Source organism: Impatiens glandulifera, chromosome 6, assembly GCF_907164915.1.
Source record: "Impatiens glandulifera chromosome 6, dImpGla2.1, whole genome shotgun sequence".
Taxonomy (NCBI): Eukaryota; Viridiplantae; Streptophyta; class Magnoliopsida; order Ericales; family Balsaminaceae; genus Impatiens; species Impatiens glandulifera.
Window position 1 is genome coordinate 41,924,694 of NC_061867.1, and position 125,796 is coordinate 42,050,489.

General features: G+C 32.3%; 8 protein-coding genes and 1 pseudogene across 10 annotated transcripts; 4 read left to right on the plus strand and 5 right to left on the minus strand.

Moving 5' to 3' along the window:
• The first annotated feature begins 28,624 nt into the window (after positions 1-28,624).
• Positions 28,625-30,080, plus strand: LOC124942611 (protein kish-like). The gene is made up of 4 exons (XM_047483143.1): positions 28,625-28,743; positions 28,844-28,950; positions 29,717-29,751; positions 29,842-30,080. Exons 1-4 carry the CDS (start codon positions 28,741-28,743, stop codon positions 29,907-29,909), a joined length of 213 nt encoding a protein of 70 aa, XP_047339099.1. The 5' UTR covers positions 28,625-28,740; the 3' UTR covers positions 29,910-30,080.
• Positions 30,081-30,461: 381 nt separating this feature from the next.
• On the minus strand, positions 30,462-32,666 carry LOC124943633 (annotated as a pseudogene).
• A 3,390-nt stretch (positions 32,667-36,056) lies between these two features.
• LOC124942200 (sulfite exporter TauE/SafE family protein 4-like) lies at positions 36,057-40,178 on the minus strand. Of its 3 annotated transcripts, none has more exons than XM_047482659.1 (12): positions 39,752-40,178; positions 39,516-39,675; positions 39,237-39,437; positions 38,931-38,992; positions 38,221-38,263; positions 38,083-38,147; positions 37,911-37,997; positions 37,697-37,747; positions 37,374-37,613; positions 36,598-36,691; positions 36,378-36,518; positions 36,057-36,291 (listed from the first exon to the last, which is right to left on the minus strand). In XM_047482659.1, exons 1-12 carry the CDS (start codon positions 39,935-39,937, stop codon positions 36,206-36,208), a joined length of 1,416 nt encoding a protein of 471 aa, XP_047338615.1. In that variant the 5' UTR covers positions 39,938-40,178; the 3' UTR covers positions 36,057-36,205. The 3 variants fall into 3 exon arrangements, with proteins under 3 accessions (XP_047338615.1, XP_047338616.1, XP_047338614.1); XM_047482660.1 differs by having other exon boundaries at positions 38,083-38,138; positions 38,215-38,263; XM_047482658.1 differs by having other exon boundaries at positions 38,215-38,263.
• A 30,435-nt stretch (positions 40,179-70,613) lies between these two features.
• Positions 70,614-80,001, minus strand: LOC124942861 (PHD finger protein ING1). The gene is made up of 8 exons (XM_047483430.1): positions 79,845-80,001; positions 79,274-79,345; positions 78,253-78,440; positions 77,332-77,395; positions 77,115-77,202; positions 76,703-76,747; positions 71,607-71,766; positions 70,614-70,944 (listed from the first exon to the last, which is right to left on the minus strand). Exons 1-8 carry the CDS (start codon positions 79,873-79,875, stop codon positions 70,834-70,836), a joined length of 759 nt encoding a protein of 252 aa, XP_047339386.1. The 5' UTR covers positions 79,876-80,001; the 3' UTR covers positions 70,614-70,833.
• A 3,520-nt stretch (positions 80,002-83,521) lies between these two features.
• LOC124943975 (LYR motif-containing protein 4-like) lies at positions 83,522-84,058 on the plus strand. The gene has a single exon (XM_047484426.1). It carries the CDS (start codon positions 83,532-83,534, stop codon positions 83,793-83,795), a length of 264 nt encoding a protein of 87 aa, XP_047340382.1. The 5' UTR covers positions 83,522-83,531; the 3' UTR covers positions 83,796-84,058.
• Positions 84,059-86,429: 2,371 nt separating this feature from the next.
• On the plus strand, positions 86,430-87,783 carry LOC124943634 (non-specific lipid transfer protein GPI-anchored 20-like). Its single transcript, XM_047484113.1, has 4 exons — positions 86,430-86,781; positions 86,921-86,947; positions 87,057-87,119; positions 87,590-87,783. The coding sequence occupies exons 1-4, from the start codon at positions 86,457-86,459 to the stop codon at positions 87,781-87,783; spliced, it is 609 nt and encodes a 202-aa protein (XP_047340069.1). The 5' UTR covers positions 86,430-86,456.
• Positions 87,784-91,994: 4,211 nt separating this feature from the next.
• Positions 91,995-96,262, plus strand: LOC124942322 (SNAP25 homologous protein SNAP33-like). The gene is made up of 6 exons (XM_047482800.1): positions 91,995-92,172; positions 93,404-93,871; positions 94,026-94,119; positions 95,043-95,170; positions 95,277-95,374; positions 95,859-96,262. The coding sequence occupies exons 2-6, from the start codon at positions 93,407-93,409 to the stop codon at positions 95,956-95,958; spliced, it is 885 nt and encodes a 294-aa protein (XP_047338756.1). The 5' UTR covers positions 91,995-92,172; positions 93,404-93,406; the 3' UTR covers positions 95,959-96,262.
• A 2,878-nt stretch (positions 96,263-99,140) lies between these two features.
• On the minus strand, positions 99,141-99,728 carry LOC124942423 (LYR motif-containing protein 4). The gene has a single exon (XM_047482928.1). The coding sequence runs from the start codon at positions 99,632-99,634 to the stop codon at positions 99,371-99,373; it is 264 nt and encodes an 87-aa protein (XP_047338884.1). The 5' UTR covers positions 99,635-99,728; the 3' UTR covers positions 99,141-99,370.
• A 14,909-nt stretch (positions 99,729-114,637) lies between these two features.
• On the minus strand, positions 114,638-119,888 carry LOC124942674 (heparanase-like protein 1). The gene is made up of 9 exons (XM_047483221.1): positions 119,599-119,888; positions 119,487-119,523; positions 119,206-119,389; positions 118,224-118,375; positions 117,893-118,129; positions 116,672-116,861; positions 116,446-116,571; positions 116,167-116,266; positions 114,638-115,392 (listed from the first exon to the last, which is right to left on the minus strand). Exons 1-9 carry the CDS (start codon positions 119,830-119,832, stop codon positions 114,991-114,993), a joined length of 1,662 nt encoding a protein of 553 aa, XP_047339177.1. The 5' UTR covers positions 119,833-119,888; the 3' UTR covers positions 114,638-114,990.
• Positions 119,889-125,796: the final 5,908 nt, after the last annotated feature.

Below are 125,796 nucleotides of genomic sequence, written 5' to 3' on the forward strand. Positions count from 1 at the left end.
GATAATGAACTTATATATGCTTTGTCCTACCATGTTAAACAGGATTCTTTTCCAAATGAATGACACTTCGACTGCTGCATCACAACACACTTCCCTTGTAGTCTTGACCCAATTCTCACAGGGTTGCAACCATATTATCTTCTTAGCAGCCTCGATCACAGAAACATACTCTACCTCACAACTAGAAAGAGGAACAATCTTTTGTAGCTTTGAAACCAAAATAATTGCAGTATCTCCCAATGTATAGATGTACCCCTGGTGTTCTCTTTCTACTATATAGATCACTACAATTATATTGGTAACAAGAAGTGGATATCCCTAGCGTCCTCGAGATGTCTTGGGTTTGAGCCTGTTAAGCGTCAAGTTCTGCGCCTAGTTAAATGGTTAAGTGTGTTTGTGGCTATGTGCTTAACCCCTTTGTGGCCACATATTTTTTACTATCAACATCACCACCCTTTTCAGCATCAACATATCCTTCCAAACTCATATTAAACTTTCAAAAACACAAAGCGATAACCATATTTCCTCTTAAGTATCGTAGTATCTACTTTTCTACTTCTCAATGTTGTCTACCCGAGTTTCTCAATAATCTATTAACAACTCCCACTACATGTGTTATGGTTGGTTGTGTGCAAATCATCGCATATAAACTACAACCAATGACAGATGAATATGAAACGGTGTCCATGTAATTTTCTCATCTTCTATTGAAGGAAATTGATCTTTAGATAGTTTAAAGTGACTAGCTAAGAGGGTAGTAACTGGTTTTGCATCGTACAAGTTGAATATGCTAAGAACTTTCTTAACATATTCTTCTTATTAAACTTGAGAACTTCTTTATCCCTGAAAATTCTTATCACAATTATTTATTTTACCGCACCAAAATCTTTCATTGCAAACTTTTTAGACAACTCTTTTTTAACTTGTTAATCTCATACAGACTTTTCAAAAGCTTACACACAAGCTAATATTTTCCTTTGATTTCAAAGTATTGTGGTTGTCGCGTGTAAATCTCTTTATCTAAATCATCATGAAGAAAATAAGTTTTGACATCCATTTATTAAGGATGAAAGTCTTCCTTCACAACAAACTCAAAATAGTTCTGTCATCAATTTAACTACTGGAGAGAAAATCTCATTGTATCCAATACCTTCTTTATATTGAAATTCTTTCACAACCAACCTTGCCTTGTACCTAATGGTTTTATCATGTTTTTTTTAATCTTGAAGATCCATTTGTTGTGAAGTTCTTTGTTTCCCTTAGGTACTTCAGTGAGCTCCCAAGTCTGATTTGACGTCAAATAGTCCAGCTCATCTTTCATTGCATATTTATTAGATTGTATTGCTTTCTCGTAGCATTCAGATTTGCCTATATCTATCACAATATATAGTTTAGAGGTGGGGACCACCTCTCGACTGATTTTCTAGTTTTTGACGATCTTCTCAACTGTAAAATCGGTGTTTGCTGATTTGCCTCTAGGGCCACGTTCTTAACAATTTTATCTTCAACAACACATTGGTCTTCTTCAATAGTTAGTATATATTCAACTGGAAAATCTCTCAAATCGACCGTACCAGTGTCTTCAAACTTGAAATCACCATCTAATGTCTTCCCAACACAATCTTTATAGAGAACTTTTTCAATGAAGATAACGTTTCTACAAAGAATGATCATCTGATTTTGATTATCCCTAAAATGATAACCAAACATGATATTACCATAACCAATAAAAAAACATTTATTAGACTTTGAATCAAGTTTGCTTCTATCACATTCATTAATATGCACATATGATAAACAACCAAACACTTTCAAATAAAAATGTTTACCCTTTTATTTCTCCAAATTTCTTCTGGAATTATGACCATAATTTTGGTAAGTGATTTATATTTTATATAACTTTATAATTTTATTTTAATAATATTTTTTTAACAGGTTTTAGAAATTCTTATTCTAGATTTTATGTTTAACTTAGTAATAAAGTGTATTATGTTTTCAGAAACGAGTTTTCTTTTGTCTAATATTTTCTTTATGTAAATCTGTAAATCTTTTTCAGGTTAAATAATATAAAATAATATAATACTTTAATTAATATATCTATATATTTATTTATGACTTTAAAAAAAAAACTCTCTATAACCAATATATTGAAAATTTATCGATAAATATCATCAGAATAGGAGAAATTGGCCACATTAAAATTACCTTATTATTGGGAGATCCATTTGATATCCAAAAACTGCTCGCAAAGTGGAGAATATTAGAGTGAACCAGAAAAATTTGTGTAGAGCCGAATCTAAGAGTTGTACAAGAAATTGAAAAGTCTAATTTCATGATATTCTCAACCAAGTTAATTTTATGTAACTAAAAAAATGTTATAATTTTAAAGATGGTAAGATTTTATGAAATTATATTATTTTAAAATTAAAAAATAAATTTATATTTAAAAATTAAAAAATGTTTTTATTTATTTAAATTAATACAATTAATTTTGTAAATATAATTTTTATAATGTTATTTATTTATTATTAATTTTTAATTAATTTTATATTTAAATATATATAAATTATAGAAAAATAATTAATGTATAAAATACTTAATTATATATATATATATATATATATAATAAATATTTTTTATATTAAATTTTAGTACTACTAATTTTAAAAGATTTTTCATATTAAATCCATATGTTTTTACTGTTTTACTTAATTATCATTTATAAAAAAAAGACATAGGCCCTAGACAGGCCCAAATAAACCTTATTAGCTATGTTGCCCTAATTATCGTCTATAAAACGACAGCCCTAAGAAACCTTAATAGTGAATTTTCTCCCTTGACGGCCGTCTTCTTCCAATGTTTTGTAGTTTTCGATATCTCAAACTTTTCAATGAATCAGTTGTCATGAAATTCATGACAAGATTTATAATGAAGTTTATGTCTAAGATGGATTATATAGAATTTTCTCCAAAACATCAGTGGTTGTTTCTAAACTAAAATCGAAGTCTAAATCTCGACCATAATTTCCAATTTTCTTGAAAGATGGTTAGTTCTCTCTCTTTTCTGATTTGAGTTCCTGTAATTACTTTAATTTTGTTTTAAGAATTTGAATGAAGAGCTAATGGGTTGCGGAAACTGTTTGTCTTTTGTTTTTCAGGATAAGAGTATACTATGGATGGTTCAAGTAACAAACGGGTTGTAGAATTTCAGAACTATTTTTGATCGAGGATAAATTTGGGGGAGAAGGGTCATAAGTACATATATGCTAATTATTTTAATTTATTATTATTATTAATTTTAAATTAATTTGTAACGTTTATAAATAAAATTATATATGTAGTTGAAAGTAGTATTTAATAATTGTGTATTATATTTGTGATTTACTATTTTAATTAGTCAAATTTTGTTTTTATGATTTAAAATATGTGTAATCTATTAAAATATTTTATAAATTTTGAATAAAATAAAATTTTTAAATTGGGTATTATACTAGTTCAAAACTGTAAAAAGCTTAAATGTGCATTTAAAAAATAATTGGAAAATTTTAAAAGAAAAAAGAATTATTATTTTATTTTTTACAAATTTTATAAATTAATTCTAGAAAACAAAATATTATATTAAAATAAGAACACAATTTTCTTAATGAAAAGTATGTATATTATTTTGAATGTTTTGAAAATTTTAATACAAAATAATAATTAATTTCAACCCAACAAATGTAAAAATCTCTACGCCACATGTATATAAATAAAATTTTATATTGGTAAAAATTAATTAAAAAAAAGTATAAGTTTGAAAAGGACTAAACTATCATTTGAATAATTAAATATATTAAAAAATATATAATTTTTAAGAAATAAACTTTTAATATTAAATTTATAATATAATTTATACTCCAAATTTTCTCATCTGTAACATAAATATATATATATATATATATAAATAAATAAATAAATATATATATAATAATAATAATAATAAAAATAAAAATAAAAATATTATTATAGATACAAAATTTATATATATATATATATGGCTAGAGATTATAGAAAAATATGTTTATATAAAATTATGTCTAATCATTAATTTTATATAAATACATATTTTTTTTATATTATTTCACACATAATTTTAATATTTTTTTAATAAAAAAAATAATTTTAAAAAATAATATTAAAAATTTATCTCTCCTAAAATATATATATTATTTTTCTTTCTGATTTAATTTTATTTTTGTCTATAATTTTATTTAAAAAAATTTATATTTCTAATAATTAATTTCATTTTTATTTTATATATATATATATATATATATTATCATTAATTTTATAAAAAAAATAAATATATATATTTTTTCACAAATAAATTTTATACTTTTAAAAAAAATAAAAAAATTTCTATATTTTAATTTATTTGAAAAATAAATATTATGCATTTCTTTTTCTAATATATATATATATATATATATATATATATATATATATATATATATATATATATATATATATATATATATATATTAATTTCTCCTTTCAAATTAATTTTTTTTTCTCTATCATATTATATATAAATTATTATCTCTCATAATCAATTTTTTCTTATTTCAATTTATTTATAAAATAAATATTTTAAAACCATAATATTTCTTGTCCTAGCTTGAAATCAACCATATCTCCAACAAATTGATCTATAATCTAGTGACGTATGCTCGCGCACTCCTTCAGACTACACGTCTGATGAAGTTAGACGACGTTTGTTCGCGCAATACTTCAGACTACACGTCTGATGAAGTTAGACGACGTATGCAGTGCTCGTGCATTTCTTCAGACTACACGTCTACTGAAGTTCAGACTACGTCTGCTTGTACACTTCTTTAGACTGCACGTCTGATGAAGTTAGATGACGTCTGCTCGCACACTTCTTCATACTACACATCTGATGAGGTTAGACGACATCTGCTCGCGCACTTCTTCAGACTACACGTCTGATGAAGTTAGACGACGTCTTCTCGCGCACTTCTTCAAACTGCACGTCTGATGAAGTTAGACGACGTTTACTCGCGCACATCTTCAGACTACATGTTTGATGAAGTTCAGACTACGTCTTCTCGCGCACTTCTTCAGACTGCATGTCTGATGAAGTTAGATGACGTCTGCTCGCGCACATCTTCAGACTACACATCTGATGAAGTTAGACGACGTCTACTTGCGCACTTCTTCAAACTACACGTCTGATGAAGTTTAGAATACGTCTTCTCGCGCTTGCTTTAGACCACGTCTGAAGACATACGTTTTTTGAGTTGTATTTGCGCAAAGACAATTTTCACAACTTAGTTTTGTTTAGACCACATCATTAAAACCTTATCGTACTTATCTTCTCAAGTTTATTAATTAATTATTTCTCTTTTAATTAATTTTCTCTTTTCTTTATTTAACTTAATTATCAATATAAATTTGAACAAACATAAATTTGAACAAACAATATACGAGAGTCTTTAATAAATCTAAACAATGTTTTATCTACTATAACAATGATAAAATTATGTTCAAATAAAAATTTAGTTAAGGTGTTATACCAAGCTCTAGGAGCTTGCTTAAGATCATATAAAGCTTTATCAAGTTTTAAAACATGATTAGACAAGGATTGATCTTGAAAGCCAGGCAACTGCTCAACATACACGTCCTCATTTAGAATTCCATTTAGAAATGCACTTTTCACATCCATTTGATAAACTTTAAAGTTATTTAAACAATGCAAAATCTAGGAAGATTCGAATAGCTTCAATTTGCGACAGGGACGAATGACTCCTCAAAGTCAATTCCTTCCTCCTACTTATAATCTTGAACTACCAATCGGGCTTTGTTTCTCACAACCAAGTCATCTTCACTAAACTTGTTTCGAAAAATTCATCTAGTTCTAATAACCGATTGATCATTCGGTCGTGGAATCAGATGCCACACTTTATTTCTTTCAAATTGATTCAACTCCTCTTGAATGGCGTTGATCCAATCTGGATCAAGCAATGCTTCATCAATTTTCTTAGGCTCAATTTGAGAGATAAAGGCGGAGTTTGTAAATTCATCTAATAGTTAGTATCTGGTCCTAAAAGGAGCATTAGGATTACCAATTATTAGTTTGGGTGGGTGATTTATGCTTCATTTGAAGCTTGGTCCTAAATGAATAGACATTTGTGTTAGGTTATAATTTATGAAATGGTTTTGATAATGAATGGATAAAATTAAGTTTAATTATATATATATATATAATTGTTAAGTCATATCAAGTATATTAATATATTTAAAAACAACAAGGTATTGTAGTACAATGTAAAGTACTCTTGTCTGTCGCACGGGTGACTAAGGTTCGAATCTCACAAAGCGCAAATAATAATTGGAGTTTAATTATTTCAAGGAAGTTGCGCGCATCCGGTTGAGAAAATGTCGAAATTTCCACGTAGGCGAGTTCGGTAGTTTGCAAAGGCGTATTTGGTAGTTTTCGAGAAGCGTATCCGGTATTAAATGAGTTCGGCCATATTTGGTAGTTTGCGAGAAGCGTATCCGGTATTAAATGCATTCGGTATTTAATAAAGCGTTTCCCAGTTCCTAATGAATCTCGGTTCCAAATTAAGCATTCGTGATGGGCAGTGACAAAGCAACATATCACCAATTTAGGATGGGCAGTCTGACACAGCAATAGAGACAAACCTAAAGAAGACTGCCATATATCAAAATTATTCAAATCCTTTGCAATGAACTTTCCTAGTACAACATGCTCCATTAATGAATTTTGGATTACTCTCATCAAGTATAGACAAGATCAAAGATGATCCTCTCTCATGTGCCATTCTGGAGCTCAGCCAATCAAAAGATGACTGGTGTCCTCTGAAGCAAGTATATTTGTTGGCTACCTGCCTATTTAAGGAGTAGTTGGAAGTCAAGATTCAGACACATGAGCTTTTAATCAATCATACAAGAGTTACAAGAAATATCAGTGCAATCATTCTGTTACGATCCTCGAATAAGAAAGCGCACCCTCCTCGGTCCTATGGAACAATTGGGCCAGATTTATGTTCCGTTTATTAATTCATCTTTTATCTTCTCTTTTATTTCTTTAAAACCGAATTCTGTTATTTTGTAAGTTGTTATAACAAATTTGTAACCGACTCTTGGGTACTTCAGCCTCTTTAAATGGTGATGCCCACCCCACTTTTTGGGGCTATGAATTGATATTTTGGAACTTGGTGTTTAAGTTATCTCTCGGCCCTTCTCCCCTTCTTGGACCGCTAGGTGTAAACTAGTGGTATTTCTCCCCTCCCCCTCGGCTCTTCTCTCCCTAACCTCGAATTCACCTCTAATTCTATGTCCGCTGCGCTAGAGTGTTGAATTCCATCATCGGTCCCGAACATCAAGAATCCGTTTCTTGAATTAAAGAACTTGAAAGGCTCGGCTATAATTAAAACTCCTAACATCTTGGTATCAGAGCTGGCCGATTCTCAACATGGTAGAAACTCGCCAACAATCGGAAATGGATGCGCTCAAGGCCCTGATTGAAAACTTGTCCCAGCAAACAGCAGCAATGCAAGCTGCCATAGACCGTAGATTTGATGTTGCTGAAGAAAGAATGGCGGCCCTTGAAAGCGGGGCATCTGGAAACGTGCAAGAACCCCGCTACAGACCCTATGATGATAATTCTTGCCACGGTCCTTCACCATTTAGGCCCCCGCACCCTGGCCAGAACCGCGATCAACACTATGCTCCTCCTACTCGGCTAACCAAGGTCGATTTTCCTCGGTTTGATGGGTCGGATGTCGAGGGCTGGCTAATATCTGCCGAGCAATTTTTCAGGGTGGATAAAACTAGGGATGCCACGAAACTAGAAATTGCACCCATTCACTTTTCTGGCGAAGCAAGAATGTGGTATGGATCTTATCTACAGAATCGAGATCATATGGAGGCCCTATCTTGGGACGTATTCAAGAGAGATCTTATGACGCAATTCGGACCCTCTATACACGACACTCCAATGAGACAGTTGATGAATCTAAAACAGGTTGGGTCGGTTCAAGATTATAATCTGCAATATATGTCGATCTCTCAAAAACTCTACAACATGCCAAGGGAGTACGTCATAGATTGTTATTTGTCCGGTCTAAGGGAGGAAATTGCAAACTGTATCAGGTTGCGATTCCCAGATTCTCTAAACGAAGCCATGGCCATGGCTAAAGTCCAAGAAGCAACGTACCGGTCTTTAATGAGCAATGGAAATTTGTACAGCGCCGAGCCACCACTACTGCCCAATCCGAGCATCGTCAAACCAAGTTGGCAAAGCACGAACAAAGCCCCCTACATCAAGCCGAGCTCGTCATATGGGTCTTCTTCGAGTGCAAATCAGGGCCATGTTAAGCAATTGGACCCAGCCTTAATGGATGAAAAGAGAATGAAAGGCCTATGCTACTCTTGCGACGAAAAATGGCAACCAAATCACAGGTGTAAATCAAAGTTATTCATGGTCTCGGCCAATCAAGAAAATCAAGAACCCGACCAAGAACCTGCTCCGGAGGTAGATCTTGATGATTCTCTTTTACAGCCTGACGCAGTGGAAGAATTAGCCATATCCTTACATGCATTGACGGGTTCTAAAACCTTTCAAACGCTCCAGATTCTAGGAAAAATTGGGAACCTACCGGTCGTGATCTTAATTGATACAGGCAGCACTCATAATTTCATCAATAGCAGGATAATGAAGAATATTAGCCATGACATACTTCCTACCCAAGTGCTTTCGGTCCGAGTGGCAGACGGCTCTAACATTTTATGCTCTAGTTTCTGCCAAGATCTGAAATGGTCTATGGAAGGCAAGTTTTATCAAGCAAATATGAAGGTATTGACAATGACAGGTTATGATATTGTGTTGGGAATTGAATGGCTGATTACTCTAGGCCCTTCAGAATGGGACTTTGAAAAATTAACACTTTCTTTTAAAAGGGAAGGGATAACCACGGTCTTGCAAGGCATACCCCATACACAAATCAATTTAATGAAGGGTGATCACCTAGAGAAGTTATTAAAGAAAGGAAATGTTGCTGCCATGATCCAAATAAGAAGTGAAAACGAAGAACAATTTTTCTCGCTCCATACAAGGCCACCAGATGATATTCCTGAAGACCTTCAGCAAATGCTAGATGATTTCAGCCCAATATTCCAGCAACCTGAGAACTTACCACCCGCCAGGGAACAAGATCACCGTATCCCAATAAAGGAAGGCACGAAAGCTGTATGCATGCGTCCCTACCGATATCCTACCCTGCAGAAGACAGAAATTGAACATTTGGTCAACGATATGCTAGACAGGGGAGTCATAAGAAGAAGCCACAGCTCTTTTGCCGCCCCTGTGGTGTTGGTCCGAAAGAAAGACTTATCATGGAGAATGTGTATTGATTATAGGCGGCTCAACTCAGCAACCATTAAGGATAAGTTTCCTATCCCGGTCATTGAAGAGTTAATGGAAGAATTGCATGGGTCCAGGTTTTTTTCCAAGCTCAATTTGCGCTCAGGATTCCACCAGATAAGGATGCACCCAGGTGACTGCCACAAAACAACATTCCGTACTCACGAAGGCCTGTATGAATTTTTGGTGATGCCCTTCGGCCTAACCAATGCACCGTCCTCCTTCCAAAGCTTAATGAACGCGACCCTGAAACCATTTTTAAGGAAGTTTGTGCTAGTATTTTTTGATGATATCCTAGTATACAGCCCGAGCTGGAAGGAACATATCCAACACCTACATAAGGTACTTTTAATATTGCAACATAACGAATTATTCCTTAACAAGGGGAAATGTAATTTTGGGTGCAAGCAAATTGCCTATCTTGGCCATATCCTTGACGAGAATGGTGTAGCCACAGATCCAGCAAAGTTAGAAGCAATGAGCACATGGCCACTTCCAGAATCTCCTAAGCAATTGAAAGGGTTCCTTGGCCTGACCGGATACTATAGAAGATTTATAAAAGGCTACGGCTCTATAGCACGACCACTCACGGCCCTGTTGAAAAAGGGTCAATTTGAATGGAATAAAGAAGCTGAAGATGCATTTCTATTGTTGAAGCAGCGTATGCTTTCCCCTCCGGTCCTGGCGCTTCCAAATTTCGATATTCCCTTTATAGTAGAGACTGATGCAAGCGGAATTGGTATAGGGGCAGTTCTAATGCAAGAAGGTCGACCAATTTCATTCATAAGCAAGGGTATTGAACCAGAAAAGTTACCATCATCCACGTATGAAAAGGAACTCATGGCCTTAACTTTTGCGGTGGAGAAGTGGCGATCATACCTTAGGTACAAGCAATTTATTGTAAAAACCGATCATGAAGCCCTTAAATACTTGCTGGAACAAAGAGTTCAAACCCCGGCTCAAGAGAAATGGCTCTATAAATTGGTGGGATATGACTTTGTTGTTCAATATAAAAAGGGAAAGGAAAATTTGGTGGCGGATGCTTTGTCTAGGCGGGTAGCAGGTGTTCAATGTGCAGGAATTTCAGTCTATCACACTGCTGTTCAAAAACAGATTCAGGAAAGCTATGAAGAAGATCCCAACTTGACCAAAGTCATTTGTGAAATTCTGGCTAATGTTGATTCTCACCCAGAATGCTCATACGACCACGGGTTATTGAGGAAAAGGGACCGGCTGGTGGTGGGGAAGAATAACGATCTCAGAAATACCTTAATTGCAGCCATGCACTTGGGAGCAGAAGGGGGGCATTCGGGGACCCTGGTCACCCAGAAGAAAATGCAACTTGTTTACTATTGGCCAGGAATGCTTAAAGACATTAGGGAATTTGTTCGGACCTGTGAAGTGTGCCAAAAAAATAAATCTGATAACTCAGCATATAGGGGCCTGCTTCAGCCTTTAGCAATTCCCAATCGATTCTGGGAATCGGTCTCCATGGATTTCATTGAAAGCTTGCCTAAGTCAAAAGGTAAAAGTGTTATATTTGTGGTAGTTGACAGACTATCGAAGATGGCCCACTTTATGAGTCTGCAACACCCCTTTTCTGCCCGGACAGTAGCTGAGTTATTTGTGGACAACGTTTCCAAGCTCCACGGAATGCCAACAACCATCATTAGTGATCGGGGCAAAGTGTTCTTAAGCACCTTTTGGCAGGAATTTTTAAGTATACAAGGAGTAAAACAAGCTTTATCTTCAGCTTATCACCCCCAGACGGATGGCCAGACCGAGATAGTCAACAAATGCTTGGTCACTTATCTACGCTGCATGGCTGGCCAGACACCGAAAGATTGGGTACGCTGGTTGCCTTTGGCTGAATGGTGGTATAACACTAATTTTCATACAGCAATACAAACAACTCCTTTTGAAGCCATATATGGATATCCTCCCCCGGTCCACACACCCTATGTAGTAGGTGACTCGAGAGTGGAAGAGGTGGATGTATCGCTAACGGCCAGGGAAGCCTCACTCCAACTCATAAAATTCCATTTGAAAAGAGCCCAGAATCGAATGAAGCAGCAGCAGGACAAGAAGAGGAAAGATGTCACATTGCAAGTGGGTAGCTGGGCATTGGTGAAATTACAGCCATATAGACAACGTTCTGTCCAGAAGTTATTCCACAAGCTCTCACCAAAGTATTTTGGGCCATTTGAAGTGTTGGAAAGGATTGGAGAAGTTGCTTACAAGCTGGAACTCGGGACCGACAACAGAATACATAATGTCTTCCATGTCTCACAATTAAAATCATTCAAAGGTACCCCTGCTGCTGTAGAAAATATTCCCCAACTTAGCACACAACCAAACAGGACCGGAAAAATTGTTGGTGAACAAGACATAATGGTGCAAGGAAAAATGAAAAAACAGTTGCTAATCAATTGGGATGGGGCCCAAACAGAAGATCAAACTTGGGAGGATGCAGAAGTTATAAGTATTCAATGCCCAGAAATGCTAGCTGCAAGGAGGCCAACAAGACAACACTCTCTTCGTCGGGGTCGACGAACTTCTGATGGGGGAGATGATGTTACGATCCTCGAATAAGAAAGCGCACCCTCCTCGGTCCTATGGAACAATTGGGCCAGATTTATGTTCCGTTTATTAATTCATCTTTTATCTTCTCTTTTATTTCTTTAAAACCGAATTCTGTTATTTTGTAAGTTGTTATAACAAATTTGTAACCGACTCTTGGGTACTTCAGCCTCTTTAAATGGTGATGCCCACCCCACTTTTTGGGGCTATGAATTGATATTTTGGAACTTGGTGTTTAAGTTATCTCTCGGCCCTTCTCCCCTTCTTGGACCGCTAGGTGTAAACTAGTGGTATTTCTCCCCTCCCCCTCGGCTCTTCTCTCCCTAACCTCGAATTCACCTCTAATTCTATGTCCGCTGCGCTAGAGTGTTGAATTCCATCATCGGTCCCGAACATCAAGAATCCGTTTCTTGAATTAAAGAACTTGAAAGGCTCGGCCATAATTAAAACTCCTAACACATTCTCAAAAAGCTCATAAGTTTTCTATAGTATAAAAGTTGTATTACATACTGCCTATTCTGTGTGAGTATTAAGTGTAGTAAGTTGACATAATCTATTTTTGTTCAATAGAGTGTTGGCGTTCTAGGAGTTTGAAAACAGGTAGTAATTAAGTCCTGGTTGTTCGAATAGGTTTGCATATGCGTTGTAATCAAACCAAATCTTCTAGTGAATATCCTTCTCGAGGTCGAGAAAAAGGGGTGATGTAGGAGCTTTTACTTCGAACATCCATAAATCTCTTGTGTCTGGTGTTTCTTTCCTTCATTTCCACTTACTTGTTGCTTCAAGTCCAAACATTTCCACACTTGAACTCGGTTCAAGAGTTTGTGATGACTTGCGAAGAATAGAAATTGATATTAACTTCTAACAGAGTTAGTATCAACCGAAGTATGTAAACATTCAACATAGTAAGACCCCTGTCTCTATCATTGATCTTGATCCTAACAGTCTGGTCATATGGCCCCACGATGATCGGATTGTCAACCGTCTGCTGACTTGTAGTCTGGTCGTTTGGTTGAAAATCAACCGGATCAGTCATCTGATCAGATGTGTTGATCCTATTGAACGAAACTTCATCATCACTGTCAGATTAAAAAGTAGCATCCTCCAACCTGTTAGTAACTTCAATGACTTCGTTAGAATTGCTTTCAATAGATTCATCAAAGACAATATGAAAAGATTCTTCAACAGTTAGAATTCGTTTATTATACACTCTATAAGCTTTATTAACTGAAGAATAACCTAACATAATACTATCATCTTCCTTAGCATCAAAAGCAGTCAAATAATTTTTCTCATTGTTATGAATAATACACTTACAACCAAATATCTTAAAATATGAAATTTTAGGAACTTTTCCATAGAAAATCTTGTAAGGTGTTTTATTAAAACGTTTATTAATCATTGACCTGTTTTGAGTATAACATGTTGTGTTTATGGCTTCTATCCAAAATCTTTTAGAGACATCTGAATCGGCTAGCATAGATCTCGTTACTTCCTTCTGAGTTTTATTTCTTCTCTTAGCAACACCATTTTGTTGTGGAGTTCTAACACTAGACAACTCGTGTCTAATAGCAGACTCCTCAAGGTAAGAAGACAAACGTCTATTAGTGAACACGGTTCCCCAATCACTTCTAATCTTTATGATGCTCAAAGATTTTTCATTTTGAAGTCTTCTAAGGATCATAATCAAATTCTCAACTATTTGATCCTTAGATGCTAAAATAATAAGCCAAGTAAAACTTGAAAAATCATCAATAATGACAAGAGTATGTTTAGTTCCCCCCTAAACTGGTTACTGAAATTGGACCAAACAGATCTATGTGCAATAATTCCAAGCACCTTTCAGATTGAACATTATCTTTATTTTTAAAAGTTGATATGACCTGTTTGCCCATCTGGAAAGTAGAACAGACCTTGTCTTTTGAAAATTTTAAATTTTGGTATTCCAGAAACTAAATCTTTTGAACATATGTTGTTAATGATTTTAAAATTAAGATGATTCAATCTTTTATGCCATAGACAATTTTGATCATTTTTGGCTATCATGCATACAGGATCGGATATCTTATTTTTCCAATTCATTTTATAAGAATTTCCTACTCTACCATCGGTCAATAGGGTGTTACCCTGCTGATCCTTAACAAGGCAGGTATGTTTTTGAAAATCAACAATATAGCCATTGTCACACATATGGCTTAGACTGATTAAGTTATAACACAAATTTTCAACAAGTATTACGTTGTTAATGGTGAGGTTACCATGAATAATCTTACCCTTACCCACGGTTTTACCTTTGTTGTTATCACCAAAGGTGATCTTAGGTCCAGTGCACTTCGTTACTTCAGTCAACAGACGTCTGTCACCCGTCATATGTCTAGAGAAGTCACTGTCCAAATACTAGACAGACTCCTCCAAGCAGTTGACCTAATGTCCCTACAAATATACATATTTATATCTTTTAGTACCCACATTTAATTGGATCCACGGTTGATTAGTCCATTGGGAATCCATATTTGAGTTATTTTGATGGATTTCCCATTTTGTGTGGTTAGTAATGCGTATGATATAGGCTTGGCAGATGTCTTCCTGCCAGCAGCTATTCTGTTAACTTTAGAGGATGATTTTTGTCTAAAATTTCTTAACTTTTTGTCATGTTTGGTTTGCCAGACTTGTTGGCTGCCCTCTTCTTGGGCTTTAGCCCGCTTTCAGTTGGTTTCACATATTTAACTTCATCCTTTAAAGTTAGATATTCACATCTTAAATTAGTTTCTTTTTTAGTTAAATGTCCCCTGACAAAGCTTATAGTCTTAAGCTCACCTTTCATCGGGTTCAACTTTTTATTGGCCTTATCTAGGTTACCATGGTTAAATTCTAAACCGAATTTGCATCTGGTAGGCCTCAGCAGACTAATATGTTGTCTGACTACATCCCCAGATTTTGTCTAGGAACTGACCACATAAGTTAAACGTTGGTTTTCAGACGAAAGAATTTGAATCTTTTCATTGAGCTTCTCATTCTCAGATGAGAGCTCAGCCATTTTGTTTTCAAAATCTTTTGGTTCAGATGCTTGAGATGAAGGGGTGTTATTAGTTTTATTTTTCAAACTCATCTCATTAAAAGAATCTGACAACTTCTTGTACTCAATGACCATGTCATTGAGTGCAATAGTTAAGTCATCACTTGTGAATTCTTCTGAGTAGAAGTCAAATACCTTAGATTCATCATCTTCCATGAAGCATATGACGACTTTATTGTCACTATCGCTTTATGATGAGTTGTCTGAATCGCTTTCGGCCATTTTCCTTTTCTTTCAGCAGCCATAAGATCCTTCTACTCCCACTTGTTCTTCTAATCCTTCTTTTTGTCATCCCGCTTCGGCTTTCTGCATTCAGCATTGAAGTGTCCTAATTTATCACAGTTGAAACACTTCAAGTTAGCCTTGTAATCACTCTTATTATTATTATTATTTGAAGAGCTTGAGTTAGAATTGATCTTCTTCATGAATTTACCGAATTTCTTCACGAAAAGAGCCATGGCATCGTTGCTGATCTGCTTAGCAGCAGTCTTCAAAGCATTGGCGGTAGGTGGCTCCTCGGCAATTACCATCGCCTTGGTAGAGATGGATGATGTGGATGGCTCATCTTCGTTCCTAGAGTTTATCTCAAACTCGTAGGCCTTCAAATCGACGAACAGATTATGTAGTTCCATCTTGTTGAGGTCTTTGGATTCTCTTAAAACCATCGTCTTTATATTCCATTCTCTGGGTAGAGCACGCATACTTTGATTTCAACCTCTCTGTTGTTGTTGTAAGTCTTGCTCAAATTGGTGAGATCAACGGTAATCTTACTGAATCTTTCATTAAATTCAGCCATTTTCTCTCTAGGATGCATCTTAATGTTGTCAATTTGCTGTGTGGAAACCATGAGTTTGTTTTTTTATTTGCTCATTGCCCTCACACAGCTGTGTCAACCTATCCCAAATTTATTTGGCATATGTGCAGGAGGTGATCTTGCTAAACATATTATCGTCTAGAGTCTTGTAGAGAATGTTTTTTGCCATGTTATCGAGGTTGTTTGTCCTCTTATCTTTAGTGGTCCACTCAGACCTCGGTTTCTCCTTCATCATAAGAGTGTCATCGGGGTTTTGTAGTGGAGCTGGCCTTCATTATCTTCATTGGGCCATCAGTGATAACATACCACATTTCATTATCTAAGGCAGCCAAATGTGCTTGCATTTTTAATTTCCAGTAATCATAGTTTTCCTTCGAGAACATTGGGATCTTGTTGATAATAGACATGATTCAGGAAATTGATGATGCTTGAGAATAGAAAACTTGGCTCTGATACCACTTGTTAGGATGAGTGTCAACTAAAGAGAGGGGGTTCTGAATATAGTTAACAACTTTCATATTTCAATTCGATGTTAATCACATGAGGGATTAAGATCTATTTCTATTCTTTACAAATCTTCGCAAGCTCTTGAACGGATTCAAGTACAGAACTGCTTGCTTGATTTGAAACGTTAAGAGAACGAATGCAATGAGCAGAAATTAAATAACACAATGAGTTTTACGGATGTTCGGAGATAAAACTCATATGTCACCCCTTCTTCTGTTTCCTGAAGGATTTTCACTATAAGGTTTTGATTAGTATAGAGCACTACACAAATTCAGTGAGAAACATAGGACTTAACAACTACGTATTTCTAAACTCCTAGCTAACTCGTTGTTGAACAGAAAAACCTCTATTCAACTTACAATATTAAAATTTCACATAGAAATGATAGTAGATTGATTACAGAATAATCACACATTGAGCAATTTGTGCTTGAGCTTTTGAGCAAGAAAGAGAGCTAGATTCAAGAGTGCGAGAGAGCAAGAGTCGGGAGTTTCGTCGTTGTCCTTTGATCACTTTTTATACTGAAGACTCAACAACGTTAGAATCTTCTTCTTTGATACGTGTCAGTTATCCGATGGATGTACGCCAGGTGTACGGGAAGATACACAAGAATATATTCGTTGGATCGTGGTGTACCGGATTGTACTAGAGAATATTCGTTGGAACGTGATGTACGGGAAAGTAAAAAATGGACTGGAAGAATATTGAGTACATGGAACTTGAGCGGTTACACCTTAATAAATAGACAAGGATATGACTGATAATAGACGCTGCTTGTGGGTTGAGCAGAAGGGCAGACGCTTATTCAGACGGTTGTTGAAGTAAGGCGTCTGCTTGCGCACTTCTTCAAACTACACGTCTGATGAAGTTATACGACATCTTCTTGCGCACTTCTTCAGACTACACGTCTATTGAAGTTAGACACGTCTGCTCACGCACTTCTTCAGACTGCACGTCTGATGAAGTTAGACGACGTCTGCTCGCGCACTTCTTCAAACTGTACGTCTGATGAAGTTAGACGACGTTTTCTTGCGCACTTCTTCAGACTACATGTCTAATGAAGTTAGATGACGTCTACTCGCGCATATCTTCAGACTACATATCTGATGAAGTTAAACGACATGTGCTCGCGCACTTCTTCAGACTACACGCCTGATAAAGTTTAGACTACGTCTACTCGTGCACTTCTTTAGACTGCACATCTGATTAAGTTAGATGAAGTTTGCTCGCGTACTTCTTCAGACTACATGTCTGATGAAGTTAGACGACGTTTGTTCGCGCACTTCTTCAGACTACACGTCTGATGAAGTTAGACGACATCTACTCGCTCACTTCTTCAGACTGCACATCTGATGAAGTTAGACGACGTATGCTCGTGCACTTCTTCAGATTACACATCTAATGAAGTTAGACGATGTATGCTTGCACACTTATTCAGACTACACGTCTGATTAAGTTCAGACTACGTCTATTTGTGCACTTCTTTAGACTACACGTCTGATGAAGTTAGACGACGTCTGCTTGCGCACTTCTTCAGACTACACGTCTGATGAAGTTGGACAACGTCTACTCGTGCACTTCTTTAGTCTACATGACTGATGAAGTTCAGACTACGTATGCTCTTACTTGCTATAGACCACATTTGAAGACATACGTCTTTTGAGCTGTACCTACGCAAAGATAATTTTCACAACTTAGTTTTGTTTAGACCACATCATTAAAACTATGTCATACTTATTTTCTTAAGTTTATTAATTAATTATTTCTTTTTTAATTAATTTTCTCTTTTCTCTATTTAACTTAATCTAACAATATCAATCACTTGTAGTTGAAGCTGGTGGATATGATAATATGACTTTTGATGAGAGAAGTTGCAGAAACTATATTTTAGAAGTTAGGCGGTTGCGGTTAGGAAATGGTGATTCTGAAAAGCTATGTTAGTATTTCTACTAAATGCAAAGCAAATGTTTAATTTTTTATGTGTATGATGTGGACTAGAAAAACCGGATAAAGAATGTATTTTGAGCTGATGAAAGATGCAGAGCTGCATACGAGTACTTCTTGGATGTCATCACATTTGACACAACATATTTGACAAACCGCTATGATAAGTCATTTGCTCCTTTTGTTGGTGTTAATCATCATGGACAATCAATTTTGTTATGATGTGGCTTACTGTTCAATGAGGATTCAGAGTAATTTATCTGACTTTTCAAAGTATGGTTTACATGTATAAACGAATATGCTCCAAAGGCAATAATCACTGACTAATGTCGATCAATGGCCATTGCAATTGGAAATGTATTTCCAAACACCCATCATCAATTTTATTTCTTTGGCATATAGTGAAGAAACTTCCCACCAAATTGTATGCTCATGCTCATTATAAAATTATAAAAAAGACATTCAAGAACATTGTCTATAACTCAATCACAATCCAACAGTGTAAAGATAGTTGACTGAAAATGATAGATGAGTTTCAGTTGCAAGACAATAATTGGTTGAACTCCTTGCATGTAGAACGTACAAAATAGATTCATGTGTATGTTAAACGCTACTTCTAGGTAGGCATGTCAACATCTAAAAGAAGTGAATATATGAATGCTTTTTTTGATAATTTTGTTCATTCTAAAACATCCCTAAAACAATTTGTAGAGTAATATGATAGGCCCTTAAGAGGAATATAGAGAAGGAAAAAAATTGAATTTTCATTCTTATAATTTGACTATTCCAATTGTGAGTGGGTATTCATTGGAAAAGAAATTTCAGAGTGTATATATAAACGACATCTTAAAGTTGTTCAAGAATGAGGTGAAACGCTTGATGTTCTACAATACCTCCATACTTGAAGACGATGGAGCAACAACTACATTTGGAGTGGTGAAGACCATACAAGGTCATGATGGAGAACATTGGAGAGATATTTCTGTAAAGGAAAACTTCACTTAAACGGAGGCTTATGTAAACTGTCAATGTAAACTGTTTGAGTTTAAAGGACTCATGTGTAGACATATTTTGGCCGTTTTGAGAAGAATGAAGGTGAATATGGTGTTGGATAATTATTTCATGGACCGCTGGCGCAAAGATTTGAAAAGATATTATCAAAGTATCAATAACATTTATGATTCTGATATGGGTGACATTGAAAGAAATCGATATAACTATCTTACTCTAATGATGCAAGAGCTCCAACAAATTGCAGTTCAATCTGATAATACTACTTTTTTTTGGCTGAAGTGGTTAAAGAAGTGAAAGAAAAGTTCATTGCATATTCGACAATATCCACTTCTACATCAACACCTTTTGCACATACACCTTTTGCACATACATCTTCTACGCCAAATCCTTCTTCACATACACCTTTTACACCAACACCTTATGCACTAACACAATTGATCCACACTCCCGTGAGAGTAAGAGCTAGAGGTCGACTACCAACCAAACGTAAATAATTTGTAATCGAAAGAGTTATGAACAAAAGGGGTCGAAATAAGGGAAATGAGGCAACAATAACAATAATGCATGATTCAACACAAAAACAACAACAATGGAATATTCCAGTCTTGACTCAATATTCCGTCACATCACTTTTGTCCTCTTAAACATATCTAGAAGATAATACTTATGGGGACAACATTAAAAGAAAGTAGTAATTGTATGAAATTTTGTATGTTGTAATATAATACTTGTGGGGACAACATTCAACGTTAATGTTTTAATGTAAAAGAAATTACAGTTTAGTATAAATATAAACATTACATACAAACATATCATGGCATATTAAGGACCAATTGGTCCTTAAGATCGGGACTAATTGGTCCCTAACATGGCCATGTTCAAGATTAATTGGTCTCGAACATGGTCACATTATGGAAAAATTATTCCTAAACATGGCCATACTAGGGAGCAATTGTTTTCGAATATGGTCATGTCCTGGACCAATTGGTCCCGAACATGACCATGTTAGGGAGCAATTATTCCAAAACATGGCCATGTTATGGACCAATTGTTTCCCAAACATGGCCATATTATGGAGAAATTGTTTCACGAACATGTCTATGTTTAGGACCAATTGTTCCCAAACATGGTCATGTTTAGGACCAATTGTTCCCGAACATGGCCATCTTATAGAGCAATTGTTCCTAAACATGGCCATATCCTGGACCAGTTGGTCATGAACATGACCATATTAGGCAAAAATTGTCCTGAACATGACCATATTAAGGACCAATTATTCCCGAACATGGCCATGTTATGGAGTAATTAGTCCTAATCTTGGCCTTGTTAAGGAATAAATGTATAAACCAATCAACATTCTAATGTTATAAATGGTATTAATTTAATATAATGTATCAACTAACCAAACATTCTGAGTAATTTTCAATATAAACAAATGGTATTAATTCAAAATTTATTTCATATATAATGTAACAACCAAACAATGTTACAATGTTACATATGTTATTAATTTACATCATTTTCCTCTTTTCTAACAATGTAGCAACTCTCTCTAATTTTTCATGTAATTGGAGTCTAAGTTTGTTCAATTCTGACTTCAGGATCTTCATGCCAAATTTTATCCTCATGTACTCAATTACTTCTAAGAACTTTAAAAACACAAGTTTCAGTAGGTTAGTATAGATAATTCTCAAACAATGTTAAAACTGTATAACTTACATTGTCATCGTTGTTAATAGTAATTGGTCTTCTTTATTCTTCTATATATGACTCCATTTGCCACATGCAATAGATTCCACAATCCGTTTTATTATCACAATATTGCTAAGGAAATTTCAAAATATTGAATAGAAAATCAACTATTGAAGCAGCCATTCCCGAGTCAACGGTACACATGAATTCAACAAACGCTTTTTTTTGTTTTACCAAGGCATGAAAAAATACTTTTAGATAGATGAATTTAATAAACACTTTTAGAATATAAATTCAGCTTACTACCAAGGCTTTAGATGTAATGTATTTTTCCTCCCATTGTAAATATTCTGACAATGGTAGGTTATCAATTAATTGGATTTCTTTCTGTTTCATGTTGATGCAGTACAAATAAAAATGTTCTTTTTCTAAAATATGGAACATAATCTACAAAACAAGACCATTTTTTCATATGATTAGGTAGTTGAAATTTGATAATGTTCTAAAATATTGGAGAGGTTACTTACAAGGTCAGACTACTTTAAGTCTTCAAATGGTAAATTAAATAAATTCATTTCATCTTTACTTACACTGGCAAAAACTTAACATCATAAGGATGTGAACTCTGCAAATGCATCATATTAAAAATAATATATACATATATATTAATCATATAAAAAATCTTACATATGCATAATAAGATAAACAAATTTTTCAGATGATGTTGTGATTTTTTTCTTTACTTTCTTCTTTAGGAGGTAATTGATCAATTGGCTCCAGGGATCAATTATTCCAGAGTCCAAGTATGTTTCAATTTTGAGTGTAAGCATGTGTTCTTTGGTCAGCATGACTTGGTCTCTCTAGAATAACACTTCACTGCAAAGACAAATGAAGAAAACACATCCTAATAAGAGTTAAAAAAAATATTAAAATGACTATGAAGAGTTCTAAAAATGTTACCTTAAGTCAGATTCTACAAAAATTAGGTCGACAACCTTTTTGATCTTCTGAAATTTGGGAATAATGGAAGACATGGGATAATCTCATCCTAGCTATTTCCATGTAAGGAGAGCAAAGAGCCTCCCATTTTTTTTAATCCTCTGCAACCTCTACGGGGTGGGGCTATTATTGTAATATATAGTGAAATTGATGGCTCATCCACATGAGGTTCTACTTTTACAATAGAAAGTGGTGGTGTTTCAACTAAACTTCTGGCCGATTTTTAATAATTAACTTCCTCTTCGGTTGCTTTATTATCTGTGATGATGATTCAAGTATAAGTTTTCTCTTAGACTTCACCACTTTGGATTGATGATTTATGGCAACATCCAGAACATCCTCCACCACCATTTCGGGTGGTATCACTTGGGGTGGTGTTTCAACTTGAACATTTGCGATTTGAATATCTTTGTCAACATCTGCATCATCATCCACCACCATTTAGGGTTCAAATCAAACACCTGAGGGTTGCTTATCTTTAACAACATCCGTAGTATCATCCACCATCACTAGGGGTGGTGTTTCAAATCGAACTTCTAAGGGTTGAGGTTCTTCTATAGGAGTGCCTTTGTGAAATAATTGTGAATGGAATTCATGAAAAAATTATTTGTGTCCATAGCCTCGTATAAGACGTGGATGGATGAATCAAATAGGACAGATGGGTTGACTTCCTGTTGTTGTGATGATGATGCTACATCTGCCAACACTTGTGTTTCTTTTGCTATATTTTTTTTTTGCAGATTTAGCCATGTTCTTTGCAAATCTAGCAATAGTGTCTAATGCATTTTAACCAATTAAGGAGATTAATACATGAGGTCCTCTCCAATTTTATCCCCCTCCACATTATCTGTCACATCATCATCCACATCATCATCCAAATCATCATCCACATCATCATTCACATGATCTTCCTGATGATGATCCACATGACATCCGATCTCACATCTCATCTAGAAGTGGAAGGCATCCAACATCCCTTCCATATCTGAATCCTCGTCGTCGTTCCAGTTCCATCTAAATCATAATAAACATCTTATTGTCATCCCAACATGACAATATCGGAAATTTCCGTTCGTAAGGAAGTTGCAATTTAGGGTCCACAACCCTAGCCATGTAGAACAACTCAAACAATAAATGATATGTTAGAACATTTACATTGACATTTGAATAAAACACTAAATTAAAGTACAGACAAAAACTACTTACAATGAGACATGTATACGGTCCAATGAAATGACGTTTTCCATTTGCCGCCCATTTCTGACCATTTTCAACTAAACCTTTCATTGTGAATTTGAATCAATTTAAGTTTCAGATATTATCGACATCAAATAAACATTTCAGAACTTTAAACATTCACTATATATTATGTGTGGTCTAAAAAAAGCTACTGACAACATAAACTAAATTATTGGCAATTGCTATGTCGTTAAGAATTATCTCTAGCATTATAGTTGTTCTTGTACCGAAACTATTTTTTCATTCCCCATCGTCTCCTTCACTGCCACAACCGTTGATCATATTTAGGGGACTTTTTATCGTTTCCAATGGACTCAACAATTTCAATTTCCCCTCTCAAAATGCCCAGTACGCATTGAACATCATCTTCTTCAATTTTGACTTTCTGGCCATTCTGTAGGCTGATCGTACAATTATCAAGTTCGATGTCAAATTTGAATGAACTTATGAGGTGTCGAGAGAGCCTGGACATTTTAAAAGGACAAGTGTAAGAAGCCCTCTGAAGCATATGGCCTTCACGATCTCTTTTTGTTCTTTTGTCAATTGTTGAATTAGTTTGAAAAGGCCAGATGACGGGGTCCTAGTCAAGAAAATGTTGTGTTCAAATTTTCTTGGGGAGGAGGGAGGTGAGGGAGCGGGAGATGAGGGAATTGAGGAAGCGTGAGATGATGGAGTTGAGGAAGCTAGAGAGGAGGGAGCATAGGATGAGGGAGTTGAGGAAGCGAGAGATGGGGGGGGTTGCACACCCTTCATCATCAGCTGTAGCAGTAATGGAAAGCAATGACAAATATGTTGTCGAGGGCCGACGATGGTTCCTTTTATATACTCTACAAAAAATAAACACATAAATGAAGCACGATTAACAGATATAAAAGTGTTTAAACTGAAAATTCAAGTTTTATTTACCATGTCCTAGACCAATTATTCTCGAACATTGCTAGGTTCGGCACAAGTTATTCCTGAACATGGCTAGGTTCGGGATAAATTATTCCCGAACATGTTCATGTTCGGGATCAATTGGTCCCTAACATAATTCAGCTAATTAAAGTTCCTAACTAATAAGGAGGTATCATCTTCTCCAAACATAATTCAGCTAAACTTTCAATTTCTGAATTTCAATTACTATATGTATTTACTATACCATGTTCTAAAATGGGGTTAAGTGAGATAGATAGCAAGTTTTGTAGCCTTTGCTTAGTTCATAAATTCTTAAAATACAAAATAAATAGAAGACAACAATACTTTTGGGAATACTTATTGGTCTAGGACATGGCCATGTTAAGGAGCAATTGTTCCCAAACATGTCCATGTTAGGGAGCAATTGTTTCCCGAATAGGGCAATGTTAAGGAGCAATTGTTTTCGAACATGGCAATGTCCTAGACCAATAAGTATTTCAAAAAGAAGTAGGTATCACCTTCTCCAAACATAATTCAGCTAAGCTTTTAGTTTCTGAATTTCCATTATTGTATGTATTTACTATACCATATTCTCAAATCTCTTAACTCAAAAATAGAAAACAGAAACAGAAATAAAAACAATTTCAAAATATTAAATTAAGTTCCCTTTGTTCTTAACATGACCATGTTCTAGACCAATCCCTAACATGAAAAATCAAGTTTTGTCATGTATTTTCTACAATTGTTATTGGTAAGTTTTCTAAATTCATCCATAACCATTTTTAAAAACTAATAAATTAATAAACTAATAACTCAAATTTCCTAACTCAGATAAAAAAACCAAAAACATGATTAAATATTATTTCAAAATATTAAATCAAGTTCCTGAACATGGACATATTTGGGAAAACTCGGATGATCATGTTCGGGAACTTACCTTCCGTAAGTGTTAGACTTGGATGTAGTTGAATGAATCTGATTCTCTTAAAAAGTAAAAGTAAAACAATTTTAGGGTTTTAGTTGTTCGCTAACATTGTTGTTCGACATTGATTTTAGGGCTTACCATTTTTGAAGCTCGGAAAGAAAGAAATCGTCAAAGTCCAAAGTCGTAGAAGAAGGAAGAAGAAATAGCCGAAGTCTAAAGTCGCGGAAAAATAAATAAGAAATCGCCGAAATTCCATGTCGCAGAAGAAATAACGATTTGAAAATGGAGAAGAAATCGATGAAGTCAGGGAGGGAAAGAAAGAATACGAGAGGTTCAAAAATGGAGAGAGTGATAAAAATAGCGAATGGAGAAGTATGGAATATAATAAAATAAAAACAATCTTTTTTATTTTTTCTCTCATCTATAACAAGTGATTTTTTTTTCCACAATGGCAGTTAGGTGGGGCATCGCTAAGGGTTCGCCGGACCATCATCGCTCTCTCTATCCTAGCTCAATTATTTATATGTATCTAAGTAAATGAAACATTTTAAATTTAGTGAATTTTATAATAATATCTATATATATATATAATTATTCTTAATTTTTAAAGTGTCCGGATTGCCGGATCAAGAGTTGTGGTTAATTTGGATATATATATATATATATATATATATATATATATATATATATATATATATATATATATATATATATATATGAGAGTAAATGAATACTTGAGTCGGATTGTGGGTTGACCCGCCCCATAAGTTTAAAACGGTTAAAAATAACAAGTGATTTTTTTTCCACAATGGCAGTTAGGTGGGGCATCGCTAAGGGTTCGCCGGACCATCATCGCTCTCTCTATCCTAGCTCAATTATTTATATGTATCTAAGTAAATGAAACATTTTAAATTTAGTGAATTTTATAATAATATCTATATATATATATATATAATTATTCTTAATTTTTAAAGTGTCCGGATTGCCGGATCAAGAGTTGTGGTTAATTTGGATATATATATATATATATATATATATATATATATATATATATATATATATATATATATATATATATATATATATATATATATATATATATATATATATATATATATATATGAGAGTAAATGAATACTTGAGTCGGATTGTGGGTTGACCCGCCCATAAGTTTAAAACGGTTAAAAATAAAATTAGAAATGTTGTAGGTATGGTTCGAACTTACAACCTAACAAAATAAGTACAACCTTTTAACCAATTAGGCTAATAACACTTTATATTTTATATTTAACAGCAAATTTGAATTTGATGAACGTGGAACATTTTAACAATATAAGTTCAACTTTTTAACTAACTAATATATATATATATTGATGCTTAATTTTTCAAGTGTTCAGATTACCGAGTCGAGAGCTGAGGTTAATTTGGATATATATGTGAGAGTAATGGATATTGGGTCGGATTGTGGGCTGACCCGCCCAAAACTTAAAACGGTTAAAAATAAAATTAAAAATGCTATAGGTATGGTTCGAACTTGCAACCGAACAAAACAAATACAACTTTTTAACCAACTAGACTAATAACACTTTATATTTTAAATTCAACACCAAATTTGATGAACGTGAGATATTTTAAAAATATAAGTTCAACTTTTTAACTAACTAATATATATATATATATATATATATAATGCTTAATTTTTAAAGTATCCGGATTATCGGGTCGAGAGTTGTAGTTAATTTGAATATATGTGAGAGTAAATAGATACTTGGGTCGGATGGTGGGTTGACTCATCCATAAATATTTTTACCGTAATATTTTTTTCACGATTTTTTATATTATTACTTGTATAAATGCACGAGATACATGCTAGTTATATATAAGGGAAATTTGACGAAATAACCTTCATAATAGGGTTATTTCCAAATTTAACATAGGCCAAATTTTTTTTCAAATTTAACCTTTTGTCTATGGAAAAAGACTCTTTTGCCCTCAAATTAAAAAAATAAAAAAATTTCAGTTTTTTCTCCCTCTCCTCTTTTCATATTTCCTAAACGGCCAAGCCCCACTCTTCTTCTTCTTCTCCTCTCCCCCGACGACGATCCAAGCCCCGGCGACTATCCGAGCCTAGCCAATACTTCTGCTAACAGACCCACTTACAAACCCACCACCGCTTCAAACATCCTTTCTCTTACCTCACCCAGTTCTTCTTCATCTTTTACTTCCTTCAATATCCCGATTTCTGCTACTTCAACCTTACCCAACTGGCCTGCTTCTCCGACTTACAGTGATGACTTCGATTGGGAGTATATTGATGGAATTGAAGACGAAAGAGCACGTGGGTATTTTGATGATTCAATTCTTGCTTCTGTTCCAACAAGAGATGAAGTTCAACTTGCAATATCTTCACTTCACTAGTAAATTTCTTATTTTTATCTTCAATTGATTATATATTAGTCTTAGATAAGAGATATAGACTTGTTATAGGTTTAGTGATTAAGATATGACTTTGACTGAATCGTTTTGGGTTTAAAATGCATCCGCCGAAGGCGTTGCAAGTGACGATGCATCTGTCGCAGGCGAATGCAGGCGACGATGCATCTGTCGCAGGCGAATGCAGGCGACAGATGCGCATTCGCGTGCGACAGATGCGCATTCGCCTGCGACAAATGCACATTCGTCTACGATAGATGCATCGTCGCCTGTAACGCCTTCGACAGATGCATTTTAAACCCAAAACGATTCAGTCAGCCCATAAACCTAAACTCTAAACACTAAAACCCTAATCCATTCTTCCTAAACCTAAACGATTCAGCATGAATGGAAGGTAAACGACAGAAAACGGGAAAAACTCACATATTTGCCTGCTTTTTTCCATCGCCGAGGGCTTCGATCGTCGTCGGGGGCCGGATAGTCATCGGGGCTTGGATCGGGGGCTTGGATCGTCGTCGGGGGAGAGGGGTTTCGGAGGAAGATGAAGAGGCAGTTTGGAAAGGGAGCGTTTGGAAATATGAAAAGAGGAGAGGGAGGGAAGAAACTGAAATTTTTTTATTTTTTTAATTTGAGAGCAAAATGGTATTTTTCCATAGGCAAAATGTTAAATTTAAAAAAATTATTTATCTTATGCTAAGTTTGGAAATAACCCTCTTACTTCCGTCAAATTTCCCATATATAATAATATTTAACTTTTACAATTTTGATGTTTATACTTACCAATTAAGACATACCCATACTAAAATATGATAAAATTATATTATTATATATAATAAAATTATAAAATTGTCCGAATTGAAATTATTTTTATTATATTCATAAAACTAATTAAGGTGTTTCTATATTATTAACATGGACTATATAAAATATATAAATTTATTCAAAATTTTGTAAATAAGGTATTACAAATATTTCATTTTATAATTTAAAATAAATTATTAAATTATATTATTAAAAAAATAGAATTCTTAATAAAATTTAAAACCCTGTAAGAAAAAGAAATTTGACATTTGGGCTCCTTTGATTCGGATCGGTCAGGTGCAGGATCGTCGTATACAGAAATTGTGTGTCGGACGGAGAAAACGCTCCGATCTGCGAGGAGATCTAATCGACATGGTAACTGATTGAAAACATAAAAATTCTTATCGTCTTTTGATCGGAACTAGAATCAATTAACAGATTGAACTTCGTTTATGGATTTACTATTGTTTTGCAGTCAGCTCTTTTCAACTTTCACTCTTTCTTGACCGTGGTTCTTCTAGTGATTTGCACCTGCACATATCTTAAGTTGCAGTTCCCTTCAACCCTTGTGCAGAAGACAGGGTATTTCCACTTTTACCTCTTCATTCTTTTCAAAAATCATGTTTCGTGAATGTATGTATATATTGGTGCAATTCTAGGTTTTCATATTGTCTCTGATTTTGAAATTTTTCTGGGTTTATTGATTAGGCTGAGTAAAATTAGAAATCATACTGAACAGAAGAAGAAGACTGACTGTTGTTTTTACTCTTTTTTTTTTTAAATGGGAAAAGCTTTTGAAGGGTAAAGCTCTTGATGTAATTTGTTTTGTATGAGATCACCAATGTATGATTCTATCAAAGTGGAATTTATATATATGTATTTGAATCAAAGAGGTTTGGAATTAATAGAGTTGCAGAATAGTTGAGCAATGTCATAGGATGTGTAAAGATGCAATCAAAATATTCCTCAATTTATGTGTTCATGATTGTATCACAAATCTGTTGGACAGAATTCATGGTTAGATTTGATGTATGAAAATTGCGTTAGAAGATAGCGGTTGTCCATTAATTTTGCCATTGTAGGTATCCTGACTGTTTTGCTACAATTCTAATTGCATAGTAGAATCTGCTATATAATTGTTACTTTTTCATGCGTAGTTTTTGTGCTCCCATCCGTTGCAAGTTTTGTTAATTTCGTCAAGTTTTTATTCATTACTTGAGTTGGAAGTACGGGAAAAAACAGTTATCAAGTTATCAGACTTGGTTGTTGCTAGTAACTCTTCTAAGAATTGGATCCGACTTGTTGCTACTTTATCCTTATTTTGCTTCTTTCCTGATCTTTATGGCAGGTTTCGCGGGTTTTTCTGGAAGGCTGCTAGAATTGGTATGTAGATAGAGTTTGAATGGTTCTCTGTGGCTAGTTTAGGGTTTTGCTTGAATGTGGAACTTATAAACTCTTTAATATTCGATGCAGGTGAGCGGTTAAGCCCTTGGGTAGCTGCTGGGTGCTTTACTATGGGAGTTTCAATTATATTTTTCTAAGGAATGATGAAGGTGCATTTTCATATGTTGTGGAACTATGTAGCTGATTTATAGAATATTGATATTATTTTCTTCTTGTTGTCAATGATTTTTGAAATGTCATGCAATCTAATGTATTGAACCATTAAAAAGCTTTGTAGGTTTGAGAAGTCATCATAGTTACTTTGTATACAAACATGTTTAGTAAATAATGTTTATACAAAGTAAAAAAAATGAAGGAAAAATAAAGGGCAAAACAGTTGTATTATCATTCCCATACAAAAACATTAGCATTTAAATTTTGTTTGATGCATTTGAAGACAAGAAATTAAAGAAAACCTATCATTCTTACCCAATTATGATTTGACCAAACACATGTAGATATAATGAATTATTCATGATTAAAGCAACAATCATTGTAATGGATAATTTCTGAAATATTCCAACCAACAAAATCATAGTACCAACCAAATGTTTTATTCACAAGTGTGTTCCTAAGCCAATTTATAGTAGTTAAGTTCAATGATTTGGAACAGCTCATATATTTTTTTTCTTCTCATATATTTCAGAAGCTCAACTGCTTCTCTTCTTCTCATTGTCGAATTCCGGATTTGCTGTTCCCAGCTTCTCTTCTCTTAGCTTCACTACAGTTTCCAGTAGCTCAATTGCTTCATCTATTCTGTTAAACTACACATAGAAAGATTAAAAGATAAATGTGATTGATGAGATATCGACTAATTTCAAATAACCCACATCAAACAAGATAAGGCATAAAGTTGTTGTTACTTCCCATAGGATCATAAGTGGCAGCAAGGTTACTATACAATCCAATCGTATCTTGATCGCTAGTTCCAAGTTCCTGCTCCAGTATTTCTCTTGCTTCTTCAAACACTTCAACAGCTTCATCTATCTTCAATAGCTGTACACAGGCCAAACCCATCTGATTAAATAAAACTCCAAAAAATGCAGATTTCCTTTCTCCATTTGCTCTAAGTTCCATTACAGAACTGGAGAAATAGCTCCATGCTTCTTCATAGTGTCCAACTACATAAAACATAACACCCATTCTTGCTTGTATACCAGCAACTGTTACCATTTGCCCTGGTTTACCCTCCAACCATTTCATTGCCTTCTGCAATATCTTCATACCCTTCAGCTTCATTAAAAGATTCATTGATAGCAGAAATTTCTGATATGTACTTGTTTTGCATATATTCTTGATGCGTTTTCACAATAGGTTCTGGATTCTCAAAGCTTGCCTGTTCTGTAGTATCAGCTTATCGAACAAAAACAGAGGCAACTGAAGGGTGGTTGTCACCTTTTAATGATTTGATAACAGCTAAGGCATTCTGATAGGAGTAGATTGCTTCGTCATATATTACCAATCCTGACATCAATTGAAGCGTCCTCATTATCTTGGTTGTTTGCAATCATTGCCATGCTTGCGAGAACGAGGTGTTAAAGAGTTGCTTCGTATATAAGGGCCATTAATCTTCGGTCAGCAGCTTCTTCAAGTGATGCAGTTTCACTATGTATTTGATGTATGCTGAGAGTTCTCTTGCATAAGCTTTCCGCTTCATTGAATTGCATTGCTTGAACATGAGCTTCTGCCAAGTACCTGTAAATTTCTCATTGCAAAAGGCTGGAATTTAGAGCTAAGATCCAACAATGAATGGAACAAATTTATTATGTTTCACACCTGCAAGTTTCAGCGACTCTCGGATCCGTCTCCCAGGGCCTCTGACTGACTTTTCAATCCAACTTTGTAACTCTATGGACTGATCCAGCTTCCCTAGCATCGAGTGAGTATTGCCGAGTTGCATATACCCTGAGAATGCTGCTAAAACGTGATCCGTAACTCTAGGGACATTCGGCACCTTCATAGCCCTCTCGAGCACCGGTATCACGTCCTCAAACCTCCCTATGCTGCAGTAGATCACGGTGACAACATGCATGCTCATTGCCAGATCCAAACTCGGTTCGCCATCCTCTCCAACTGAATGAACTAAGAACAAAAAATTGTAAGGTAAAACATGGTCTTTTCTTAGCAATTTCAAGAGATATTTTCGAACAGATTTTAAAGAGAAAAATATCAAAAATCATTTAGAATTCTCTAAAGTCTAAGTTTGAAGGTAATGCACAAGTAAAAAGATCTCTATAGAACATGTTGTGAAGAAAATTTAAAATTCTTTGAGATGAAATGAGAGACTTTTAAGGAATATTTTAAAACAATTAGGATTGTTGCTAATCAAATAAGAAGAAATGGAGAAATAATGACAAACACTAATGTTGTGGAGAAGATACTTAGAACTCTTAAAGAAAGATTCTTAAAGAAAGATTCACGTATATCGTAGTATCAATTGAGGAAACAAGAGACACAAAATTGATGACTATCGATGAACTTTAACAAAAATTTAAAAAAGAAGAGAATGAGGAAGTAACAAACATTGAGAGTATATTCATCATCTGAGACACAAGGAAGATGTAGAGAAAGGGGTCGAGGAAGAAGCTAAGGCAGAGATAAATTCCGAATCAACTATTACAAATATCATAAATTGGTTCACCACATATCAGAAGGTCCAAGCTAGAGGAATAAGGTGAACTTTAATGAGGAAGATAAAGAAGAAATGTTTCTAATGACATCCATTGAGTAGATTGGAAAGAAAATGAGGTTATGGTTCTTGGATTGAGGTTGCTTAAATCATGTATGGAGCTCACTAATCTAATTTTAGAATTTAATCATTCAGTCAAACTAGGCAATGGTTCAAGAATGACCATTAAAGACAAGAGAACTGTGAAGCTAAGGATAAATAAGAAAATACTTTTGATTGAAGAGGTGTAATATGCTCTATATTTAAAAAGCAATCTTCTATAATGAGCTCGAACAAATTGTTCAAACTCAATGTTACTCAACTACTTGATCAATAGAAACATGTCTAAAAGAGATTTCTCAATTGTGGCATTAGGGATCTTAACTACAACAATTTTCAGATGATGTATTCAAAAGAAATAGTAGAAGGGCTTCAAACTATATGTATCTCTGGAAGAGAAGTCTCTACAGTGCCTAGTAGGAAAGCAATAGAGGATCACAATGTAAAAAAAAAGCAAGTGGAGGGCATTCAAAAGATTTCATCTCATTCATTTAGACTAGGGGTGGAAATGAGCCGAACCATTCGGTCAAAGCTCGATTCGAGTTCGGTCAAAATCATTCGAGCCGAGCTCGAGCCAGCTCGTTTAAGATTTGAGCCGAATTCGAGCTTAGGTAAGACTCGCTTGATAGCTCGTCGAGTTTTTTCGAGCCTAATCATATAATTTTTTTTATTATATTTTATTTTTTAATCAAAATTTGAAACACCCATAAAACTATTATAGATTTATTACTTATGATATCGGTACCAAAATTATTAGTACATAAAATGTATGAGATTTTCAATATTTTGGTATATCAAGATATATTAGAATAATATTTATAAATTAAAAAATATATATTATATAATACTTGTAAGAAAATAAATAAATTTGATTACAGAAACATAATTTTTTTAAATTAAATAAAAAATATATAATTATATTGTAATATTATTTAATATATACAATCTCAATATATTATATTTTATAAGATATAAAATTATTTTTATTTCATTATAAAGTATTTTATTTTTCAAAATAAACCTAATAGAGTCTAATATGTTTTCAAGAATTCATTTTGCAAAAAAGACTCAAGAGACTTCCATACTTCTTCAACAAACTTATATCTCGTTTCGAAGCCCTAAATCTCGCTCTGTAAAATTCTAAATCTTGTTCAATTTTTTTTAATATAAGAAATTAATATATAAATATATTTAAATTCGAGTCTTTCGAGCCAAACTCGAGCCTATAATTATATGATCGAGCCGAGTTCGAGCTTAATACTAAAAGCTCGATCGAGTTCGAGTTCGAGCCGAGCCAATAAAAAACGTGTCGAGCCGAACTCGAGCTAGGGCTAGTTCGAGCTCGGCTCGGCTCGTTTACACCCCTAATTTAGACATCCGTGATCAATGAATCATGCTTTTAAATTAACTTCTTCTCGAATATTGAGTGGGATGAGGAACAAAATGGTAAATTCGATTAGATTTCCCTTTTCAGTTTTCTCGATTAAAATTAATTTCTCGACTAATGATTCGTTACTTAATTTTTCTTATAAAATTAGAAAAAGTGAATATACTGTAAGAATCCTATAGAATTAGATATTGTTTCAAATGAGTTTAGTGATTAGTTACACGTGAAAAATAACATCGACGTTATGTCTTGCATGCCGTCAAATCAACCATCTCTACTACATATATCTTGACCATTTTTTTATAAGATTTTTACACGTTTTATTTTAAAATCTTATCATGGCTAAAAGTCTACTTATGCTCTATCTTATGTTTAAGGATGACATATATGACTAAAATTAATTCTGAACAGAAGATGACTATTTATTAAGTACACAGTCTAACTCTGACTCTGTGTAAAAAAATAAAATAAAATAAAATACTTTATTAGAATTTTGTAAGTAAATAAATGTATAAAAGTAAATATATTAACAAAAACAAGCATGTGAATGTCCAAATGGTGAAGAATTTAGCCAGATGGTTAGAAAAAATAAGAAAATAACTTTATATAATCACAAATTAATTTTTGAACACAATGGAACAAATTTCATAATTTTAGAAGTTCAAAACAAAAGTTAATGTCTAAACAAATGTAATGTTAAAAATATAGTCAAATAAGAGAAAATGATTTTTGATTTTTTTTTAAATGTTATTTTTAGTTAATTTCTATTTTTTTGATTGTTGTAAAACTTATTAAAACATGCAAGAGTTTTCAAACTCAAATGGAGAAATTATATTTTGCTCTTTTCTTGAAATTTTTTTAAAACTCTAATTCGAAGTTGAAATTTAGATTTGATGATGTAAAAATAAATAAAAATTATATTAATTGTATTTCTTATAATTGTAGTTTCTTGTAAGATTTTCAAATCTACAACATTTTTCATTTTAATTCAAATTATTTAAAATATAATACTTCCACAATAACTATATTTATTCTTTTATAATTTTTTAAAATAATTCATTAATCTATTTAAATTTAAATTTTAAATATGTTATTTTTAAACTTTTAAATAAATTAATATATATTTTAAAAAATAGAATGTTTAAAAGTTAATAAGGAATTTAAAATAAACAAATAAATAAAAAATATCTTATCACGTCCTAATTTGATATTGAGTTAAATTTAAAATAGTATTAATTTTTTTTTATCTTTTTATATAATAATATAATTTTATAATTATAATTAATTAGTATCTCACTAAGCTCTTTTTATTTAAAGTTTTTTCAACTTTTTAATATTAATTTTACATCTCTCTTACCTAACAAAAATATTATATTAAATTTCATAAAAATTGAGGATCTATAATAATAATACTTACTAATTGTATAATGTATTAATGTGCATCATAATTGTTCATACAAATATGGGTTAGTTAGGCCCATATATTTAGAATTTTTTCCTATCTATTTAATATAATTTTTATAAATATGTTTACAACTCTTTAATATAATTTTGGTTACATAAAAGAGTAGTAAAAAAGAAATTCTAAAAAATAATTAGTGAGGTATTAATTAATTATAATTATAAAACTTTATTATTGTATAATAAGATGAAAAATCCAATATTATTTTAAATTTTACCTAATGTAAAATGAGAATGTTGTAAGATTTTTTAATTTTATAAATTTTCCTAAATCTCCATATTAACTTCTACACATTTTAATTTTTTTTAAATAATATATACAAGTTTATTTAGAAGTTTAAAAATAACATATTAAAAATATTGTATTTTAAATTATTTATTTTATAAATTTAAATATATCAAATAATTATTTGAAAAATAAATTATAAGAAAATAAATATTATTATTGTGAAAATATTATATTTTAAATAATTGTGAACTTAAATTTAATTTTAATTGTCTCACATTTTTTCACACGTTTGTGTTGTTTACATAAATTTCAATCTTAAAAATAAATATATTATTCTTACCCAATAAAGTAATAATAAAATAGATTTAAACAACAAGTAAAATATTCTTTTGCAATCACTTTATAAAATAACTCCTTATTGAAAAAAAAAAAAAAAAAACTGATAGAGAAGAAATTTTAATGAATTCAATAAAGAATACACAAGAAAGTTAACAACAGTGGTTAAATTGATGATCAATAAACATTGATCAACCTACCAATAGTTGATGCCAATTTTCCTTTACTTTTTAAACAAACAATTTTGCATTTATCATCTTTGATTGTTGCAGAACCCTAAAAATCCCATGAACTCTTGATTCTTTATCATTTGGATGCTACTCTCAATTCCAATTACCCCTGAAAATGATTTCCCAAGTTAAAACAATTTTTCATTAGCGTTTAAGATGGGATTATTGTCCGAAATTATCCTTGTAAGAATTTACCCATTGTTAGCGCACTCGCGAAGATGACAAATGAGAGGATAAAGACGATGATTGATGCCCTTTTCAGAAATGCAACAAGTTTTCTCACAAAGAATTGTCCCCAAAAACCAGCCATGCTTGACACCATCATGAAATACATCGCTGCAAAAGTAAAAGAAATTGAAATTTTTGAAGAATTAACTCACGAATATCATCCGAAAATAATGTTTTTGGCTCATACCGTAGGGAATAGGAAATCTATTAAGGAAGTAGAACTCTATGACAGACAGAGACGCTGAGAAGAGCATGACAAATGTGGCTGTAGCGCTTGCAACCTAATATAGTATAAGAAGTAACACGAATAATGAGTTGCCTGAAGAAATATATCTTCAAATAAAACATTATTTGGATCAATTATTCAAGTTTTTTGTATCAATATACCTTTAAGAAGAAAAAATAATATATCTTCAAATGAAACATTCTTTAGATCAATATATCTTCAAAGAAAGAAATATATTTTATGTTTTTTGGATCAATTATTCAAGTTTCAAACATTTCAGGTGGGCCCAACAACAATAAAGAGAAAAAAAAGTAAAGGCATATTTTAAAATTAACTTTGTGAAAAGTGAAACATATCCATGAACACCTAAAAGAACAAATATACCCTACATTTTTCATTGTGTGCAACATTGCCAAACAATGTAATCTCTTTTTTTTTTTTTTTCCATTTACAACTTTGTAATGGAAAGACCTTAATGGTTGGGGGATGTTGCACCAAATGAAAGAAGCTATGCTCATGAGTATAATCTAGATATGGTTTTGTACAAGTTTATTTGAAAACATTTTGTTTGTGAAGTATCTCATCCATATGTTTATTTACATAAGATAATATTCTTGAAAATAATTAATTAGACATACGAATCAATCTGTTAATGTTTTCCAAATGAGAGTCGTCGCCAACCAGAGCACTTTGTATATATTTCCAAATATTACCTATTTTGAGAAAGTTCATATTACCTGAGGTATAACACCAAGCTCAAGTAAAAGTGGACCGAGAATGAATCCACCTCCAGACCCCAAAAGACCACCTACAGTGCCTCCCAATATACCCAAGAGAGCACAAACTACCAGCTGAATTGGAGTCCAATCAATCATAGCTTCGCAAACAGATTCCATATCACCTACACTTCTCCTCCTCTTGCTTTCTCGATATAGATTCACGCTTTCGTAGCCAAACACTCCTGATGCTACAGGGAACTGAAAATAAAAATAAAAAAATGGGAGGGAACCTAACAGTTATGATCCTACTACATCTCCAAGTGATTTAGAATGAGCTGTACCTGTAAACAGAAGATCACCCAATACCATATACTACATACATGTACACCATTCTGCATCAATATCAACATATTTTGATTATTATAATAAATAACAAAAGACTTAGTAGGGGCGAGTAAACGAGTAAAGACTCGTAACTTAGTGGTAGAGCACAATAAATCATGTCTTTATAGTCATGAGTTCGGTAATAATATTAGTTGGTTTGAGTGTACTTACTTTTATTATTTGAAGCGCTAAAAAGCAAGCCCACACAAGTATGAGCACAAGAAGCCTTCTCAACCGAAGATTAAAACGTAAAATTTGCTGACACAAAATAAATAGATTCAAATGAATGGAAGGAGATGAAAATTTTGAAAAGGAATCGAAGTCACTTGTTTGTAATAGTCACCATTGATGTTTTCTCCACTCTAGGGGCCAACACCTCATACTCTGCATCAATTATCACTGGAAAATCTAAAAATAAAAGTTAATAAATAAAGGCTAGAAAGAGAGGACAAGTTTTCTATTCAAGAGAACTTACACTCACTGAGAGAGTTGACCCTTGATTCTTGTTGCATTCTCATCTCTTTCTGTATTATTTATGGATTGAATTAGAAATAGATAAGGAAAAGAATGAGTTCAAAATTACATAAAAAAATAGCCAATTTTATGCCTTATTTTTTTAAAAACAGAGAAGCTTATGTTGCTCTTAAACTTGCATCATAAAAGCTCGTTTTCCTCCATCAACTTACAAAATGATAGAAATTATCGTGTTTTTGTGTTAAGTCCTTTAATGTTTTATATGCATTTTAGTCATTTTAAAAATTGCAACAAGCAAAACCAGCCCGACATGAACAAAAATTCAAAGTTTTCTAGTCCGGTATAAGTTGAGTAAGCAAAATAAACCTTTTTATTTTTACTTATTTAAAAAGCTAGCACGACCCCACAAAGTCATGGCCCCACCTCGACTTAAGGTGTTGTCATTGAAAATCAAACCCGATCTTTAGTTAACTTGAGCTACCCTGGCGGGTTAGTAAACAAAATGAACTAGAGAATCCCAATAAAAATGACAAAATTACTTTCCATTTTTACTTCTTAAACTTGAATCAAAAGCTCCTTTTGCTTTCATTTTAAAAATTACTTAGTCAATAAGCAAACGAGTTGAAAAACCAAAATGAACTTCTACACATAAAAAAAAAGGTAATTAATTTCACTGCATATAAAATCTAAATAATGTTTGTAGAATGACCAACTAACCTTCAGAGAAGTCTCTGCTTTCCACATCTCAATACCCTTATAAAATGACCTTGTTGAGGTTCCTACAAAATAAACATAAAAAATTTCTGAATTCAACCTCTTGCTCTTATTTGCAGGTGAAGAATCATTTAGAATTCAAAGGGAGGTCAGATGTTTTGGTGCAAACCACTGAGTATGTGAGAAGATAAGTTCATTAATTAGCAAAATTGTGTTAAAATTGTTGTTTATTTGCTTTTGTTTTGTGTTGTTGTGGGGAACAAAAGGTTGTTCGATTCCCAGAAAATTGTCAAGAAAAAACATACATACCCCAGAATAGGATGATAGTGAGAACAGTAATGAGCCAATAGGGAAATACAACACTCAAAGCCACACCAATGGTGATTCCAAGCATGAGCATTGGCTGGAATAGAAGAGCCAAATCATAATCTATAATGGGTACATCTCTACATGGATGAGCAACCCTCAAATTGTACAAAACTGACGATGCTGAAGCCCCCATTATCATACCTAAAACAGCAATATCAACAAACGAAATTTAACTTAATTCATCTATTCATGCATGGTCTTGAACAGATAATAACATACATTTCGAAATAGCAGCCGCTGATTTAGTATCAAATCCAATAATCAACGTAAGCATTGGAACAAAAATACCGCCGCCGCCAACTCCACCCACTGTCCCAAATGCAGATCCAAGGAACCCTATAACACTTGCCAACACTATTCTCCAGCTGAACTTCAATTTCTGCAAAAGAAAGCATAAGTAGAGAGAAAGACCAACTTTTTTTTATTGTATAAATACATGGAAGAGAACAACATACAGGCCAAATTTTGGATTCAGATTGAAATGGGTATTGCAGGATTGTGAAGTTTGAGGATAGTTTAAGAGAAGGGTTGAAAGCATCATTTCCATGACTGAAATTCTGTTGGCTATCGATATAGAAAGCTGATAGAATAGCTATAGAGAAACCTGCAAGTATATAAACCACAAATCCTGTAGCCGCCATTTTAGAGAAGAAGAAGAAGAAAGAAGAATATTATATCTTCTTGTTGCTATGAATGTCAGCCTTTTCTACTGGTAAAACAGCAAAGTTAGATTCAGAAAATGAATTGAGTAACATTTGAACACAGAGTATCACAGCTGGCTGCCATAAGACAACAAATGGCTAGTGAGGTGCCACCTTGAACACCATTTTCAGTTAAGGTGGAGAGGGATATATGAGGATTATCAGATGGAGAGAACTGAAGAAGGGAGTGGACAAAAAGTGCAGGCTTGTTTGGCTGGATTTTTAAAGTTGCAAAATGGAATTTGATAAAAAAAAGGAACTAAGCCTATCTTTTTAATTTATTATTATTATTATTATTATTATTATTATTATTATTATTATTATTATTATTATATATATATATATATATATATATATATATTGATGCTTAATTTTTAAAGTATCCGGATTGTCGGGTCGAGAGTTGTGGTTAATTTGGATATATAAGTGAGAGTAAATGAATACTTGAGTCGGATTGTGAGTTGACCCACCCATAAATTTAAAACGGTTAAAAATAAATTTTAAAATGTTATTTGTATGTTTCAAACTTGCAACCTAACAAAACAAATACAACTTTTTAACCAACTAGGCTAACAACACTTTATATTTAAGATTCAACAACAAATTTGATGAACGCAAGACATTTTAACAATAAAAGTTCAAATTTTTAACTAACTAATTTATATATATATAATGATGTTTAAATTTTAAAGTGTCTAGATTGCAAAGTCGAAACCTGTGTTTAATTTGGATATATATGTGGGAGTAAATGGATATTTAGGTCGGATTGTGGGTTGATCCGCCCATAAACTTAAAACGGTTAAAAATAAAATAAAATAGATAAACTTAAAACGGTTAAAAATAAAATAAAAAATGCTATTTGTATGTTTCGAAATTACAACCTAACAAAATAAGTACAACCCTTTAACCAAGTAGGCTAACAACACTTTATATTTAAGATTCAACACCAAATTTGATGAACGCGAGACATTTTAACAATAAAAGTTCAAAATTTTAATTAACTAATATATATATATATATATATATATAATATGATGCTTAATTTTTAAAATGTCCGAATTACCGGATCGAAAGTTGTGGTTAATTTGAATATATATGTGAGAGTAAATGTATACTTGGGTCGAATTGTGGGTTGACCCGCCCATAAACTTAAAATGGCTAAAAATAAAATAAATACTGTTATTTGTATGTTTCGAGTTTGCAACCTAACAAAACAAGTACAACCTTTTAACCAACTAAGCTAACAACACTTTATAATTAAAATTCAACACCAAATTTGATGAACGCAAGACATTTTAACAATAAAAGTTCAAATTTTGAACTAACTAATCTATATATATAATGATACAGAACTTTTAAAGTGTCCGGATTATTGGATTGAGAGATGTGGTTAATTTGAATATTTATGCGAGAGTAAATGGATATTTGAGTCGGATTGTGGGTTGACCCGCCCAAAAACTGAAAACGGTTAAAAATAAAATTAAAAATGTTATTTGTATGTTTCGAACTTGCAACATAACAAAACAAGTACTACCTTTAACCAAGTGTGATTGAGATGTGGTTTGCCGAGGGATAATAGGCCGGTATCATTTGAAAGTGTTTAAACAAATATGAATCAAATATTTGATTGACCAAAGTGTGAGGTCACGATGCTAAATATTAAAAAATATGAATCAAATATTTGATTGACAAAGTGAAAGTGTAAAGTCACGAGATGAGAGATTCATTCGGAAAAAATATGTGATGAAACATGTGAGAAAATAAGTTGTTTTACCGAAGTGAATAAAATGTGGAATGAGAGCGTTTTATTTTTATTTGAATATATTATTCGTAATTTATTAAGAATTTTAAACATTAAATACATATTATTATAATTTTTGAATTTATTTTGTTTTTATTTTTATCCGTGTGTATCTCACAGAAAATTTTCTAGTTATATTAATATCTCGATAAATGAATACGACAAAAAGAATATTCATTCGTCGAGATTATTTATATATCGATTAATGAATATAATATTTATCTATCGATAAATGAAAAATAATTTTTAGATGATATTTTTAATTTTTTTATAATTATATTATATCTTAAAATCAAGGATCAGTTACATTTTTTTGGAGAAAAAAAACATTAACTTTAACTTTTGATACATTTTGAGAAAAAAATATAACTTTGTTTGAAAATTAATCATTTCATCATAAATGTATTCATGATATATTATATAAATAAAAATATATTATTTAAAATATAATAAAATTTATATTTACATACAACTTATAAAGACTTCTATTTATTCCTTAATGAATTAAGCGGAATTTTAAGTACAACGATACAAACATAAAAATAAAATAAATTAGTCACAAAATATTGAAATAAAAACAAAAATACAAACACGCCGTCTAACCTATTATCAAATTTATAAACTATCGATAAATTATTAGTTTTCCGATTGAATTCATCGACTTTCCCGAACAAATCTTAAAAAATATCATAATAAAAACATTATAAAATTATACAAACAGACTACTACACTTAATGGTTTCTTTCTAATCTTACAGTTCAGAACAAAATAATTGGGATGATTATTTAAAAATTTGAACATTAGTTGTTATTATTATTTATTTTTCATAGTTACCCTATAATTAAATTGGGTTATTATTTTAAAGAAAAAAATCAAATGATATTTTTTTATTTAATGTGATTTTATGGAGATAAAATATGTAAATTAATTAGGGTAAACTCTTTTTTTTGGTTTGAATGATACTCTTGTTACTTGTTAGTCCACATATTGTTATATTTTGAAACCTTTAATTACTACTATATATTTTTTTTCACAAAATATTTATTTGCATATGTATTGTTTTTATTAAGAATTTTGAATTACTAAATTATGTTTCTTAATAAACTGTTTTATGAAAATAAAAATGGATTAAGAATACATTTATAATATTATAAAGTTATTATTATTTTCATTTCATTAATTGCCTAGGAATAATTTGATTTGAGTAAATTTTATTATTTACTCAGAATGATATATTCAATTTAAATAACTCAAATATTTTGTGTATAGATTATTTACTTATTAAACATCTTGACTTGTTTAAGTTACCAAGAATAAGACCATGTTTGATAACTTATATTTTAATTTAATTTAATATATTAAAAGACTTATTTATTTAATATAATGTAAATAATATAATGTATGTTTGAGGAGTGAAATTGAAATTGATATTCAATTTTTATATTTAATTTTTATGTTTGAAATAGTATAAAATTGTAATTTCATCTCAATTCATATGTCGATAATAAAGAATAATGAAAATAATTTTAATATTTAATTATATATTTTATTAAAATATTGATTTGACTAACCAATTAGAATAGATCAACTGACAAAAAGATATTTTTAAGTTTCGATTTTCATTAAAAAATACTGGTTCAACAATTAACTTCATAGATTCAAAGAAAAATATCGGTTCAACATATTAACCTCTTAAATTAAAAAAAAAATTAATTTAAAATGTTAACTTACTAAATAAAAAAAAACATTGGTTCGATAGACATATGTAAGCATGAAAATTTGACCTACCCCAATTTATTATAATATTATTATAAAATATTTTGAGTTTATATATTCAAAATAATCTAAAGAAGAGTTTATGATTAATTATGGTTAATTATTATAGTAATTAAATCCTAATTAGAAAGATAAATAAAAATCTAAAAATAATTTGAGATTAAAATATTATATTTATTTTACTCAAAGTAATCCAAGAAGGGGTTGAAAATATTTAATTATGATTTTAAACTTAAATTATGTATAACTTATGTCTTAAAACAATTAAATAAATACCCCAAAATATCAAAATAAAAATAAAAATAATGAACAATTTTTTTTCATGTTTCCAAAAAATTTTTTTTTGTGGAATGTTAGGTGAAGAAAAACGTAAGAATGGGTTAAAAATTCGATTTCAAATAATCCTTTTATTAAAAATAAAAACTGATAATCTGGTGTAGCCAAAGTTATATTTAATTGTTGCAGCCAGGATATCAGTCATCGTATCAGCGCTTAATTTTCATCTAGCGCTCAAGAAGTCACCAGGCATCCGTATGTAACGGAACACACGCGCCTGAGTCCGCATCGGATTAACTAACGGGACTTCAGGCCCATTAGCTAAGAATGTCAAACGCATATTGTTGGGATCGGGATCGACGATGGAGACAAGATCTCACAAAGTTGAATGCTTATACACACTTCGTTTGATAATAACATTGTTAGAGGTTAATATTGGTTTCTATTCTTCGCAAGTGGTCAAAAACTCTTGAACCGAGTTCAAGCGCGAAAGTGTTTGTTTCGACTTGAAGCAACATAACAAGATTAAAGTAATGCGATAGGAAAGAACACATGACACAAGGATATTTATGGATGTTCGGAGATAAAAACTCCTACGTCACCCCTTCTTCTCAACCTTGAGAAGGATATTCACTAGAAGATTTGATTGAATACAACACTTGTACACAACCCAGTTGAATAACCAAGACTTAGTTACTGCCTATTTTCGAACTCCTAACACACACGCTCTGTTGAACAGAAACAACGAATGTTATCTTTCTAATCATAGGATTGGTTGTTTTTATTGTAGGATGAGTTGGATTTTTTCATGAATTTTCCAAAATTCTTAACAAGTAAGGCCATTGCATCTTTGCTGAACTACTCAGCTGATTTGATAGTCTAATGAACTGTTGGTTCCACATATGACACCAATGCCCTGGTTACGTTCGAGGATGATGGTTCATCTTTGTTTCTTGAGTTCATCTCAAATTCATAAATTTTTAGATCAGCTAGCAGGTCAAAGAGCTTCATCTTGTTGAGATCTTTAGACTCCCTCATGGTTATTGTATTGATATCCCACTCCCTAGGAAGTGCACGCATGACTTTGATTGCAACCTCTCTGTTATTGTAGGTCTTTCTCAGAGCAGAAAGAGTAGTAATGATCTTGTTGAATGTCCCATCAAATTCAGTCATCGTTTTTCCGGGACGCATCTTAATGTTATAAAACTACTGTGTGACGACCATGAGCTTGTTTTCTTTGGATTGCTCATTTCCCTCACAAAGTTGAGTCAGCCTCTCCCAGATTTCTTTGGCAGATTTGCATGATATGATGTAGTTAAACATGTTATCATCCAGGTCTTGTACAAAATATCATTTTCTATGTTGTCGAGGTTGTTCTTTCTCTTATCTTCACTGGTCCATTTAAATCTATCATTTTCAATCTTTATCGGACCTTTGGTGATAACAAGCCACATATCATCATCTATGGAAGCGAGATGAGCTTGGACTCTTTCCTTCCATGCAACATAGTTTTCCTTTGAGAACATAGGAACCTTGTTGGTGATAGACATATACATGATTCAGATTCTTGTAGGTTCTTGAGAATAGAAACTAACTGCTCTAATACCACTTGTTGGGATCGGGACCGACGATGGAGATAGAAGTCTCACAAAGTTGAACGCTTACACACACTTCGATTGATAATAACCCTGTTAGAGGTTAATATCAGTTTCTATTCTTCACAAGTCGTCATAAACTCTTGAACTGAGTTCAAGTGCGGAAGTGTTTGTTTCGACTTGAAACAACACAACAAGATTAAAGTAATGCGATAGGAAAGAACACACAACACAAGGATGTTTATGGATGTTCGAAGATAAAGCTCATACGTCACCCATTCTTCTCAACCTTGAGAATGATATTCACTAGAAGATTTGATTGAATACAACACTTGTACACAACCCAGTCGAACAACCATTACTTAGTTATTGTCTGTTTTCAAACTCCTAGCACACATGCTCTATTGAATAGAAACAAATTCTGTCAACTTACAATGCTAACAAACTCACACAGAATAAATAGAATTGTAATACACCTTTAGAACTCTAACACACTTGAAAGCTTATGAAACTTTGAGAGCTTGAGAGAGTTGATCTCTTAAATGGTTTTTGCAAGAGGATAGTTTAGAAAAGCCGGTATAAAGCAAGTTGTCCTCTATCTTCTTAAATAGGCAGATGTCAACAGACATATTTTTGCTGCTCAACGGACATATTTTTGCTGCTCAACGGACATATTTTTATATAACTGAAGTTATATAATACAGGAAAATAGAACCGGACATGTATTTTGCAAAATACTGATTTGCAAAATACCGGCTCTATGTCTTGATATAAAACTGATGTGATAAGAATGCCGAGTCCTCTTTAATAAAATACCGAAATGCAGACTACCGGCTTCGCTCTGGTAAAATACCGACTTCGTAAAAATACCGGTTTGGGATATAATACTGGTTACGCTTTGATAAAATGCCGAAGTCCAGACTACCAGACAGACTACCTGCTACGCTTCACAAAATACCGACTTTGGATAAAACTTGCTACGCGTTATAAAGTACTAACTTCGGCTAAAACCGATTACGCGTTACAAAATACCAACTTCGAGTAAACCGGCTACACATTACAAAATACCGACTTCAGATAAAACTGTCTACGCGTTACAAAGTACCGACTTTAGATAAAACCGACTACGCGTTTGTAAAGTACCGATTCTACAAACTACCGGTCTTCATAAAATGCCGATTGCGCCTTTAAATAATACTGATTTATAAAATGCCGATTATGTATAAAACCGGGTGCGCGTCTTCACAAAATACCGATCTTGCAGATAATGTCGATTCTATAGATAATACTGAATTTTTGATGAAGATTGACTTTAAGAACATATCGGTCATCTTATTCTTCCGATTTTCTTTAATCTGCACAAGATTAACACAGTTAAGTTCTTATTTAATAGTTGATTAATACTAATAATTAATTTTCTATTTTTACTTAACAATTTCTCCCTTTTTGATTATTTAAAATAAATATTCAAAACTTGGTAATTTTATAATCGTTGGCTAATTATTTTAAGTTAATTAGCTAATTAGATTTAATAATTTCTCCCTCTTTGATTGTTTAGAATAAATTATCAAAGCCAATGATCTATTTCTCAGAACATACGGATCTCCAATGGAATGCAACGACGCATTTTGTTTTAAAACAAAACGACATCGTTTGTTCATCCCTTCCGACGAATAGGGAGATCACTAGAAACACAATCAAACTCCAGCGTTCTTCCAGAAGGCTTATCTCCACCTACAACCATCCTTATCTTTCTGTTTTTCCTCCCACATACTCGCCTTATCCTCACCAACATTAGCCATATACCTAGGATTGCCACCTTACCCTAAATCTAGGCTGCCGAGTATAAGGATAGAATTAAGGATATAACTTTAAATGATCAAATTGAAGTTGAATTCTTCCACCTTAACCGACCTTGCTAGGGTATAAATACTCCCCATTTATCCCTCTACCAAATGATCAAACAAATATCACATATTACATCCTGAATCAAAGATTCTAATCAAACTGATTTTTGTTAAAATCATCTTCGGCGATCAAAGCTTTGATCCAAACTTTGGAAAAGCTTCCAACAACTCTTTGGAGTGTTCTCCAACTGTTTGTAAGTATCTAGAACCATTGTAATTCGATTTGTGATTGAAAATTGGATTTTTCCAAGTTTGATCGGTTTGATCTATTCTAGGGTTTAATTTTGTGGTTTCTTTGTTTAGAATCATTCCCTAGATGTTATATTAACTTTCCGTGGAAAGAATTTTGATCAAATCAATCTAAAACAAAATAAATGAAAATTTGGATTTAAATTCTGGATTTTTGAAATTCATGTTATTGAGCTTTAATCCCGAATTTTTGATTCAAGTGGCTATTAAATATGTTAGGATGATTTCCAGATCATTATAACATCAGCCCGATCCTATTTGATCAAACTAAAATTTAAAAAAAAAATTGATTTCGTTTTCAAAAGTTGTAATAGAGTTGTTATAACGTTCTTGTTTTGGTTGTGTTCAACTATATTCATCATTTCAAAGCTAATGAAACAAGAATTAGGCTTTGAAATTTCTTAATTCAAAAGATCCCAAATTTTGACATAAAAATTATTTTTAGAAATTAACCTTTATAAAGATCGATTAATCGTGATTAGGGTTAGGGATTTTGTTCCCCATAATCATATGAGTTAACTATAACTTGCAGATCATGATTTCATGATCTGCATCAAAAGTTATAGCACTTGCAATTCTTGACCAATTCAAGAACACTCGATCCCCGAGATCAAGGACTGGGACCAAGAATCATCGGTCCTAACGAAACCAATGACCGAGAAAATTGACCTAGGACCGAGGAACCCATATCGAGTTTTCTGACCTAGGACTGGTGGTCTTAAGCTAGGACCGAAGATTAGGACCGATGTTCTTGAGGAATGACCGATCACTCCCTTTAGCCAAGGACCGATTTTTCTAATCTAGGACTGAGCACTCCTTTTAGCCTATGACCGATTTTTCTAACCTAGGATCGGGCCTCCTTTTAACCTAGGACCGAGAATTCTTAACCCTAGGACCGAATCACCAGACCGAAGCACCAGACCGACAAACTTAACCTAAGACCGAGCCTCCCAAATCCAGGACCGATCCCTCTAGATCCACGGACCCACGCTCTCGAGCCTTGATCAAGACTTCCCCGATCTAGACCGAGACCGTTCGAGCCCAAATCAACAAAACTAGACCAAGATCCTATGACTCCGGTCCTAGGGCCTGTTTGGTTCCACTTTTCAAAGTCCAAAATTATTTTTGTAATTTTGGAACCCGAATCCATTTTTAAATACTCTAGAAAAGTCAGAAACTGATATTGAAATATTTTCAGGATATTTTCTAAACATATATTTTGGCTAAGGTCCCGTTTGAATTTATTTTTAAATTTTAACACTTTTATGATATTTTTTAGGATTTTACTTAGTTTTATCAACGCAATTGCATGTACGCCCTTCTAAATAATTTTGTACAATTATTTACGCAATCTAAACTTATCATTGTTTAGGACTCCGGACTACTAATTAGAGAAAATAAATGTTATAAATTTTGTAATGGCCAGACTTTTGTTTAAAAAATAAAACTGTACTTAGGCGGGCGTGGAGGACATAACGTGAAAGTTCTTTTCCGAGCGTAACAAAAAAACTGAACTCTTTCTAGAAACTCTGGTATAAAATACGTTTATACACGTACATTTTATTAATTTTTTTCTAAAATCACTTGGTGACTTTGTTTTTAAATAACTAATCTTAAATTAATCATGTTTAATTAATTTAAACCGAATTTTAATTAAATTATTATCTGATCCCTAAATTATTAAAATTTTAATAAAGAATTAATTATTTTTACATAATTAATTTCTAAAGCTCCTAGGTATTTATCAATTTTTTTTTTAAAATTAAATGTTTTATTTTAAGAGATGTCTAACATGTAAAACAAGGTTGAAACGCATCGAACCTCGAGCCACCTCGAGTGTCCTCAGTATTACCACGTGTCATTAAAACACATGCTAAGCTGTGGAGGGGGCACTTCCCGGGCGTTACAACATCCTAAATTCATAAAAGAAAATTATTGATTAAAATTTTATTTGTATTTTAAATGATAAAATAAGAAATTATTTTGTTTGAAAAAAATCTAAAAAAAATAAATTTGGAATTACAATTCGAACTAAAAATTTTAGAATTGAGAACTATATGATTACACTATATTAAATTTATTGAAATTCTAATTTCAATCTAATTCTTAATATTAAATGGTCTATTAAAACTTAAGAATTGAAATTTAACCCCTAATTTTAATTACAATATCAATTACATGGTTATCAAACATACCCTAAGTTTATTTGATAACATATATTTAAATTAAAATATAAAATATATTTCAAAAGAGAAAAATTAAACAAGATTTTAAAAATATATATTACCAAAATACCATTTTTGTATCATTCTAAACGTTTATTCTTCTGACAATAATCCTCCACTCATCTCTACATCTAAGCATGATTGGGTTGTGACGGTAACGCACACAAAACAAATTTATGAATATATTGGATGCAATCTTCAATTCAAAATGAACTCGTTAATTATTTATACTTTATTGGCGTTATTGCAATGTTATATTAATATCATACTTTTACTTTGATTAAAACTTTAAAAGTGACTTAAGTTATACTTTAATCCCACGAAAATCAAGAGGCAACTCATTTGTTGTTCTAATCTCGTCTTAGATTAGGACTCTAGAAGTAACTATCCCACCTCCTCATCCATTCTCCTTGTGTTGAGGTCGTCTTTCACTTTCTAAAGCACGCTTCTGTAATACCTTTTCCAACTCCTGAGACGTATTGTTCTTGTTAGATTTAATAGATAACTTCGGATGTTCACTATAGATCCAATATCATTATGATTTTGGGTAAAAAAAATTATAAGTACCTAGAAAGCTATATATTCATTAAATAAATAGTAATTATTTATTATTTAACATTAAAAAACTAACCAAACTTTTCGTTTTAAATTAATTATAAAAGTTTAACAAATAAATAGTCCCTAAAAAATTAGCACACAAAATTAACTTTTAGTACAAGTTTATTAACCAAAATCAACATTTTACCTTATATTAATGTCAGTAGATTCAATAAAAATTATTAATTTTTTATACTATCAATTTAGAGCTATTACAAATTATTCTTTAATGTCTAATATGTGTATATAAGACATTTTTAATTAATTATATACATATATAATATTCATCTGATTATATATATTAAATAGTCATGAGCAAGCTGCAAGCTCACCCACAACTTTACACTCTTCTAAAAAGTTGAATGAGTCTTGGTTACTACTTATAAGCTATATTTATTAAATAAATAAATAATTTGTAATTTGTTTCACATATAAGTATAGTACACTCTTGAAATTGGACGAGTTTATTTGTTTTCCATTAAAAACAAATATTTAATTAACTATCGACAATGTATTTGGTGAACCGCGACAACTTTTACATTATTGATTTTGTGTTCTCTTATAAAAGAGGAGGTTAATATTGATATATTTGAACATTATATTGCAATTTATCATAGCACGGTTCATTTTGAATGAATTTATTTTATTTTTGTTTAAAATAAATTAGACGGTAACCCAAGCTCGAAATCAAATCGACATTTTATTTATCTTATTGAGAAAATTTTAAATGTCTCTCAACAACTTATTTATTGTCCAATCATGACAAATTTTATATCGGTGTATCCATATTATTGTGCACTTTGAAATGAGTTTAATATTTGTATTTTAACATTGGAACTTAAGAAAACAATATATTTATATAAAATATATTCATGTTATACTTATAAATGATTTATTAATATATATATTTATTTTATAATTTATGATTTCTAAAAAAAAAAGTATAACATTGTATTGCAATAATATAACGCGTGCTTGCGTTAGATTTTTTTTATCTATATTTTTTTACAAATTTTAAGTTTTTATGGGGAATATATTTGGTGTCTAATCATGACAATTTTTGTGTTATTAATATTGTGTCGTTGGTCTTCGAAATGAGTCTATTATTGTTTTTTTTAACTCGCAATTCAAAATCATAACACTAATACTAAATATAATGATTTAGCATAATTAAGTAGTTTGCTAACACTTTATATGCCTCGATCTTTCTAACTCATTCAAGTTCCAACCCGACACGTCTAACTTTTATTTTTATTTTGTTTAAGTGTATTAATTTGTTTAACATGTTTTTATCAGTTTATCATACTTTTTTTTTTTTATCTGTTAGCATATATTTCTATCTATTTATACATGTTTGAAAAGAAGAGTGACATTATTTCAATGAAATCATTTCATTAGCAACACATGTAAAAAGAAAGTTTGGCAGTGTTATGAATCTTGTCAAAGACAAAAAAATATGAGTCGGTGCCCAATATGACTGAAAGAAACCGAAAACTTGGACCACCTTTTTTTTGTGATTGTTCATTAATTTGAAATAAAGTTAATAATGCATGTTCATGGGGTTTCAAAGAAGTGGATATGAAATAAAGAGAAAAAGAAAAAAAAATTGGATCATTCACATAAGAGAGAGATCAATGGGAAAATTTTAGTAATATTTTTTTTATTTGCTTAACAATTTGTACCAATTTAACATATTTTTGATCTGAGTAATTAATTATAGTATCACAAATTAAATCTAGATAAAATAAATTTATTTAAAAAACAATAAATGACAGGCTAAGGACATGTTTGGAATCTAATAATAACCACAAACTTGAATTGTTTTAAGAAAATTGAGATTCTAACTAATAACCAAAAATATAATTACAAATTATCATTAACTATTATTTCAGATAACTAATTACCAGCATTGTTTTGAAAATAAATATTTATAAAAGATATGATGTTAATATTTCAAGAAAAGTAAATCTAATTAAAATGTTTATATAAAAAATTGAATATTTAAAATTTTCTCTTAAAAAACAGACAACAAAACTTAAAATTGTACGGAAAGTATCCATATCGATAATTATGTGCTAAATTGGGTTCAATTCTATCTGAAAGCGTTTTGAGTTTAAGCGGGAGTAATGATCGTCAGGTGTCATTTTAGTTCTCCTTTATTCAAAATAATAATAATAATAATAATAATTAGGTGTTAAATAGACCAGACAAGATTTTGATCTAAAATTGAGTCCCTTATTTTCTTGACTAGGAAAGGCCTTGGTATCATTTCTAAGAGTAGAGGACTGCATTAATGGGTAATAATCGTCGTATTCATGGTGTTGGTGTCGTGAGTTAAAACATAACCGTGAACATGATCAGGTACCTTAATACCAGATCATCCTTAGTTTTGTATTTGTACTTGTAGATTGTTTGAAGTCGGGTTATTTGAATTATTTGAAAAAATATATATACCGGATCATCATTGGAGTTATTTGAATAAAGTATTTTAAATCATGTTTTAAAATGTTTTCCTCTCTACAACATTACTACTACCAATATTAGTCTCTTGAGGTTCTCAAAAGCCAGCCCGTTAAATTCTTAACCCACTCTCTTATATCAATAATCCCTTCATCATCTGGCCAGGCATGAGAACTCAAAAGCCATCTCTTAATTACATAGTTTGACAGTTGGAGTTAATAAAAGGGCAGCCTCTTATTAGTAAATCTCTTTCTGTAGCTCAAAACCGACTCATATTTACGAACAAAATTCTAATATAACCGTGTTTTTCGTTCAACTTCTCAAACTAATCGATATTTTTTATTCCCAAATTAACTTATTTATTATTCAAACTCAGTTTTTTTAAAATTTATTTACATTTAAACTCATTATTATATATATATATTTAAATTATTATTTTTAAAATTTTGATATTTTTAAATTATTGAGAATTGGTTATTAAAGAGGGAACTTCTTTCATTTGATTCATTGTTTTGGCATCCCTCCATGTGTGCTATTGCTAATTTAATTAAAGAACCCGTTCAACCAAAATTTACAATAACCAAACCAAACCTTAATGAACAAAACATAACTTCTTTCATATTTAGAGAACTTAACAAAAACAAATCCTCATCTCTTAAAAAACAGAATGTTAACTCAGTCAACTCATCAAGTACTTGAGATATTTAAGATATGAGACTATTTACAATAATTTGTTTATTCGGTCATCAATCAAATTCTCATTAAAATTTGCACTCCAATACTAAGAAAAAAGTAGTTGAATTCAACCATTATTGATCTCACAAATCTCACAAAATTATACTAACTATCCTATAAAATATATAAAATATTTTAAAAAATATGACTTTATTTTGTCAATTATATATATATATATATATATATATATTATTTTTAGGGTTTAATAAATAATTTATTTAAGATAAAATGAATACAATATTTATCACAAAATATTTATTATAATTCTCCTTAATTTTCTTAAAATTAATTTAAGATAAAATGAGTACAACATTTATCCCAAATTATTTTAATTATTTTCTTAGCATTACCCCTAATTAATTAAGATTCAATTATTACAATAATTAATCCAATTAATTATTTAATCATGTTTTGACCTTACTTTTAATTATTTTAATTTTATTTATTCAAAATAATTATTTAAAATTTATAAATTGGGTACGTAAAATTTTAGTTCTTACAGATTGTCCCTCTCGAATTGTTTGATTACAACAAACTGGTTTTTGAAAACGTGGATTTGAGTATGACATCTATCACTATGTTTTTCTCATCCAATTTATATTATCGGGGGTGGTGGAAGATAGAACATGGAATGAGTTGATGTTGGAGTGACCTTGTGTTGATGTGTGTAGCATTCATAGAGGTTTTTCTAGCATTGATTAGGGACTAGAGATCTTTCCTTGGTGATTATCCTAACAATGATGTTTTCTTAAATCCTGTTTACAAAAATTTACAAAGTATCCGCAATATCTATGGGATGATGCTATAGAGATGACCATATGTATTTGTTGAAAAATCAACTTTTATTAGACGTGAATATCAATAAATTATTTCATGTCAGATGCATTTTTAACTATCGGCCGATAGTATTTGGTTAATGTTTGACGGAACTATCGCATGATCAATAGACTATTAACAAATAGGTTTTTGTGAGAGTTGAAGAACTTACTCATGGGAGTTTACTAACAAGGTTACTGATAAGTAAAAAAAATAGCTAATTAAGTAGTAGTATTAATTAACTATTTAAATAAAAATCTAATTGTGTCAAAATAACTATGTGCAGATTAAACTAGATTGGTTTTGTGATATATCAGCTTTTGGAGATATCGGCAGTTGGCGGATATCAGTTTTTGGAGATATCGACAGTTGGCGGATATTGGCTTTTGGAGATATCGACAGTTGGCGGATATTGACTTTTGGAGATATCGATAGTTGGTGGATATCGGCTTCCTGTGCAAATCGACATTTGAAGTATAATGGCTTTTAGTGCAAATCTGCATTTGAAGCATATCGGCTTCCGGTGCAAATCGGTATTTGAAGCATATCGGCTCCCAGTGCATATCGGCATATGGACCATTCCAGTTTTCTACAGATCGGCTTTCTGCAGATCGACTTTCTGCAAGCACTTCGGCATCCCACATTTCGGCACCCGACATCTCACAATTGTCATACTTAGTCAACCTAGGGAATATATATATGGATATTTCCGGAAAAGTCAGACGTCAGTTTTACACTTCCCAAATGACCTTTTCCATTTAAGTACAAAGACTGATATCTTCTCACTCTAGCAGAATCAGATCAAACATTCTAATTCATACATTCCTTGAAGATTGAAATCGCATTAATGAGAATTTGGCTTACTATTATCCAAAGTACAGACAAGATCAAAGAATATCTCATATGTTGTACTACTCTAGACTTCAACCAATCAAAGTGAAGTCAATGGTCTTATGAAGCAGATATAGTCGTTGAAGTTGCAAATATATTCGTTGATAAATTTGCCTACTTAAGAAGACAAAAGTCAATTTGCTTCAACAACTTTTGCTAATCTTTATCTATCGAACCCGCTGTTAATCTCTCAAATTCTAATTCTCAAAGGCATTCAAGTGTATTATAATACTACTTATTCTGTGTGAGTGGTGAGCATTATAAGTTGACAGAATTCGTTTATGTTCAACAGAGTGGGTCTATTAGAAGGTCAAAACCAGGCAGTAACTAAGCCATGGTTGTTCAACTGAGTTTGTATACGTGTTGTAAACAGACCGAGTATTCTAGTAAATATCCTTCTCAAAGGTTTGAGAAGAAGGGGTGACGTGGAGCTTTATCTCCAAACATCCATAAAATATGTGTTTTGTGTTGTGTGTTCTTTATTATTTCATCATTCTTATTGATCATTTGTTGTTTCAGATCCAAATAAACAGTTATGCACTTGACTTTGTCAAGAGTTTGTGAAGGTTTGTGTAGAGTGGAGACCAGATATTAACCTCTAATAGGGTTATTATTGAACGGTGTGTGTGTGAGCGTTCAACGTTGTGAGACCCCGTCTCCTTCGGCAATCTCGATACCACGAGTTACAAAATTGGGATTTTGTTAATTGACCTGAAAGGGACATATAACCCAATATCCATAAAGTTCGAATATCCCGTCACCAATAATGAGGCCAAATACGCGGCATGCCTCTCAGGTCTTAAGTTGGCATATGAAAAGGGGCAAGCAAACTAAAATTCGTTGGTGACCCTAATTTGGTTATATCCCAAGCCAATGGCACGTGGCAAGTGAAAGGGCAAAACTTGAAACCCTACCACACTCACTTGACAAAACTCATGAACATCAAGTATCATTTGTTCACGCTCCAAGAAGCCAAAATAGTTTCGCGGATGCCCTAGCTACTTTAGCAGCCAAGACTCAAATTCCTAACGGAATCTATGTCAAACCTCTAAAAATTCGACAAAAGAAATTACTTGATTTTGAATTAAGAGCATTCACTTCTTGTGAGAATGTTATTAAACATTGGTACGACACTCTCTAGAAGTACATTGAGTATGTAGAATACCCTCCCCATTTTATCGCTAGATATGGAGTTCCTCTCACCCTGATTTTAGACAATGATCGACACTTCCAAGGAAAAGTGTTGTAATTGCTCAACGAATTCAAAATCGAGCAACACAAATCATCACCCTATAAACCCCAAACCGATGGTGCGGTCGAAAAGGCAAAAAGAAACGTGATTAGGATCATCAAGAAGATGACCAACACATATAAGGACTAGCATGAGAAGCTAACATGCGCCTTATGGGGATATCGTACAACAGCTCGAACTTCAATGGACAAAACTCCCTACTCTTTAGTTTATGGCAAGAACGTTGTACAACCAATCGAAATTAAGATTCCAACTCTAATAATACTCTTAGAGAGCTACGTCATAGAAGAAAACTGGCTCAAGTCTCGATATGACTAACTAACGTTAATGGAGGATAGGAGGTTAAATACTTTATGTAAATCAGCATACCAAAAACGCATGTCGGACACCTTCAATAGGAAGGTAAAACCTAGAAACCTTAAATAAGGTGATCTAGTTCTCAAAGGAACCCGAGAACTCCTAAATCCCAAGGGCAAGATTCGACCCCAATGGGAAGGACCCTTCCTACTTAATAAAATCCTCTCTAGTAGAGTTGTCTGCCTATCTAACATTGAAGGTAAAGAGTTTATTGCACCAAGCAATATCGATGCGCTTAAGAGATATTTTATATAATATCAAACATCACAGAACGGTTTAAAGCTCGACCTTAAAAGAAGTTTATCTCAACAGAATCCAATCCCATGTTTTGTATAACTTGGTACATGGATAAAGGACTCATGTATGAACTACGAAGACCTGATTTTTTTTCTCAGTACAAAAAATAAATGAGAGAAGATATGTAGGCAACCTGCATTTTTAGGACAGATCTCAAGTACATAAATAAAAAAACCTCAGTCCATTCCTCATAAGAGAAAAAAACATCTTTTGAGAAAAGAAGAAAACCTTGATTTCATCCTAGAAATGATTTTTCGGATTTTAGGAAACAAGTAGGGACAAGGCCAAAAGTATCGCTTCCTTTAAATTTATATTCTCATAAATAAAACCGAGGATTTCACAATAAACTTGATTCAATAGATATCAGTCATAAGCTCTTTTTTATTTGAAGATGATTATCTTAAGAGCAACCCTCCATCGAAGGTTTTTGAAGAAAAAGAATCTAAATAAACTCCATAAAAGTGAGGCATAGAGACCCAAATTGAGAAAGGACACTTCATCATTACTTTTGTTAAAGAAGGAGAGGTTTGTAACTCATGCTTTGGGAAGAAAAAAACAAAAATGAAAAATGTCAAATAGAGAACTAGAATAAACTCTGAAAATCTCTAAAAATAATTGAAAAATGTTCTTGTGTTGTTGAGGTATTAAAATCATCATTCGTGCTCACTCAGACTCTAGGCTTGATTTCTACATTAAGAGCAGAATGTACTTATTCTATCAGATATACCCCAAAAATGAAAAAAGTAAACGACTCAAGTGGTTGAGGTATTGAAATCACAATTCGTTGCCTACCCAAGATCTGAATCTTGATTTCATATGGCAAAGTCAAGGATGTATCGATTCTACTAGATATACCCGCGAGCCAACAAAAAAATAAGAGAAAAATGACATATGAAAGCTCAAAGCATAAAGTTAAAAGCCTCTCCCAAATGTTTTTGCGATGAATCAAACTTTTAAAAAATGTGGTTCAGGGCCGAGCAACCAAAAATAAGTTGCACTCTTTTATTAAAACGTCAAAATGTTAAAATTTTGACCACCTTCCTCGAGGGTTATGATCATGAATAATTGTTTGTACACGAGATCGGATTTATAGACGATATCTCGAAAGTTGGGGAAAAATAAATTTTATTCCTTGATGAAAGAAAGATCATCACAAATGACAAAAAATATATTCAAAGTCTAGCCCCGAATACGTTTTGAATCCAAAAATGTCATGATTCATTCTAAAGTTTTAAGGTTCATTCTAATCTCCAAAAAGAAAAGAGAGAAACAAGGATAGGAACTGGGGAAACAAAAAATGTTTCTTTATCAAAAAAAACATGAGTCATTTGTCCATATATAAGGACGGATTTCAATAATCTGTGAAGGACACTTTGAAAAAAAGGAAACAATGATTATGTTGAAATATTCTCTTAAAAGGAATAGAGTCGCGACCGATACTGTAAAATCAAAATAATCAACATCGAATCTATAAAACCCCATATGTTGATAGGTGCGATAGATCGTTTTTATACGATTCCTCTAAAAACCCTAATTGTAGTTATGTATCTAAACTCTATTTGTTGATAGGTATGTGATATTGTTCGTACACAATTCCGTTTAAACCCTAATTGTAGTTAGGTCTTCAAAACTCTATATGTTGATAGGTGCGATATATTGTTTTTATATGATTCCTCTAAAAACCTTAATTGTATTTAGGTACCTAAACCCTATCTATTGATAGGTACGTGAGATTGTTCGTACACAATCCCGTTTAAACCCTAATTATAGTTAGGCATCAAAACGTTATCTGTTGATAGGTGCAATAGATCGTTTTTATACGATTCCACTAAAAACCCTAATTATAGTTTGGTATTTAAACCCTATCTGTTGATATGTGCGTGAGATTGTTCGTACACAATCTCGTTTAAACCCTAATTGTAGTTAGGTCTCCAAAACCCTATCTATTTATAGGTGCGAGAAATTGTTCGTACATGATTTTGTTATAAGTGTTGTTTGTTAAAAAGAATAGATATCATTTGTAAGATAATCTATTAACAATCGTGTTTGTCGACAAGGACCCGAGGTCATGTGTATATGATCCGGTTAAAAACTCTAATTGTAGTTAGGTATCTAAACCCTATATGTGGATAGGTGCGTAAGATTATTTGTACACAATCCTGTTTAAACCCTAATTGTAGTTAGGTATCCAAACCTTATCTATTGATAGGTGCGAGAAATCATTCGTACACGATTCCGTTATAAGTCTTGTTTGTTAATAAGTAGAGAGATCATTTGTAAGATGATCCGTTAACAATCTTATATCTCAACAAGGACCCGAGATCATGTGTATATGATCCTGTTAAAAACCCTAGTTGTTATTAGGTATTCAAACCCTATCCGTCGATAAATGCGAGAAATCGTTTCATAAGCCTTATTTATTAAAAAGCAGAGATATCATTTGTAAGATGATCCGTTAACAATCTTGTCTGTCGACAAGGACCTGAGATCATATGTAAATGATCCATCAATAATCCATATATGTTGATAGGTCAATACATCATTTGTATAGGATTCCGTTAGAAATCCTGTCTTTTGATAGGTGTGAGAAATCATTTGTACATGATTTCTTCTATAAACCCTATTTATCAATAGGTGGAGACATCGTTTATATACGATTCCGTAAAAACCCTATCACTCGATAAGTATCCCTTCTCTCAACATCAATGCAATCAACACACTATCAAGCCAAACTTTATCTTTTTATAGATACTCCAAGCCTTGTCTTTAAATAAGCCAAGAGATCATTAGTACATGATCCAATCACACGAAGCCCTACCTCTTGATAAGTATTTCAAACCCTATAATCCAAACCCTATCACTTGATAGGTCATCAGAAAAATCCCTATCACTCGAATAGGTATTCCAAATCCTGTCGTCCAAACAGGTAATCCAAACCATATCACTCGCATAAATACTCAAGCAAACCCTATCTCTTGATAGGTATCTGGTCAAAACCCTATTTCTCAATAGGTATATCTTCCGAATAACAAAAGCATGCCTTGTTTGTCAATAAGCAAAACAATCATTTATGTATATTCTCAATTAAACTCTATCATTCGATAGGTAATCAAGCCCTCTCATTCGAACATGTACCTCAAAATCCTATCTTTGATAGTATTCAAGCCTTGTTTGTCAACAAGCACACTAATTGTTTGTACATGATCCTTCCCAAACTCAATCATCTAAATTATCACAAAACCCTATCTCTCGATAGGTCCTTAAACAAAACTCTATCGCTCAAATAGGTATTTAAAGCCTTGTCCTCCAAACAGGTAATTCAAGCCCTATCACTCACATAGGTACTCAAGCAAACCCTATCTTTTGATAGATATTCCGACAAACCATATCATCCGAATAGGTATTCCAAACTCTATCTCTTGATAGGCATTTAAGCCTTGTTTGAAATCCTATCTCACGATAGGTACTCCAATGAATTCATGTTCTCTTACCACGTCATGTTCTCTAATATGATCTCGTTACCTGATAAATGTTATATTCCCAATTCACAACGACACGAAAGCTTATCTGTTGATAGCACCACAATCATTTATATATGATCGTTCTCAACCTCACCTGTGACTGATCTTCACAGAAAGTTTGTTAACTTTTACGTTAAACATCGACGATACCATGATCATATATACATGATCACACAATAGAAAAACCCATAAGAAATTTGGTTGACTACCTCACCAAGACTTAATTGCTGATAAGTATCACAATCATATGTTTATAATCCTCCTATGATGTTACTTGTTAGTAACCCACATGAAACGTTACTAAGAATTTCATGTTCCCAGCATATCTCATGAAATTAACCTTTAGCCATTTATATATTACTAAAACATGAATAATCTATTGATGTTTATGCTAAATATGAATTGGTGTTTCAATTCCTATGATCACCTTTATCACATGGATTTTATGGGTACTTTGTTAACTTCTATAAAACAGGATTTTCAAGAATCATCCTTGTTAGGATAAACACCAAGGAAAGGATTTCCTAAAGTAACGCTTGGAAGCACATCGACGAATGATACGTATAACATCAGCAGGTCACTCCAACCGCGACACGCTACATGTTCCAACTTTCATAACTCCCTCATTATAAATTGGAAAAGATAACTTAGTGTTAGATGTCATACTCGAATTCAACGTTTTCAAAAAACAGTTTGTTATATTAAAACTCGATTCGAGAGGGGCACTTTGTAATTAGTAAAAATCGACACTCCAATTTATAATATTAAAATAATTATTTTTAATTATTTTTAAATAAATAAGATCAAAATAATTAACCTCATAGCCAAAAACTTATTTTAAAAAATTAATTAAGATTAATTATAGTGTTAATTAATCAAATTAATTAAGGGTTAACGCCAAAATAAAAAATAAAATTATTTAAGATAAAGGTTGTACTCATATATCTAAAAATAATTTTAGAAAAAATAAGGGACAAAGATAAATAATTTAGAATGATTTTTTTGTATCCAATTCATTTGAAACAATTATTTATTTAACCCTAAAATTATACAAAAATAAAATAAAATAAATTAGTAAAATATTTGCCGTATTTATTTTATTATTTTATGTATTTAAAAATATCAAAATTAAAGCCAAAAGGGGGAAAGAAAAATATATATGTCATCATGTGTGGCCGACACTAAAGAAATTAGTTGCACGCCGGGACCATCAGATAAGCGTTGGATTTTCATCCAGCACCCATGAAAGAGTAGCGTAGCCGGTTGTAGCCAAAGAAATGCGCGCCCGGGGCACAGCGGAACGGCTAAGCCCAATTTTCTATGACGCTAACAAACCGTCTGAACGCAATGACGCTTGGATGGAATGCCAATGGAACGATCCATCGTACTTAAAACGACGTCGTTTTGAGCGCCACCTTCTTCTTCATCGCGATACCGTCTGGATAAGGATGAAGAACCGTGAATGATTTCTCCTTTTTGGAAATTCCTCCACATTCAACCAATTTGGGTCATTTAAAGTCCAGAATGATCACCCTACAATGGTGATCATTTCTACCTATCAAAATAGGGATGAATTGTCCATATTCCAACTACTTTAATCAAGAACAAGCAAAAGCCATTAATGTCTTTTAGCTGATTCAGGCCACTAGAATTCTCCAACCGACTTAGGAATGATATAAATAGCTTCCCTAAGTAATTCCAAAGCGAAGGAACCAACTCATACCCTTCAAATTAAAGAAAGTCAAAAATTCGCCATTAAAGCTTGAAGCTTTCAGATTATTTGAATTTATCTATTTGAGGCCTTAGAGCTTGGATCTGAGTATCCATAAATCTTCCCTAGGGATCAAGGAGTTTTCTCCAATCCTTGGTAAGGTTCTAATCAACCTCTAATTCATATTTACAGTTTGAATTTGAAAATTTAATATTTCAAATTGCATAAGCTTGTATGCTTGCTATTTATGGTGTTTTATGGTTGAAAACTCATACCTAGATTATTCAGAAAGTGTCTAGATAGGATATAACCGATCAATCGATCTCATAACAAAAACCCAAATTTGAATTTTAAAAATCAAAAAACAGGTTTACTATTCTTAGATTAATTTTATTGAATCATAGCCTATAAAGCTTTCCAACATGATTGTAATGATGTTAGGCACCTTTTTGAATCATGTTTAATCCATTCCGATCATTTTTTATCAAAATTAATAAAATTTCAAAATATATTGAAAATTTTGAGTTATTGAATTGGTCAAAACGAAAAGACAGTGTTCTTGTTTTGGTATCAATCAATTATATGTAGTATAAGAAAACTATTGAATAACTCATTACACTTTAGAACAGCTTTAAAATCAAAAACCCAATTTTTTATCACAAACAGTTTTGAACAAATTGATCATCATCTAGGTCGATTGATATCTTGAGATGATGATTAACATGTTCCTATGAGCTTTGTTCTTGAGGACCGAGGCTCGTTAGCCTAGGAACGAGTTATCCGACCGAGGATCCTTGGTCTGGATCGAGACAAAGGACCGAGAAAATCAAACATATGACCAATGTTCTTGAGATTGAACCAAGACCTAGGACCAAGAGTTCTAACCTTGGGACCGAGACTCTCTAACCCTAGGATCGAGAGTTCTAACCTTGGGACCGACACTCTCTAGCCCTAGGACCGAGAGTCCTAACCCTAGGACCGATAGTTCTAACCCTAGGACCGAGAGTTCTAACCTTGGGACTAAGACTCCCTAACCCTAGGACCGAGAGTCCTAACCCTGGGACTGAGATTCCTAACCCTAAGACTAAGAGTTCTAACCTTGGAACCGAGAGCTCCCGCACTCAGGACCAAGAAACTTAGCCCAGGCTAACCTAGGACCAAAGATCCCGAACATCGACTTGGACCGAGGATTTTTTTTTACCTCGATCGATAAAACGAACCCCATCCTTAGGACTCCAGTCCTAAGGCCTGTTTGGTTCCACTTTTCAAAATCCTAAATTATTTTTGTATTTTGGGACTCCAAATCATTTTCTAAAAATCCCAAAAAATTAGAAAATACATTTTAAATATTTTTGGGATGTTCCCACAAAAATATTTTCAAAAAGGCTCGTTTAGTATTTATTTCTAAACCTTAATTTCTTTAAAAATAACTGATATTTTCAGGTATTTCCTCCATAGTTATCATTTGCAACAGATACCAACATTTTAAATGTTGTTGTTTCAATATTTTAAATAACGCTAAAACCTAGAAACATGACTAAGATCGGAATAATAATTAGTTAAAACTCAAACGTTATACAACCGATTTTCAAAAGTCAACTTTATAAGTAGAGATCGTTTTTAAAACGGGTACGGAGGATGAAGCGCAAAAGCCTTTTTTTGAGTATCACCAAATTACAAACTAAAAGAAAAATGTAGTTAATACGTTTGTAAATAATATTTAAATGCTGGTAACTGTAGCTGATGGTGATTATTGATTAGGAATGCACATGAAGAATATCAATTGAAGGCATTAGGATTTAAAATAAATCTCAAACAAGCCTTATCAAAATATTTATTTTGTGAAAATATTCTTACAAGTATTTTGAAGTCATTTTCTATTTTTTTAGATTTTAAAAAAAAAATTAAGTTCCAAAATTAAAAAAATAATTTTTAAATATTAAAAATTGAACCAAATAGACCCCGAAATCGATATTCTTAGTCTTGGGTGCAAATTCCATTGGTCATGGGCTAAAACCCTCGGTCCTAGGTCGGGAACCCTTAGTCGAGGTGCGAGAATTCTCGGTCGGAGTGCTGAAGACCCTCGGTTGGGTGCAAGATTAATTGGTCTTAGGTGCGGGAGTCCTCAGTCCTGGGTGTAGGAAGCTCTCAATCGGATGCGGGAATCCTCGGTGGGGTGCAGCAACCGTTTAGTCCTAGGTTAGTCTCAGGCTAACTTTCTTCGGTCCTTGGTATGAATAACACCCGGTCCTAGGTTAATCTCAGACTAAATTTCTTCAGTCCCGGGTGCTAAGGATGATTGGTCCTAGGTTAGCCTTGAGTTAACTTTATCGGTACAATGTCCAAAGGACTCCCGGTCCTAGGTTAGACATGGGCTAGGTTTCTCGGTCCTCAAAAATATCAAAATGCAGGTTTGATGATTTCGTTTGAGGCCCGAATTCTTTGATCTGGGAACATGAGAAACTTCAGATAGTTCTGATGATCATTCATAACATCATCTCGGTGTGTCATTCGATTGGAATGATGTTCCATTCAACCCAAACAATTTTGATACAAAGAACGGGTATTTGTTTTTTGGCTTTAATGAAACCAAAACATAAATAGTGGTTGCTCATTTTAACCAATTCAAGATTGAAATTTTATTTTATAAAAAAATTAATTTTTGATAAAAAAAAAACTATTGGGATGGCTTAGAATTGATTCAAATAGGTTCCCAACATCATTAGAAACATGTTGGGAAATTTTATGGGTTGATGTTTTTGAGAAATAACTCAATAACAGAAACTCTATTTTGAAAATTTTCAAAATAAAATTTGGGATTTTTTTTATATAAGACGATTGATTGAATTTTGTTAAAATTGAAAACTTATAAAGAATCCTAGTATCGTTTCTCAATCAACAAATTATATATTAAGGTAGTATATTAAATTATTAAAACGAAAATATAAAAGTTTCAATTCAAACAGGTTATTCGAATTACAATGTGATTGAAAGATTACTTTGAGTTGGGGAACACTCCTTAACTCTTAAGGAAGCTTTCTGAAAGCATGAGTTAGAGCTTTACAACCTTACACAAAAATTCCAATTTTTCAGAAAAGTTTGAAGAGCTTTAATGGCGGATTTAGTTTTTGGGGTGATTGAGAGCTTGAGAGTAGATCATTTGCCTTCGGTTTGCCTAGATGAGGTTATTTATAGCCTCCCAAGATTGGTTCGTCGAGCAAGTGGTTCGAATTAAGACAAAAGGCCACTGATGATCTTTTGTTTGATCTTCGGCCAGTTGTTGTTATAGGAGAAATGATCACCGAAGTAGGGTGATAATTTCACATTTTGAACGAACTCAAAAGGTGGAGAAACGACAAAGTTTCATCTTTGAAAAATCAAAGATGGAAGCTTTATTCTTATATGGATTATCGTCGCGAGGAAGAAGACAAACCAAGCTAAATAACGTCATTTCGGGCAAAAAATTCGAAGACCTTATGCTCTTTTCGCGTTTCGTTGGCGTTCGGGCGTTTTGCTGACGTCGCTGAGGTGCCCGTTTGCTGATCCGGTGTTGCGCGGAAGCGTCTTTCTTCCGTTGTAGCGGGCTACGCGGTTGGCTTCTGACATCCGAGAGCTAAGGGGTCTGTTGCACTAATCTCTTTAGATGCAAATTTTGGTCCTTTTTCAGCCTTATAGCTTGTTTGAAATTGATTTTTCAATTTCTTTGTACTTCATTTTCATTCTCAACTTATATAATATACAAAAATATTTTAATAAATATGACATTTATGTTTTTAATTTTTAATTTTTTTATTTTTGGAGTTTAATAAATAATTTATATGAGATAAGATGAATATAACATTTATCCAAAATTATTTATTATAATATCTTTTGATTTTTTTAAAATTAATTTAAAATCAAATGAGTATAACATTTATTTCAAATTATTTTTTTTTTTTTTGTCATTACTTTTTATTAATTATGATTTAATTATCACAATAATTAATTCGATTAATTAATATATATATATATATATATATATATATTACCATTAGTTAAAAATAACTAAAATATGTGTGATATATTATAGTTTTAAATTTAAATATTATATATTTTTAATTTGATATATTATTTTAATTAAATAGAACTTTGAAAATATATAACCATTTCAGATGCACGTTAGTTAATAAATAAACAATGTCCTTAATTAGGTACTTAATTTCCCGAATTGGTCAATTCAAAACCGTATATACTCGACTTGACTCAATTTAAAATTTACAAATTTTGACTAGTTAAAAAATTTCTTTATCCATTTGTATTTTTTATTTTTTTTGACTGATTTTTACTTAATTTTGCCATTTAAACCTACTTCTAATCTATTTAATGTTTTATGAGAGGACACATTGAACATACTTTGCACTCATTTGATGTTTTTTTTATCTGTTTAACATATAATTTTAACCCGTTTAATATTTTCTTTACTTAATAAATTAATTTTGACCCAATTAATATTTTGAAACATCTAATATATTTAATCATTCATAATATTATAAAGTAAATTTAGAAATAAAATATAATCATTAAAAAACATAACATTCAATTCAAAAGGGTTAAACTAACTTATTTGAAATATTATAGTATTAAAAACCTATTTTAGTTAAAAATGAGGTTATAACTGTTAAATAAGTTTAGTCTAATTTGACATTGCAAAAAAACTATAATGATAATAAAAAAAGAGAAGTGTTTTTTATATATAAAAACATAATATTAAAGTTTCATCTTATAAAACAAATTAGACTTAGTATGAATTTTCAAAAAATTAAATTAGTCCCTATTTTTCTGTTCTTTGTACTTGACAGGCGACCCGACTTCCACCTTAATATTTTTTATTCTTAATTCACCCGATCGGGGACGACTCCTGATCGAGATACCCGATGTCATTCCTAGTTCTAATATTGAACAAAATTGTTAATTTATTTGCCTTCATTTTGATGTAATTGACCGCAAGTTTTGCATGTTAGTGTGATTGAATAACAATCTTATCAATTCAATTTAGATATAGACAGGGCTGACCTTGAGAAGCCCTGAGATTTGGGGGCCTCATGCAAATTTAAATTTTTGGATTCCTAAAATAATAATATTTTTTTAATTTTAATTAATAAAATATAAATATAAATAATTAATATATTATACTATGAGACTAAAAATGAGATAAAAAAAAATTGTTTTTATAATATATATTTAATATTAAATGAAAAAAAAGAGGAAAAATAATATTAATACTGTAATATTATTAAATATAAAAAAATGGGGCCCTATAAAAATAAGGGGCCTATGCAAGTGCATTGGTTGCCTTACTCAGGACCTCGGTGAACCGCCCGCCCCTGAATATAGATTACTAAGAGAAGAAAATTAGATCATATTTGAGAAACATGTGATGTTACTATAAACATACATGTTGAAACTTATCTAGTAGATTCCCACTTATGTCAAGTTGGATTAACCACTAACACATGATCAGGCCCACAAAGATTTATATCTATCTATATAAATGGATAAAAAAAAATGTTATTGATTAAGACTGCGGATCTATACATTGAATGGAAGGTATTTCTTGACAAGAATAAATTAAACATGAGTTAATAATATATTAATGTTTCTGCATGCTTACAATTTCACGAGAAGAAGAAAAAATGTTTTGGAGATTAATTATATCTCAATGTGAGAACTTATATATTTAAAGTTATGAATTTGAATTTTCACATTTAAATTATTTAAAACAAAAAAATTGTTGGGTAATTAAGACACGTTTCATGTTATATTGGAAGATACAAGACACCTACCATATCGCTGATTCTTCGCTAGATACATTCAATCTTATCTTCACGGCACCAATAAAGTAGACAATTCGATCAGATTTATCATGTTTCTATTCTTCTCTTAATTATTATCTCCTATTCTCTCCATTTATTTCTCAACTAACATAAAATTCAAAAAAAAAAACATTAAAATATATAGTCAGATTTTAGCCATATTGTAACGTAAAAACAATAAAAAAAAACACACGATCACTGAGAACCCACACGCATCGTTAACTCACATTACTCTCGAATCTCGTAAAAAGCGTGAGATGAAGAACTAAAACTATGAGGCCCAATCATGTGTTTTATTTTCTTTGACTTTATGAGAGTGGTCAATCGGTTTGTTACAATAGAAACTGAGAAAGATAAAATATAGAATTTTCTATATAAGGCAACTGAAAAAGATTTTTCTTTGTTTCGGATTTTTTTGTATAATTTTTTATAAATATTTTATTAACGGTGTCCTGCGGGGATTTCCCCGAAATCGAATAAAACCGAACGGGGCGGGGATGGTATTAAAAAATCCCCGAATTAAAAATGGGACGGGATGGTAAATGCATTTCCCGCCCCGAACCGCCTCATTGTCATCCCTAGTTAGGTCTGATTGTGATTAAATACAACGACGAGCTCTTTGGTCCTATATTGATATAATTAATTGATAAATTGTTTATACAGCATATGATTGAGACGACACAAAATTTTGAGCGCATTATGGTTGACACATTTATTTTTGTACATGCGTGACTCAGTGGGAGATTGTTGAAATTTATGGATCATTATAATAATAAATAAATATGCAAATGTCATTTTTTATATAAGTCAAAATGATGTGATCTAATGTGAAACCAAATTTATAAGCTTATGGGTGTATTTGTCATGAATATAAAGTGAAGAGATTTAAGTGAAATTTCTAATTTTATGAGGGGGCTAAATTAAAAATATTTAAACCAAAATAATTAACGTTATGGTTATTTTGTAACAGTACGGTCCCCATTTGAGGTACGATCAATTTCCTTTTTGCGTCCCCATCAATAGAGAGAGAAACTAATTTGACGTACTCATCAATTGGAAGATCCATCACATTTTTACATGAAGGTAAGATTACATAATCTTTTATTCTAAAGAAATAGAAGATGAGTACATAGACATCTCTGCTAATCATAATTTTAAATTCTCTCACAAATAAATTAAATATTTAATTTAGTTAAATCTATCCGCATAACTTCTCATCGTCACACACTTCAATCAAGATATTTTATTTTAGGTGAGTCTCGTACTTAAATTCAAGCAACTTTATGTCAATATGTTAACTTCACAATATTCAAAAACATGTAATATTTGACAACATAAATGGAATGGAAACTTGGTTATCAAAATAATACTTGAGCTCGTTCTTCTAACTTGGGAAGGAATTGTGTGAGTTTGGGTCCATATCATTTAGTTTGGAGAAGAAATGTGAGAAGCTTGTGTTGTAGATTGCTAAGATAATTAGTTCATTCTTGTTTTCATAAGATAGTCGATTGAAACTTCTATAGAGGGTTTGGCCTATTCTAAGAGCTCGTTTTCTGTTGATTGTTGTAGGAGTTTAAAAGTTTTATCCAGTTTTCTAAATTTTTTATTTTTATCACAATCATTTTACATATCAAATCGCTCTTTTAATTAACTAAAATACTAAAATACCTTTAATTTATTTTTATTAAATTTTTAATACTAAAAAATATTTTAATAATTAAACCAGTTAAAAACACAAATAAACAAATTTTTTCGCTAAAAAAACAAATAAAAATTCCAAAAACAAGTAGAAGTGTAATCATTCCTCTCCCTTGTGTGAACTCTACTAAAAAAAAAAAAAAGGGAATTATCAGTTCAATTGAAAAAAAAGTCTACTTAACATTCTAAGAAAATAACTAGAATTTTTTTTTTGTTAAGAGAAGAATTTTCCATAAAACTCCAGCCCTAATCAAAAAAAAAAAAGAGAATGGATTATAAAAAAGCAAAAGGCATAAACTTTTAAGTGGGTTTAAATGACTCTTATTCACTAATGAGTTGCCATTTGGTAGAAATAAATCTGCTTACATTTTTTTTTGTAGCAAATGAAAATTGCTTCTTAGCATCAACAGAAGTCAAAACAAGGAAAAAAAAAAAAGGCAAAGGCATTATTATTGAACACTACTATTTGGACAGATGAAATGGAGATGAAGCATATAATATGAATGCACTTCCCAACACTATATTTAAAAGAAATTAGCCTCAAAATAGGCTGACCTGCTTTTTGTCAATGATCCCATGAGATTCTTTTATGATGAAATGTAACCCAAGAAAAACACTACCATGTTTGCAATTCAATGTCATTTCTTTCTGTATATGAAAAACTATTCATCATCTTTCAATGTGCATCAGTTGATATGTGAATACAATGGTTAAACTAGGCATATAGTTTCTTCATACATGTGTAAAAGCCCTTTTCATGCTAAGTAAAATTGTAAGAATATAAACCATCCAAGAAAACAACAGATTTTATAAAATTCCATCATTTGGTTTTTCGTCGATTTTTCAAACCAATGCAGTCTGGGCAATACCACTTTCCCTTTGGCTGTTCTTTAAGACCAACACAACCATAATGGAACCATTCTATCTTGCACTGCAACAAAAACAACCAATTAAGGAATCAAAAAAAGGCAATATCAGATCATATTCATTTACCATTACACCTAATTTACAACAGTACACATTATGGTCAGTATTAACTTGAGCAACTTTATTTTATTTTTAAATATGTTCAATTTTATTAATCAAAAGACGCCGAGGAGAACCACCACAAGGAAATAAACCGGTTGTGAAGAAGATTCAGAATGTATAACACCGAGAAAGTGATCTAATGAAATCAATTTCAGTCTTGATAGAAGATCCAGATTCTTGAAGAACGTGTCTAGGTATATTTTAGTATTAATTATAGACCTAGCTAGATTCTTTAACCCATTGAATTTGTAAACAGAAATTATCTATAATTGAATTATGTTTATTAGCACATATGTCTAAATTGAATTTCCTAATATGGGTTGTTGTAAAGGCTAGAAAAAATGATTAAGATAGGGAACAGTGAATGGACATTATTGCCAATTAGGTTTCCATGTGCTACTCATGCAAATATATACTTAACACACTTTTTAAGTAACAGTCATGCAATTAATAGTGATCAGATATTAGGTCTTAATTAGAGCTGATATTGTTTAATTTGTGTTTCCAAAAAAAGAATCAGCATTAAATAAGAAAGAAATTTATGAAGTTGTTTATGATACTCACATCAGGATTGTCACATGCAACCATCTCGCCATAGCTCACTTGATTGCACAAACAGTATGTAGGTTCATTGGGGTCGACAGGCAAATCCAGGTCCATACTCGGAGCTGGAGTTGATCCTGCTACATTTGCAGCTGAAGCACTTGCTGCAGAGAGGCGAGTCCTGGAAAATAAAATCGAGTTAAATCTTTGCATTTCAGAATGTATGATTAGTGTACATTAAAGAGATCACAGGAAAGGCGGTCTAATGTGGGAATACACATAGCATAATGGAATAAGCTAACTTGGAGCAGATACTTAGAGTTATGAATTGAATAGTTGATGTTTAGGCTCTCTACCACCTTATCAATCTAAGTCTCGTCTTCTTCTTTTATTCTTTTGTTTTAAAACCACGATTTATTCCTTAGAGAAAGCTAGGACGACCCCCACTATTTCCCCACACTTCAATCAGGACGTTCTTAGTGGAAATTAAACATGAGACCTTTAGTCTCTTAAATAAGACTATTTTCATTGAACTACCCTTATTTTTTCTCTCTAGTTTCTAATCTTGTTACAAATGGTTTAAGATGCATCATCATCTGCATCTCAAATATTTTTCACCTATATCACATCATCATTCTGCCGGTGAAGAACAAGGCAACAAAAATAAATGCATGAAACATTGCCATTTGCCACAAACAGAAATGAATTCCGTTCCTGGTATATATAGAAAACAAGTTGCAACAATCCTCTAAAACGATGATTTAGAAGTCACGGGACTATGATAAGTGCATAGACACTCTCAGCCTAGAACGTGTAACATCAAGAGTATTAACAAATCTTAATCAACTTCTCTGAAAATCCTGTACTTCTTCAATCTGAAACAAGAAAACAAGCTCTAAAAGTTGTTAATTGAGAATGATTGGAGGTAGAGAAAAAACAGAAGAGTTCATTATAGGAAGAAAAAAAAATTATCCACGAGAAAATGAGATGAACATGAATCATCCGGATGTGTCTTCTTTCAAAGAGGATAAATCGCAAGGCCTACAAGAAGAAATTACGAATTCTTTCTTGTTTAAGAAGAAATTACGCCTTATGTCTAAACAAGAAAAGGATATGGTGTCTCTTGAACAACCTCCCGACATAAGGCTATCTAGTCGGATTGTTCGACCCGAAGTGGAAGGAAGGCACATTGAATGGGGATGTAAAAGGCTACAAACGAAGGCCCCAAAAAGAACACTAGCCTTAAATGTGAAGATCGACTTGGCGTTGGGATTAGAGGATGAAGTCCTGAGTACGATACCTTCAACAAAATCACTGGGCATACCTGTGAAGATTGACGCAAAGTTGTTACTCACAATAGAAAAGGGCTGTTAAAAGACTTGCAGCAAAACCACCGGAAAAGATCTAAGAATTACGATTGTCCGCGGTCATGGAGGCAGAAACTTACTTCAAGTTGTTTGAAATTGGCCATTACAGAGAAATTCAAATAGAGCCATGAGATCCTATTATCAATTTTTTTTGTTGGTATGGTCAACAAAAACTTTAAAGAAGGTGCATCGAATGATCAATCTATTTCATCCTTTCAAATCAATCATAGAAGTAAAATACGAGGAAAAGATGATAAAAGAAAAGATCTCTCTTGTCCGTTGGAGTCTTTGGGACGAAGTATGAAAGAGTAGCTAAAATTCATACGAGGATTAATGGATTTTTGAAGTTTTGCCACTTTGTCGGGGTTAGTGCATTATAGGCACCAAGCTTTTGAAATGGGGGTTCTACTTTCTCTTCGGCTCCTGCCTTTTATTCAGACAGCATTAAATGTAACATTAAAGTTGAGTGGCAATTAAACAGAAGATTGCAAAACATGAAACAACAAGCTCGTCAGTTTGGAAAATGGAACCTTAATGGTAACATTCAAAGAAAAAGTTATATTGGAAAAAAGAGGAATAGTTGCTACCATTCAATGAAAAAGCAAATTTTAATTCACGACAAGTTGGCGGCAATTAGGCCAAGTCATATATAGAGTTAGGGAGCGGATAGTTGGAGTTATGAATCGAATAGTTCATGTTTAGAGTCACAAAGTCCTTGTCGGAGCTCGCCAAAGGAACATTAAAGTTGAGATGGGAAACATTAAATGGAAGTTTGCCAAACCTATGGCTCAACATTAAATGACAAGCTCGTCATGTTTGGAAAATGGAGCCTTATTGGCAACTGTAGAATTATCCTGAATGAAAAATAATTCCAAGAATGGAATGTTGAGAAAGTCAGCAGCAAATCAATCAATTAGACTAATTGATTTGTAAATCAATCAAACAGATTTGTAAATCAATCAAACAGCAACATTGAATGCAAAAGTTGTATCGGAAAAGTGAGAATAATTGTTATCATTCAATGCAAAAGCTAAGATTAATTCATGCCAACTTCACATCAATTAGGCCAAGTCATATCTAGATCGTGGATAGTTCAACTTAAGAACAGAATAGTTCATGTCTAGGCTCTCTCCCTTATACTCATTCACATCCAAATCATGAATGTTTAGAGTCCATATTATGCAAGGAGACATTGCTTTTGCTAATTCAAATTGAAGGGTGATGTAAAATCAATCTATTTCCGACATCATGTTCATAATTAGCAGCTCCAGCTCCGTATCAAGGTCGCGCTCTATCTCATCACACTTAATTAAACCCTCTTTTTTGACAATTGAATGCACTTCTATATTCCCACATTTAGTTAATCCTGAACTTTTTCTTTTGTGTCGAGGATCATGATATAAGCAAGAATAATATTTCTACGCGGAATACTATTTATGGGTATATGAATTGAAATACCTAAAGGGGGCATTAATTGTTTCACCTCCCCTCTGTTTTTGTGCCTTTAGTAGGCCTAGTTTTTCCGGCAATTGCAATGGCTTCGTTATCTCTTCATATTCAAAATAACAAGATTGTTTAGATCCGATAAGATCAAATCTCATCTAAATTCAATCTAAGTCCCATCTTCTTCTCTTGGTTTCATCTCTTCCCACCAGTGTATATACTTGTTAAAGTAGTATAGGATACATCATCCTTGCTTGTGAGATTGCTTTAACCTATTATCACCATCATTCCACTCGTGAAAAACAACAGCACTCAAAAACAAAAATGGAAGAAACATTCACAAGCAGAAATGGATAGACTTTGATTGATGCATAGACGCTTTCGTCCTAGAACACGTAACATCTAGCAGAGATGGTAACATCTAGCAGAGATGGTAACATCTAGCAGAGATGGTAACATTATGATCATGTCCAAAAAGCCTAAATTACATGTTCAATCTAAAAAAGAAAACAATGCAGATAAGAAATTTAAACGAACCAGTGAAGGAGATAGAAGGAAAAACACAACAGCTTATTGTAAGAAGAAAAAAATTATCAATCCACTAGAGAATGAGATGTGAACATGAAGCAACCGGATGTGTCATCTTTCAAAGAAGATACATAGGAAGGCCTACAAAAAGAAGAGGAAGAAATTGAAACTGAGATAAATATTTTGAGACGTAACGTGCTAATTGAATTGCCACATCAAGGACGGTATTTATCCGAAATTATGTCTTCATTCTTGTTTAAGCGAAGATCCATTTGGTCCCAAAACGAATGTGCTAATGAAGAAAATATAACTGTTCGGTTATATTTTGCTCTAAGAGAAGCCATTTTTGAATGTTGAAGAAGTTTTGTTGAACAAGATAAGGAAATGGTGTCTATTGCACAACCTCTAAAGATAGATGGTGTTTATCTAGCCGGCTTATTCGGCCTGATTTGGAAATAAGGCACAACAAATGGGGATGGGTGTACAAAAAGGGCTACGAACAAGAATTCAAGAACGGAGGTACAAGTACGAGACTTAGAAACCAAACGACCGGACTTACATGTAAAGATTGACTTTAAATATTTGCTCTCAATAGAGTGCAGTGAAAAGGAAGTGCTGAAAAAACACCGGAATCACTTGTGAAGATCGACGCAACGATATTACAGGGTGAAAGAGGCGGCAACATACTTTAAAATGTTTGGACTTAGCCATTATAGAGAAATTCCAGCAGCCAATGGAATTTTCTATTTCTTAATGGGTATAGTTGATAGAAAATTAGAAGAAGGTGCAATGGATGATCAATCAATTTCATTCTCTCAAATCAAGCATAGAAGGAAAGTACGTGGAAAATTCCAATGAAAGGCATATTGCTTGTTGTAGGCTAGAGGATCTTCCGGAATTCTAAGTAGAAAAGAGAAGCTCAAATTCATTCAAGGGGATTGAATGATTTTGGAGGTTTTACTTCTTTGTCGGTAGGTAGAGCATTATAGGACAAGGATTTTGAACAGGGATTCCACTTCATTTTCAGTGCCCGCCCTTTATTTAGGAATATTAATGGAACATTAAAGTTGAGATGGGCAACATTACATGGAAGGTTGCAGAACCTATGCCTCAACATTAGATGACAAGCTCGTCATGTTTGGAAAATGCAGCCTTAATGGCAACATTCAATGTAAAAGTTGAATTGGATAAGAAATTAATAATTGCTACCATTCAAAGCAAAGTTAAAAATAATTCATGTCAAACTTGACCACAATCATATATAATGTGAGGGAGCATTTAGATGGACTTATGAATCGAATAGTTAATGTCTAGGCTCTCTCCCTTATCAATCTAAGACTCCCTTCTTATGTTGGCTTCATCTTTTTTTTCTCTAGTTTATATACTTGTTATCGTGGTATCAATGTCATCATCCTTTGCCTGCAAGTTTGTTTTCACCTATTATCACCATATACACCATCATTCCACTAGAGAAGAACAACTACACTCAAAAACTAAGCAGGTCGTTGCATCTATTTGATGGGGCCATGTAATAAATGTCACTTTTGATATGTCCATGTATGACAACATTTAGGGAAATGTATCAATTTGGATTGCAGCTAAAATCCAAGAATGGAGGATTACATAAGCACAGTAAGGTGGAATACCACTGAAAAGGAAATAATGTTACAATAGATACAAGGAAATAGAGCACTGCATCATTTCCAAAATTGCAATCAAAAGGACTTGACAATATTGTATATTTGTAACTGCACATTATGGATAAGTTAGTTTCCTTACCCACTAGATTGTCCTTCTTTTAGATGATTTTGCCACTTCACTCTCCTGAAAAAGATAGTAAACAAAAACAATACTAAATTGTAATATGACTAGATAAATGGGCTTAATACAAAAAGAAGCAGTGAGTGGTGTGAGGTAATGTTCAGGAATAGACTTATAAGTCGTTTTGGATTTCACACAAAGCAGACATCCATTTTAAAACATAAGTTAAAAAGACAAGGTGTTCTAGTTGGACACTGGCTTACAGAGCTAAATGTCCCAAGGAAAAAAAACAGGAAGGTAAAACACAGATGAAAAAGGATAGATACACCAGTAACATAAAGGAGAAAGAAACAAAACTAAATCATCCATATGAGATAAATAAGTTTTTTAGTAAAGGAATAAAAACCAATGGGTACAGAAGAGTAATTACTTTTTGCGTCCCCCTCTACCACTCTCAGTTCCCCTTCCTGGTTTAACATCACTTTCTGGGTTTTGACTACCTGAAGCATTCTCTTTTTCTGCAACAAGTCATGAAGCAACGTTTAGAAAATGAATCAAATTCCAGGAAGATCTCACGATGAGACTACAGGATTGAGAAAAAAAGAGGAATTAAACTGCAACAAGAAAGAAAATTGAGGAAAACATACCACGCCGAAGCTCTTCCTCAAAATTCTTCAGATATTCATCAAGTTGTTGGATATGAGAATCCACCTATTACAAAATGAGGATCGAAATACAGTTAGCCAGGGATAGACATTTATATACCCAGTGGGACATGGCATTAAGCTGTTATCTAGAACTAATTGTATCATGTAACGAAAAAAATTAAAACCAAAAAGCACATGATAGGGAGAAAGCATCAGTCCATAACAACATAGAATTATCTCTTTTTTCGAGAAAAAAAAATATAAAATTATCTGAACAGCCTAATAGAACAAACTATCAAACAGTAAGACCACACACTATTACTATCTAAGTTCTTGATCGAGGCCTATTAACAAGTCGGCAAATAAATCCTTGATTTAGCATCCTAATACAATCGATTCAATCAATGTTATCTAATAAGTAGAAGGCTTGGAAAAGTTGTATTTATGTTTTCGACATTAAAGTGCAACAGGAAAAAAATCTTAGTGCACATGTCCCTATACCAGTAATGACCAGAGCATAACCAGCTTAAAGGCAGATGCCACTATGAAAAGAGACCCTTAAGGAAGTTAAATTCTCTATTACAAATCCTTCAGGAGCAGGAAAACCAAAAATAAAAAAGGGTCTGTCCCGAATACATATTGAAAAGAAAAAGGTAACCAAAAATGTACCAAAAGAAATGGTGTGGTTATATAGTTCAAGCTATGGTGGAAATATTGAAGCATACATTAGATTTTTGCACTATTCCAAGCATGTTGCCTGGAACTATGAAGTGATCATTGCCCCTTTCTATTACTTTTCATTTTTTTGTTCTCTCGCTTGAATTCTTTAAATCGCAATTTTTCCATTTCAAAATTAACAAAAGCGTTAACTTTTCAAACAAACAAAAAATAATGACTAGAATAAGGTAATAAAAATTGTACCAAATCATATGCTTGAACAGCTAAGGCAACTTTCTCATCAGCAATCCTGAGGGCATGTTTTCGTTCTTCAATTATCTCATCTGAGAACCGGATATTTGTCGCATCTGGTATTATCTTACCAGACCTGATTCCTTCTTTAAGCTCCTCTGTCTCCTGTTCACATCTTATTTCATTTTGCCGCTGGATTTCTATTAATGTACAAAAGAGCAGATAAGTACATGTAGAATCTTCCTAGGGAGGATGAGAGCCTGCCCTGAATGAAGACCAGGAAAAGTGATTGGAAGCAGACAACTCTAATGTATTATTTGAATGTATTTTCGTACATACACATTCCTCCTTCAAATAAGGTAATGAATACAATTAGATTAAACAAACTCAGATCTCCAAATAGGAAGAATCTCGGGTTTCCCGAGTTCTTTGATTTCAAAGTTTCTTTGAGGGGAGATTTATTGACTTTTGTCCATATTTCCACAATATGTCGACAGTAAAATTTAATGTGTCTGCAATATTAAGAGGATGGAGAGAGAAAAGGAGTAATACAGAGAGCAAACTGATAACATATAAAATCACCATGTGTCCACATAACACACATAACTGTTGCTTGCTACTAATAGTTAACAGATAAATGAAAACCATAAATATCTAACATCACATATACGTTAATGGATCAAGTCATATATGGGCTAGTCAGCCAATTATTGGACTAGAAGTTTGATTAGTGCAAAAGAATGACCACTATGAGCTGATGCATATGGGTTGTGGATTTGATAATCAACATTTATATAAGCTGTTGACGGTCGAATTTTGCACTCTCTAAGCTGAACACCGAAACCCAAGCATTGGATAAAGTGAACAGTAATTAGCAGAAACAGGTGTTTTGAAATTTCATTATTTGATTAATAAAAATATGCGCCCAATGAAATGCATCAAGCAAACTGCAATCAGTGAGGAATTATACTAAATAATCACCACTAAATGATTCCATTAATAAAAATAAGCTATTGAAATGAGTGAAGCATACCTTCGAAACTTTTATCCAGGTCTCGGAGCAAAGCATATTTCCTCCGAAGAATATTGGGTAGAGATTCCAAACCTATATAGAAGACAATATTAACTTAGTAAATCATTGAAAAATCAACCATTTATATAGCAGGGCAAAACAATTCAGCTATCTATCAACAGTAACAATTAAATTCAGACAACTATGCATTCCAAAGCATAAATAACACCAAAAAAACATCAATTTTTGTCTGATAAAAGGACACAGTCAAATATCATTCCAGAATGCTATTCAACCTCAAGCTAAAATGCAACAAAAAACTATAGCATTAGACTTAGTTTTCCTTCTGTATACTAACATAGAACAGCTGAGAATTTGGGTTGAGAACAGTATAAAGCAAGTGGAATTAGATAGTTATCATCTTCTAGCCGCTCCTCCGGAAGTATTCACGACCCGCTAAACCTTCTTCAACCATGATTCTTACCGCAAAGAAGTAGATGATTTATAGCTCATTTTACGCTTAAATTACAAGGGAAATTAAGAAGCTATCTGAATCATATGACTGAGATAGAGAAATGCATGATGCTCTTACTCGTTTGAAAATCATCGAGAAAGGACGACATTCTTTTGACAAATTGAGGTTTCTACCTATTCGCTAATACTGAATTTCTATGATCGCTCCTCCGTACTTCCGACGTTGGTGGATGTAGATATTTAGTTCGTTCTTATGAACCCTAATTCGAATCCCATGTTTTCCTATTCAATTTCAATTCGGCCAAAAATCATATTTATGACTTTCTTAATAAAGTGAAATTTGATGAAATGTTGTTCCTAAAGTTCAGCTTATTTAATTTTTTTTATTTTATATGTGGGTGACAATTTTATTTTATTTGTGACGAAAATGCCTTTGTTGCGAGTCGTGTGAAAAGTCCACAATCGTAAAACGCAATCCGAATTGCGAGACGCAACCGGCAATCGCGAAACGAAAAAAAATTAATTTTCTTTTGAAGAAAAAAAAAATCGTCTCGCGATTACCGGTTAATGAAGTTAGACTTCAACGTCTAACTACGTTACACGTGTAATTAGTCTGCTTAGACCACGTCTAAATTAGCCAAGTCTGATACACCTTCACATACACATAAACAATTAGACAGTTTAGCATAATTCATATTTAAACATTATCAAAACTCAGTTGTTTAATATTTCATAATATCCGTTTAATTAACTTTTTGCTTAATTTTTCCAACAATTTCTTCTAGTTAATTAATTATTTGCTTAATTTTTCCCAACAAATTTTGTCCCGAAAGTTCTCAAAATTCTCAAAATACAATATCAAGTGATTAAAAAATTTAAACTCTTCACAGGTTGTTAAATTATAAAACATTCCTTAATTGTAAAATGTTCAAATATAAACAAATTATAAAATTAATCATCAAAACACTTTTAGTTTGAAGATTTCGACACCTAAGATCTCAGAAAAATACACAATTTAAAAAAAAATCGTCCCAATCAGTCTAACGTACACAAAGAGTTATATCATTCCAAAATTATGTTATTCCAATATAAGTGTATTTCAACATAAATCAAGTTTTTATTTTCGGGACATTTTTGTCTCGAATTTTTTTATTTTCGGGATGTTTTTCCAGGAAATGAATCTTTCAGGATATTTTTGTCCCAAAAGTTTTTTATTTTCGGGATGTTTTCTCTCAAAAATTTAATTTTTGGGATGTTTTTGTCCCAAAAGTGAACATTTTCGGGACATCTTCTCCGAAAGTTCCCGAAAGTTAACATTTTCGGGACATTTTTGTTTTCTAAATTTTATTTGTTATTTGTTTATCTGTATAACTGTTTATCTGTTTAACGACCTTATGGTTCATTTATTTGTTTATCCGTAATAATGAATGTTGTCGATGAATTGTAACATTGTAAATGCATTTTAAATTTGAGTTTTTGAATAAAGTATAAGTGGTTTATTTCAAAGAACACAATTTTATAGACGACCACCAAAATAAATAAATATTTTACTCAGTGTTCTAAATGGCGGTATGCGGTGGCGGAGCGGTAAGTGACTGCCTACTGCCTCAAGTGCTTATGCGGTGCCTAAACGGTTGAATATAAATAAATTTAAATATAAATATAATAAAGATGTTCTATAATTATCATTTTATAAAAAAGACAAATTAATATTCTCTAACATAGTAAAATTTAACAAAAATAAGTATGTAGACGAACTGAAGAAGAGATAGATGTTTAGATGATGGAATGATATGTAGATGATAAGAGAGGTGAGGTGAATAAGATAAGAAACGGAAAAGAAGAAGATAAATGAGTTGGAATGTAAAGAATCATTTCAAAATTTATATAAATAGTAGGAGATAAGGAGTGTTTTTATTGAATTTATATATATATATTATATATATATATATATATATATATATTAATATTAGTAATTAATTAATTAAAAATAATAAATAATTAAATAATTTGACCGTCTCATGTATAGGCGGAGCAGTGTTGGACCGCCTACCGCCTAGGCGGCCGCCATTTAGAACACTGATTTTACTTCATTTTTAGGGACAAGACGTCTCGAAAATGAACAATTTGAAGAGAAAATATATCTAAAAAATAAACAAATCTAAATAGTAAATATATCTAAACATGTGGGTAAAAATGGATGTCAATAAAATCTCTAAAGCAGCGTTATGCACATCATTATTCGACATGTTATAAGTTCTCGACTATGTAGGAAATGAGTCTGTCCAACTTATTTGCAACAAATATTATCTATCTACACAATTGGTAAACTCTGAAATGATTCTCACCAATAAGTGTATAGCCTCAAAAGTGGAAACACAATACTATTAACATTGAAATAAAATAATAAATAAAATATATGTTATATATAACTAAATCTGAAAAACGAAATACACGAAATAGGGCTTTAACTTTTGAGTCCTGAAAAATAATTTGAGGATTTACGAGTTTTCGGTTTGGAATTGTATTAATGCAGCATACAAATAATATTTTTTTCAATTAACCCTTTTCCCAAAAACATCGCACAGCTCCTTCCAGCAAGTGGCGACTTCCGGCGAAGGCAACCTCCGCAAAATCCAGCCGCTCGCCGGCCTAGAAGTAACCCTTGCCTACTCTTGCCTGTTCGCCTTCCCTTGTCCGCTCGCAGGACCATCCATTACTTTGAAGGTTAACTATCTAACCCTCTAAAAGAACTTGCTCTTCGTTTCAGTATTCCTTAATTTTAATCGCAACACCCATCTGTAAATCAAAAATATCAATCAAATATTCTATTTTGATCCATGAACATCACTTAAATACAATATTTTGAGTTACTCTATTTTCTTAATGTTGATAATTTTTCATGTGTGATGCTTCTTAAAAAAATTAATGATTAAACTTGTGGATTGATTGTTATATGATTTAAGGTTTCAATTGAAGCTGAAGGTACTTTAATAATTATCTAGACAAATTATTCAATTATCTGATTAGAAACAGAAAGTGCTAAAACATAATTGTTTGTTTGTTTTATTTGGTGTGATGTGATAATTAAGATGCAAAATCAGACCACTCACTCATTGGTCATGTTGATATTTTCTTTAAGGATTCACCACCTTGGCCAATTGGGAATCTGTCTAAGAACTTGTATATAGACAGAAAAAGAAAGGTTCAATTTGGATGCTTCCTTTGATTACAGTGAGTGCATGATCCATTTATACTTATCTTTGGCCTAGTGAAGGTTATTATTGTGCAGAATATTGCTCAATTCAATTGGAATTGGTTCAATTAAGAACATGAAAACAATACCCCCATTACATACTTTCTTAGCAAGTGTCATATTTGTTTCTGTTTCTTTATCTTAATTGGCGCCCTTTGAAAACACACCTCTGAGACCTGTCCTAGCATCGCACGAATTATCAACTGAAAAATGGGTTTTCAATTTTATTATTTGGAATGATTCACCCTAACAACATCATGTCTTTTAGCATATTTCTAAGTAATGACATATAATATTGTGATAAGGAATTATCATATGAATTGTAAATCCTTTTGAGAGTTTTGGTTGAACTAGTTTAGTGATTTGTCTATTTTACGATATTGTATACTATTTCGATCATGATTTACCTCCCCAAAGCCACCCACCATCTAATGAACTAATGATAAAATTGACAATTGTATATATGTATGTCACCATTATTCCTTCACATTAATAAACTGTTTATTGTTTTGACATTGACAATCATCTATATACCAGCATACTACCAAAATGGCATCTCCGTCACGGTTAGAGGTTCTTTCTCTCTTCCGTTCTCTTCTCCGGACATCACAGAAATTCACAGATTATAACATAAGGGAATACACAAGGCGTCGGACAATAGACGCATTCCTCCAGAATAAATCCATCTCTGATCCTGTTTCTGTATCTGCCGCCTTCTCCAATGGAAAGTCTCAACTGGAGGTTGCTAAGAGACAGGCAATTGTTTACTCTGTTTATGCTCCTGATGTGAAGAGTATAATGGAAATCAAATGATAAGTTGGGGAAGTGACTGTTATCTCACTTTCATCCCTCACATTGAACAAAATTGAATGTTTGTTAATTAGTCTATAGGGTTTTCCTTGGTACTCGGAATCAGTAATGAAGATGTTCACCCTCTTATCTGGTATTATTATTATTAATAACAAGTTTTCTTGATGAACTGATAAAAAAAAATTGGAATTCTTTTTCATTCCTATTTTATTGATTTTCTATATCATGATTCTGGATTTATTGGTGTATGGATTTACTTTTTCCTTTAGGGATGATGGTATTCCTGGGTTAGTTCTTGAGGAAAAGATCTAACTAAGTCTTAGAAACTAACATTCATGTCACTGTTTAACATGGTAGTATAATGGTAAATTGAATGACCATACTATATGAGGATGCATGGTAAAGATGATTCAAAGAGTTTGAGTAACATGGTTTTTGGGAAAGTGTTCTAATTAATAGAGGATTCTAGAATAATTAGGGTATAACTATCTGAAATGTAAAGGATTGGTTGATGAGGGTATATAATCCATTCAAATCCTGCTAAAATATTAGCTAGCCCACTGTGGCTTAATCCATCTCTTCTTCATTAATGAATATAGGCATTAGCCTTTGATTCTGAGCCCCTATTTGGAAACTAGTATTAGAAAAGAACTGATTTTTCGTTTGCCATGAGAACTGTGATTGAGGCAAAATTTTGGATTGTGATCCAGATTTTTCTTGGATCAGTTTCCAGCTTTGTTATACCAAAACAGACCTATTAATGTCTCCCTCTTTTGCTGATTCTGTTACTGGTTATTGTCTAGCTTGAGCCTCCATGCTGCATCTCACTTATATTTCTGTCTACTTGCTTGTTTAGTATCATAGGTGAGACATAAGAGTTTCAAAGACTGAAGAAGATATATATATTCCAACTACACTTTGAAGAACTTGAGAATATATTAAGTTATTTGCTACTTTGTGGTTATACTTCTTTAATATCCTTCATTTTATCTTGATTTCTTGTCTTTTGTTCCTGCACGTACGTATTATCTTGATTTGTCTGGTCGAAAATTTACTTTCGTAGGCAAGTTGTGCAGAGTTATACCATTAGGATTGAAAATTGCCTCCTTATCAACTGATTAGCATATTCAAATTTTAGGAAGTTAAATATATGGATAGACATCTTACTCAATAATGTAGTGTGAATTAATTATGATGAATGATTCAATGTTCATTTTGCTTCATCGACATGTGATAAACTCAATAAATTACTTTTTACATTTTTTTTTATGAACTCCATCTATTTCTTAAATCGTCTCTACATACTTTTGCCTATCTTTATTTCATTTTCTTGCAATTTGTTTGTTCTTACTGAAATGCATATCAAAACATAAATGGAGTTAGTTGAATAGGATTAATAGAAGTGTAGTGTGAGAGAAAATATGCTCAATCTTATTATAAATATTATAGAGAAAATAAATATATTATGGGTATGAAAATGGACATTATGAGAGAAAAAGTAGAAGGAGAGGAATTAGATTTATTCCTCTCAATTTAGAGGAAAATGGATGATTTCTTATTATTCGTTAATCAAATCAATTCCAGCATATTGATTTGATTACCGAATACACGCTTTGGAAAGTTAGGGTGTACAAATACACAAGGTTGTTCCATATAGACTTCCTTATGTAGAAACAGTTCAAAAAAATCATTTCTAACATCTAACTGGTGTATAGGTCATTTGTAACTAACAATTAGTGAGAGGAGATTATTTATCTTTAAAATTGGTGATCTTTTTTGCGATATTCGTGATTGAGTGTTTTTTTTCTTTTTTAAATGGTCCGAGTTTGAAAACTCAAACTTTCTTCTAATTTAAGATTGAGTTACGAGTACTTTTTAATGCGTTTATTTATTTAGTTCCTTTATAATTACTTTTGAAATAATAAAACAAACATTCTTTAAAATACTAAAAAATCAGTTCAAATGTGATAATATTATGGTATTCTCATTTATATAAATATTGTATGGAGCTTCTAAAAATAAAAAATTTAATCAAGTTTAGATAATAAAAAAACGTAATATTTTCAATACTATCCAAATTATTTAGATATTATAATTTAAATTATTATGTGATTTTATATTTTATTTAATATAAATATTATTTTTTGAATTATGATTCATATATTTTTTAATATTATTATTTTTTAACAAATATATACTTTCTCAAAAATAAACCAATTATAAAATGTAATATATAATATAACCTGTTTAGAAACCTCATCTCTAGATCTAGAGTTGGGTTGTGTAAACAAAAATTAATAACTTATTATAACATTGATTTAGATAAAATAATATTCGAAAATATTTTATAATTATATATTAACAAATTTAATTATTAATTTCTTGTTCAACTCCATCAAGATCCAAATGTTTTCAAACAGAACCAATAATAATAATACACATGGTCACAAAGAAAGATTAGCTCACCTTCTCTATTGGTAATGAATGCATACATAAGAGAGGAAAAGTTCATAAATTTCATGTAAGTTAGTTAAGGTAGTTGAGCCACAAAAACCCTTCTCATTCCTTTATTTCTTCAATTTCAATATTTTTTTCTATATATTCTTCCACTTTCTTCTCATTCAATCACCAAAATCTCCATAATTTTCCTACCTATCAAAAGCAATGGCCAAATCCTTGTCATTTGTTGTTACAATTATGTCTATCATGATTCTCCTAACAAATGGACAAATCCAATCACCTTGTACACCATCAATGATAGGAACACTAACACCATGTTTGAATTTCCTTACAAATAGCACTGCAAATGGAGGTACTTCACCTACAGCCACTTGTTGCAATCAGTTGAAAACTCTAATGGGCTATGGTAAAGATTGTTTGTGCTTAATAGTAACGGGAGGTGTTCCTTTTCAAATTCCGATAAATCGAATCTCAGCCATTTCTCTCCCTCGAGTATGTAACATGCCCGGAGTCCCTATTCAATGTAAAGGTAACGACATTATAATTATGAAATTCATTTTGCTTTCTCGCCTTACTAATGATTGTTTTCATAGAAATATGGATCTTCTTTGTAAGTTTATTCATTTAATCTCACTAATAAGTAACAAATTTTTAATTAAATATTGCAGCCTCAGCAGCCCCAATTCCAGCACCAGGTAGAATATTGACTTGACTACTTTCAATTTTATTTTTTAAAATTTTCAATCATGATTCTATCAAAATATATAATACATAGAATTTCATATCCAATCCTAATTTTTACAGGTCCTAGTGCTTTTGTCCCAGCCATGTCTCCAGATCAAGAATCTCCTTCTCTTAGTCCAGAAGGTAAATATTCTCTTCAAAAATAACTATATTGATTTTTATTTATTTATTGCAAAAGTAAAAAAAAAAAGTAAATTAGGGTTGTTAAAAATGGTGTTGTTAAAATGTTATATATCCCCTATAAAATGAGACTGGATGTAATAATGAATAACAAATCTGATTTATTTGGATTTTGATTAAACTAATTATTGATAATTTAGAATTTGAGATGGAGTTTACCTACTACCAATATTCAAACATAAAAATAGGCCATAAATATTTGCTTCTATCATCATCAAACCTTTTTTGAAAAGGTCAATCTAAAAACCTAATTAATTATTTCTCTAATCTAATTTAATATGAAACTAGTATTATTATAAAAAAAATAAAAAATAAAAACATTTTATGACATTCATAAAAATGTGAATTCATGAAATAATTTTACTCTTTAAGACAAATTCAAATAAATTAACATCGATTTTTCTTTTCTACAGCTTCGACGTCTGATCCAACACAAATTTCACCATCTACAACGGATCAGCCTGAGGTGGACACTCCTCCCACATCGAGTCCAAGAGTTCGACCAGTTGCGAACCCTTCTGATTCTGCAGCCAACCCTTCACACACTCGCACTCATTATTTTGTGATGTCAACATTTGTAGTTATAATTATGCTTTTAAAGCCCTAAGTTATTAGGTTCATGTGTTGTTTTCGGTAGGCCATGGCTCGTGGTCCTATTTAGTATTTATGACTAAGTATTGGCATTGTATTTAATATTTAAAATATGTTTATTTGTTTGTTGAAATATAAAGATTTTTTTGTTATTATTGTTTAATGATGTTAGGTTGTGATTAGATAGATAGGTTTATCTAAATTGGAGAACTCAACTGATATTAGTGTAGAATATTTTAAAAAACAATAAAAGAAGAGAAGGGTTTTTGGTCTTCCAATTGTCATTGCTATATCTTGATAAAGAGGATGTTTTAAAAAAAACAAATTTATGTATTTTTTTGCCACATAAACTTTCCTTTTATGAGACTTGAGGTAATTTGGGTTATAGATGATGGGCATCACTTCATTGTTTGGATCTATTGAACATTTCCTCCATAAATTGGAAAACATTAGAGTGGATGAGAAATTAATATTTTTAAAATTTTTGTTTTTTGGTTGATTAGTAGATGGAAAGACATGGTTTTTGTGGTTGGATTGTAATGATTGATAAAAGTAGGGTTCCATAGTGTGTAGTTCTTGGCTTTATTTGAAGTTAGTCAAGAAATTTATTGTTTCAAATTGAATTATTACTTCTTTCATTTATGCATATGAAGCAATCTAAATTTGTGTGATGACCATGTTTTTAAAAAAAAAATATTAGTTATATATTATTATAATTTATATACATGATTAAATATTTTATACATTAACAATTTAAAAATATAGATAGGATTAATTATAAAATTAATTAAATAATAATAATAAATGACATTATAAAAAAAGTTATATTTACAAAATTAATTATATCAATTAATTTGAATAAATAATATATTTGTTTTAATTTAAAAATATAAATTTGTTTATTTTAATAATGTAAAATCATATAAAATTGTAAAATCGAGATTATTTATAAACTCATTAAAACGTAAAATTTTATTATCATAAATTTAAAATCGTAAGAGTTATTATTTAAGAGTTTACTAAAATCAGACTCGTTAACCTTATTTAAAATTATAAAATCGTAAAATTTATAGAATTAATTTGAAATTTTCACAATTTTTTAAAGTTAAAATATATTAAAATAAAACTATTGTTACCTTAACTTTATAAGATGACACTCAGGTCAAGAACTTCATAACATAGATAAATGATTAAATTTTTTTCTTGACCATCAAATATTGAAAATTCTTGATAGGGGTATATCAATTTTATAGAGGACTTGCATTTCTATGACTAATATCACCATAAATGAAAACTTGGAAAATTAAGATAAACTCTAGACAATAAGTGAGATTGGCATAAACAAAATGGAGGCAAGTGATAAGAAATTTTATTAATTCAAAATTTCCATGACCTACTTTCAAACTTGTTGGAGTAGGGCAACAAATCTAGCAGTTTGGTTGTGAAGTTAGGTTCACAAAGTGGGATTGAGTGATTCAGAGATTTCTTAGCCTATGCTTTCCATTTAAGATTTTTTTTTGTTTTTGTTTCTCTTGGGTATGATCAGTTGGCCCATTAGAAGTTTTAAAACTAAAAAAAAAAACATTTTTAACTAAAGTTGAGTGTAAAATCATTAACACAAAATTATTATTCATGTACAATTAAGGTAGGTTAACTTATCGTTACAAGAGTTTTTCTTTTCTAGGTTAGTGATCGGGCAGCCCAAAGAACATGCCCGGCTCTAGGACCAAAATGTTGTATCATCCTCAAGATTGATATGTATATCAAATAATCAAAAACTTTTCAAAAAAATCCATGTTCAGAAGCTTATTGAGAGTAGTTCAAAAGTTGATATTACAATCATCTCTATCAATAGTTTGATTGGTGGATAGGTTGGAAGATGATCCAAACAATAGTGGAAAAGTCATACTAGGGAAGAAATAAGTACTAGTTTTTGGATTAATAATATTATTAAATTTATGATACCTGTTTTCTGTCTACTTGATTGAAAATCATAATAAATACCAATATTATAACAAATTGAAAAAGTAAACAACAAATTACTAGACCTAAACTCCCAACCGGGCCAACCATCGGTTTTGTAAACAAAATTAAAATAGATCAAAAGTAGAAGATGGAAGGAGATATAATACCTCATGTGATTTAAAGTTTCGAATAAGAAATGGGAGAGGAAGAAGGGAAGACATTGATATTTTTTATTTTATTTTTCATGAAAGAAAAAAATAAATCATTTTATCCTTTTAATGTCTTAGATTATATGACAATTTGAAACCGCCTCACAGTAATCAATCCGAATCAATTGGTATAGTTTTTCCTCGTTTTAACTGAAGATCTGAACAGATCTAAAAAATCCGAAATATATTGACCGAAGTTTAGGACATGGATAATATTTACACGCTCTGCATCGATTCCCGAACCCTCGTGTGATTTAAAGCTCTGAATAAGAAAGGAGAGAGGAAGAAGAGAAAATGGATATTGGTATTTTTTTATTTTAAGATAGAAAAATAAAAAGACCATTTTATCTTTTCAATATAGGATGACAATTTGAAACCGTCTCGCGGTAATTGATCTGAACCGATTGATGTGATTTTTCTTGTTTTGACCGAAAATCAGGGCAAATCGGGAAAAATACGAAATATGTTGACCGGAGTTCGGGACAGAGATAATATTTACATGCCCTGCATCGATCTCCAAATCAAAAAATACAATTATTTGTTTCTATTGATAATTATTTAAAATAATTAATATATACTTATTTAATGTCTAATTTTTTTTACTTTCTCTTATTTAATAAAATAATATTTTTTTACTAAAAAAACTCTTTATTTTTTCTTATTTAATGTCATTAAATAAATTAAATTATTTTTAAAGATTATTGAATGTTTATTTGGGTATTTAATATTTTAAAATAATTGTTGTTGAATTTGTTTGATTTTTGATAATTTAAAACTATAAATATATGAATTATTTTATTGAATTATTTATATTTAAAGTTTAAACTGTTTCTTGATTTTCGGTGCACCGCGGAGAAACCACGTCCCCGATCGGGGGCGGGATGATTTATATTTAAAATTTTCGTTGGGATCATGGTAGAGTTGATAGGTTTGGAGCAAGAATGGTAATACGATTAAAAGCAAAAAGTTAGACTCCCACTCTTGCAAGAACGTACTAACAAGATCAGCAAAAGGAGGAATCCTTTTGAGGATTTTGATCGTCTTTCTCTAAGGAAGAGGCAAAATAGAATCAACTTGAATTCGGGACCGCTATTTGAAATCTTAGTGAAACACTGGATTTGTTTAAGTTTGGGTGAAGGAAGTATGACCGTTTACTAACAGTTGAGACTCAATCGGGAAATGTTTTCCATGTAGGATTCGAACCTACGACCAATCGGTCAGAAAGATTGAGAAACATAACCATTTGATTTCCCAACCCGAATCAACTCATTATAATCCCTGATGTCCTATTTGATTTTGATGTGAATTATATGAATTAAAATTTAAAACTAATTATTTTAAAAAATATTATTAAAAAACTAATTCACAATAAAGTGTTATCAATTTTCATTAGAGGTAACCAAATGGATCATTCAACAATAAATTTTATTTTAAAATAATGTGATAATTTTCCAATAATTTTATTTAAAATAATGTGATTATCAAGCAACTTGTTATACCAATAAAGATCAATTGGATTGATAAAATATTTGTAAAATGTTAATTAAAATAAAATAAAACTTTAAACAAATACATTTTAAAATGAATTTGATTAAAGACTAACAAATTGACTTGGAAAGTCAATTTTCCATAAACAAACTCTAAGGCTGGTTTGATTACTTGAATGAAATTTATTTATTCAAATATTTGGACATTAAATAGAATTACTTATTTAAATTATAAATAAAAATAAGAATTTGTTTTATGAATTTAAAAATATTAAATATTGATTGTAATTTGATCATCTAATTAACATTTATTTTTCATTAAGACAATTATTTTTAAATAATCATATATCTAATAATCATTTAGTCCAATTAAAATTATTTAAATAATTCAACCTAATTAAATATTATTTCACTTTTATTTTTATTTTCTATCACATTCAAAATTTATACTTTCTCAAAATATTATTTTAAATAACCTAAATTTCAAATAATCTCAATCTAAACAAGCCCTTAAAATCCAATATTGACCCATTCTAACCATTTCCTTCCCTCCCTTCGTCTCACTATCATCTTCTTATTCTTTTCTTCGTCTCCTTTGTCAACTTGACAAGTTCAAATCAATAGAATGGAAACCCATGAATATAAATCAACCATTTTGTGACAAAATCAATACCATTCATCGTCTTGAACGCCCTTACCACCTTCTCTGATCAGAAACTTTCTTTGATTTCGCTAAAGTCTCAGGTATCTTTCGAATTTCTCCAACTAATCTGTAGGGTTTCTTTTTTCTGGGTTTGAATTTGCTTCTTTGTTAGACTTCATCTGCATGGTTTTAGGTCAGTCAATTTCTTGATCTTCATGTTTGGATCTTCTTGTTAGTACCCCCTTTGGGTTAATCATATTTGTTTTTTGATCATCATGTTGACTTTTCATCAGGCTAGCTCTAGTTCTATCAATTATATCGCTGTTAATTTCTCTTTTATACTCCGTGTGATCTAAATTTCGTTTCCTAGAAAGAACATGTATTTTCTCTGTTCAGAACACCATTATTTCATCAATGAAGACCTGGGTTTTTCTGGGTTTTCGAAGTGGAAAAAGGTTAAATTCAATCAGAATATTCAGGAGCTTGAATTGGATATAGCCTATTTGCAAACTAATATTTTGTCACAACAAGAGGAATTGATTGAAAAGTCGTAAAAGTTAAAACTGAAAGTGATTTTGTTTTGTTTGGAATAAGATAAGTTTTGGAAGAGATTATATTTGGATCATGATTTAGATTACACTGTGATTACTATTACAGAAAAAGGAAAGTACAAACCAGATTGCAAACAGTAGGGTATATCAATGTTTGTAGGCTGACAAAACATATTGTCTTTGCAAAATAAATAATTGAAAAGAATGTAGACTGTAACAGCTTCTTGATGAGTTGTAAAATCTCTTGAGCCTCCCAAGATAAATCATAATCAAGTCCATACAAGTAGGAAACCAAGTTAAGCGAATCTGAGAAAAAAAAAATAGTTAAACATCATCATGTAGAGTAGTAGACTGAAATGCAAGCAAAACTGGAAACTGCTACTGTCTACTTTCTTCAGGTGCTTCATTTGCTATTGAAATTATTTTCTAGATCATGTTCCAAAGTGTAATTTGTTGCTTCAGATTACAGTGCTTCATTTGGTATTGAAATTATTTTCTAGATCATGTTCCGAAGTGTAATTAGTATAGAGATTATTATTGTTCATGATAAGATTATTTTTTAAACAATGATTAGTCTAGAAGATCATTATGATTTTTGTTGAACATAACAAATGTAGATTTTTGGGGATCATCATCAACACAGTTTTTATTTTTTTAGAACATAAGATTTTGTGGACACTTTCCTGTCACTTTTGTTTATAACATAGCACAGTACTTTATTTTCGGCAAAGCTATTACAGTTCGACTTACTACTTCCTAATATTGCGTTTTCTCTATACAGACAATGTTCGATTTGAAGAAACCTCATTTCCGTAGGCATACTAAACAAGATGCAGTTAACCCTGGCCAAACCAGCCATTCAGGTTCCAGTCCCCCCTTAGGTTCAAATGACAAGAACATTAAATCCTCAAACACTGTCTCTTCTGAGCCTACCCAAGATGCCAGAGCCAACTTATTCGATGATGGTGGGAAGCAAGCCTCTTCACAATCTGGTTTTTTATCTGCCCGAAACAAATACAAGAATGATTTTAAGGATACGGGAGGGTTAGATAATCAGTCAGTGCAAGAATTGGAAAGTTATGCAGGATATAAGAGTGAAGAAACCACAAAGACAGTTAATAGCTGCTTGAAAATTGCGGAAGACATGAGGGAGACTGCTACCAAGACTATGATTGAGTTGCATGATCAAGGCGAAAAACTTACTCGCACACATATGGCTGCAGCTGACATTGATCATGATCTTAGCAGGGTATACTTATTTTTGTCTTATGGGTTCTTCGATATAGATATATTAATCAAATGGGTTTTAGATTAAATACTTGATAACATGTAGTATGTTGTAGACTTCTTAGTTCTTACTTCTTAGTATGTTGTAGACTTCATAAAGGTTTTTTTTTTTTCAGGGTGAGAAGCTTATGGGGAGTCTTGGAGGAATGTTCTCAAAAACATGGAAGCCAACTAAAAACCGTCCAATCTCAGGGCCTACCATAACAAGAGGTCATCATCTTACCCACTTGTTTCTGTCATTGTTCTTACTTTATTATAATGTTAGAGGATAGATTTTTTTAAAAGATAAAAAATATTATTAACAAAGAATAGAGAGCAACTCACCAAGGTAGCTCTAGTGGAAAGAGTCTTGCCTAAATCATGTTCGATTCCCACTAAGAATGCCTTCATTGAAGTGGGGAGCATGGTTGTGTGGGTCGTGCTAGCTTCCTTCAGGGAATAAACCTTGATTTAAAAAACAAAAAATGAAAAAAGAATAGAATGCAGAAAGAGGCTACTCTCATTCCTTACGGTAAGAGTAACAAATGGGCTATTCTCATTCCCTGAAAGCGTTTAAAACATAAGGAAAAATCGTACTAGCCGAAAATCTATATATTCATCATCTCGTTGACGATATTGAAAACTCCCTAGCCTTAGACGCTTCCACCCTTTAAGAAAGATGTAAAAGTCGTTAAAAACAATCATTTTATTATATCATTGTTGAGAGATTTTTCTTCAAAAGTTATTTTGTTTCTTTCTCCCCATATTACCCACCATAGAGCAATTGGGATGATTCTCTAGTCCTTTTAATTTTGGCTGTTTTTGCTTAATCAATCTTTAATCCCAAAAATCTCGACCTTGATCGCCTCACAAATCATAACCCACATAGTTTCTAGCATCAGGATGGGAAAAAAGAGAGAATATGATGTAATGTTTTTTAGGATTGATCACGAAAATAACATTTTAGCAAAATAAGAAAATTTAGTGGGGCTTTATTCTTCCATATCTCTAATCAATGTGAATCTTTAAATGGACTCGTTTGAAAACAAAAACCAAAACAATCATTTGTTGTGAAAATTTATTATTTTGTAGAGATTTTTAACAGTTGGCATACTTTTCCTCCCCTTTTGTTCTTTGTCTGTTTACCTTTTCAGACGAGGTCCAGAGAAAAGGTGATCATCTACAGCAGCGTGAGAAACTTGGATTGACAGCTACATCAAAGGCAAATTCAAACGCTCGAACAACATATGCCGAGCCTACGGATGTTTACCAGAAAATTGAGGTTAGTAACACTAGTGTTAAACTGTCTCTAATATAAACAGATCTTTAAACCTGTAACAGAAATATGGAGTAAATGAGAGACTAATGTGGATGAGATTTATATGCAGGTGGAGAAATCAAAGCAGGACGATTCACTTTCTGAATTGAGCAGTGTATTGGATAGCCTCAAGGACATGGCTGTCGACATGGGTTCTGAAATCGATAGGTTCGTTATCCTCTCTTTCTCCCACTCTCATTCTGCTTATTAGGTTTGGTTAGTGATATGTTCTTTTAGAGCTTGTTTGATGTGGGGTTATTTGAAGGTTATAAAATCAAAATCTTGTTTATTTAAAAAGTGGGTTTTTTGGGATTTTGGGTTATATTTTATAAAAGGTTAAGTAAAAGTATTTTGGTATTTGAGTTGATTAATTATTTGATACTTAGAAGGATGTGTAATATAGGATTTCTTTGGAAAAACCTAAATAACTCAAGATCAAACAAGTTTAAAGCCACACCTTCTGTTCCCATTTGAAAATGCTTATTGTTTTTGTTTCTGTATTTAGATCTATTTCTAGATACAAAAACAAAAACAAATTTATCAATTTGTCACTGACAAATTTAGTTCTGAACAAGATGCATAATAGGTGTTTCCATATGGGGTATGATTTTGTTGCAACATGAATGCTGATATGACCTAATAATAATGGCAGACAAAATAAAGCACTGGATCCTTTCGCGGATGACATTGATGAGCTGAACTCTCGAGTGAAAGGTGTGTCCCAACGCGGCCGACGTCTACTGGGAAAGTAGTCGGAAGAAGCTCGGAATGACTTTTATTGATGTTGGTGGTGAAGTTATTGTTGTCTGAACACTTGTTATTTATAAACATGATTATATGAACTGTTTTCCTTCCATAAGACATATTACAGATAAACTTATAATTATGTCATTGTTGTTATTTGTATGTTGAAATAATATTATTGACTTCCAACATAATACCACCATTAAACATTTAAGCGTTATTACATATATTGATCCGCTGAAAGGTGTAATCAATGTTTGTTTTTATGTAGTTGAAATATTAAAATGAATTTTTTGTTTGTCATTTAAGTTTATATATAGTGTAGTGTAGTCAATTGTTTTTGTGTAATTTCTTGTGTGGCATATGAACTGGTTGTTAAATTGTTTATAATCTGTAAAATATAAAAGTTCACACTGGGATATGAACTGATTGTTGAGTGTTTTAAAGAATGTTATTTTCATCATTTCAAAAGTAGTTATGAAGGATTTAAAGAAACAGATCACTCTATAAATCAAGAAAAAAACAAAAACAAAATCAAGAACAAATTCAAAATATAACATAATAGAAAACTGAAACTAGCATATCACCATATTAGGTACCAACTTTATTACTGTCTGTCAAAATCAATATGCATCTCCTCAATCCACAAAGATCGCATTGGTTGCTTTAACGAACAACCCGAACTTGACTATAGGGATACTAACGAACAACCCGAACTTGACTATAGGGATACTTTAAGTTGGTAGTTAAACCAACCACAATTTGTATTATCATCTCACTATTTGTTACATATACACGAATTACCTAGATCAGTTAGATATTAGCAATGATTTTCTTCATAAATTTCTACATAAAGATGTTTACATTGAACAACTTTGTGTATTTGTACACTATCACTATGTCATCTTTAATGAAATGTGTCATAGGAAGCTTCATGTGTATGATATGCTACACTTGGGTTTGCATTTTTCAATTTCAGTTTTTTAAATCTAAGTATTGTACTTTTATATTCTCGTATTGTGTGGATCACGTGTTGATATATTATTTTTATTGAAAACTTTCTTACTCATCTCGAAAATCATTACTTGTCTCAACAAGGTATTTTGATTCATAATAAATCATTTATGCTTTCATTGCTCCTCTTATACTACCTAACATAAATTTCAGAACCCTTTCTAGTTTTACACCATAACATAAGAACCCTAATGTTGAATTTGTTCATTATATTATATATATAAACAATTAAATCAAGTCAACCCCAAATAAAACAAGTAGACCATAAATTAAAATAGGTATATGGACAATTTGAATATTACCCAATACTCATCCATATTAGAAGCACCAACATGAGAGTAACATTAAAACATTGACCAACTAGTCAAGAGTAAGGACATATTACCATTTGCAAACTCTTTATAGGTTTGAATTTAAGAAGTGTTTAACTAAGTTTTATTTTTGACAATTTCTCTTTCGGATCCCAACCGAGAAAGTATTTCCAAATAGGCACAATATTAGTTTGCTCACCCTTTAACAATGCCAAATATAGTAGAACATGTCAAAGTGTCAAATAGGGAAAATATTGCAATGTCCAACATAGATTGGTTTATTTGAAGTTTCTGCGACATAATAAGCCAAAAATGTGCAGGAGAGTAGAGAATTAAATCAGAAGTTCTTGCCAATGTCATGTCAAGAAATCCTAATTAAAGAGGACCAAAAGTCTCATGGGCAGAAGACATGACATAAAAGGTAGAAACAGAGGCCTTCAGAGTCCTCTTGAGCAAACAGATCATATGAAATATCTTATACAACCAACCTATGTTTTCTAAACAAACGCAAATCTAACATTATATACTGATATAAGTTTTTTATTGGCAGGAGACACTTTATTGAAGTATTGGGTTTTTTCACCAATTCCACACATGAACAACCTTGACAACCAACTTCAGATACAATGCATCTCAAACAATAACACTTTTAAGGAAAAAACAAAAGTTCATTTTGCTTCCAAAATTTTCGTTAAAAGTTTGTTTTGCTTCCAAGATATTTAAAAATTACTAACTCCATTAATGTCTTGATATGCATTTCAGAGAGAACAAAAAAATGAATTAAAGAGATGCAAAAATTATGTATAGATGATTTAAGAAATAGATAGAGTTCACAAAAAAAAAAAGTGAAAAGCAAGTTTAGTCCTTTTTAAAAGTTAAGAAAGCAAAAAGAGTTTACCACATGTCGATGAAGCAAAATGAACATTGAATCATTAATCATAATTCATTCGCACTACATTCTTGAGGAAGATGTCCATGCCCAAATTTAACCAAATAAGCTCAAATTTCTACTTTAGAGATTTGAATATGCTATTCAGTTGATAAAGAGGCAAATTCCAATCCTAAAGGTATAACTCTGCACAACTTGTCTAAATCGAAACTAAATTTTTGACCAAGATAATACGTATTTACTTGTCCAGGAACAAAAGACAAGAAATCAAGATAAAATGAAGGATATTTAAGAAGTATAACCACAAAGTAGCAAATAACTTGAATATATACTCAAGTTCTTCAAGTGTAGTTGCAAAATATATATTTCCATCTTGATGTATTCAATCTTTGAAACTCTTATTTCTCACCTATGATACTAAACAAGCAAGTAGACAGAAATATAAGTGCACAAGATGCTGCAAGGAGGCTCAAGCTAGACAATAACTGGTCTGTTTTGGCATAACAAAACTGGAAACTGATCCAAAAAATAATCTGGATCACAATCCAAAATTTTGCCTACATCACAGTTCTCATGGCAAACGAAAAATCAGTTCTTTTCAAATACTAGTTTCCAAATAGGAGCTCAGAATCAGTACAGAATCGAGGGATAATAATGCCTGTATTGATTAAGGAAGAAGAGATGGATTAAGCCACAATGGGCTAATCTTTTAGTAGGATTTGGATGGATTATATACATCCTTTACATTTCATATAGTTATACTTATACCCTAATTATTCAAGAATGCTTGTTAGAACACCTGCCCAAAAACCATGTTACTCTAACTCTTTGAATCATCTTTACCATGCATATCCTCATATAGTATAGTCATTCAATTTGCCATCATACTACATTTACATGAATGTCAATTTCTAAGACTTGGGTTCTTTTCCTCAAGAACTGAAACCCAGCAAAATATTAAATTCATACACCAATAAATCCAGAATCATGATATAGAAAATCAATAAAATAGGAATGAAAAAAGATTCCAATTTTCTTATCAGTTCATCAAGAAAACCTGTTATTAATAATAATACTAGATAAGAGGGTGAATATCTTCATTACAGATTCCGGGTATCAAGGAAAACCCTATTGCCTAATCAAAAAACATTCAATTTTGTTCGATGTAAGGGAGGAAAGTGAGATAACAGTTACTTCCCCGACTTATCATTTGATTTCCATTATACTCTTCACATCCGGAGCATAAACAGAGTAAACAATTGCCTGTCTTTTAGCAACCTCCAGTTGAGACTTTCCGTCGGAGAAGGCGGCGGATACAGAAGCAGGATCAGAGATGGATTTGTTCTGGAGAAATGCGTCGATTGTCCGACGCCTTGTGTATTCCCTTATGTTATAATCTGTGAATTTCTGTGATGTCCGGAGAAGAGAACGGAAGAGAGAAAGAACCTCCAATCTTGACGGAGATGCCATTTCGGTAGTATGCTGAAAGCTTCGATTGGAACTGTTCTTGAGATGGCGCTACAGGCTATGACTGGACTTCAAAGAAGAGAAAGGGTTTACCACTACTTTCACCACTACTTTATTTAGTAATTTAAATAAAGAGTTATATATTAAAAATTAATTTATAAATAATAAAAAATAAGAATATTTATACATATAAATAAAGGGAAATTGGACGAAATGACCCTAAAATAGGGGGAAATTTGCCTCGTGATCACCAGATAATTGAAATTGATCTGGTGACCACTTAATTTTTTTTTGGACGAAATACCCTTTTCGCGTAACGCGAAGGGACTTCGCGTTTCGCGAAGTGAGACGCTGTGAAAAGTCCAGAATACCCTTACTATATAATAAAATCCGGCCATCTTTTTTTCATTTCTTTTCTTCCCTTCTCTTTCTTCCCTTCCGCTTTTCTCCTCCTTCTCTCTAATCTCGCCGGCGACGGAGTTCAACGGCGGCACTCAATGAGCTCCACGACGAGCACAAGCACTGTAACAATTTGGTAAGTTTATGTATTTCAAGTTTATTGTTATTCATTTATGCAGTTTTCGAATCACTGTGTTGGTTTAGGGTTTAATCTGATGATTACTTCCCGTTTCGCTAAGTACTTCCCGTTTCGCTAAGTACTTCCGTTTCGCTAAGTACTTCCCGTTTCGCTAAGTACTTCCCGTTTTCGTTAAGTACTTCCCGTTTCGCGAAGGGTTTCCATTTCACAGTATTAATTATCCGTTTCCCAATTTTTTCTTGCAGCCGAAGTTTTCGTTTTCTCATAATGGAGAGTGGAAAGTTGATGCTAATGGAATATGGTTTTTGATGCCTCTTCAATCAAAACTTGGATTTACCCCAAAGTACTCGTTATGCTGAATTAATTAATAAAACTCCATGAAAGACTTCAAGTGCAGAAATCTTACCTATGATTTAGTGCTGCAAGTGAAGTATGATATTCCGAATATCACAACTCCTAAACCCGTTTTTATTGACGATGATGAGGATCTAAACATATATTTATCACGCTGATTTTGGGTAGAACTGTGTCACCATTGTGTGTGTCTGTAGTAGAGAAGTTCACAATTTACTAAAGAAAAGATACCACTACTTACCTACCCAACTCAAGAAAGTATTCTCCCACAATTTACTCAGACAATTGTACCAGAAACTTTACCTCGGAGGGTCTTTGTTGAAAGTACATGAAGCCGGAGATAACTCTTTGCCTCACATCCCACTACTCAGGACTTGCATGCATCGATAACTACACCACATAGTGCGAGAAGAGCATCACGGGTTACACCTACTAGTGCAAGAAGATCATCATTGGGTACACCATGTAGTGCAAGAAGATCATCATTTGGTACACCATCGACAGACATATCACCGACAGACATATCACCGACAGACATATCACCGACAGACCTATCACCGACAGACCCCTCAGTTGCGTTGGCGTTAACTACTGAAACTGTATTGGAAGTCGGTGCCTTGTTTGAAAATAAAAAGAATACAACTGATGCTATATAAATATGCGATGGCTAATCATTTTGAATTCAAGGTGGAGAAGTCAAGAAAACATCTTTGGTATGTGAAATGTTTGGATGAGAAATGCAAGTGGAGATTGCGTGCCGTGAAAGGTAAATTATCTGAGATGTTTGAGATCCGGAAATTCGACCAACAACACTCATGCTCAGTTCTATCTAGGCTAGAGAAAAAAGGCAAACACCAGCATGGGTTATTGGGCAGTGCGTGAAGAGTAAGTATATGGACCATCACCATAATCACTTGCCTAAGAAAATAATTGAAGACATGCAGGCAACTTATGGGGTAAATTTGACTTATAATAAGGCTTAGAGGGCTAGGGAAATGACATTAGTGGCGGTGCGAGGAACGGTTGAGAATTCATATGAAAAATTACCCTCATACCTATACATGTTGGAGAAGCATAATCCTGGTACCATAACAGACATCCAAACAGACGAGGTCGGGCACTTCAAGTATATGTTCATGTCCCTAGGCCTCTCTATTAGGGGTTTCAAAGCATTTTGTCGTCCCGTATTGTGTGTTGATGCCAGTTTTCTTAAGCACAAGGTGGGAGGTCAACTATTGGTGGCTATTGCATTAGATGCTAATGAACAATTATATCCTGTCGCATTCGGAGTTGTTGATTCAGAGAATAATAACTCTTGGACTTATTTATGCAAAAATTGAGAGAAGCAATTGAATTAGTTGATGATCTCGTCTTCGTATCCGATAGACACCCAAGCATCGCCAATGCCTTATGTGCTGTTTTTCCAGAAGCATACCACGGTGCGTGCACATATCACATAAAGATGAATATCAACGCGAAATTCAAAACTGATAATTGTCATATGGAGTTTGATATGGCTTCTCGTGCGTACACCGTCCACGAATTCAATTGTTTTTTTGACAAGATAAGGGTTAAAGATAATAGGATTGCTGCCTATTTGGAAGAAATTGGATTTCAAAGATGGAGTAGAGCATTTTTCCCCGGTAAGCGATACAATCAACTAACAAGCAATTATGCTGAGAGTTTTAATAGTCAGAGCAGGGAAGCCAGAAAGTACCTCATTTCCTCAATGGCCGAGTATTTAAGATTGACAATACAAGGTTGGTTTAATGAGAGAAGAGAAAGAGCGTCCAACCACCAAGAAGTGTTATCTCCAACATATGAAAAGTGGTTACGTGAGGGATTCGAGAAGGCTAGATTCTATATAGTATCATCGCTTAACCGATTCGAGTTTTATGTGCATGACAATGAGTCTCATTTTAAAGTCAATTTGAAAGACATGAACTGCACTTGTAGGGTATTTGAAGTTTCTGGTCTTCCTTGTACTCATGCAATGGCTGCTGCCCGTCACCGCAATTTGGTTTGTTATGACTTTTGTTCAAGGTATTATTCAGCTCACATGTTCAATCTATTTAACCAATTGTTTAATCGTTTTATTTTCCATTCTTACAGATATTACACAACTGAATCTTGGATGAATGCATATGCGGAGACATGTTACCCTGCTGGTGATGAAGACGATTGGGATATTCCCGAAATGATCAAGGAACACGTATGTCTAAAACCACCTGTCAAGGTTAAGAAAGGGCGCCCACAAACAAAGCGTAGGTCATCTCAAGGTGAGGTACGTAAGGCTCCGAGACGATGCAGCTCATGTGGTGGACTAGGACATAATAGGGCCACATGCAAAGCAGTCATGCCTGCTCCATCTACTGTAAAAGCATCATCATCTAAGCATCATGACTCATCTTCTCAACAGCACGAGCCATCATCTCAACAATATGAGCCTTTAGATTGATTGGGATAAGTTGTATAAGTGTTTTGGATAAGTTGTATTATTTTTTGGATAAGTTGTATTATGTTTTGGATAAGTTGTATTATGTTTTGGATAAGTTGTAATCGGATAAGTTGTAATCTGTATGTTGTATCTAGTTTATCTGTGTACTGAAGGAGTACTTAACGCTTCGCTAAGTACTTAACGCTTCGTTAAGTACTTAACGCTTCGCTAAGTACTTAACGAAGCGTTAAGTGCTTAGCGAAGCGTTAAGTACTTAACGAAGCGTTAAGTACTTAACGAAGCGATAAGTATCTTCATCTTACCTCAGTCTTGGCCTTCTTTTCCAATTTGCTCTTCTTCTTCTTCTTCTTCCTCTCCTCCTCCATACTATCTAATTTGACAATTAACGTGGCCATCCTTTGGTTGGATTTGGCTAATAACTGTTCGCACATACTAACAACCAACTTTTTCATATAAGCCTTGTGATTTGTTTGAGTTTCTTCGTAAGCTGTTTTCATCTCTTTGAGCTCCTCCTTCACCTCTTTGATGAGCTCCTCCTTTAGAGCTTTTACCTCCTCTTTCAGCTCTTCACATTTACATCCAACAGAAGATGTTGGAGGTAATCCAGGAGTAGTAGCGGATGGGGGGCTAGGAATGTTGGCAGGACTAGATTCATAAGCAAGCTTCCTCTTCAGGTTTACTGCTTCTTTGAGATTAAGCGCAGCCTTTCTCTTCCGGGTGTTTGGTTTGGAAGTAGGTTCTTCATGTTCATCCTCAAGTTCACTTCCCTCCTCTTCATCATCATAATCCTCCTTCACTAACTTCCCTTCTGTAAATCCCTCAAAAAATTCATCAGTTGACTCATCTATTTGTTCAAAGTCCTCACCACTGTATAACCTCTTCTCCATGGAGGACTCTTCCATCTCAGTCAGATCCGTTGTCTCCAGGGCAGACTTTATCTCGATCAAGGTGTTCTTCCTGTTGGAATGATAGACTAACAACCTTGGGCGTAGAGGATCATTAAGCTCATTCTTTCTAGCAAATTTAGGAACAAAACCTTTGATGACCTCGTATGTCCACACTTGAAATGCCAGTGCAAACCCATAAATGTTATAAGCAAAAGGAGCATAAGGATCAGTACTCTTTTTCTTCTTCTTATAATATTTGTGACTAAGATGTCTCATGTTCTTGTTCAAACCCTTGAGGGTGGCTCTAAAGGTCACCTTCCCCCAAGGAAATCGGAGGAAACTTTCCTCGTCTTCGACCATGTGGAGGATTTTGGCAAATACCACCCTCCTTGGATCAAATGAAAATAGGTACTGGCAAATCAAGCATACCAGCCCCATCTTCCAGGCATCTTCCTTATCTCTACATTTCAAAAAAGCAGTCTCCAAGTCTTGCATTACTACACTCGTCTTCCCTTTAAAATATTTTACCAACAGAGGTGGACAACCTCGGCATTCTTCTTCGTTCACCTCAGGAAACCTTCCGAAGTTTAGGCCCGTCACCAAGGCGTACTCTTTCATACCAAACACAAGTTCTTGCCCATTGATATTGAAAGTAATCTCCTTGGAGGTTGAGGTTACCCTCCTAAGCAACATGTGATGTACAATAGTTCCTGAGAACTGCAACACTGGCGCAAAGACTATATATCGGAATTGGGTATTGTACACCTTCTCCACAAGATCCATTTCCTCAAACTTCATAACAATCTTCTTCAGGCAGAGGGCGCTTTTCCAAGAAATCCGTCCAGGGAAATCAGGAACGGTGGTTTCTGCCATCTACAAAAGGAACAACAACAAAAATGTAAGATCATATACATAGACCACATCAAACGTTAAGTACTTAACGAAGCGTTAAGTACTTAGCGAAGCATTAAGTAATTCGCGAATCCCTAAACCAGAAATAATAACCAACAACCAGAAACAAACATGCAAATATAATGCAATAATCAATAACCAGAAACAAACATTAAACGCTAAACCTAACCAAATAAACTGAAACAGCCAAAACCCTAAAACTAAACATGCAAATATGAAAACCCATAACCAAAAAAAGACATGCAACAACCAAAATAAAACTAACCTGAGATTTATGGGGAATCAATGATAGAGAGGGAGGACACGAGGGGGACGGGAAGATCGGCCTTGTCAATGTCTTCTTCAGTGAGACGGTTGTAGAGAGAGAGGAATCGAGAGGATAGAAGAGGGAAAATGGAAGAAATGAATGTCCAAATGTTTTATTTTTTAAAATATATGGTACGGCGCGTGCATATACGCGCGCCTCTTCGTCTTCCTACGCGCGCGTGCAGAAGCGTTAAGTACTTAACGAAGCGTTAAGTACTTAACGAAGCGTTAAGTACTTAACGAAATGTTAAGTACTTAACGCTTCGCTAAGTACATAACGCTTCGTTAAGTACTTAACGCTTCGTTAAGTAACTAGCAGAAACGATATCATCTGCAAATATCATCACAGCCAAAAGAACAATCAATAAGATGAACAAACTAATAAACCAATATGAACAAATATGAACATATATGAACAAATATAACACAATATGAACAAATATGATTCAATATGAACCAATATTAACCAATATCACCAAAAAGAACATATTTAGGGTTAGGGTTTCATTAAGAAATACAAATAAGAACATAAATCTGTTATATAAACATAGATTCGGAGATTAAGTTTCTTATCTTGTAGATTTAGTTCATAGTAGTCGCCGTCGCCGGAGTTTACGCCGCCGGCGACAAACTCAAGAGGAAAGAAAGCATGAGAGAGAAAGAAAATGAGAGAAATGAAAAAATTTGAGTATATATATCAATACTGTTTCACTTCGCGAAACGCGGAGTCCCTTCGCGTTACGCGAAAAGGGTAAATTCGTCAAAAAAAAAAAGTGGTCATCAGATCAAAAATTATTAAACATTACCACGGATGCAAATAGGCCTATTTGTAGGGTCATTTCGTCCAATTTCCCTAAATAAAAGCTACTATTTATTATGAAAAAAATGTGAAATTATTTCAGAAACACCTACTAGATTTTTATATTAAAAATTTATATATATATATATATTTATCATTTTACTTTAATTAGGTAAATTAGGATAAAATATGAAATAATTTATAAATAAATCGTAAATATATATATAAATAAAAAAATTATATATAATTACGATGAGAGAATAATTTTATATATAAAAATTTAAATCATATTTTAAGGGTTGTGAGATCATGTCTCGCTGAATGTTGTTGGGATCTATTAAGATCTCATAGTATGGCATAGTTGGTTGTAAATTTGGTGTTAATCGGTTTTCTCTTATATGTTTAGTTTATATTGTATTTCTCGCTTGTTTAGCGATGACAACGACTTTGATGTTTGATGTAACTCATCGATTACATTGTCCGTGTGTCGTTTACAAGATGACAACGATGTTTGAGAGTTTGAAAGTCAGTCATAGGTTCTTATGTATAATTTATTTGTTTCATTATCTTAGCCTTTTAAATTTTAGTGTTGGTAAAATTTATTGAGTTACATTGTTATACAGTATTTTGAGTATAAAATTTTTAAAATTAATTTTGATCATTATGTTAGGAATGAAAGTTAATATGTGTATATATATTATAAATTTAATGTTTTTTTCTCTTAAATAAATATTTAAAATAATTTTCAACATCAATTGATTTCTATATATAAATATTTAATAATAATAATAATAATTTAATATTTTTTTTAAAATAAAAGATATTTAATTCAAATATCATTTCAAATTGGCAAAATAATTTATAACTAATATCTAATAGTTAAAATAACCAGAATTGTGTCTAATCAAATTGTTGTTTTGATTTTATTGACAACACTTTAAGCTGAAGTAAAAATTGTAACGGCGAGTCATCAAGCTAATTTATTAAATTAAAAAAATTATTATATTTATATAAATATAAAATAAGAGTTTATAATCTAATTTTAGTTTGAGTTTAAATTTTAGCCTTGATTGTTCATAATGAAGTGTGTTTATCTTTTATTATTATTATTTTTCAACATGTTTTGTTTGGTTATTAAGGCTTATATAAAGTCAATACTTTTTTGTTGAACTCTTTTTTAATTTGTAAATTATCATGATTGGTGCAACTTAAGCTTATGTTGGACAAAAAAAAGGAGTGGATGAGTTGAGGGAATGTACTAGGGTTCATTTATTCTTCCCTATATTTAAATAAAATTTCATTAAAATTTTAATAATAAAGCTTATAATTCATAATTTTTAAAATAAACAAACTATATTACAGTAATAATAAAATATATTTGAAATTTATAAATAAGATAAATGTTAGATATTTTGAGGTTTGGATAAAGAAGATGCCTTATTTATCAAGTAAAGATTTATGGATGTACATTGTTAGTGATAAATATACCTACCATTCATTAGGAGGACAAAAATATCTTTATTACTTGTTAAAAGTTTTTATTTAAAAAAAATTAAATAAAGCTTACAATGTGTAATTGTATAGCAGTATCTGAAAACATACACTGGGGACTTCCTAAAGGAGGTAATAAAAATTAAATTTTTAATTTTGCAAAATATTAAAAATTTATTCAGAACTTTATACACGATTTTGAGGGAGATCTCTAAGGAGGTTAGATTGAGTTGCGTCACTTTGGTTCAAGTCATAGATTGTCTACGTGACCAAATCTTTGGTGAAAAGGTTATGGTTGAACATGTTTTGGTATAGGATGACAATGAGGAAGTTTATGAAGAAAAATATGAAAGAGTTCTTGAAAATCATTCTTGATTTGGAGAACATAAAGGTGAAGATTCAAGATGAGATCAAGTCCTCTTGTTGCTTCAATCTCTTCCGAAGTCTACTCAAACCTTAAGGACACAATACTAAGTACATCACATTGGAGAATGTTCATAATGTCTCGTTATCATAAAGATGTCAAAACACGTCGAGAGGGTTAAAGACCACGGATGCCTTGGTTACTTGGGGAATACCATCAAAGAAAGAGCTTTGGGAGAAGAAGAATGGAAGGTCTAGTGGTTCTAGGTCCAAGTCCATTGAGAAGACAATTGTGTGATATAAGTGTCACGCCCCGAACCAAGGCATGAGGCGTGCAGACGTTGCATGTCATTACCCAAATATTACATGCTAGGCTAAACAAAGAACTTCTTTTAACCATTCTTACTAATAAAAGAAACACATAATTTATCCAAATCCGTCTTCAATTACCACTATTAGGGTCAATTCATCTCTAGTTTAAAACAGTTGATGACTCCCATTAATATCAAAAACTTTCCTTACATATTACATATTTTATATACATCTCTACTAATACAAAAAGAGAGTAGCTCTTTACCGGCTAGTCTATACAACTATAGTCTTCCGTCTTTTAATCTCCTTGACTAGTCGTTGCTCTTATCTGAAAAGAATTCATTTTAAAAAGGATGAGCTAAACGTGCTTAGTAAGAAAATCAAACCCTTCTACAGCTGGATCAAGAAGCAAAAGATAGGTTAACCAACTATAAATTCTCATTGGACAAAAAATAATATATTTCAATAATAACTCTGGGATCAAGATAAAGTATGAATTATCATAATAACTTAATAAGCCATCTATCAAGACCTTTAAGTCTTATATAGATGCATTAGCCATCAACCAAGACATAAGCGTCTTGCATTGACGCACTATCAATCAAGACATAGGTCTTACATTGACGCATGGGCCATCAACCAAGACATAAGTGTCTTGCGTTGACGCATTTAACCGGTGTAACCAACACTCGAGACACAAATAGTTCATTATTAGACAAACAATACAAAATCAAGTCCAGAGTAATAAAAATAGTCATATCTTCAAAATCATTTAGAAGCCAAATCTTTTAAGTCCAGATATACCGATTTCTCTTTCAATGTCGAAATAAAAGCAATATCAAACTGTTTGAAAACAATTTATCCCCAAATCATCATTTTCACAAAATCATTTCAGAATCATCCTTCATAAATCAATTTATCCTCAAAGACTATTTAAAATCAAGTTTCATAAACTATCATCATAATTCATAACCATTATTTCTTCATCAAAATCTAAATGCATTCTTGATCCATAAATTTATAAACTCATTTAACAATAAATATGTTACTCTAAAATCTGTTTGATGAAAACTAATATCTTATACCCAAAATACTTATACATATATATTTTAAAAACTAAAACTGTAGAAGAATAGATTTCCTTACCTAATTTTCAATAAGCTCTCTTTCTTAACTTCAACCAAACTCAAATCTACAAGCCCTGATTCTCTCTCTATGTAGCTAAAAAGTAAAAACAAATGATCTCTTGGTTTAGGACTACATGCATTGAAAGGTCAATATTTAATGACATTTCTCATATTTACCTAGTATCTCAAATCCATTTGTCAATTCTCTCTCTATTTTAAAATAGTCTAAGTGTCATTAATGTTTTGTTCCACTTATTTCTTTAAAGTAAAACATGTGTCACCTACATATTAAGCCACTATGATTAAAATATGAAGTCTTTTATTTTATTTTTTAAATTTAGATATTACAATCTTAACTCTTTAAAAAAGTTTGGTCCTCCAAACTTAACTTCCAAATAAGTGTGGGTACTTGTCTTTCATGTCCTCTTCAAGCTCCCATGTAGTTTCTCTTTCTGTATGATTACTCCACTAAACTTTGACATATTTAATAACACGTCCACGAAGAACTTGTTCTTTTATATCCTCAATTCGTATTGGATGTTCCTCGTATGTTAAGTTTTCTCCAAGTTCTAGCGGAGTGTATTCAATCACATGATCAGTATTATGAACATATCTTCTCAACATGGACACATGAAAAATATTGTGTACATCTGCCAAAGATGGGGTAGTGCAATCTCATAAGTAATATCTCCCACTTTCCTTAATATCTCAAAGGGTCCTACAAATCGAGGACTCAACTTTCCTCGTTTGCCAAATCGCATAACACCCTTCATCGGAGACACTCTCAGGAACACATGTTCTCCAATATTGAAATTCAAGTCTCTTCTATGATTATCGGCCTAACTCTTTTGTCTATTTTGTGCAACAATCAATCTTTCTCTAATCACAGAGATTTTATCAATTGTCTCTTGCACTATCTCGGGTCCCATTAGCCTTCGTTCACCTATCTCACCCCAACACAATGGTGATCGACATTTACGACCATACAAGGCTTCTTAAGGGGCCATTTGTATACTCGCCTGATAACTATTATTATAGGCAAATTACACAAGAGGTAAATGGTCATCCCAAGATCCACCATGGTCGATAATACAAGCACAGAGCATGTCCTCCATTATTTGATTTACCCTTTCAGTTTGCCCATCAGTTTGAGGATGAAATGATGTGCTGAAGTTCAATTTGGTTCCCAAACATTTATGTATACTTTTCCAAAAATGAGAGATGAAACGACTACCTCTATCAGAAACAATAGGTGTTCGTACGCCATTGTAATAGCTGTAATTAAAAATAATAATATAATAATATATATATATATATATATATATATATATATATATATATATATATATATATTTGGCTAAGTGCATGGGTGACACTTGGACTATTCTAAAAGAGAGAGAGAATTGGAAAATGGGTTTGAGATACTAGGTAAATGGAAAATGTCATTAACTATTAACCTTTCAATGCATGCAGCCCTAAACCAAGAAATCATTTATTTTTACTCTTTAGCTACATAGAGAGAGAATCAAGGCTTGCAGATTTGAGTTTGGTTGAATTGAAGCAAGAGAACTAAGAGCTTATTGAAAATTAGGTAAGAAAATATATTCTTCTATAGTTTTAGTTTTTAATATATATATATAACATAAAATATGTCATGCCCCGAACCAAGGCATGAGGCGTGCAGACACCGCATGTCATTACCCAAATATAACATGCTAGGCTAAACAAAAAAGTTTTTTTAATCATTCTTACTAATAAAAAATCACACAATTTATCCAAATCCGTCTTCAATTACAACTATTATGGTCAATTCATCTCTAGTTTAAAACAGATGATGACTCCCATTCTTACCAAAAACTTTCCTTACATGTTACATAATTTCTATACATCCCTACTAATATAAAAAGAGAGTAGCTCTTTACCGGCTAGTCTATACAACTATAGTCTTCCATCTCTTAATCTCCTTGACTAGTCGTTGCTCTTATCTAAAAAGATTCCATTTTAAAAAAGATGAGCTAAACGCGCTTAGTAAGAAAATCAAACACTTCTACAGTTGGATCAAGAAGCAAAAGATAGGTTAACCAACTATTAAGTAATTAAAATTCTCATTGGACAAAAAATAATATATTTTAGTAATAACTCTGGGATCAAGATAATGTCTGAATTATCATAATAACTTAATAAGTCATCTATCAAGACCTTTAAGTCTTGCATAGATGCATTAGACATCAACCAAGACATAAACATCTTGCGTTGACGCACTATCAATCAAGACATAGGTCTTGCATTGACGCATGGGCCATCAACCAAGACATAAGTGTCTTGCATTAACGCATTTAACCGGTGTAAGCGACACTCGAGGCACAAATAGTTTATTATTAGACAAATAATACAAAATCAAGTCCAGAGTAATAAAAATAGCCCTATCTTCAAAATCATTTAGAAGCCAAATCTTTTAAGTCCAGATATACCGATTTCCCTTTCAATGTCAAAATAAAAGCAATATCAAACTTTTTGAAAACAGTTTATTCCCAAATCATCATTTTCACAAAACATTTCAGAATCATCTTTCATAAATCAATTTTACCTAATAGACTATTTAAAATCAAGTTTCATAAACCATCATCATAATTCATAACCATTATTTCTTCATCAAAATCTGCATGCATTCTTGATCCATAAATTTATAAATCTATTTAACAATAAATCTGTTTACCTTAAAATCTGTTTGATGAAAACCAACATCTTATTTCCAAAATACTTATACATATATATTTTAAAAACTAAAACTGTAGAAGAATAGATTTTCTTACCTAATTTCCAATAAGCTCTTAGTTCTTTTTCTTCACTTCAATCAAACTCAAATCTACAAGCCCTGATTCTCTCTCTATGTAGCTAAAGAGTAAAAAAAATGATCTCTTGATTTAGGACTACATGCATTGAAATGTTAATAGTTAATGACATTTGTCATTTACCTAGTATCTCAAACTTATTTGTCAATTCTCTCTCTCTTTTAGAATAGTCCAAGTGTCATTAATGCTTTGTTCCACTTATTTCCTTTAAAGTAAAGCATGTGTCACCTACATATTAAGCCACTATGATTAAAATATGAAGTCTTTTACTTTTTTTTTTTTTTTTTTTAATTTAGATATTACAATGAGAGTCAAGAAGAAAGACACCATAAGAGGAATTGTCCAATGTTAAGCAAAGTGAAAAAGGAAAAGCTTGAAAGGATTGTTAATGGAGATGCTAATGTGGTCTATGAAGAGCTTCTATGTTCAAGCAATTACACCCACCTCTTGTGATGATGGATGATGGATCCTAGAATAAAGAATGGATTCATGACTATGAGAGGGTAGGTGGTGATAATATGTTTGTGCAAAACAACAAGATGCAAGATTGAGGGGATTGATTCTGTTAGAATCAAATAAAAAAAGATGGCTAAATCTTGGACTTGTAAGGAGTAAGATACACTCCAGATTTGAAGAAAAATCTAATTAATCTCATTGACAATGCTTGATAATCAGGGATATGAGATTACAATTAGACAAGGATTAATAAAGGTTACAATATTCAAGGCAAACAAAAGGGAGGTAGGGCTCTATATTTTTAAGGGATTACCTAAGGTCTGCTTTACCATGAATTCTATGAAGGATTCTACCATATTATGGCATTGGAGGATGGAAAATTTGAATATAAGTGGGCTATTGAAGCTTGGGAGGGAGGGAACTTTTAAAAAGTCATTGGTTGTAGGAGATGTTTGGGTTTCAAGTGTTTTGAAAATGAAAAGACTACATCAGTTTTTTTTGTCCCTCTATCATTGTCTAACTTAGATTATGTCTTTGCTGATGTATGGGAGTCTACCCAAAGCTTGACCCGTGAACTTGTCAAATCGAGGCAAATGAATCTACAACTCTCTTTACTGAGCGAGACATTCTGAATACTAGATAGGACAAACATCGTTTCATGGATGCACACTCAAGGATGAGTTAGGTTTATCCAATGAAGGAAAAGAGTGAAGGCATCATCCAATCAAAATTTGAAAGAAATTAGTTGAAAGATATCTGTGTATAGGTTGGAAGGGTCACCTAAGCAATGGTAAAAGAGTTGTGATAATTTTATGGTGGAAAATTCATTCAAGAGGAAATGCATTGGTTGTTGTGTGTATTTTAAAGAAGTTGAAGGTGAGAAAGTATTGAAATTTGAAAGAGGTGAACACAAAATCTGGTTGTTGCTCTATGTTGATGATCCGATTACTTGCAAAGACATGAAAACTATTTGAGAACTTTTGTATTTTCTAGGGAAGGAGTTTAACATGAAAAAGTTGGAAAAAATAAGTGTTTGGAATGAAAAATAAGAAAGACACATAGTAGAGACTTGTTACAAGTTGGGAAACCAAGTTACCTATAGACAGTTGTTTGTAGATTTGTCAAGTTCCATTGTAAGAGTTTCTAATTCCCTTGATAGTCCACTTTAAGGTGTCAAATGAAAACTACCCAAAAGATGAAGATGAGATGGAGAAGATAAAGGAAAGTGTCACTCATGTTTCTTTATGATTTGTGATGGTTTAAACTAGGTCAATTCTTGGATATTCAATGATGATAAAAGAAAGATTCATGTCAAATCCTAAAAAGACACAAAAAGAGGCTAGAAAGTGATTCATAAGGTATGTTCATGGTTCTACAAAGGTGGAACTGAGAGATGGAGGAGCTAGGAATACAAGGCCCTTGTATTTGATTGGGTTTGTGGACAAAAGCCATGCAAGAGTTGTTAACCAGAGGTGATCAACCGAAGGGTATGTGTTTATGCTTGAGGGTGCACTACAAGTTAGAAATTCAATTTACAAATCAGTGATTACATTTTCATATTCACAAATCTTATTTTGTATTAGTGAGAATAGAGAAAATGGTTTCTACACTGATGTAGGTCACTAGTTACAGTTGTGATCTTCGTATTTCATATAATGAAGGTCTTCCTCTATCTTGGCAATGTATTATATCATTTGGACTTAACCATTATAAATTTTCTATCTTGGCAGTGTGATCATTTGGACTGAGCCATTGTAAATTAGATTAGGGTGTTTTTGCTTGTTTGTTTACTTTATTTTTCTTCATTCTTGGGTAAATAGTTTTTCTTTCTGAGTCGGGTGTAAAGATTCAACTCATGATCTTAAAAACATGACTTATTGTGAAGAATTATGAGCAACTGGTATTTGTCTTTATATTTGTTCCACAAGTTGATAGTTTGGAATCTCTTTGTGTGTTTAGTTTATAACATAATTTAATTAAACATATATTCATAAATTTATTAACTTTTTTCATATAAATGTAAACCTTCTAAATTATTTTCCTAACTTTGAATTTTTAAATAAAAAACCAAGTGCAAGAAAAATGCTTATTTTCCTTTGGGCAATATTGCAGTCACAAGATGTTTAAACTAAATCATAACAATCTAAAACCAAAGAAAATAAGTTTAAAATGAATCCAGATAACCCAATAAATTAGATGGAATTAATCATCTTAATAGCAGTAAATCAACGAGGCATTGCACAATCAGCTGTTCCTTTCATTTATCTTTTGGTTAACATAAAAAACTTCTGCTTTATTGCCTCTCAATACTCACTTCTCTTCACAAAACTTTCAGAATGCAAAGAAGAAAACAAGGTCAAATATTACAGTAAAAAGACGATTAGGAAATAGTAACTGCAACATTTGATACCACATTCAAACCATCTGTTTGAGTAATACAAATCAATCAGATTATCAACAATAACGAATCAATAAATGAATTATTCTCTAGTTTCCTATACCAATCAAACCTGGCGTTTGCAACAAGGAGCGTCAAATTTAGGCAGCTGGACGAATTTTATGGACAGAGAAGGAATGGAGATTGGAGAATCTACTTCAATAAGTGCTGGACTAAAGCGTGGGCTATCTCCTCCTCCTTGGCTTCTAAGGCTAAGTGGTTGTCCATTCAGCAGCATGGTCTTACTTCTTAAATACCCATCTTTTGGGGTCAAATGATACTCTTCTCTCAAGTCCGGTCTATTTGATGTTGTTTTCTTACCGACCCATGAAAAAGTACTCTTAAGACTCCGGGTGATCAATCTTGTATTTTCGGTCATGTTTTTCATGCTTAAACTGATCAAATTCTCAAGTTTGATAGTGAAATTTGTGTTCTTGCTTAAATTGATCAGAAGTAAAGTTATCCCTCCCTGTAACAAGAATTTTGTTGGTAAGCCAAGAGAAAAATTGGTACTGGTGAACGATGGTTAATGCAATCTCCAGAACTATACAGAATCGTCTTAACCAACTATTTCGATTTCAACTGCTTCAAGGAAAAGAAATCAAAACAAGTAGCAGACCAACAGAAAGTAATTGACATAGGGCTTGTTAGATGTGGTTTGTTTTGATTTAATCCAAGGGATGCTTGATTTGGATTATTTAGATTTAATCCAAATAAACCACCGTCGCATCATCAATCACTTATTCCATCACATTATTCAAATCAACAACCAAAATACTAAATTACTCTTACTTTATCTTTTTTAATGTTTTAAAATATTAAATACAAATGATATTTTAGTTATTTAACACAAATAATCCAATATTCCATCAAACAAGATTTTTTGTTTTTTAAAAAAGAACTACATCAAACCAGCTCCAAATAAACGAGTATCCCATCACCATTCACATTTTCCATCAATTCATCAACTAAAATACCAAAACACCTTACTTTAATTTTTGAACTTTTATTTTAAATCCTAAGGATATTTTGGCATTTTACCCAAACAAACTTTTTACATCAAACAAGATTTTTATTTTTTAAAAGATGGGTTGTTTTTGAAAAAAAATAACACGCATGATCAAACAAGCTCCTAGATTGTGCATAAAATCTTAAATATAAGAAAAATATATATTTGCATGCGCCACTTCAATCTTTTACATAGAACACATGAAAACAAGTAAAAACATAGTGGTTTGCTTACGTTTCCTTTAGAACAATGGGCATAGGAGCGTAAATATGGAGAACCAATACTCTTAACCGATAGCACTTCCTTCCCCATTAACCGATGCCAAAGAAGTGCACTGCAAAGAGTAGCCAATGTGAACAAGAGAAAGAACAAAGAGCTCCACCTTATAAAGTGGCAATTTGACTGAAATTAGAGCTGAGGAATCAAAATGTTGACATATATGACAAAATTATGTCAAATGAAAAGCAGAATTAGTAAATTAAGCAACAAAAAGTGCAAAAATTACAAACTTGCCTAAAGTAATCTGGGTTTGGAGCATATGTATTCATATCGAGGAGACCATAATTTCCACCGATTAAAGACTGTCTACAATAGACTTTAGTGTTGTATTTGGCTGCCATACCAAGCTGGTCCAAGTACCTAAACATAATATGCAAGTAATTAATTAGCATGCCATACTTCTCTTCAAATTTAAGTGGGATTCAAAATTCATTACAGAAAATAGAACGAGAAATATTACCAAAAGCTGTAAACAAATGTGTCTGATATATTACGACCCCCACTGTTGTAAGCTCCCCCAGCTTCTCCAACCCATGCTGAAGACCAAGGGCCATGAGTTCGGATAGTTTGCTGAAGATCAATAAATGTTCTTGTTACCCTACTCAAGAAATTGGGATCTAGAATTTTGTTCACAAGTTTGCGATCAACACCTGAATCAGAGAGAGAAAGAATATGGCAAAGATTTCTAAGATTACATTTATGACAGAAAATATAATAAGTGCAATAGTGAAAATCTTGTGCATACATGCATTCAACTAATGACACAGTGCTCAAAGTTTCATTTTAGTTTTTCAGATCCACTACGAAATATTCATTCACATATAATCAACAGTACTAAACAACAATATATCAAAAAGCCTTTTGTTGTTACAAATGATTAATTGGTAAACTTCAATTTGTGAGATTCCGGCATCTTTTCACCCAATGTCTAATGAATTGTGACAAAACAAATGTGTAGGGGTGAGCAAATCCAATCCAAAATTTTAAAATGAATTGGGTTGAAATTACGGATTGAAGCACCCAAAATAACCAAACAAACATATGATGTATGTGTGCAAATGGAATGGGATATTCGTGTGTACCAGGGTGGTTCAATTATGACCATTAATGAGCCTGTTTGGAGACAAGTGTTTTGTCAATATCTAGATCTGACTGAACAATCACCAAAGTTAAAACTGAAATTGTTTTTCTTCAGTTGGTATAAGAATTTTTCTGGATCGTTTTCAGATTATTTAATTGGATCATGAGCAAAATTATAGTGTAGTTTTTGTTGCTTCATTTTCTATACAAATCATTTTATAGTATATGATCCAAATTAAATGTAATCTTTTCATTTGGTAGAGAATTTCTTTTCTCCATCAAGATTAGATTTTTGTTTGGATCATGATAATCAGATTATTTTGTAGATCATTGTGAATTTTGAAAAACATAACAAATGTAGATTTTTTTGAATCACATCAACATTAATTTTTTTTTATACCGAGCAGCCCCCCAATGTGTGACTAATTGAAGATTCCAAACGGACTCATCAATATGCTTATATGTCATTTTATGTATATCTACATGTATATGCAAATATAAATTATTTAGATTAGTTTCAGATGATGCAATTTCTCCTCCAATGAAATATGAAATGACATGAAAATAGTCTAAATACTTTTAGTTCGAAAAAAAGACTTACCTGGTCCTAAATTGTAAATATGATGTGAAACAGCATTGACCACAGATGAACCTGAAACCTGAAGGAACTTATTGAACCATTGTTTATCGTAGAATCCACCAGGCGCAAGAAGTATAGGTATTTTTGATTGGGATTGGTTATATAGTTCGTCTATAATACTTTTGAGTTTGATCACATCTTTTCCATACTGTTCAGAACCTACACTAGCACCAACGCCACTACCACTTAACTCGTTTCCTGCATGTACCAATATCTTGATAAGAAAAGGCAGAGTATTACGATAAAACAAAAATAAACAAATAAACAATGAAATAATATGCCAAGACAGTACCAAATTCCCACGAATCTATATTGTATCCTTTTGAAATTGTATACTTAATGAAATCGCGAGCATTACTGGAATCCCAATTTCCTCCCCAGGTTCCTTTCTTTTTTGTTTCATGCCTTCCATATAATGCATTCAAACCAAATGTGACGAGTGCCCTGCCATAAACACAATCAGCGGACATTATGTATATTTCCCACAGCAACTAGGGACACGGACACTGTACATGGCCTTACATGAAAAAAGTTCATTAACACAGCCTTAAGCCTTCCTGCCCATGAAAACTGATAGCAAGTGAGCAGCTGGTATTCACCTTTACTCTTTTTTTTTTTAAAGCAAGGCTATTCCCTAGGAAAAGCTAGCACGACCCTGCACTTCAATCAGGGTGTTCTTGGTGGGAATTGAATTTGAGACCTTTGATCTCTTAGATAAGACTCTTTCTACTTAAGCTACACTGGTGAATTACAATCAGTATTCACCCTAAGTACCTAAATCAGTGAAAGGTACCACAACCTTTCATTGGACAGGGTGGACAAGTTACACACATATTCATGTTTGTGGTCATATGTCTATAGAGGCACGAGGAGAGTACAACTACATCATCACTTTCATTGATGATTCTCAATATATGGATATGTATACTCAATGAAATACATTACAAAACTTTTGAAAAGTTAAAAATGCAGGAAACAAATGGCAAAAGTATTAAAATACTGTGATCCAATCGAGGAGGCAAATAATTGAGCCAAGAGTGTAAGGATATTATCATAGAGACAACGGTCAAATTCTTTGCAACAAAACTCATGTAAGCTGTGAATCACCTTAATGCTCATATAAAACTCCTCTAAGCTAATCCTAAAGATGAAACGGAAATGGCAATCAAGAATTTCAGGTTTTGAATCAAAATTGTGATCTTAATTAACGAAATGACAATAAATAAAGCTACATAAATTTAATTTTTCTTCATCAACATATAGAGTAAGCTTACCCTGTCTTGCTAAAGAACTTATTCACTTTATCCCACCTCTTCATAGGCAGGCACCCCCTTGAGAATCCAAACAAACCACCTGACATCTTTTTGAATGGATGACATGGAGTTTTTAGATTTCCCACATTGTAAAGAACCTGGTCCTGCAGAGAACCTCCAATCCTTATTCTCAAAGGACCGAAAGCTGTAAAACAAAATGCCAACAAACAAAACCATCTAAGGCATATATTGTACAATCCAATGTAAAACAAGACTATGTAAACAAAGATATTAAGAAGTACCTTCAATTGCCTTTTCTAGAGTAGCCTTGGACAAGTCCTAGCAAGATAAAATTCTTTTAATTTTTGAAGATAATTCATAAAATTTATTAATCAGAATATTAATGAACCCTACCAAATTCAGCACTGATGACGATCCCCACGGACATTGGTTGTAGTTACACTTATCATCAGGCCACCAATCAATAGTAGCACAAATATAATTTTCATCGGTTGTGGAAACTGGCGTAGTTCCATTAATTATGATTGTAACATCTTCCGACTTTTGAGCCCAAATGGAAGAATTACACGTTAGAAAGTGAAACAAAAAAATAAACATAACTAGCGGAAAACCCATTGATGAACTCATTCTGATCTTCTTGACACCAACATACAGAAAAATCCCTGCACAATTGAACGCAATAGAAGAAACCTGGTTATTCAAAAGCTAAACTTCTAAAATGAAATTAGTGTGCGGACATACATGATCTCATTTGAAAATCGCCAAAGCTAAAACTGAAAATAAATTTTTAAGTTTGATATATGATTTTTTTGGATCATGATCAAGATTAAAGTGTGATTTTTGTTGCTTGATTTGGTATACAAATTATTTTCCAGATTATGATTGATTTTGTTGAATCAAAATCCAGATTATTTTCTAGATCATTTTGATTTTTGTCTAACATAACAAAACAGCTGGAAATTCTTCATACACCAGAGACATTGTAATGGAAAGTCAATGCCTGCAACATGAGAAGATGAAACTCTCAAACTCTTAAGCCCACTTAATTAGAGTCAAATGTTAGTTCTCTTCGAAATAACAATAATTTGCAATGAAACCATTCAGGATTCTGATAACAATGGTTAATAGATTAGGTCTCAGACGAGGAAAAACAATAGCAGAATGAAGAGGAGATGATTATATAACAAAGGATGTACACATTACTATGATAATCATCTACAATCTTAACTAAAATACCTCAAAAAGATATCAGGGTTGGCAGCAGCAACGTCAACTTCTTCCGCAAGGTCTGGGTTGGGAGCGGCGATGTTGGTTTTGGATGAAAAAAGGTGTTGATTTGCAAAAATGCAATGTAAATCACGGAAGATAAACAAATGGAAACGATTCAAAGCATTACAATGCATGAGAACAAAACCCACCAAAAACTTGGCAAGAAAAAGGGCGGAAGAAATGTAGTATCCAAGCCATCTTCGACTCTTCCGCTGTATCTCCTTCCATGTACGAATCTTGACTTTAAAGATGAGATTTGGGTATACAGTGTAGCACAGCGACTGAATGAAGAGCAACAATAATATGGGTTTGTCTTGAAATCGTGTCTTATGACAAATCGCAAGTCACTTTAATCCACCAAGATTGCTTTATAGCGTGAAATAGAAGCAAACCCACCAACCTTAGAAGGGTTCAAAAGTGATTTTGACGAATGTCTTCAAGTGTTGAGTAATGAAGTTGCCGAAATTTGAAGCTTCCTTTCCGAAAGATGTTTATAGTTAATAGTTTATTCAGACAACTGCAATAATCTTTAATATCAGTCTTTAGTTAAAAGAAATGGGCAATCTTTCTATAAAATTGATATCCAAAATTTGATGAAATGATATTAAAAATATCTTAAATACTCATAAATTTAATTGCGCAAACGAGCATTTTAAAATATTTTGACGAAATTATTCTGTCGCATAACGTGAAGGACAAGATCATTACGCGAAGGAAAAACTTGTGAAATTACCCGTCATGTAACACGAGGGTCCGATCGTCACGCGAAGGGCACGATCATTCTGGACTTTTCACAAATTTTTTTTTCGCGATACGATCCTGCCTTTCGCGTTACGTGACGGGGGTAATTTCGTCAGAATATTTTAAATGAGTCATTTGTGCAAATAAATTTATGCGCGATCGCATCGCATTTAATGACCTTTTTTTAGGGCATTTCATCAAATTTCCCATATACAATTAGTCAACATCTTTATGTGAAGTTTTCAATCATGATCTCTGTAATCTGTAATATCATTCATTAGTTAAAAGAAATGGGTGATCTTTTTATAAAATTTTGACAATTAGTGAACATTTTTATGTCAAGTTTTCAATAATGGATCTCTGTAACAGGATTGATCATTTCAAATATTAAAGGTATATTTTAAGACCATTTGTATATTTAGATTATTATTCATTTGCATTTATAAAGTTTTAAAATATAAAATAATTTTTTTTAAATACTTGATTATTATAATTTAAAATAAAATATTTACAACCATAAATTTATTTAAAAATATTTTAATAATTAATAATTTTAATATATATATATATATATATATATAATTGTATTTATATATATTTTATTTCAAATAGATACTAAAAAAATTATAATATATTTTTTTAAAAATATTTGATTTTTAACATAAAATAATTTATTTATCTATTTAATTTTATAGAATAAACACTTTAAAATATAAATTTAAAAGTTACAATAAAAAATTTGTTTTTTTAAATAAAATATTTTAAAACAGTGATGATATTTTAAAATATTTTATTTAACTAAGAATTTTAATTTATATTGATTTTTTTAAATGAATGAGGACAGAGCCTAATTGGCCAAATGATACAAAATTTGTCTCCATATCAAATAACTATCTTGATTTACATTGTTGGGATCCTTCCTCAACCTTTTTGGACCACCACACTAAAAATGCCTAGAGTTTGCTTATTTCGTGATAATTGCATTGTTACATATTTGAAAAGCTATAAATGATAATGTCTTCATAAATGGAACAACTTTTCCAAAAACAAAACAAATAATATAATATATATTAAACTATAAAAATTTCCGTGTACCGATAATAATAAAAACAAAATAAATTATAAAAATTATAATAATATTTATTCAATGTTTAAAATTATTAAAATAAAAAATATAACGCTTTCATTCCACATTTTATTCACTTTGATAAAATAACTTATTTTCTCACATTTTTATCACATATTTTTTTTCGAATGAATCTCTCATCTCGTAACTTTACACTTTCACTTTGTCAATCAAATATTTGATTCATATTTTTTAATAATTAGCATCGTGACCTCACACTTTGGTCAATCAAATATTTGATTCATATTTCTTTAACCACATTCAAATGATACCGATCTATTATCCCTCGGCAAATCATATCTCAATCAGATTTGGTTAAAGGTTGTACTTGTTTTGTTAGGTTGCAAGTTCGAAACATACAAATAACATTTTTAATTTTATTTTTAACCGTTTTAAGTTTATGGACGGGTCAACCCACAGTTCGACCCCCAAGTATCCATTTACTCTCACATAAATATCCAAATTAACCACAGTTCTCGACTCGACAATCCGGACACTTTAAAAATTAAGCATCATTATATATATATATATAGATTAATTAGTTAAAAATATGAACTTTTATTGTTAAAATGTCTCGCGTTCATCAAATTTGGTGTTAAATTTTAAATATAAAGTGTTGTTAGCCTAGTTGGTTAAAGGATTATACTTGTTTGGTTAGGTTATAAGTTCGAAACATACAAATAGTATTTTTAACCGTTTTAAGTTTATGGGCGGACAACCCAAAATCCGACCCAAGTATCCATTACTCTCACATAAATATCCAAATTAACCACAACTCTCGACCCGGCAATCCGGACACTTTAAAAATTAAGCATCATTATATATATATATATATATATATATAGATTAGTTAATTAAAAATTTGAACTTTTATTGTTAAAATGTCTCATGTTTATCAAATTTGGTGTTGAATCTTAAATATAAAGTGTTGTTAGCCTAGTTGGTTAAAGGGTTGTACTTGTTTTATTAGGTTGCAAGTTCGAAACATACAAATAGCATTTTTAACCGTTTTAAGTTTATGGGCGGGTCAACCCACAATTCGACCTCAAGTATCCATTTACTCTCACATTAATATCCAAATTAACCACAGCTCTCGACCCGACAATCCGGACACTTTAAAAATTAAGCATCATTATATATATATATAGATTAATTAGTTAAAAATATGAACTTTTATTGTTAAAATGTCTCGCGTTAATCAAATTTGGTGTTCAATTTTAAATATAAAGTGTTGTTAGCCTAGTTGGTTAAAGGATTATACTTGTTTGGTTAGGTTGTAAGTTCGAAACATACAAATAGTATTTTTAACCGTTTTAAGTTTATGGGCGTGTCAACCCACAATCCGACCCAAGTATCCATTTACTCTCACATAAATATCCAAATTAACCACAAATCTCGACCCGGCAATCCGGACACTTTAAAAATTAAGCATCATTATATATATAGATTATTTTATTAAAAATTTGAACTTTTATTGTTAAAATGTCTCACGTTTATCAAATTTGGTGTTGAATCTTAAATATAAAGTGTTGTTAGCCTAGTTGGTTAAAGGGTTGTACTTGTTTTATTAGGTTGCAAGTTCGAAACATATAAATAGCATTTTTAACCGTTTTAAGTTTATGGGCGGGTCAACCCACAATCCGACCAAATATCCATTTACTCTCACATAAATATCCAAATTAACCACAGCTCTTGGCCCGGCAATCCGGACACTATAAAAATTAAGCATCATTATATATATATAGATTAGTTAGTTAAAACTTTGAACTTTTATTGTTAAAATGTCTCGCGTTAATCAAATTTGGTGTTGAATTTTAAATATAAAATTTTGTTAGCCTAGTTGGGTAAAAGGTTGTACTTATTTTGTTAGGTTGCAAGTTCGAAACATACAAATAACATTTTTAATTTTATTTTTAACCATTTTAAGTTTATGAGCGGGTCAACCCATAATCCGACCCAAGTATCCATTTACTCTCACATAAATATCCAAATTAACCACAGCTCTCGATCCGACAATCCGGACACTTTAAAAATTAAGCATCATTATATATATATATATATAAATAAACACTAATTATTTGGGATATGATAAAAAAACGTTACCATGAATCCTATAAGCAGGAGAAGTTTTTGAGTTTATTTGAGAGTTCAATCTTTGTTGAGGAATGAACAACTTTGGCCTGATAGAGAGGGAGCCTAAGAGCCAGATAAAAGAAAGATAGTTGATGAGTCACAACCTATTATTCAATGAAGATAGGTAGTTGAGAAACTCTCCAAAGCAAAGGATAATGATGAGGAAACGTGGTTTGATAGAGGAGGTCAGGTGGTTCATCTCATCGATGGTCGTCCGCAAGTGTCAGTGGGAACCTATTAGAAGTCGACGTCTAGTAGGTATGTGGGAGTAGCTAGTGGGTCTCATCGACCATCGGTTTTCACTCGGATCTCCTTGAAACTACTAAGGCCGTCTCTTGCGGACAGGCTTGTGGAAGTATGTTGAACTAGTCGGAGACACTACTGGAGTAGGCATGGTCGAAATTATGTTGAATGCTCTGGTCGGGATTTTGTTGCTCGCAACAAGGGGAGGCACTAGCGTTCGCGAGTATCGAGTGAAAGACGTATTGCGTTTAGTTCATCAGGCTAAGGGTAGTGGCGGGAGTGGGTCGTCAATGAGTGTTGTTACTGCAGTTTTAGGTTATACTCAAGTTGTGGGTAGCGGAGTTAGCAAATCGACTAAGGGTGTTGTTAATGCTCCTAAAATTGGTTGTATTAAAATCGGGGGATGCGACAGGTGCGGGTCGTTGATGGGGATGTTTCGGATGTAATGGGGACAATCCTCTCCTCATAAGGTTGGTTCTTCGTCTTATGCGGACAAGGTGAATAATAAAAGGTGAGTGATTTGGTCGGATTGGTACAAGATGGTGGTTATAGGTACGCAATCCTTTGAGTTTGCTATGGTGATGGATCGATTGAATGTTGTGGAAATATCTGAGATAAAAAATTATAAGTGTCGGAAGATCGAGATGAGATTGGGTCACTTAAAATTGTTACGTTGTTATTTGTCCTCGTCATCATAGACGAGAAAGTGTATTGGATCTGGCCCACCTGGTAGTGAACTATGGTCCGAGTTCAACTCTCGAAAAAGGTATGTTGCACTATGGATTGATTATCGAATTGTATTCATTATGCCTCGTGTTAAGAGTATAATTCAATTAGTTGAAGAATAAATTTGACACCTTGAGAATGGTACCAATAAGGATATTACTAGTGGCCCTGCCATTAATAACTTGACTAATCAAGTACCTAATGTTGATCATAAGTGTTATGGTAAGGAGGAGCGGGATTATATCGAAAGGCTAACCAAGCACAATGAGAGTCCCAATAGAACTTTGGTCTAGTTATTTGGGCTATCCATGATCTGTTGGAGCATTGAGTGATTGAGAAAATCAGATGAAAAG

Excerpts from the sequence above, each read along its gene's own strand:
- LOC124942611 (XM_047483143.1), top strand. Across the intron at positions 28,951-29,716 it reads ACCCTTGTGCAGAAGACAGG|GTTTCGCGGGTTTTTCTGGA; the intron begins GTATTTCCACTT and ends TCTTTATGGCAG. Across the intron at positions 29,752-29,841 it reads CTGGAAGGCTGCTAGAATTG|GTGAGCGGTTAAGCCCTTGG; the intron begins GTATGTAGATAG and ends TATTCGATGCAG.
- LOC124942200 (XM_047482658.1), bottom strand. The coding sequence starts at position 39,937 with ATGGCGGCTACAGGATTTGTGGTTTATATACTTGCAGGTTTCTCTATA. Across the intron at positions 39,438-39,515 it reads AGCGGCTGCTATTTCGAAAT|GTATGATAATGGGGGCTTCA; the intron begins GTATGTTATTAT and ends TTGCTGTTTTAG. Across the intron at positions 37,614-37,696 it reads GGGTGATCTTCTGTTTACAG|TTCCCTGTAGCATCAGGAGT; the intron begins GTACAGCTCATT and ends TTTTATTTTCAG.
- LOC124942861 (XM_047483430.1), bottom strand. The coding sequence starts at position 79,875 with ATGTCGTCCTTTCTCGATGATTTTCAAACGA. Across the intron at positions 78,441-79,273 it reads CCTGGATAAAAGTTTCGAAG|AAATCCAGCGGCAAAATGAA; the intron begins GTATGCTTCACT and ends GTACATTAATAG. Across the intron at positions 77,396-78,252 it reads CTGTTCAAGCATATGATTTG|GTGGATTCTCATATCCAACA; the intron begins GTACAATTTTTA and ends ATTTTGTAATAG.
- LOC124943975 (XM_047484426.1), top strand. The coding sequence starts at position 83,532 with ATGGCATCTCCGTCACGGTTAGAGGTTCTTTCTCTCTTCCGTTCTCTT.
- LOC124943634 (XM_047484113.1), top strand. The coding sequence starts at position 86,457 with ATGGCCAAATCCTTGTCATTTGTTGTTACAATTATGTCTATCATGATT. Across the intron at positions 86,948-87,056 it reads AGCCCCAATTCCAGCACCAG|GTCCTAGTGCTTTTGTCCCA; the intron begins GTAGAATATTGA and ends TAATTTTTACAG. Across the intron at positions 87,120-87,589 it reads TCCTTCTCTTAGTCCAGAAG|CTTCGACGTCTGATCCAACA; the intron begins GTAAATATTCTC and ends TCTTTTCTACAG.
- LOC124942322 (XM_047482800.1), top strand. The coding sequence starts at position 93,407 with ATGTTCGATTTGAAGAAACCTCATTTCCGTAGGCATACTAAACAAGAT. Across the intron at positions 93,872-94,025 it reads TTGATCATGATCTTAGCAGG|GGTGAGAAGCTTATGGGGAG; the intron begins GTATACTTATTT and ends TTTTTTTTTCAG. Across the intron at positions 95,171-95,276 it reads ATGTTTACCAGAAAATTGAG|GTGGAGAAATCAAAGCAGGA; the intron begins GTTAGTAACACT and ends ATTTATATGCAG.
- LOC124942423 (XM_047482928.1), bottom strand. The coding sequence starts at position 99,634 with ATGGCATCTCCGTCAAGATTGGAGGTTCTTTCTCTCTTCCGTTCTCTT.
- LOC124942674 (XM_047483221.1), bottom strand. The coding sequence starts at position 119,832 with ATGAGTTCATCAATGGGTTTTCCGCTAGTTATGTTTATTTTTTTGTTT. Across the intron at positions 118,130-118,223 it reads TATAGATTCGTGGGAATTTG|GAAACGAGTTAAGTGGTAGT; the intron begins GTACTGTCTTGG and ends TGGTACATGCAG. Across the intron at positions 116,267-116,445 it reads CCAAACCCAGATTACTTTAG|TGCACTTCTTTGGCATCGGT; the intron begins GCAAGTTTGTAA and ends TACTCTTTGCAG.